Source organism: Semicossyphus pulcher, unplaced genomic scaffold, assembly GCF_022749685.1.
Source record: "Semicossyphus pulcher isolate SPU_LCO1_2020_fin unplaced genomic scaffold, fSemPul1.0.p SCAF_17, whole genome shotgun sequence".
NCBI classification, from domain to species: Eukaryota; Metazoa; Chordata; class Actinopteri; order Labriformes; family Labridae; genus Semicossyphus; species Semicossyphus pulcher.
In genome coordinates, this window is record NW_027211681.1 from 2472413 (window position 1) to 2611453 (window position 139041).

Consider the following 139041-nt stretch of genomic DNA (forward strand, 5'->3'; position numbering starts at 1 on the left):
TTTCTTTTCTTCTTGTCTCTAGGAGCTATCACTCGCTGAGAGGCTGAGACCAAGATCCAAATCACCAAATGTTACATTCACAATTAAGACTGAAGGAGATAAGAAAGATGAGAGCAAGATAAAGGAAAACAGTCCTCTACAGCTGCTCAAACAACAAAGTGAATCTTTGTTTAACTCCAAAAATAAGAAAGCAGAGGCTGAAGTCGAGGTGTTCACCTCCACGTCTCTCGTCAACCTGGTGAAAATCATGCACTCCTACTGTCTGAAGCTGCATGTGGAGGAGAAGGGGGATAGACTGAGGAGGGATCACACATTATTCTCTCAGGAGGAGGTGTGGAAGTACGAGAGGCCCTCTGAAGAGAGTGATGAAGAGATAAATGTTGTGTCTGATGACGAGGTCACTGTGAAGGAGACAAAGGGGAGAGAAGAGGGAGATGAAGGTAAACTCTTGAAGAGTGTGTTATTGAGTGGAAACTCATCCAAAGCTCCACCATCCAGAGAGAAGAAGAGGGTGAGCTTCGGCCCCGTTCAAGTGGCTTCATTTGATGAATTTGAGGGAAAGGGATTGAATGAGAAAAATCTAACGAGTGAAATAGTATCAAAAGCTCTTGAAAATCCAGCTGACTCAGCACTTGAACCTCAAACACCGGCCTCAGATGTGAAGAGTAACAAGTCTGCAGTTCCTCCTCCTGAAGGTGAGACAAAGGCCAAATCACTCAGCCTCCAACAGTACAGGCAACTGCGCCAGAAGAGACAGCCCCTGGTGGAGAAACCAGGGAACTACACCACCATGTGGCCCTCTGTTCCTGAGCCCCCCAAAGAGCTGGCCACCATCCTCTGTTTACAGGGACACAGTCAAAGCAGCTGTGGACCACAGGCAGCACAGCATTACCCTGATGGTCATAGAAGTGGTGCTGATCCTGTTTACAAAACCCATCGTACCTCTGCTCCACCCCGGCCTCACCCCTCAGAGAGCAAACCATCCACTCATCTACGCCGCAGTGGACTGAAGCGGCCAAGGACCGAACCTAAACTCATCTCACCTGGTTGTTCCCTGGCAGGTGTCTCAGCTAAAACAACTGTTCTTACGCCAGAAAGCAAAAGTCCAGTAAAGAAACCCACACCACCCAGTATCGATCCCCCAAATCCTGTCCTCCTCCCCCTGCCAGTCAGTCAAACAACATCACTATCCACTGACCACTCCTCTTCAGAGTCTAACGCAGTGCTCCTCACCAGAGATTCCACTCCTTGCAACACCAAGCACTTTCAAGAAATCCAAAATGACTTCTCAGGTACATCACTTCAACAACTACCCTCCTCCTCAGAGCCAAAGCCTAAAGTATTGTTACCAAACACAGAAAATAAAAACAACCATGTTAACATAGCTTCAGATTTGTCCTCTATACCTCCAGCCATGTGTCCAAACACAACACAAATTAAATCTTCAGAGGACAACAAACCACAGCCTCAAACATGCATGGAACCAAAGACTCCTCTGACACCAAATCCGCCGCTGGCTCCCGGAGAAGCTCCCGCACCAGTGAAGGAGACAACAGCAGAGGCTCTCACCAGTGAATCTCCCCCCCAGGACCCACGGACTCCCCTTCAGTTTGGCTGTGTTGTGCAGAGTGTCACAGCTGACTCAGGTAAACTGTTGAGCTTTTAAATTGGCCACCATGAAGGCACTACATTTCTTGAATTGGTATATTGAGGGATGATGCTAATAATAAGGTGCAACTGAGGCATTAAAAGCATCTTCCAAAGTCAAATAGTTTTATGTTTTTATTTCTTCCTTTCAGGGATTGAAGCGGCCGATGTGACCAGCCTGCTGGAGCAGTTTGAGGAGACACAAGGTGAGTGATCAGATTAATCTTAACTTTATTCTTGGATGCTAATTTCTGCTCTTGTTTAACCTCATTTGACTCTTCTTCCATCAGCAAAAGAGGAGAGAGTGGAGCCCAAACCTGTTAGTGCTACCTCACCTTTAAACCTACAGCCTCCACTGACGCCCCCTGTGAAAACACTAGAACCACCCAGGACTCAAACAACCCTCAGGAAGCTACAGCATCTTCTGACATCAGAGCCTGTGCAGGTCCCAGAGCCCCTCGGCACTGAAATCATCCTCAGCACTCAAAATCTGCCAGCAAGACGCAAAAATCATCCATCCAAGTCCATTCAGATAATTGACCCCCGTCCTCTGCCGTCCAAGAAGACACACACCATTATCCCAGAGTTCCCTGCTGCTCACATACTCTCATCCATATCCTCTGATCACGATTACTGCAGGCCTGTAGACCATTCACTTTTAAGTTCTCAGCGTAGCAGACCCTCTAAACTCAAGGATGATGAATCGCAGGTGACCACACATGACTCAAATCCCGCAGCTGAATGCAAAAAACAGACCCACACTGGTGAAGTTGCCTCCACTGTCAGGGATGTCAAAAACTCTGTTAAGTCTGTGATGCAGCATCCCTCCGAGGAACCCAGGACCAGATCGGAGAGAAACCCGTCTGCGCATGAAGCTCTGTTGCTCTCAGACAGATCTGCAACAGAGAAGGACTGTGTTTGTGCAGCTGAAGACACGACACCCCCGTGCACCCTCCCTACACCTCCACCCAGCCCTCCTGTCAGAGGGAGGGAGAGGAGGAGGTATCAGAGAAGATCACCTTGTTCTAACTCCAGCTCCAGCTCCTGTTCCTCCTCATCGTCGTCCTCCTCCAGCTCTGCGTCTCCCTCTCCAAAAAGACAAAAGTAATCACCTTCTGATGTCCCTTGTCAGTATTATCTTAATTGTACGTCATTCCTAATCCCACATTTTTGTCTCGCAGGCGCCGTCACAAGCGTTCAGAGAGCAGCTCCTGTTCTTCATCCTGCTCTCGCTCCATATCCCGCTCTCCACCCCGGCGCCGCAGGTGGTCTCACTCTAGATCGAGATGCAGCCGGTCCAGATCCAGATCTTGGTCCCAGTCGAGATCCCCATCCAGATCCAGATCACCATCACCACAGTTTTGCCATAGGAAGTGGAGAGATGTATACAGGTCAGTTAATGTTTTCCATGTAGACGTTTGATAATGGGAATATAAAATGTAGATGTTTCTTACATGGTAATTTCCACATCCTTTCTGCCATCACAGAGAGAGAGAGAGTAATCTGAGTCTGTATTTCTTTCATCCCATCTCTTCCTCCCGACAGCAGCAGAGAGTCCAGGCGGCTCAGGAGAGAGCAGGAGATCAGGATTCAGAAACTGAGAGCCATTGTGAGTACAAGAGTACTGATACATCAGCTCATGTGTTGTGATGTGTTTCCAGCAAAGTAATGGGCGCCGAGTAATTATAAACATCCTGTTATGCAGGACGAACGCAGGGTGGTGTACGTCGGCCGCATCTGCAGGTCTATGACACACGATGAACTGAGGGAGCGCTTCTCTCAGTTTGGAGAGGTAGAATGTGTGTCGCTTCACTTTAGAGAAAGAGGGTAAGTATGCACAATTAAGAGTTTTTTTTAATTTAACATTGTTTATTACATTTATCAGCATTAAAACCCTGCACTTCTTGTCCCCTTAGTGATCACTACGGCTTTGTCACATTCTACAACATGGACGATGCTTTTGCAGCCATTGACAATGGCGGGAAACTGCGGAGGCCTGATGAGCTGCCGTTTGACATCTGCTTTGGTGGAAGAAGACAGTTCTGTAGTTCAGACTACGCTGACCTGGGTGAGACTCATCCCTATTGAGAAGGAAACATTTTGCCTTGTCCAAGTTTAACTGTTGACAGTTTTTTTTCTCTCAGAAAACCCTGTCAAAGCACCATCACTCACTTTGCAAACTGCACCATAGAAACCATCATATGTTAGTCCAGGTAGAATAGGAAGTAACTGATTCAGTCAAAAGCAAATTCGCCAAATTCAGACCAAATTTTAAACAAATGAATGCAATAATGCAAATTGATGCTCCTTTTTATCCTACATTGTTCAGCATTAGGTGGTGAGGTCACCAAGATAATACAGTTAATAATTTGAAGTCTCCGGTCAGCTGTCAGCAAACCTTTACAAATAAAGACCTTTTTTTTTTAAAATACATTTTCCTGTTTTTGTTTCTGCTTTTAGAATTGCCAGCTCCCAGTTTTAATTTAAAACACGCCTAAAGATCAGCAAGTCGTTGAGTCGTTGTTTCTTGTAAACGCCACTTACTTCTGATGATGATAGTTAATGCAAAGTGATAGTTTAAAAACAGCCTCTTTCTCTTTAGTCGACATTGTAAGCTTGTGTGGAACATTGAACGTTAAGTGAGCATGTGTCCTTCTCTTCCTCAGACGCAAACAGAGACGCAGAGACGTCTCCTGCCAAGAGCAGGTTTGAGGACCTCGACTTTGATTCTCTGCTGAAACAGGCCCAGAGAGGACAGAAGAGGTAGCAGAGCTGTGTGGAAGGAAAACAACACCAGTGTTGATGTGGCAGAGATGGAATTTACTTCTTTTTTTCTTGAACCTCAGAGCCTCATGCTCGCACTTAGGTAGCAAACCTTTGTATTTGAAGAGTTTTTGCATGTTTGCATGCAGTTTCTAACATGTACAGTTTATATGCACCAATATGTAGCACTGTTAAATTGTTAACATTTATTAGTGGGACCCACTAAAGATTTTCTTTGCATTCCATAACACTGATAAGGTTTTATATCTTTGTTTATAAAAACAATAAAAGCTCTTTATTGTGTTTCCTGCCTAGTTAAGTGTCGGTGCTTTATTAGATCAATAACAACCATGCCAGTGAGGCAGCATGTACAGTACAATACACTTTTAAGGTTCCTGTGGTTTTGCTGATGTAGAATATCGCAAGATTGAGCCAGTTAGTTCTGTCATAAACATTTAAAACTTGTAAACTGTTTCTCTTCATGTACAGCTCAGTCTTTTAGCCTGTTGTTATCTGCTGTCTTTACAGGTGTGTCTCAAAAAATTTGAATATCGTGGAAAAGTTAATTAATTTCAGTAATTCAATTAAAAAAGTAAAACTCATTTATTACATAGATTCATTACACATAAAGTGAAATATGTCAAGCCTTTATTTCTTTTAATATTGCTTATTATGGCTTAGAGCTTATGAAAACCCAAAATTCAGTGTCTGAGAAAATTAGAATATCATGAAGAAGTTCAATATTGTAGACTCACCGTGTCACACTCTAATCAGCTACTTAACTCAAAACACCTGTAAAGGTTTCCTGAGCCTTTAAAAACTCTCTCAGCCTGGTTCAGTAGGCTACACAATCATGGGGAAGACTGCTGACTTGACAGTTGTCCAGAAGACAGTCATTGACACCCTCCACAAGAGGGTAACGAGGGTAAGCCACAAAAGGTCACTGCGAAAGAAGCTGGCTGTTCACAGAGTGCTGTATCCAAGCATATTCATAGAAAGGTAAGTGGAATGAAAAAGTGTGGTAGGAAAAGGTGCACAAGCAACAGGGATGACCGCAGCCTTGAGAGGCTCAAGCAAAGCAGATCCAAGAATGTGGGGGAGCTTCACAAGGAGTGGACTGAGGCTGGAGTCAGTGCATCAAGAGCCACCACACACAGATGTATCCAGGACATGGCCTACAACCGTCGCATTCCTCGTGTCAAGCCACTCCTGAACCAGAGACAACGTCAGAAGCGTCTTACCTGGGCTCAGTAGAAAAAGAACTGGATTGTTGCTCAGTGGTCCAAAGTCGTCTTTTCAGATGAAAGTAAGTTTTGCATTTCATTTGGAAATCAAGGTCCCAGAGTCTGGAGGAAGAGTGGAGAGGCACAGAATCCAAGTTGCTTGAAGTCCAGTGTGAAGTTTCCACAGTCAGTGATTTGGGGAGCCATGTCATCTGCCGGTGTTGGTCCACTGTGTTTTATCAAGACCACAGTCAATGCAGCCGTCTACCAGGAAATTTTAGAGCACTTCATGCTTCCTTCTGCTGACAAGCTTTATGGAGATGTTGATTTCATTTTCCAGCAGGACTTGGCTCCTGCCCACACTGCCAAAAGTACCAGTACCTGGTTTAGTGACCATGGTATTACTGTGCTTGATTGGCCAGCAAACTCCCCTGACCTGAACCCCATAGAGAATCTATGAGGTATTGTCAAGAGGGAGATGAAAGTCACCAGACCCAACGATGTAGACAAGCTGAAGGCCGCTATTAAAGCAACCTGGGCTTCCATAACACCTCAGCAGTGCCACAGACTGATCGCCTCCATGCCACACCGTATTGATGCATTAATTCATGTAAAAGGAGCCCTGACCAAGTATTGAGTTCATACATGAACATACATACAGGCCGACATTTCTGTATTAAAAATCCTTTTTTTAATTGGTCTTATGTAATATTCTAATTTTCTGAGATACTGAATTTTGGGTTTTCATTAGCTCTAAGCCTTAATCATCAATATTTTAAAGAAATAAAGGCTTGAAATATTTCACTTCGTGTGTAATTAATCTTTATAATATATGAGTTTCACATTTTGAATTGAATTACTGAAATGAATTAACTTTTCCACAATATTCCAATTTTTTTAGATGCACCTGTATATTGTCGCAGATCTCCAATGAAGTCAGTAGTTTCATTAATGCTCTCAGCCTGAAGACAGCTGATCAAATATCAGTGACCTAAAATTTAAAGTCGTCATATCCACCATCATAATGTTTCTGCCTTAGACAACTTTGTTTGCAGGCAATTCCCTGTTCCTTCAATAGACCTCTCACATAACAAACATAATGGATTGTCAAACACAGGGGTAACTAATGACATACATTATAACTGTACTCAGGCCTGATTAGTTGCCAATTCAACTTAACTGTGTTTGAGTTGCTCTCACTTCAGTAACTGCCCAAATTGCTGGTAAATATTAGCCACACACACTCCCTAATAATGTGAACAAAGGAACAATTCTCAAAAAACACGAGGACATGACTCATTCAGATGGAAACTGCAAAAAGAGGAACTGTTTATAAGTCCGCCCTCATTGGTCAGATAAGAAAATAGATTATTTAGTAGCTGGTTAAATGACCAATGAGTTTGGTCAGTCATATCTAGTGGTCAAAAAACACTCAGCTATATTCATTGCAGAGCAATGTTGCAATGTAACTGAGTTCATTTACACATGTACCATTAATATGTAGATGTACTCTTCAGAGGGAATTATTGTACTTTTCACTGCACTACATTTGTCTGACATCAAAGGTTAATAGTAACTTTTTACATTTGGATCAATACATACAAACAAAGAGCTCATAAAATATGATATTTATAAATGATTGTAACAAAAAGTATACAAATACGGCTTAAATGATTATTAGCATAAACAATACAATTGGCAGAATATAACTACACAAATGCAACAATTTTCTGCTTTTTCTTTTGATTATCATGATTTAGTTGGGATATTTTAGAGATTTGGACTGTTGTTTGATGCACTATAAAGGTGTCACTCTGATTTCTAGGCTATTGTGATGAAACACAATTTTCAGGACATTTAAAAACTAAAGATAAATTAGGAAAGTAATCACCACGTTAATCCATAACCAAAATAGTAATTGGTTATAGTTCTATATATAATAGTTAAAAATAAGCTTGAGTTGAACCAATTACAACATAAAAATCTAGTTTTCACATTAATGCATGTGTAATAAGCATCTAATGATATAATATATAATAGTAAAGCAGTCACATGGGGCATTTCTCTGCATTGAATACGTTAAATTGCAATTCTTTTATTAAAATGTCCCGATTATAGTTACATTTTAGTATTTTTAGATAAGTAAATGATATGAATACTTCCTCACCACTACGTCAGAGAAATGAATTATGAATGTGTTTCTGTCCCTTTAAGACTCGGGGATACTGGCACTTTAAGAGACGGGGACACTGGCCCTTTAAGACGTACAGCCGGTAGTCAGACGCATTCTGACAGCATGCGTCTAAATCTGAGGTAAACTCCTGTCATCACAAAATAAGAGCAGCGTCACTTATTCTCTTTGAGTATTTACAACTTTCGACTTTTGACCATGTTAGCATCATGTTACGCAATGCTCGAAACAAAGAGGTCTGCGCAGGCGTGAGAGAAGGGTGTAATAAAGTCTTATAGGCTGGCTTCAGAGCTATGACTGACATTATCGCCGTGTCAGTGCTAGAGCTTATGTCCGAGTATTAGAGCACTATAAACAAAGAGTTAGATAGACAAAACAACTTGCTACTACTGTACTGCTACTATACAAGACACCATGTCGACACCAGGGAGTGCCAACAAGAGAGAGCCGAGGCGGTTCATCAGCGGAGTGGTGGAAGGTGAGCAGACTGGTACCAGCGGCCGAAACTGAGCCATCAGAGCCCAATTGTTAAGAGAACACACCTTCAATCAGGATTTAAACATCCACATTTTAATCCAACAGAATGCTTTCTGTGGAAATCCAGTTAGGACAATCACTCATGTATTGATCACTTCTGGTAAAGTAACTTCATCTGGTGCATTTCCTGACCTTTGCTTGATGTAGGTTTTTATGGGCGGCCGTGGACTATGGAGCAAAGAACAGAGCTGTTTAAAAGGTATGTCTGTGGCCTCTAAGGAAACTTACTGCTCCCACTATGCATTGGTGCACGGATAACAACACATAACAAACAATTTTAAGCTAAGATTCATTCATTTGTTATATTTCGTGGTGTCAAATGTCTCCTATCGCCTTGTTCCTTTTTCCCCACTGTCAGGACAGATTAAAAAATTTAAGTGATCTATGGTATTCACAACAATTTTTCATTGTATAACAACTGACATAAAAATTGATGTGGTTGTTCATTGCTGGTGTGTTACAGAGAAGAGAAGTGGGGTTTGAACACATACCTGTACGCCCCCAAGGATGACTACAAACACAGGATGTACTGGAGGGATCTGTATTCACCTGAGGAGGCAGGTGTGTCTTTGCACATCCGAGGATGATCTGAAAACACCCATCAAACAAACATGCACATGACTGTCAAACAGCTTCTTGGCAGGATCATGAACCTCTTTATTTGTACAGATATTTAAAAAAAAAAAAGGATAATCTTTCCATAATTGAAAACCTGCGTAGAGAGAGGCTGCTGTCTCAAAGTGAAACAGAACACCTAGAAGCACAAGGGATTTAGTTATTTTGAAACTTTAGCTACATTTCATTTTGTATCATAATTATCTTCTTGGAATCATTGTTGAATTGTTTAAAGCTTGGAACTCTGCTTTATTATTTGGGGGCTTCTTATGAATAATGTTACAAACTTAAGGGTAGTGATCCCATGTCTGTCATGACTCTGGCACTTGTAAAAATCATTGACTTTAAAGTGACTTTATAAACATCTATGTGGCTCATAAATACGTGGTGGTTGAGAGCTGTCCATAGGTTAGCATTGCTCATGCCTATCAGTCCAAACTGGGAACTTGTGCATGACTTCCTGTTGAATAACATTTTTGTAAAAGATTTCTCATCTCATATAGTGCCGGGCTATATATTTTGAGCCCAGTACTTGAAGTGCATCTGAATTTCGTTGTATATTCTGTACAATGACGATAAAGAGTGTTAACTTATCTTATCTCATATCTGCCCAGAACAACTCATCGCCCTGATATCAGCTGCTAAACAACACAACATCGACTTCGTCTATGCAATCTCTCCCGGCCTGGACGTTACCTTTTCTAACCCTAACGAGGTTGCCGCCCTAAAGAGGAAGCTGGATCAGGTAGGACTTTGATTGTAAATGTGAAGTGTGGAGCACGAGAGAGAATTTAATTGGGGGTGTCTGCAGCTTTATGGCTCTCTGGAAGAAGTGTTTTTATACACGGGAAGGAGGTCAAGAGGCAGATGATGACACTAGTACAGGTGATGGGTTTAATAACTGGTGAAATAACCAAATTGCGCATGAGATGGAAAACGACGTACTGGGCAAGTAGAGCTAACACCTGTTGTCCTGCTAACATTTTCAGGTTTACCTCTGTCCAAAGAGAAAATGTATGGAGTCAAATTAAACATCCCTCTCTCCCCTTTCTCTCTCCTCTTCAGGTGAAGGAGTTTGGCTGCAGCTCCTTCTCTTTGCTGTTCGATGACATCGAGAGAGAGATGTGTCCCGCTGATAAGGAGGCCTTCAGCTCATTCGCCCACGCTCAGGTGGCCATCACTAATACAGTGTACCAGCACCTGGGAGAACCTGAGACCTTCCTCTTCTGTCCTACAGGTCAGGCAGAAGGCTCACATAAAAGAGTGCTACTAAAAGAACAAGAATACTCCAGCTGTTTCTGTAAAATATCTTTTTTTGTCACTGTTTTCAGTCTGTAACACTTGTCCTGTCCTTGTACCTCCAGATTATTGTGCTGCTTTCTGCACTCCCACTGTGACCCAGTCCTCCTACCTGAACACTGTGGGTGAGGGGCTGCTGCCTGGGATCGACATACTGTGGACTGGTAAGGCTGCACTGAACCTGTGTTGATGTGTTTTAATTCTGAAATTGTCAATCATAGTTTTAAAACATATTTTTTTAAATCTTTGATTTGTGTTATTCAGGTCCCAAAGTGGTTTCCAACAAAATCTCTGTGGAGTCCATAGAAGAGGTGACCTCCGTCATGAGGAGGCCACCAGTCATCTGGGACAACATCCACGCAAACGACTACGACCCCCAAAGGATCCTCCTCGGACCCTTTAAGGTAACAAGACTGTGTTCTAATGATTTTAGATATATTTGCTCCTGTCCTGCACAGGATCTGCCCCTCGAAGATTCAACATTATCTGTTTTTATCAGGATCGTCCCAGTGAGCTGATTTCCAAACTGAGAGGAGTCCTCACCAACCCCAACTGTGAGTTCTACCCAAACTTTGTGGCCATCCACACCCTGGCTACATGGTGCAAAGCAACCGCTGAGGGAGGACAGAGGGATGTGGAAATGGGTAAGAAAATTACACAACCTCTTTTACTGCCTTTTTATTGCAATTGTTGGCTTTGGCACTCAAATTGTATTCTTCTTTTATACGACAGCATCTTGATTATGTGTAATGATTATTGGAAAGGAGCAGAGGTCTATCCTTCTCGCATGAAGCAAAGTATAAGCTTGGCTCTTTGATAGACAAAATGCACTTAAATGCATCAACAAAAGATGATTATTTTGCTGAAAAAGTAGCTCATGTATGTCACTTTTATGTTGAATGCAATATTGCAGCACAAGATAACATTTCTTTGGTTGCTTGTTTACATCCAAGTCACCCTGAAATATTTCAGACCTTTGGAAAAACTGAGATCTTGACTTTAAAATATAGTTTGTGACCTCCATTACCAGACGCTGAGGAGCAGGACCCATACTACAGCCCTCAGAAGGCCCTGACCCTGGCCCTCACCGACTGGCTGCAGGAGTTTCAGAGCACCGCCCAGCCTGGAGGTAGGGAGTGACAGAGCAGAGAGTTTAATGATATCAGAAGGCAGAGACAGGGTGGGTTATACATTAAGGAATCTTCGCCCTCTTCATCCCTGCAGGTCCTTGTCCTCCTGCAGCTCGTCTAAAGAAAGAGTCGTCGGATGAGGAGCCCATGCAGACAGACATGGGAGAAAGCTCCTATGTTCCTGGACCTGGTGACAACCCACTGTACACAGCAGAGCCGCTGACCCTGGAGGACCTGAGGCTGCTGTCAGACCTCTTCTACCTGCCGTACGAACACGGGCCCACAGCCAGGGCCATGCTGCAGGAGCTGGACTGGCTCAAGAACAACAGTGCTGCTGCTGCTGCAGAGACAGGCCAGGTAGAGTTGTTTTTCTCACTTTAAACTCAATAATGTTCTGTTCGTGTTACATTAAATAAAATAATACTCAAACTCGGCTGTGCAGACACAGGAGTGGTGCTCGAGAGCGCAGCAGTTTGATGACATGTGCGAGGCCGTGGTGCAGATGTTCAATCGTCTATCCAACGCCCCGAACCGCAGCATTCTGTACGACCTCTACAACTACATCTGTGACATCAAGAGCGGGGTCGGCCTGGCTCGGACCTACGTGAAAAGACTGGGTGAGAAAATCAGTCTACTAATGATCACACCACACAGGCTCACGTAAACAATACAGGACGCTGAGGAAAAGCTGCTGTAGTGCGTTAAAGGAGAAAAATGTTACATTTTGATGTTTGATACGATAAGTAATTTTGCCTCAATTTTAAAGAAGTGATTAAGACTCACATGGCGACACGCTGTTCTTTTTCCATGGGGAACAGCACGAAAGATCAAGTCATCCAAATTTGATCCAAGTGATGAAGAGTTATTGAAATGAAACTAATTACAACAAAGGTATACTTTGTATTTTTATAGATCAGTGTATGTGTTCCAAGCTCCACTAAGGTAGAAGGTAGAAGATTTTCACTGCAGATTCTCCAAAAATAAACTCAAAAAGCCACGAAAATAAGCAGCTAACCCTGCATTTGGATTAAGATGATGGATATGCTTACTAGCCTCATAGGAATATTCAGAGGTGACATAATCAACATCCATCCATCCATCCATCATCTATACCGCTTATCCTGCTCAGGTTTGCGGGGGGCTGGAGCATATCCCAGCTGTCATTGGGCAAGAGGCGGTGTACACTTGGACTGATCACCAGTCAATCACAGGGCTGACACAAAGAGACAACCTGTCACGCTAACAACTAAAGCCAATTTAGAGTCACCAATGAACCTAACAAGCATGTCTTTGGACTGTGGGAGGAAGCCGGAGTACCCGGAGGGAACCCAGGTGTGCACTGGAAGAACATGCAAACTCACACAGAAAGTCCCACTTCGAACTAGGTGCAACAGCGCTGACCACTGCACCACTGTGCAACCATGTGTCCATCTAACATAAGAGAATAATCATTTATGTGGATGTGCAGGATTATAAAGCATCTGTTGAATCTGAATGTAAATTGTCTTTAAACACATTTATGACAAATTGTAACCCTTAAAATGTAACCCTACTCAAGCTTCAAATGTAATGTGGTGTTTCCTTTCCACAGGAGGGCAAGGTCGGCCCTCTTTCAATGTCATGAACGACGATCCTGAACCCTGGGGCTTCAGAGGAGGCCTGTCCGGAGAGTTCCAGGTAACTTAAACCATAGAGAACAGAAAACTTAGAATTAAATGAATACATTATTTCCCCAATAGATCAAATTGAGTCTTCCACTTTTCCCAGTAAGTAAACAGTGATAAAGGTGTGATAAATAGGACAAGGCATATAGTAATTATTGTCTTTAAGTATGAATCAATAACTTATCTGTGTAGGTCAACATTATTTTGATTACTGTGCGCATTTGTACTTTCAGAGAATGCTGCCCTGCCACGGAAACAGAGACCTTTTCAAGCATCCCCCGATGACGGCAGTTTACTGCATACGGCCGTACTGCCCTGCAGACAAGGTAAGGCTGGCAGATCCTCAGACACTGTGAGAACAGTTATGTAAACATTCAGTTTTGGTGTTACACAGTGTTGTCTTCTGTTCTAGGTGGAGGTGCAGAGGATTTTCAGGGAGATGCAGAAGCAGCAGATGGCTCAGCCTCCACTGATCTGTGATGGGTAAGAGTTTAATTTCTCCCTGGAATATTTATGCTCTTGTATCTCAATCCTAATATGTCCCCTGTCCCTCTGCAGCCTGTCAGCAGGTGAGATCCCCCCGTCCCCTCAGTGTGCCCTGGTCCTAGAGGATGATATTGGGATGTGTGGTTATGCTCTGGCACTAACCGACGCCAAACCAGCCGCAGCCAAGATTCAGGTGATCAAATGTAATATGGAATCATTTTCCAGAATACAACATGGAGATAAAATCTAGTTTTACTATTATTGCTTTGTTGTTTCTCACACCTCCAGAGGGCTGTAAGTGGCTCAGTGTTTGAGGACTTCCCCTCTCTGATCACTATACAAGTGCTGGCCAGGGTCACTGATCCCTCTCCAGCCAGGCGTATGGTTGGTCAGCTGTTGTCGTCCATCAGGAGCAGCGGTAGGTGGAGAATGTGCACAATGCAATAGATAGTTTTTAGAACTTGGAACTGTCCTGCAAATATTCCACAGACTGAGGTATAACAGGATGCATTTTTCTCCACAAGGAGGCGCTGCTCAGTCATTTTCACAACAGTTCTACATTTGCTATTGGGGTCAAATTAATAGCAACATCCATTTATTCCTGTAGATGTTCTGAAGCAAGGGAATAAATAATCACTGCAAGTTAAATACTAGAGCTGGCTGAGAGATGAAGCTTCAATCTCTTATTATTTAATTTAAATCCAGGTAGAATTTTCCAAAGTAACTAGGCACTCATAACAGGGTGGTCTCTTAAATATTCAGTAGAGAATATTACAAATTTTATGAAACCTTCACAGTTTAAATAACAGTTAAAGTACAATTACTAACCAGGCATTATGAAAAACTGAAGTTATAGTTGTCATAACTAAAATACAGCTGTAGATCTGCAGGCAACACAGGTGCGCAATGACAACATTAGCTTTGTTTGCTTCTACGAGCTTTGCATTTAAAACATGTTTATAACAAAGCTTTCCCTTTTCCAGAACTTGTGAAAATAAAGATAAAATCTCAAACTTCATCCTTCTTTCCTTTTCTGTAACTTTTCAGGTTCCAGAGGGGCGTTCTGCGAGTTAAGACATAGCGATCGGAGGATGCTCCACTTTTACACCAAACTGGGTTCCTTCACACCCTTAAAGATGGCCGGTCTACCCCAAGACATCATCACCATGGGAACAGGCCTGTGAATAAGATCAATCAAGAAGACTTTCCTGAGGTTTGTTTTGAGATACTGATACTGTGGTACAGCTGTTAATATTCTTTAAAGCATGTCAGCCTGCAGTCCAACATGAGTTTTAATCAGTTAGTAATTTAGTCGCCATCACCATCAATGTCCTCTTTTATAACACTATTCAAGGAAATGATTAATGAAATGGGATGAATTGTAATGTTAAACTATTGATTTCATAGAGATGCAAATTCTAAAATGTTTATTTTCTTCATACATTTGTTAAACCAGCACAATAAAAGATGTGTTTAACACTCAGTTTCTGATTAGTTGTATAACACTGCACTGTGTTGTTGTGTTGACACAAAAACAAGACGTGACATAAAACATTCAAACAAGATGTTTTAATACTTGGTTTTCTGAGAGGATACAAAAGTAATATATGAACGGATAATCTTTAAATAAAATAGCTGGTGTTTCATCTGGTTCGAGAAACAAATGATCAGTTTATTAAATATGTGAGCGAATGTTTGAGTCGAAGCAGCTCAGAGAAACTCGTCACGTGAAATTCGTGGAGCAGAATTTCATATGCATGAAATGACTGGACTCAGTGTATTAATATAAATCTAATAACCGTTTGTCTAACCAGGTAAGGCAAAACACAAAGTTATGAATAGGTTTTTATAATTCAAGTAATTAAAGGACATTCATTTCTCTTTTTATGTGTTTGAACCTGTTTCACGATGTGCCCCTGAGTGTCTGACCCTGCAGAGTTTGACTGCAGGAGAGGAGATGCACAACACTCGAGGCCTGTACTACAAAGCAGGACTTGCCTTTAGCGAGGTAACTTCAGGTCTATCCTGAAGTGGGTTACACATCCTGTGTCTTTTAACCTGGATATGTGTTTAGAGAGGGGGGTATTATGCTGTTTCACATTATAACACATTTACAATGTAGGATGTCCATTCTAAATGTGGGTGAAGTTTCAAACTATAGGTAAAAGTATGTTGGAGTAATCCCCAGGCTCCTCAGCTCAGTCTGCAGGCTGCTTTGAATGCCAGGTTTCACACAGTTTTTTCTACATGCTGCACTATGTGACTTCACAAAGTGCAGCCTCAGCAGGCCAATCAAAAGAAAGTGGGCTTGTGGGGGCGGGGTTTCTTAAAGGGACAGAGCTCACTGAGTCGTTTCAGGCAGAGGCTGTATGAGGGCCTGCAAAGAGCACCAGTGTGAGAAAAATTAGTATTTTTAACTGTAAATTATGCTAAGCTACTCCACAGGTATCACAGTGAAATATGAAGCTTGAAATTAGCATAGTACCCCCCGTTTTACTTTCATATTTGTACATTATAGATGGCTCTAAGTTTGTAGAATATGCTGCTGTGCTGATAGAAGTCTTGTTAATGTTTGCGATTGGTCATATGCTGCTAACAGCATGAACACGCTCACTGAAACAGAGGTGTGTGACCGTTTAGCTTGATCTTTGTAAGTTAGTGATACCAGATAACCAAGATATCTTTGGTAAGTTGAACTAACTTTGTAGTTCAGGCCTGGGTGTCTGTTAGGCTGACGGATACTAATTTCTAAGGTTTTTTTTACCCAGATTCCTCTAGAACATCAGTAGTGTCTAAACAAACAGTTATGTTTAGATAAAAGTAACAATCTGCCAGTGTTTATATGAAGTAGTGAAGAAACGTATTGGTTGTTGACTGGTGTGTGTAGCTAGTAACAGATCAGCTCCTCAAACCAGTGACACAAACTGGTCAATATATTGTTATTTGGTGGTGTTGTGGCACTCTCCTCCCCTGCTACCTTCTCTCCCTCATCTTTATTATCACACTAAATAATTATGAAATATATACCTTTGGGTCACTGATATTATTGCACAGTAGATCTGCGAGGGGAATGTAATATTTAGTGTTTAGCATGTTTTTCCACGTTCTTGTCAAATAAACTCCAGCCCCTCATACTTCACATCTCCTATCTTCGTCTCAGGCATCAGCACCCGACCGTCTAGCGTAAAAGCAATGATGTAGGTGGCGATTCTTCCCGCATCCTCCTCGGATTTCAGGGCGACAATGATCTGATCGTCCGTGTCTGGAACAAATTTGAAGGAGGAGAAGCCGCGGGTTGGGTTGAGCGGCCCGACGTGCCGCACTGTGATGTAGCTGAAGTCCGCGGGGCAGGACAGGAGGAGGTTTGTGGCACGCCGCTCGTCTGCCGTCTCTTCGTAGTGCTCGTGACTGGCACGGCGAGGGAGGAAGAACCAGCGCTGGAGACGTTCGCTCCATGCTGCTGATTCGTGGATAAGGTAGCCTGGAGAATTATAGAAGAAAGAGGTTATTCAATAGATAGGAGGGTAAGGAAATATTGACGGTATGTAAATAGGATGCAAAATAGACATTTATTCCACTTTTCAAAAGGCTCTTTTTTCCCTGCTTTTACAATTAGTTTCTCACTAAAATCCCATTTTGTCCCGTTGGTATTTATTGTTTATTTGATTATTTTCTTCTTAAAAAGATGCTAGAAGAACATCGATCGGAGATAAAGTACAGTTGCAATGTAACAACTTCCTATGAAACAGATTTTTTTTTTATTGTGCCATAAGGACGTTAAAGAAGAAACCAGATTAATGAGGTCAGAACCTGGGGGTTGGATCCCTGTCGCGCTCCGCAGGGCGTCGTAGTGTGGTACCCAGTTCTCATGCTCCACATCACCATGGTAGCCAACAACCTTCACCCACTCTGGGTGGTTGTTGATGACTTCTCCAGAGGTTGTCGTCCACTCCTTCCCCAGACCGCCGACAAACAGGTGCTCATCCTTCACTGCCAGCCACTCTGCCTTGAATCCTTCACATGGAAACAGGCTAGATATGAGAAAATGACCTACATGCCTCCCAAAGTTATGGAGACACAAATGCAACCAGTTGTTTTCTACTGATGTTCAACATACATTGACAGAAAACAAGAGAGGATATTCTGGCAGCCTATGAAGTACATACTTTGCCAGTTAAATACTCCTCACAGTACGTTTAAGTAGTTTGGATAGAGGTTAGACTGACCTTTGGAGACGGAGCCGTCCCCGTCAGGTAATATAACCCAGGGGACGGCCTGGTTGCCTTCGATCCTGTACACCACACCTGTACGGTCATCCACACTGTACAGGTGACCATTAAACGCCACCAGCTCGGACAGCTCCATACCTGCAGTCAAATATTGAGGCAGTCGACATGCTGTTTGAGAACACATACACAGAGGATATATGCAAAAAAAATACATATCAGTGTGTGTCTACCTCGTCCTTTCTCGGCCAGATGACTCTCCAGAGTGACCGTCTCAGCATCCCAGTGCACCTCCAGTGTGTCTGCGCTGTCTGAAACAGTCAGGTATCCTCTTTTCATGTAGCTGATCCACGTCTGATCCTTTGAACTCCGCGACGCTGTGTCCAGGTCAGCGATCACAGCAATACGGTAGCGGATGCCATGACTAGTCTTCTGTGGCGGACTTAATGGGTACGTGTCATTGTAAGGCATTTCCCTTTTCTTGTGGCGGGAGAAGCTTCGAGCAGTTTGTCTATTAGAGTCCCTGAAGGGGTCATCCTCACCTTCTTGATGAATCTGCAAACTGGGAGCCCTGTTGCGGTAGTATCCTCTGGTAGGAGTGTCTCTGTCCCCTACGGTCCTGTGCAGGTACAGCATGAGCACTAAAGCCAGCAGGGTCGCCACAGTGATCGCCCGCCATTTAGGGTGGAAACGCGAGTCTGAGGAGGTGGCTTGTGTCATGGACGCCAAGGCCAGGGGGAGGCCTCGGACGGCAACACCGAAGGAGGTCATGGAATTATCGTCGTCATTTTCGATCTCAGGCTTGGACTGGGGGTGATGACCACTATAGCCTGGGATTGAGCACAGAGAGGCACATTAGCAAAGAGCCATATGGAGGACGTGGTATAATAGAATAATACAAAGTTTATTGCATTCATTCACTATTTGTAAACGCTTTGTAGTGTTAGTTTAATCCAAAAATAATGATACAATTTAAAAAAACTAACAAAAAAAAACAAACATAGAAAACAATAGCTGGGGAGGATGAAAGAATGAACATGGGGGAGGAGAACAACATGTGGGGAAAAAAAGGCTCTTGTTCCCATTGTTCTTTGTTCACAACACTGCTTTGTTGTGCTGTTCAGACAGAACCTCTAATGTGCATACTGAGTATGTAGCTGGCCCGTCCTGCTTCCTCTGGACAGTACGGCTTTAAAATTAACCGTGCTCTGTGCTTATGTTAATGTCAAATTACTGGATCTCAGAGGATTACCTGCTCCAACGAGGGGAACTCTGCTCCTCCTCTGTGGAGTCAGTGAAATGCTTAGACCTCATCGGGTAGTGTGAAAAAGCTTTAAAGTTTAAACCATGACGTTTTCTTTTGGTTCCTGAAAGAAATATCTCCACCAAGGCGGATATGATTTTGGGTGTTTGTCAGCATAATTATAAAAAAATGGCTGGCCACCTCTTCATGAAAATTTATGGAAGGATGTAACACAAGCCAAGGAAGAAGCCATTACATTTTGAAGAGGATGTGAACAGGCAAATTTGGAAAGGATCTGGATCCAACACAAGCTACAAAATTCTGTGTTGCAGTTGTTTTAACAAGCTGCCACTAGCATAGTGTTATTTCAGTCTGAATATTTGATATTTGTACATGATAATAGTGTTATTTGCTTTTCATAAATGTATGTTAAGTATATGAAGAATTTCCAGTTTAGAAGTGCATAATAAATGCACAGAAAAAAAGATGACACTTCATCTAGGCATGAGCATATTTTGACAGAATTCTTAGATAATGGTTGTATTTGCAGATTTGCAAATCATTCGAGACTCCATTATTGGTCCTGCTTGAAGTCTTCTCCCTCTGAGTGCCCTTATAGATTGGAAATAATGTGCATTATGAACATGTCATCTATTCCTTTAGTTCTGCTGAGTATTAGTATGAGTGTGGCACCCCCATTGCTGATGTAGTCTTTGTAGTTTAACACCTTTGATACCACCAAACAACCAAATCTAAAACCCTTACACGGTTATAATGAGCCGTTGATTACTTTAATTTGAGTTAAAACAGGCTCTTCAGTCATTTTAAGTTCCTCAAACAGGTGTGAGGCTGGTGTACCAACTGACATCTGGCATGCTGTAATGCGAGAGGGGTGCTTGTTTTGTGAGAACAAGACTGCCAAGGCGACCTTCAACCTCTCTTGTTGAAAGCAACCAAAAAGTATAGTTAATAAGCTTCACCTCAGTCATTGGTTGGCATCCTGAACCCACCTTCACTGAGTCATGTATTGTATTGTAATACTTGGTTAGTATTATCACTTCAATCCTTTTAGTAGTAGTAAAACAATTGCACTTTACTTTTATGTGCAGTACTAGCATCCTTTATTGTTGCAATTTAGAAAGGAAAGGAAAGCACTTTTGTTAGCAATCACAAATTATTGCAGTTATTTTGCAATGCATGATTATAGCACTGCATTACACGAAGTTGGCACAATAACAAAAGGAGTCTGAAAATAAATGGGACTGTGAATAACACATTTACAGTAGAGCTGAAGCTTTTTCTAGGTGGGACTATAGTAGCAACACACTTGTGTAATTAAACTAATAAATCATCATCATTTAGAAAGCCAAAATAGATGTCATAACAGCATCAACAAGATGTTTGTCTCAGCTTCAGAGCAATAACAGCCTTAATGACTATGTTCTCAGAGATATTGGTGTAAACACAAACCAGTGAGGAGAAATCCTCGCCAAGGAGCCATTACTGAAGTGCACGACATAATCTTAAATCTCTCCTCCTCTTCAGCTGCTTTCTAAAAAAGTTCACACTCCTCAACTAACATGCTCATTAACACAGACGCATTAAGTTAGCAAACTCTTGGCCAACAAATAATGCCCTTATTGTCACCATTGAACACACAGCCTGCCTGTATGGAGAATTCAATTATTCACCCTTCCTTCGCCTCTTCTCCTCTGAACACTGTGTTACCATCATGTTGATCTCCCTTGCACGCATTCCACAATAAACTCCATGTCCCTTCAGCCCTCAGTCCCACATGAATAACTGATCCCTGTCTCAGCAACTCTCGTTCTTTTCTCCTCTTTACACTGTCTCAAGTTGCTAATCCTACTTCTAGAGAAAGGAAAGAAGGCCAGGCTTCATTAAATAGTAGAAACATGTGATAATCAGGAAAAACAGGTTGGGCATGCAAATCTCACCTGAGAAGGTACAGCATGTCCTACATTTAATGTAAGGAAGATGAAGAAAGAATAAGGGCCAGTCAATAATTACTGGTTAGTTCTGGTGAGCGCTTTGAATCCCAAACAAAGAGTTTTAATAGCAGAGTTTCCAGTTTCAATGAGGGCCTAAGTGTTTTTAAGTGCAGTTGGATGTTAAGACAGTATATAAGCCTACATCATCCCCTGGAGCGCTTTAATATTTAAGACCCCATTAAGTTTCATCCTCACAGTGTCATTTTAGGTCACAATATGGGCAGTACCAGCTTCCAGATGTGTGTGTGTGTGTGTGTGTGTGTGTGTGTGTTTCTGTTTAAAGGCTTGCTGTTTGTCTATGGTCTGTTCTGGGTTTCCTCTTAACCCAAGCACTACCTCTAAATGGACAAACAGAAATATAATTATTTGTTATTTGTATTTCAAACATTTTAGGTTTTCACCTGAATAAATGTGAAATTATTCTTCTAATATTTAATATAAAAAATAATTAATTTTACTTTGACCCAAGGTAAACAATGCTAGGAGTTGAGAGGTTGATGTTGGTCTATATAATTGCTTTTTTCCTTTCTCTTATTTTGTCTTTACTGGACAGCTCTGACTAAGATTTCTCAGGGTCTTTTATTTCGTAAAATGTCTAAGACGAAGTACAGCCATAGTGTAAATGCGTAGTCTGTTGGTTTAGTTATAACTTTTAGTCCCACAAAAACAGGTAGTTAGGTAGTGACTTCTGTTAAGATTGACAAATAACGTTAAAATCGCTCAAAGGCCCTTTTATTACTATCTCCTGAACTGAAAACACGCTGTAGCAATGTATTCTTTTAGGGCACGGTTAGATGCCAACTGGAGAAATTCCCTGCCTGTGTTAACAGGGAGCCACGAAGGCATCAACGGACATGAGTCAGTAAAGCACCGTCACACCGGTAAACTTTGACCAGCTGGCACAAAAGTGAACAAGATGTTACACCTCTGAACTTCGACATCTTTTAACCACAGGATAGTTGAGGAGAAAAACGTCGACCTAATCTCGAGTTGTAAATGGGCTCAATGCTTGTTTTTACAAAAAAATGGCATCACGCCGGTTACATTTAAACATGTTACCCATGACGCTAACGAAGCTAATGTTAGCTTCTAGCGCTTGCTACCGTTAACCTTTGCCAGGCTAACGTTTGGTAAACCAACAAGCTTAGTCTCTTGACGCTGATCCGAGTTAACAGGTTATCTGGCTGTCAAGTCGTCACATTGGAAACCTTAGGGCTTACCGGGTGCAGAGTGTCCTCAAGTCCGCTCGGTTGGCCATGTTTGCTGGACTGTATGCTTAACGTTAGCGGTTGAGAGGCGATTAGCTCCTCCTGCCTGGAGACTCATTGAACTGAACAGAGACCGTAAACGTTTCGCTTCTCACACTGTCGGTCATAAACAATGACTGTATATATATCTTTTTATACAGTCTATAGTCATAAACATAACTCAGTTATCCAGATTGTGTCAAAACGGTGTAAAACTTTATTAACCCCTACATCTACTCTTTTACTTAATGTCTATCTAATGTAAGGGCACAAAATTAGAGCAATAACTTTTTTTTTAATTGACAGAAAACGAGCTTTGGCCATGGCCGGATTAAGCCTTTGGAGGGCCGTGGATTGTGTATGTGGCCCCCCTATTTGTCATCCATATTTGAATTTATTTACTATATTTCATGTAATTCAGGTGGATTAAATAGTAGAAACACAAACTCCCGTAATACAACAACACTCATAACTACAGCCTCCAAAATAACCATTAAACTTTATCAACACATTTCTTCCTACTAAAACTGAAAATCATAACTTTGATGTAGGATTAAATTGAGTGCCTTTTTGAATGCATGTAGGCATAGGCGGATTACTGCATGGGCAAAGTGGGCACATGCCCAAGGCCCTGAGCCAATGCAGGGCCCTTGGCCTTACGAATTAATATTTTTTTTATGTGTAAAGTATTTTTGTTTTGTAAATAAATGTTATTTTGACAATGTTGTTTGAATACAATTTTTTGAATTGTTTTTTTTTTATTAGTGATTAAATTTCACAAATGTAATGACGTAGGTTGTGAGGTACATTTACTTTCTATTCCGCAGACATAATAATAATTTGAAAATAGAGAAACGTATGCTCTGCAGGTCTGCAAAACTACATGAAAAAAAGATACACTAAAGATGCGGCTTTGAACAAAGGACAAAGATGACACAGAGCCGCCTGAACATGCTGTCACTCATGGCCATTGAATTTGAACTCATATGGCAGTTGGAGTTCGAAGACTTAACTAAGAAGAATCGAAGAAGGCCAGAAGACAGCTGGTTTAAGTAAGATATTTTTTAATTTCACTCCTGAGATGTGTACAGTAATGCTCGGTATAAGCATTTCTTAATTTTTTTTGCAATGTTTTATTAAGGGAGGTGTCTGACTGTAGGAGTGATTGCAGCACGAGTGTACTTGGCTCATTTGCTTTTGTATAGGGCCCGGGGCGAGTTTGTGCCCAGGGCCCATGGGCCACTAAGCTAGGTGTGGAACAGAATACATCGGTAACACAAAGTCTCATCTAGACACAAAAATACGTTTAAAAAAAAAAAAAAACGGTCAACAAACACATTTTCAAATATAAATATTTATTGTGATGATTCTCATTATCTACCGATTTATAGCAGACATTGTGTAAACATGAATGTAAGCAATTATTAAAGATGCTAGAATGAAGGCAGTCAGTAACAATGTGCATCAGCTAAATGAAGTCCCATTTGATCATTAAAAATGTGCGTGTTTGAATATCAGTACTCTGCTACTGTATTAGAATTAAATAAAAAGTGCAAATATATAGTTTTCATTGTCAACATTTATCAAGTGTGGACAGCACGTTAAAATTCCCTGGGTGCGATATTTTAATTGTGGAGATTACAATTAAAAGCTACATTCACTTTATATGTTACACCAGTAACACTGACTTGAGCTGCTATGTTTTTCCTACTTGTGGACTTAAAAATGTGGTGCAGATTGTCACAGGAAAAAAACCCACACAAAATAAACAGAGCCACCCTTACACTAAACACTGGAAATATGCCAAAACAAACCATCAACTCTGAAACCCTTAGTATGACTGTGGCACAGTATTTCCTGACGATAACATGCACTATGGCTGTTTTAAACAATCAGTTTTTACTGAATATGATCAGCTTAACCTGTTGTATAGTTGTAACAATCACCATCCAGTGACTCAGTTTTAGGCACACAATATTTTCATAAAATGACACTGTGGTCGGAACATACGAAGCTTTTCTAAGACATTTTTTACAGTAATATCTACAGTGAACACAACTAATGAAGCACCAAACTAGATGGTCAAAACAATCCATGACACGTTCATTTTAATTGATCAATCTGGACAGAAATAGTATATTTACCATTGTTCAAACCTCAAATTCTGCATATTTTATCAGTATCAGTGCACGATGACTCTGTTCAGAGGTGTTAGTTGATACAGAGGTATGTTGATATCAATTGATGGATCGAGGACCGCCACCTCAGCTCTTCCCCATCATCTTCAAGAGAAGCTACAGAGGAGGGAATGAATGAAACACCACTGGTTTAACAGAAGTTTAACATTAACATTGGATATTAATATTGTAAAGCTAATTGGTCAGGAAAAGGGGAAAAAAAGATGACATTCCAGATAATAGCAACAACATTAATCATGACCTTTTGTTGTGTTTTGTTGGCATGTACCTTAGTTAGATGATACTCTCCATCTACCAGCTGCTCAATGATACTGAAGTGGTCCGTGTTCGCTACGTCCTCCATGGTCACGTTAAGTCCTGATGCCTCCACAGTCTGTAAAGCCAGAACAAAGAGGTAATGATATAGTACATATTCAAATGCATTTAAAAAATGATCCTAATGAAAAAGGATTACAAATCATACGAACACTAAACTTAAATTGTAAGTTTTAAGTCAGTTTGATCAGTGAACATCAAACTGATGTTTTAACCAACAAACAAGAAGCTACAGCAGGATCATGCTGGAAAGTTACTGACAAAAAAATGTCTTGGATTATTTTTTCAATCAAAAATTGATTAAAAACTTCAACTGAAGGTTAAAGATTTGTTGGTTGTCTGCTTTAGATTGCGCTAAATATAATATCATTGTTTTTTTTCCACAAAACAAGTGATATTAAGACATCACCATGGACTGAAAGAACTTGTGACTGATATCTTGCACCATTTGTTGACATTTTATAAACCAATCTATTAATAAAAATTACTTTTTGACAAAAAAAAGTAACAGGAATGGGCCAGCAAAGACAGGGAAGAAATAACTGTTTACAAGTAATCTACACAGGTTATGAGGAGTGCTCATGTGTAATGAAAAAAGTGTTCATGCTCTGTCAGCAGCACTCACTTTAAAATATTCTTCGGACTGTTTGCGAAACTCCGGCGAGTCGTTCTGGGCGACGGCCACAATGATGTGGCAGCCGGAGGATGAGAGTTTGAGCTGAGGGACCAACTTGCTGGGGCTGTTCCTCACCGCCACCTCCCTGCCAACAGGGGACAGACAGAGGAGTCAAATAGTGACTGGCACCACAGACAAGCAGAGAACAATTATACACACACAAAATGAGCATTATATGCAGTTTCCTATCCACTAAAACAATTACAACACACTCACACACAATGCTAACTTAAGAACATTCAACATCACAGTTATTCACATGCACAAACATTAAAATGGATTTCTGCAGCGTTTCTCAACATTAACAAAATATATTTATCAATTAAGATTTTCTATCAAAACATCAGGTAACTCCGGCCGCAAAGCTGAGAAAAGTCTGGATTACTGTGACTAATCAGGTTAAGGAAGGAAATGTAATAATCCATTAAAGGGATAGTTTGGTTTGTTTGAAACACTTCACATCATGAAGGAAAACAATGTCCTCTGGGCCCCACCGTGAGTGGCACTTTGTCGTTTCCCTAATATTGTATTTTCTTTAGTTTGTTGTCTCTTCTACAAACCGCTGACACAAACTGCTGATCTGACACAGTACGCTGCAGGCGTAGTAACACGAATGTGTTGCGGTCAACACAAAGTAGTGCCAAATAAAGAGGCTTTCTTACTGAAAAGTGAAAAGTGGTGAAATATTCAAATATCGGGTAAAATAGATACCACTATTGATTTTTAGGTGGGATGTCCTTATAAGTGGATAAATTACATGTGGAATTGACCCTATCTGAAGAGGCATATAGCCTAGCTTCCGTGCCAGCATTCACTGTATGCAGTACACTTACTATTGATAAGTATCCCATACGACCCCACTTCAAACAAACCGAACTATCCCTTTAACATGTTGTGAAGATCTGATTTCAATAAAGCCATGTTTATCTGACCAGTAATCAGATTATACCCCTACCTATTCAAGAGTATTCCCAAAAAATGTCACTCCTTTCACATTGTACACGTATTTATATTCTTTGTCAAATCCTGGTACATTACCCACCAGGCAAAGAGCTGCTATACCCTCAAGATGATGTGATGAGCCTGTAGTTTTTAGCCCCAGCAGACGGTGAAACAAAATCACTTGAGGAAATTTAACAGATTTCACAGAGCTCCTCATGGAGCCACTAAGAGCGTTGTACTAAGACCTCTAAACAAGTTTGTGTAGACTGTCAGAAAAAAGCACTTCATTGTTGAGATATAAGTTGTATCCTAATGTCCATATTGTCTAGTCTGTGTTTCCTGCTCTCTTGTGTACTTTTTGTTGAGTTTAATAGGGATGAGGATTACAAGTTTAAGATGCATTTGGAGAGGACCCCATGTAACTTATAAGGGACCCCTACCACATCTGTGCTTCATGGATATAAGTGAAGTCGGTATTTTACCTGAATGTACTGACCCTCAGATATGACGTCATATCTTGCTTAACATTTGGCCTCTAACCTGACTATTAATTGTTAACCATATTGTTTCTTTTGCCTCCACAAAGGGCTTTAATAACACCACCATGATTTTCAACAGGAGAGAACAATGCAAAAAAAATAGGCTTACAAACATAAGGGCCTGTGTCCACTTTTTGCATTGGCAGCGACTATTTTATACACAAAACTAATGCACTTCAGTGGTTTCAGCACTGAGCGTCCTCTGCATCAGCTGTTTCTTGTCGCTGTGCTTACAGCGCTCTCAGTTGAAAATACTTTTGGAACAACGTCCGGCTCGTCAATGTCAATGCTCCCTCACCGACCAATCAAAATCAAGAAAAGGCAACTTTGTCAACAACGGCAGAGGAGAGGCGGCTTGTTTCGTTTCTTCGAGGGTATAGTTTATGTGTAGAGCTGCTGCTAAGGCCAGGACACGATTCCTTTCCATCATTTTTATGTTTTCATTGGAAAAATTTTCCAAATATTAAGCATACAGAGCGAGATTTAAAACAGACTTAACGATCACTACCGAGGGAAGCGGAAGTGCCGCCAGACAACTTTCGTCACCTTTAATACATCGTAATGAACTTACTCTGTCATCTTCAAAGGCTCGTTGACGTAGGTGGACAGGATGGGCAGGAGGTCATATATGCCACTGACAAGGAAAGCACCTTGAAGATAAAAAGAGAAACGATTAAAAGACAAACCTGTCAGATAAGCAGCATTTGTCTCAACCTTGTATTCCTGAGCAACTTTTCTACTTCTTTAATCTACTATTTGTAAGACATACTGAAGTCAATTATATCACTTAGTCCAAACCTTACCTTTAATCTGAGGAGTGATGCTGTACTGGGACCAGTCGGTGGAGAGGACCATGGCAGCCAGGTGAGCACCCGCAGAGTGACCGCACAGGTACAGACCACTGTGAAGGTGAAAAGGGTCAATTTAAACTTACATTTTAATGTAGTGAATTAACTTTAAGCACATTGATGATGTGTCAGAAAACAAGCGTGGGTACCTGATGTGAGAATACTGTTGAACAACAGACACAACACTCCTTCGCACCTGAGAAACCATGAGGTCCATGTTACCTGAAAAAGCGGGGAAATGGACACAGGAAGAGATCCTCCAAGTTAATTTTCATGAAACATTTTCTCTTTCCAAAAGAAATGAAACACGTTGTCATAAATTCAAAGACCCTACCTTTGGGGGCGATGTCATAGCCGACTGCAACCACCACTACACCTTTATCAACAAGTGGAACAGCCATGAATCCAGACTCCTCCTTGCTGTTTAAGCAGAAAGCATCAAAATAAAACCACTTAACAAGACATAAATCTGCATGTTAACGAGAAGAGAGGGTAACCATGTACCTGAGAAACTGCCAGTAGCCTCCATGTATGTAGATAACAAGGGGGACATCTAAAAAAAGAGAGGGAATAAGAGCTGTTAGTCCTTATGTCTTTATCTGTAATTCTGTATGTTTGATTAATAGGGTGAGGTTTGGGTGTCATGGCAGTCACAAGTCTGTACCCAGAGAGTTGGTACTTGGTATGTAGACATCCAGTTTTTCTCCATCTCCCTCTCCATACGGCACGTTGAGCAAAGTTTGAGCCAGTCCACGGGCTCGCTCCGTACCTGGACAAACACAAGAGGTTGACGTGGGACAAAATTGTGGATACCAGGTATAACCAATGTGATGATGTATACAGTGAGACAGTCTAAGTTTGACCTAGCCTTACTGTTTACAGCTAGCCCTTGTACTACTTCTGGGAGAAATAGAAGTCTTTGTGAGAAATATGTTTTTAGCATGAACAGGGCAAAGTTTAATAAACTAAGTAATTTCTATTCAGTTATTTCATTCATACACAGTTTCTCATGGTGCCCCATAAAAGCCCTTGGGTATTAGGCCCTGATCATGAACACTAGGCCCCCTGTTAAAGTCCTGCTTGGGACATTTGTTGCATGTCATTCCCGATCCTTTTCCCCCCTCACTTCTTGTTATCTCCCTGCTGTCGGCTCTATTATAAAGAGATCAAATGAGAGGGAGGGGCAACATATTTTAGGGACCCCCATTTCTAATTCCCCTGACACAGTATGCTCACGAAAATTAAATATATGGCTATATTAGTTTTGTGAGGAATATTTACAGGAGACAGGGCATATATTTTGTAAAATATAATGTCCCCACAAAGATTAGGGAATTAGAAGGATCTTCACAATACAACACCAAGAGCTGTTACCAATACATGACTTGTATAGCCTTCAACTCAGATAATTATTCCGTTTCAAACAGTGCCAAATATAAGAGTAACATACGGTTTGTCTGTCAATATATGACATACAAATGCTGTGACCTGCTATGTCTCGAGCTACAAATCATCACATGGAAGCATACTTTTACGGGGATACAACATTTGGCAGTACACCTGTGTTCGGCCTGCCTATTCGTCTCAGCCGGATTTCTGTGTATTGTTGCGTATTAGCATGTAGCTTCAAAACTTCAAAGAGACCGACCTTCCTTTACAGCCTTCACGTGAGCCTTGATCACGTCGTCCGCCGACATCCTGTGCGACCACCGGCTAGGGGAATACTGCAGCTCGAGCTCCTGTCACACGGGGAGAGCACGGACAGCCATGAAAACCCCAACACCACACCAACACCACCATGAGCCGCTGGGAATCAGTCTTAACCCGGTAAACAGCGCCCTCCCCTGCTATTATTAGACCTCTGCTTAGGAGAGGGAGCCACGTCGTTTATTTGAAGTTAAAATAGGAACAATGAAAGATTTTTTTATGTAAAACGGATATAAGCTCACAGTTGGAGGTATTAGCAAAACATATATAAACATATATATATATATATACATATACATATATACTTATATATATATATATACATATATAAAATACGTTTAATTTTGTTATTCAAAATATTGTGTTATACCAAACAATAACATAATGCTAAAACAGAGAAAAAAGTAAAACACTTACATCTTTCTTCATTTCAGTCCACTTCCACATTTTCACTCTTGAAGCGATTTAACTCTCAGACAGATAAAACCGAGCTACATGTGTGCAGCAGTGCTCCTGCAGGACTGAACTTTAGACTCATGACCTTAACCTACAATTACACAATTTCTAAGTAAACTTATTCAAAAGCCCTTAACGTATTGTAAAGCCTTCCAGCAGGTGTCCAAGCAGGAAAACGAGTTTAGCTGGAACAGAAAGAAACCGCATCTCTCCGAAACGAACAGGTTGTTTCTGTGACTGACCAAACACGTGACCAATAAACACACAGGAAGCTACAGCTGCAGCTTTTTAATATACAACGACAGGCTTTGCACATACTGGTGCTCAAGGCTTTGACTATTTCCTGCATGGTGGTCAAACATGTAACTGCATAGTTTTATCCAAAGTTTAATCCAAAAGGCAACTGGGCTTGGTTGAAGTTTGATCTGTATGCAAATTTAAAGACTAATATTTACTGATATAATAAGACTTTTAGATGGGAACTGTAGTTTAATGGTGCTTATTCCAGAGTGATTTGCGTTTAATTTGATAATATTTAACATGCTACCCATCAGGACACAGTGAGCCTTTAAAACAAGATGGTTTATCATGTCACAGGTGAAAAAGCACAGGTGTAGTGATAAGTTTAATTATAGCTGAATTCCATTCAGCAGCTTTATTTTCGGGATCCTCATGTTGTTCCTGGTGGCTCACTGTCACACTGTCATGTCTTATTGGGACACCTGACAGAACAGAACAGAACCATCATGTTAACAATTTTGCTTTGCTATGAAGTGTCAAAATGCATGAGTGTAATATATTCATTTCTTTGTATATTGAACATATTTGAAAATATTTAATTTTGCACTTCTCAGCTCCTATGTGGCAAAAAAGGCACTGAAATGAAATTAGTTTGTCATCAAAAACACCCATAGAAACAAAGAAAATATGCATGTTGAGGTCTGTCTACAGCAGTTTTTTTTTTAACCTAGTATATCATTCCTCATTGTGCCCTTGCAGCCTTCTTGGCTGAGCTGCCAGCTAATGTCTTCTGAGAGGTCTTTCCTTCGAGCAATGTAGCTGATGTGAACCATCAGCCACATTTTTGTGTAGATATCAGCTGTTGATATTTGGTGTCTGTCACTATTATGCACTGGTGTCATCTCTGTAATGTAGTTGTCTCCAAATACTGTCCCATTGAACGAAAAATATTTTTTTCATGGAGAAACTGACTCTGTTATGTACTAGCAGACCATAAACTGGGACATTCTGGAAAGATTTGGATGACATAGAAATGAGCCGTCACCAATACATTATTTATAGAGCATGTCCTTTTCTACTGCTGTCTGAACAATTCCATACCTAATTCCATTGTTAATCTTTGCGTTTTTCCTAGCATATTGTCCAGAATTGCCTCAGTAAAAGGGGCATCCTTAGAATTTCACTTAGAGATGTGGACAGTTATAAAGAAAACATTAAATCTGAATATGTGATTTCAGTATTGTGCCATTCAGGTAGTCAGTTATAGATTTATATATCCCTGGCCCCTTTTCCTCATTTATTTGTATTTTATATTTTGCAATATTATAATGTAAAGTACTTTTTTTCTTGATACAAGTAACATCTTACCATACCATACTGTATTTCCTGTGCCAGCTCAGGATACATTTAATGTATTGTCTATAGGCCTACAAACCCGTTTTTATATATAAAAAATGTCTGTGTACACATTATAGCTATTCAACTTTGTCCAGCTTTGTTTTTCAAAACTAGGGGTCTCCAACCCTGCTCCTGGAGAGCTACCTTCCTGCATGTTTTAGGCTTCTCCGTACTCTAACACACCTGATTCGAATGTTTTGCTCATTATCAATCCCCTGAGACGCTTCAGTTGGTTGATAATGAGCAGATCATTCAAATCAGGTGTGTTAGAGTATGGAGAAACCTAAAACATGCGTCATACAGTACCATTTACTGTATGATTGGTGTACACATACTTCCCCCCACAAAGCTGACTCTCTTCGACTCTGATTGGTCAGCATTGGCGCCTGCGCTCTCCGCTGTCGCATCTGTTTTGGAAGCTGATAGGTTACAAGATTCACGTGACTGTATCCACTGGTGAGATTCGGATAAATAACCCGCCAGCGCGGCATATTCAACGTTTTTGTTGAGCAACTCTCCTTGTGGGAACAAATTAGTAATATATATATATATATACATTTTTTTTTTTTAAATTTAACTTTTTATCTTCGTCTTGTTGTCACGTATTAATATAAAATGGACTGTGTGGATTTTCCAAGAGTTCTTCCAAATTCACCGAGGAAAGCACGAGGACAGATTCAGGTTTGTATGTTATTGATTGAACGTTGACTCAATGTAATACTTACCTTTATGTCCGAAGCTTAATGTAACTTATGTACACAGGAAATAGTATATGCTAACGTAAGGTGTGTTTTTGAGAAAATGCTTAACGTTATGTTTAACTGTACCGACCTCCGCTGTTGTTCGCAGGTCATCTTTGGACCGATGTTTTCAGGCAAAAGGTGAGTTATTCACGCACAAACTTAAAAAAACGCAGCTCTCCTTGCATGTATAGTTATCTTGTGTAAGTAAATGCACACTGTTTCAGTAATGTAAAAAACATTGAGTTCATATTTCCGCCAAGATATGAACATCCCGCCAAATTCCTGCATTGATTACTGTCCCCAGATAGAATCTGTTCAGTTGAATCGTCCTTTGTTAAGAGTATGGTTACAACACAGTATCTATGTTAGACACCATTTTAGGACCACTTCATACTGATGTTGCACATTAAAAAAATAAAATAAAATAAAAAACATTGCATGGTATTCATTACTTCCTGTGTATGCTGTAGTAGCATACTGTCAGAGATACATGTAAGAAAGGCACTGTCATACTGAGAAAATACATTGTTTTAATGTACAGATGGGTTTGACTTATGCTAACTTCATTATTGTCGTTTACTTTGCAGCACTGAACTAATGCGAAGAGTGCGCCGTTTCCAGATAGCTCAGTACAATTGCTTGGTGATCAAATATGCAAAGGACACACGTTATTCTGATATAGGCATGGCCACACATGACAAGTAAGTCCTCCTGTTTTGATTTAGTTTTTATTACGCTTAAAGTTGCTCACACTTACAGAAATATTATTGGTTTGGGGTTGAATGAGGTCAATCAAACTTAAAATATAAGGGTCATGCAGCCTTCCTCATTTTTTAAGTTTTAATTTGTGTACAGCTACTTGTGCAGTTGTCCTGTAGTAACAAATGCAACATTAACTTGGTGGGCTGAATTTCTTGTTTGTACATACAGTATGTCTCTACAATAGTATGATCAAGATAACAGAAGGAGAAATATGAACCCAAGATGGATGCACTAAAAGGACACAAGCTATCTTTTGTCTTAAAAGAAAAATGCAACAATTAGTGATTACATCAGTTAATTTGAAATGGGGAGGCAGGAGGAAATACTGTATGCATTTTACAAACCTGGTACATGCTGTCTAAGCGGAAGATGACCTGTTGTGGTGGGACTCCAGGGAAAATATAGATTTTTCTGTGACTTTAGTTTGGTTGAAATACTTTTTTTTTTCTTCTGTCTGATCTTTTAGAAACACAATGGCAGCTGTGCCAGCCAATCATCTGGAGGATGTGCGGCCTCTGGCACTGAAAGCCTGTGTCATTGGAATTGATGAAGGACAGTTTGTAAGTATATACACTTTATACTCTCATTACTGTTCTTCTGATAGAGACCAAGTCGACAAATTCCTCACTAACTACTGTATATCTGTGCATCTCTTGTGTTATTGTAGTTTCCAGACACAGTGGAGTTTTGTGAGGAAATGGCCAATTTAGGAAAGACAGTCATTGTAGCTGCATTGGACGCAACCTTCCAGAGAAAGGTGAGCACCTGTGTGTGTCATTATGAGCTGTAAGTGTTTGTAAATATAACAATGACGTGCAGACAAACAGAGTGCATACTGCTGGTGAAGATAGAGCACCACTGTGCGTAGAGACAAAACATAATGTCTAAGACAAGAAACCCATTATGAAGGAAGGACTGAACAATCTGCATGAGCTGCACAATAACAGAGTTCACTGTTTATTATACCACACTATAACGTTCCTGTCTGTCCTTGTAATGTGATTTTACCTCCATCTAATTAGTGGAACTAACTGCATTTCTGCTGTCCTGTGCATTCTTGTAGCCATTTGGAAACATCCTGAACCTGGTTCCTCTGGCAGAGAGCGTAGTGAAGCTCCACGCCGTCTGTATGCAGTGTTATAAAGAAGCTGCCTACACTAAGAGGATAGGAGCAGAGAAGGAGGTGAGGGGTACTAATCAGAAAAGTCTATAAAAAGTAAACCATAAAGTGCTCCAACACACTTTTTTAAAGGAGGGTGGTGTGACCGGCTTGGTTACTGTTACATGTATTTCTTTCTCAAAGAATCCAAATGTGGTGAACATATTTACAATTTTTTTTTTCCCCAAGTAATTCTGTAGATTATGTAGGTATATTAAAACAGTCCCCCCCCTTTTTAAATCACATTTTATAACCTGTCAGCTGATCTTCTGTCCCACAGGTGGAGGTAATCGGTGGAGCTGACAAGTATCAGGCGGTGTGTAGAAAGTGTTACGGAGGTCTGATGGTGGACAAAGAGAACAGCGCTCCGATCAGGAAAGAAACTCCTCAACAAGTCATTGCAGGAAAACTTGTGGACTCTGGAATTCCCAGGAAGCTTTTCTCCAATCTTCACCTCTGAACATAAAAGTGACTGTTTACATTTTACAGTGTTTTTATTTGATTCATTGGAACATGCATATGAAAATGACCCTAATTAATAACTGTGATAGCTTTTACTACAATAACCATCAGCATTATCCTGTCAAATATGTATTTTTAAATTCTTTTTCATAAACACATTTCAATGTCTTCTTGTATTTATTATGAAAATTAATTGTGGCAGGGCAGGAGGGTATCAAGTTAAATTTGTTTAGCACTTTTAACATAAGATCTGATGTAGTTATTCATCCCAAGATTTTTTTTAGAGATGGTTGTGATATTCTGTCCTCACACCTAGAAAACTGACTGGGTGCATAAACTATGAGATGTAATCCAATGCCCTCACATACTACAGGAGACAAAAATAACCTTCAAATCCTGGCAGGCACCAAAGATGTGCAGCGAGCTGGCAGGCTAGTATGGAAAAGTATATCCTCTACACTATATAGTCCCTGAAGTACATTGATGTAATAATAGCCTCAATACAACTGAACATCCAGTGAATTATTTTATTCTACAAAGTAAATTGCTGTTGTGCTTTTGACACCATGACATGAAATTATGACAAATGAAAGCAAAAGAGCACATGGCAACGACACAACTCAATGTTCAATCAAAGTACGAAAAAAACGGTGGAAATGATAGAAAAACAAATCAAAATGACCAAATCTGGTGTTTAGTTTTAAATATTTGTAGGTATCATACATGATTTTACACAAATCATTTGTTTTAAAGCTAAAACAAGGAGCGTGTTGAAATAAAAAATAATCTGATTAATTTTGCAAAAGTTTCAATGGGCTCCACTAAATACATTAAATCAACTTTACATATCAAATGATAGCCTTGTGTTACCAAAACAATGCTATAAGGGGATGTAGTGAGTTTTAAGGCATCGTACATTTGAGAGATCATAAATGTTCACTGAAGAGCAAATTTAACTGATTTTCCAGAAAATGAAAATAATCTTTTGCATAAATACCTCAGGCGCAGCAGCGAGGGCAGCTGTGATACACAGCTGTTTAACCTAAATATAAGTTCAGTATTTCATCATGGCGCACTTTTACTCACTTTGCTTCCCCAAAAAGCCCTCTAAAGTATAATTTCCCTCCACAAACAAATCTACAACAGTGGTTTTAATTTAAAAATAGGCTTCAGTAAGTTCTGCATGCTTTTTTTCTTCCCAAAGGCCAAACATAATCAAACTGTCTCCACCAATGTGATACCAGAATAGCATCATATTAATAAATACAACACAATCAGCGTCAGCCTTTCACTCACAGATCTAAATTCAGCTTACACCCCCATCAATTACTACAACAGCCAGGGCCAAAAGATGGCTGAGGTGTAAAACTGACAAACGTGTTACTGTCAGGACAGGAAGTCTTTCTAAGCACGGATGTTTGATTCTCACAATTGCAGGCCAAGGTGTTAATCTGTCATCTGTTAAAACAAACACTGCAGCTGCCTTCAGCAGCTTAGATTACTTAGCCTGTAAATACAAGATAAACATCAGTGTTCACAAAACTAAATGTCACCCAGGCCTAGCAGGAAATGTGAGGCTGCTCCGTTGCAGAGGGAGCAGTGCTGCTGGCAGTTAATAAGTTACTCTATGAGGTCATGCTCGCTGGATAAACCTGTTCAATGGGTGCAGATTATCTACAAGCTCCCCTCCCCTCACTATCTGCATGTTAGCTACAGGTTTGAAGGGCAATGCTGACTGAATTAACACCTCTGCTGATTGGTACATTTAACCATTTTCTATCAACAATAACAGTGTGTCAGAGATAAAGAAATGGAGGGCGGTACATTTAGAATTGAGTGGTATTTAAAAAGCTAGTTGCTATGGCGATCAGCAGGAGTCCTGTAGCTTTAGCACAAAGATAGCAAAACTTAATTACATTTTCTCTACAGGGCCCACTTTTTACAAAAAACATTATTCACACAGAACATTTGGCTTCATAGTGGTCTTTTCCCACTGTATGCTGAATCCTACACTGTCTACAGGTCCTCAAACTAAATGCACTGGAGGGGAAGAATCCACCAAACTGAATAGGAAAAGAAAATCAGGCACATACAACCATCAGAATGGCAGCTTTGCATAGTGAAATCTATGTACAAATGCACATGCTCAGAGAGGAACACGTGAAGCGTTGGCTTCTTCCACTCTGATTGGAGGTTCACAGGTATTCTCCATAACCTCACATAATGTGACCTTTGAACTCCTGAGTACATTCCAACTATTTCCCCCCTTCAGGATAAGCACATTTGAGGTAAAAGTTGCACCTTTGCACAAAGGTCTAAAGTCAGATTACTCAGTCATCAGTGCTAATCTCAGCAGTCGGCCTGATGTCTTAAGGTGTGAGCACAGACCCTTAAACAAGTATGTCCCTCATTGCTGACTTGCAGGTGCACTGCTCAGGTTCTCTTGGTTTGATTTACCACCCTTTGAAAGGGTGGTAAATCAAATGTAAAACCACATCAATATGATATGAATGTGCTTCTGTGCAGTGCAGCTACAATCAGTCTTCCAACAGATGACCTGGAATACCACCTCGTCAGTTTGACCTCCCTTCGTCTCAGTAGTTTGGCGGCTGGTAGCCGATGTCTCCCTGCGGCTGGGGCTGTGCGCTGAAAGGAGGCTGCGGGTGCATGTCGGGCACACTGCCGGGATAGGCTGTGTAGGTGGTGGGGGTATAGGTGGTTGGGTTGTAAGAGGTGGGAGCATAGGTAGGAGGGTAGGGGGTGTGGAGATCTGGTGGCGGCTCTGTGTAGGTCGGGATGGTGACTTCATTAACACCTCGGCGGAAACGACCCAGGGCAAAGTAGGTCAGGATTCCCTGCAAAGCGGAAAAACATTTATAATACAGCCGAGGAAGCTGGTTTCTCTTCATATAAGTGTAAAACAAACTTTAAACACAGCTTGGCATTTAGTCTGTCAGTGCATTACTTTAATGTATTGCTACTTTTGTTTGGTGATGCTGTTAAATGCTTAGTCTTCTGAGTGGTGCATTCAAGTGATGGCAGTAAGCTCCAACAGATGACCAACTAAAGAACATTCAATAAGCAAATGTGTGGTGTATGAAGAGTCATGGTTTCTAGAATAAAAGGTTTGATGTTTAGCAACTACCTCTGAACTTTAAAATATCAAAGGTTCCCACCAGACTTTGTGCTTTTGTCTTATAGTAAATACTTCGCAGTAATCAGTGATGTAAGTATCTTGATCAAGTACTAGTCTCTAACAAGTTTCTGTATAATTGTGGTACAAACAGAAGCCAGGGGGTGCTTCATAAGACTAAGTTTAGTTTACTTTAGTTTATTAGTGTATTTGACAGGGGCTGTGCACAACACAACTGTTGGGCCAGATTTAGCTGTACAGCTAATTTACATCGGTGGAGCCTGGGCAAATGGACACCGTGGGAAGTCTGCTTACTAGCTTTTTTGCCGAGAGTTAGATGAGAAGATTGATACCACTCTCAGGCCTCTCTGATAAATATGAAGTGAAAGCTTGCAGCCAGTTAGCTTAGCATAGAAATTGGACGCAAAGGGAAACACCTACCCTAGCTCGGTACATGGCAATAAAAAAACCTGCTAACGAGAACCTCTAAAGCTGACTTATTTACATGTTACATTCACATGTTTGTTCAACAGTAAAAAGATAAAGGTGTAGAAACAACAAGTTATGGAGTAGAGGAAATCATTGCGCCAGGACAGGAACATACGGCTCCATACAGTCTTTATGTAAAGCTAATTTAATCGTCTCCCTGTTGTAGATTCATTTTTAACAGACACACAAAAGTCAGTCTGACTTTTGGAAGAATGAGAATAAGCATGATTACAAATCAAAGATATACTGATGCTTTAATATAGTTATGCTTTTGTCAATAGGAGGACCTATGATATTCTTCAGAAATAAAGTACGGTCCCTTAACTGCATAGAGCAAAAGCTTCAATAATCAGTCATCTGTAATGTATATCTGCCCTCTTTTTTTTTAAAACAAGATCACACTGGTAAATAAACATGCCTAACTTTTAGCTGGTAGTAAGAAAACAAGAGAACAGTAGTCCTGCTCACCCAAGTGGCGATAGAGAAAAAGGAGAAGGCAATAGTAGCACGTGCCGCATCCATTGGGATGGCTCTGTTTTCGTGGGTTTGACCCCACTGACTGGCCAACAGGCAGAAACACACAAACCACAGGAAGGTCCACGCCCCTGGAAAACATACAGAGACACAGATGCACAAACATACGTGCTGATATAAAGGGGTGTTTTTACTGCATGAAAAGTTATCAAAAGTGCTCAGCTGACATAAAAAATGAATTCCTGTGAAAAATATACAAAAGGACAAAAACAATGTCTTTACAATAAAAACAGGCTGAGGCCTGTTGCCGTCTGCTCAAATGACCACAAGCTGTTTTTCAATCTACTTCTTTGTTTCCTTGAAGAATGGCTGCCTGTGAACTGTCACATACAGCTGATGAATGTTTAATTTCACCTAAATCTGTTACAACTACTCCCCTCCTCCACTGTGCTGCTCATTCATCAATAGTGAATAATACATGTTGAGTTATGTCAGGAAAACAGGTTGGGGATTGTCCCACATTATGACAGTACTCTTTGGCTTTGTGCATGACGCATTCATATTCAAATGAGGAAACTGAAAGGCTGAGAGGGAGCGATAAAGACGTAGACAAAATATTGTTGTGGTAAAAATCATAAAAACATCACTGCTCTAGTGCCATCATGCTACTGCTAAACTATAGAAAAAAATTTAGATTAAAGTTAGAATCTCAAAGTTTTGAGTTTTATCCTCTTTGGCGGCACCTATGGGGATAAACAGTAATTGAGGGAGCACACTTCCCAGATATTCAGACAGTGTCGCATGTGTGACGTCCATGGTTGGCTCCATTTGTTACAGTTGTAACTCTTGATTTTCCTCGCTCACGGACGCTTACCTTTTTAGACTGTTTGCCTTCATCTGAGCGTCGAATTTGTTTCTTTTTCTTTGGATTTTCACTTATTTTGAAGTTGTATCTGTAGTCATCGATCGATATATAATCGATATAAAAGTTAATCTGATTTTTAACATTTTGGGAGAAGTGTTTGGTCCATGTATGACCTATCTGCCATGTATTCCAAGTATTATAGGTTCCTCTGTTCATTTATATACTGAACAAAAATATAAACGCACTTTTGTTTTTGCTCCTATTTTTCATGAGCTGAAGTCAAAGATCTAAGACTTTTCTATGTACACAAAAGGCCTGTTTCTCTCAAATATTGTTCACAAGTTCACAAAATCCATCCACCTCACAGGTGTGGCATATCAAGATGCTGATTAGACAGCATTTTTATTGTACAGGTGTGCTGGCCACAATAAAAGGCCACTCTTTAGAGTGTGCAGTTTTATCACTCAGTGGTCAAATGTGGGGAGTTCCGAGACACAAGACACAAGCGTGACAGAGGGATTGTTAGTGGAGCCGCAGATGGATTATTCTGGATAATGCATAAAGTGACAGATAGAAACTGTGTTGAGTGACAAATGTCAAAAACAACTGTGACATCCAGTATGTTTTTGGGGGCTATTTGGTCATTTTTTTGCATAAATCTACTGGAAATACTGTTTGGTTGCAGTACTCCACAATTCCTGGAAGCTGAAAACATCCCAGTTCTTGCATGGCCATACAACAGCATGTTCCAGTTCCTGCCAATATCCAGCAACTTCGCAGCCATTGAAGAGGAGTGGACCAACATTCCACAGGCCACAATCAACAACCTGATCAACTCTATGCGAAGGAGATGTGTTGCACTGACTGAGGCAAATGGTGGTCACACCAGATACTGATGGGTATTCTGACCCCCCCGGACCCCCCCAATACAGTAAAACTGCACATTTTAGAGTGGCCTTTTATTGTGGCCAGCCTAAGGCACACCTGTGCAGTAATTATGCTGTCTAATCAGCATCTTGATATGCCACACCTGTGAGGTGGATGGATCATCTCGGCAAGGGAGAAGTGCTCACTAACACAGATTTAGACACATTTGTGAATAATATTTGAGAGAAATAGGCCTTTTGTGTACATAGAAAAAGTCTTAGATCTTTGAGTTCAGCTCATGAAAAAGGGGAGCAAAAACAAAAGTGCTGCGTTTATATTTTTGTTCAGTGTACATGTATAAAAGGTGTGTGTCGCGGGCCATAAGTTTACCCTCCACAAATCTGCGAAGTGCTATCATTCAAATGTATTGATTACTAATTTAACTTTCAAGGCCACTTAAAGCAGCATTAACATATTTTGGCCACTCGTTTATGTTATGTCAACACAAGATATGACATCTTAATTTGGTTAACATGTTAGCAAAGTGTTGTTTATGTTAACATAAGGTGCAGAGCAACATTAGCATTATTTTTGGAGTAAGGTGTGTCCACCTGACACATGTAAGTCAAACATCTACTCTCTTATAGCTCTGTTTTTTGTCGCTACCAACTACTACAGCTGCAACCTGGCTCATCAACTGCAAAATGTTTTGCTATGTTGACCAGCTAACCACTAACTGGGTCTGTCGAGTAGTGTAAAGGCTGCCTGCTGCAGCTAGAAAGAAAAGGAAAGTGACAGTGAACCAAATCAGTAAAGTTGACTATAAGCCAAGTATAAGGACTGCAAGGCAAAACAATAAGCAAACAAAAAATCCCTCGACAGAGCTGAGAGCAATTTCAGTTTCAGGCTAAAATTCTTAGAGCTTTCAATTTTGCGCAACACCTGTCATACAACAAAAAGTCATTCAAACCATTCTAACAATAATAAATACTGGTTACTGGTGCAGCTTTAAAGTTTTTACAAAACTAAAATTCACTTAAAGCTCCAGCTCACCTGAGAATCCCAGGTCTGCCATGACAGCGTACTTCCTCTCCTGTGCGTTGCTCATGTAAGGGACGTAAACATCCAGCACCAGGAAAGCCACACATGCCAGGAAGGCAATCACCCCGATGCCAACCGCATAATGACAAGCCGAGTCATTCTGGTTAAAGATGCACTTTGGCTCAGGGCTGCTGGAAGTGTTGATGTATCCCTCTGTTGCGATGCAGGCAAACACCACTAAGGCAAATATCTAAAGTGAAGCAGAGGAGAGAGGAAGAAGACGGCCTTCAATGATTTGTAGAAACACAAGGAGAAAGTGTGGAACATGCTGCTGGCTTTTCAAGTTTACACATTAACATTGCATACTTCACATTAGTGCCACACATTATCAGAAGCAAGGCTACTTTACTTAACTGGTTTCCTGCTTTTGGTTTCCATTTAGATTGAAATATACTAACAGAGAATTTAAAATAAAAATGCAACTTTTATCATTGATTAAAGATGCGGGAGTCTTTTACTTTTTGTCTGCTTCTGCAGTCACAAAATCAATTACTACAAGAAGAAAATAAACATCTGCTTTTTGCTTTATAGAGCTCACTGTTAAGCAGCCAACTTTTAAAACTGCGAGTTTCTTGAACACAGCCCAAGTTTCAAAACAGTTCCCCTTTCGAAATGCCAAACCATAAAATTAGCCAATATCTTTACAGCAAGTGTGTGTCTATTGTGAGCACCAATTATGGAGCAGAATACAAAATGAATCCTACTAAAATTATGTGACATTACATTTAAAGAAAGGCTCAGAACTCTGCATCAATTTCCACTGGTAATTATTGCATAAAAGATGGTGACCTCATCATAAACAAACTCTTTTCTTATTGCTGACTCTCGTGATCCCTCGCAGCTCTTGTGCTGGCCGTCATGTGTTTACAAATTGAAGACACTAAATGCTGCCTGCTCCCTCTGACCGTCCCGTGCTCTGCTGCTGTCTGCTCTGGTTACCCACCTAACCATGTGACCTACTTCTGAGTGCAGCTGCCTGCCATGTGACTCCAGAGATGCCACCAACTCACTGACAACTCTCATAATGAGATCTGGGAGGAGGATAGAGAGCGACTGTTCAACCGGTGGGAAGGAGGATGAGGTGAGGGGGCAGAGTCAGAAACTGGCCACAGTCCTGCTGATGCGATGAGACAAAAAGTACCGAAAAGTAGCAGGAGAGTGAGATATTAGGGAAGTGTGGGGAGTTCCGAGACACAAGACACAAGCGTGACAGAGGGATTGTTAGTGGAGTTGCAGATGGATTATTCTGGATAATGCATAAAGTGACAGATAGAAACTGTGTTGAGTGACAAATGTCAAAAACAACTGTGACATCCAGTATGTTTTTGGGGGCTATTTGGTCATTTTTTTGCATAAATCTACTGGAAATACTGTTTTGTTGCAGTACTCCGACCGTACAGGGAGGTCACTAAAGGATATGAACTGGTTTTCTCAAATCATGCATCATCAAGTGATGTGATGCAACACTTTAAATGAGCGAGACACATTTTACACAGCATTGTCCTTGTTCCAGGAGAAGGTGTGGTGCATTGTGGGACATGTAGGCAGGAGTTACAGGGAAAGCAATCCTTTCTTGGGCCATAGGTGCTGGTTCGGAGAAAGATCATCAGAGATACATGTTGATCCAACCAGCATGAATATGAGATGCATTGGGCACAGCTCTGTGTGTGTGTGTGTGTGTGTGTGTGTGTGTGTTTGAGATGGAGATTAGAGGCACACATTCACCAGGAATAAAAGCGAGGGTCCACGGGGGGGCAGAGGTATCGCCTTACCTGCCCATCAGCCACTGTTTACCAGTGACACACACACACGCACATAATCCCCCTCTCTTTCTCACACACACACAGACACACAAACACACACACACACACAAACAGTTTCCTAAACACATGCACATAAACACTCAGCAGTTGAGTCAACCAAGGGCACATTCTGTCCTCTTCTACCACACTGCAACACTATCCAGGTGTTTTCCAATTGCCTACACTCACCCTGCATGTACATGAGCTGGAGGCCTAACATATAGTTTTCACTACATCAACCATATTCTGGGTACTCCGGGGAACCCAGAATTATTCATGTGCAATAAAATCACTTTCAAATTAGGATACAAATCCTATGATGATTGAGGAAACAGTCAGCAAAACCAGTCTGGTAAGATTCATGTTGGACTCCAAATAAGTGTCGAAACCGATAAAACTAAATTAAAATTTGCCTAGCAACATATGACAGGCAGCATTAACACCTTCTCAGAACTTTCCCTGGTTCATGAATCCCCCTCTTTAAGCAAATTCCCTTCATCTATATAACCTGTTAATGATATGAACTATTCAGATTATTTCATTGATCCATTTTACTATATTGCAAAGAGGGTGTTTGTTATTTAATTTATATCTAGAAGTTACATTAATACTATTCTTTTATTTAATTGATCTCTGGTAAGTATAGCTCTAATGTTACACATTACACCTTAAGATGGCCAGACATACATCCTATATTTAGTTCAAGTGAACGTCTGTTCACAGTGATAGTTTTCTGTCTTTGTCCTCTGACAGCAGCAGTGTTGACCTGTGCTGTCGCCGAGCTGCTGTCACACACCAGCTGCGTGCAACATGACGCTCCGCAGAGACGCTGCTACAGTAGCCTCTTGTTCTCCACAGCACATGTAAAATATAACATGTAGCCGATCCACGGAGGGGGTTTAAGGGCACGAGGCCAGGCGCACCTGCTCCCGAACCACGCTGGATATTACTTCTGCCTCTTTTGAACCTTTGAACAGTTTGTGAAACATAGCTTCTACCTCTATACTTTCTCTACTTACCCAGCTCAGGAACCGCACGATAGTTTGCGGTTGTCGGACAAACTTGTTGACGTCGAAGCCTCCTCCCGCGAGCGAAGCTCCGTACGCAGTAGCACCGCCCGTCTCCTCCATATCTCCCCCGTTTAGCTGAACCTCTGGAGCGCTCCGTATGGTTTTAGCAGACTTGAGTGAAAGAACAGCCTCCCTGCTCAGTTTTACTAAACTTGAAACTACTTCTAACCTCTGTCGTGTTGCTTCACTTGACGAAGAAGACGAAAGACACCCAGAGGAGCTGCGCAGGCGGCTGCGCGTCAGAGGGGCGGAGCTGGCCGGTGAGCAGCCAAGCAGGATGATCATGTGTGACTGTTATCGTGGTTTTAACACCACTTACATTTAAGAGATAAATAAAATGAGTATTCATGATGAAAATACGTGGCAGCACAGGGTATCATGAGATGTTTATTTAACCACAACAGCCTTTAAATAAAGAAAACACTTTGACCCCTCAGTGCTCCTCCACTGCTTCATCCTCCAACGTCTTCTTTTTTCTCCCAATCTGGGGCCATTCATCGACAGAGGCTTCAGATGCCTGGCGAGATAAACAATAAAGGAGAGGGTAATTTTAAAGAATAGTTTTGCAATCCACCAATGACTAGACTGTAAACGTGGACCTAAAGCAAAACTACAATAGGGAGAAGTCTGGTTTGAACAGCTGAATCCATGAAGAAAACAGCAGCTCAAACTACTTTGTAAAATACTGAGCAAAATTACAATGTATATGTGATAACATACCCAAAATGATGTAATACAAGCATGCTGGTTGAGATAATAGCTAAATTACCAACTTCACAAACCAAAATAATAAATTACGTCTCTATTCATGTGAAACTGTGAGTCTGTGCAACTAAGAATGTATTTGAACTACCAGTAAGCTGCTCCAAAATGTAGTCAAACTAATAGTTTAATCACATGTTGTTCAAACACTGGAGAGCATAAAGGGGGATGAGTGAAGAAGTTTGACAACCTGCTTGTTTGCAGTCGACTGATGTGTTGATTGATTTGTTTGCTCTCACCTGATCAAATTCTCCTCCTCTTGCCGTGTTCACCACATCAGCATCGTCATCATACTGTGACACATCCTGTAAGGAGAGACACTCTATGAGCTCTGTGTCACAGTTAAAATAATAATGCAGCTACACTGCTCATGTGAAAATTAACGAATAGTGGATATACAGGGAAATTAACTGACCAGCTCGCCCTCATATGCAGCGATCACTCTTTGCATCTCCAAGCTCAACCTGAGAGGAGCAATCAGTTGTCATATACACAGTTATCTTCAGGCAGGCGTAGTTTGCTAAAAGTGCAGTACAGTCCCATATAAAAAGGTATACAAGCCTAATTAGCTACCAACTAGCTACTAAGGACACCAAGGTCATTGTGTTGAGTCTTGTTATATTGACCTTTCAACAACCTGGGCAGGAGTGTACAGGCTACAATTACACACCAATTATTATGATACATTTTGGAAGACTGCATCCAAAATTGTGTATATTTTTGACATCAAAATGTGATTTTTGAGAACCACAAATTAGCATATACAAACATACATACATACATAAATAAATTTAAAACAAAATGGAACATTTAAATGAACGCTCCCCTTTCACTCCCATATTTACAGTCAATCTGTCTAGCTGTATAATAAAGGGAAAATGCCATCAAGGCATTTTTTGGCGCAATAGATAAACTAGGCTTTAGCAGTGTATAAAGTGACAGTGTAGCATGTCAGTGTTTTGGATCTTGGCATTATTCCCTTCCTTCCTTTTAATTGCAAAAGGTGGTTTAGCTTTCAACATGTTATTCTTTTGCAATAAGAAATAAAAAATGCTGACTTAGTATCAAGTATCACAGTGTTCTTCACAAGAGGAAGTAACAGCTTCATTGGAAACGGGTCATCATTTTTGATGACCAAGTGTCAGAATTAAACAGAGAAATAACTCACAGAGACTTCTCTCCATACTGCCTTCGCCCTGAAAGAAAGGTAGAAACATTTGTTTCACAGTGGCACGTTGAAGGCAGACATATAAGTTAAAAACAGGAACAGATGGAAACTCACTGAACACCACTCCAGCCCAACAACAAACAGAGACCAGGAGAACCAGGAACGTGAAACACCCAAAGATGACCACCACCACCAAGACGGGGAGACGATTCACCACTGGCGGAAGATGAAGAAAAGATTAGACCAGTTATCACCTTTGTCACTTGATCCTTAATGGATCAACTGTACCTTCTTTATCCAGGTACTTCCTCTTGCTGCTTATGGTGGTGCTGCTGTCAAAGCTGTCGGACACTTCACAGTGGTATGTCCCAGCGCTGCTCCTCCCCACAGACAGCAGGACAATGGACTGTTCCGGAGGCTGGTGCTGCACATAATAGAAGCTCCCGCTGTCATTCAGAAGAGTTTTGTTAAGGAACCATTGGTACCGTGGATGAGTTCCCCTCGCTGCCTTGCAATAGAGCCTCAGGCCGATCACAGCATAGTTTTCTCCAGTGTCAGAGTCATAATGCAACACCACAGGCCCACCGACCGGCACTGTTGGATTCAAAATTGACATCATGGATATTAAAAAAAAGTAATGTGTATTGCATTGTTATGTCTGAAGGTTTAAACAATGCACGCACCAACTTCTAGGGGAATCCATTCACTGTATACAACCTGGTCTCCGTTGTTTGCCTGGCACTGAAGCATTCCCAAGTGCCCCAGGACCAGCGGAACCCTGAATGTGGCATTTCTGGCGTCAACTGTCGTATTTGCAACCAATTCTGTCCTATTGTAAAGTGAAAAGGTGACAGGCGGCATCCCTTTTATTGACCGACAGGTGAACACAGCAAAATAGTAGTGGGAATCCTCCTTTAACACACTGAAGGAGATGTCAGGATTTGACACCACATCTGAGGATGAAGGAGAAAGTTATTTTGTTTAAAGAAAGCAGTCATATAAAATGTGTGCCTATATGTCACAGTGGATGACTACTAACCTTTGACTGTGATTACAACTTCAGAGCTGTTGGATCTGAAGACTTGGGTGTTGTTAAAGGTGTTGGTGGCAACACACCTGTATGAGCCGCTGTCTGCAGCAGTAGTTCTAAGGGTGACACAGATAATCATTTCAGTTACCTCTACCTATTTGTCGTTGGTGTCATATTTAGGAGGTGTATTTACTGCAGGTACTTTTCTCTTTTGTTACAGCAAAAGTGAGCAGATTCTTTATACAAACATCAGGTTTACAATATTTTCTGTTTTACATACTTAACACCATATTTTTTTTTAAAAACTGTCCTTTCTGATGTTTTTGTCTATGGATTACTCAAATGAGGGCTGTAGCACTGCGGCCTCACCGCTAGAAGGTTCTTGGTTCGAATCCCAGTTTGGATGTAGGGGGCCTTTCTATGTGGAGTTTGCATGTTCTCCCCATGCATGCCTGGGTTCACTGGGGGTACTCTGGCTTCCTCCCACAGTCCAAAGACATGCTTGTCATGCTAAGCATGCTAATCACCACTTATGCAGCTTTCACATAATATTATTAACATGTGTTTACGAGTAGCTAATGGCTAATTCGAATCCCGGTTCGGATGTAGTTTCAGTTTCTACCCAGGCATGCGTCTGTTTGTTCTGGGTACTCCAGCTTCCTCCCACAGTCCAAAGACATGCTTGTTAGGTTGATTTGTGTAATTTAGAGGTGGTTACAGCACCCAGGGCCAGCGCTGCCCAGAGCTCTTCAGAATCCTCTGGAAGATGCTATGAGTGATTTGGCAAAGGGGAATGATAGCAGAACAGTAGAGGCACGAGGAGGAACTCTGGATTCCCAAGGGAGAGAACTCAACCAAGCTGGAGCAGTTCTGATCCATCTCACTTCTCGGTGTGGAGGGGAAAATCTTCAGTCTCCTATCCTGGAGTCCCAGGGTACCTAGACCAGTGGTAAGCTGATCAGGGAGGCACCCAAAGGGAAGGGAGACCTAGTTGTACTTTGGCTCGACCTCGCCAATGCATATGGCTCAATACCCCACAGGCTGCTTGAGACCAGCCTGGACAGGCACCATGTACCCAGCAAGATCATCGTCCTGAACTACTATGTGAACTTCAGGCTTAGAGTCACTTCTAGGAGCTCAACATCTGACTGGCACCGGCTAGAAAAAGGATCATAACTGGGTGTACTATCTCAGTTATTCCCTTGCCCTTGCCATGAACATGGTGGTAATAGCAGCTAAGACTGACTGCAGAGGCCCGCCATCCCATCAGGGCCTTCATGTATGACCTGACTGTCACCACTGCATCACTCCCTGGTGGCATGATGATTCTCCAGGGCCTGGAAAAGCTCATATCCTGGGCAAAAATTTGTTTCAAACCAACCAAATCCAGGTCCATAGTGTTGAAGAGGGGAAAGATGGTGGACAAGTTTTGCTTCTTTGTGGATGGTGATGCAATACCATCTATCACTGAGAAACCAGTCACAAGCCTAGGCAAGATCATTGACTGTAGTCTCAGGGATGAAGCCTCAGTTCGAGAAATCATCAAGAAGCTCGAAACTTGGCTCTCCACAGTAGACAAGTCTGGCTTACCTGGCAGGCTTAAGGCTTTGATATACCAACATGGCATTTAACCGTGTCCTCTTGCCTCTGCTGGTCTACGAGGTGACCATGTCAACAGTGGAGAGCCTTGAGAGGTAGATCAGTGGTTACCTCCGCAGGTGGCTGGGCCTGCAACACAGTCTAAGCCGCGCAGCAACTGCACGGTGGGAGCAACAAACTCTAGCTTCCCATCAGCAGCCTTGACGAGGAGTTCAGAGTTCCATGCACAAAAGAGGCATTGCTCTATGAGGACTCTGTGGATCTACAGAAGAGGTTAGCACTTGGGCTAACCATGCCCCCACAGAGTTCAGTAAGCTAATTTGACACATTGGCCAAACGTGGTTATTACAACTTTGGGCCTGTCCTCCACTCTGGCCCGAGAAAACTTTCCTAATCTTCTTACAAAATTAAAGACATGTCTGACAGAACATTACCCAGTTCCAAAAATTAAAAAGCATTAACAGCTAATCCATAGTTTTGCACCGACCTGTTGATCAAGAGCTGGTTATCTGTAGCTCTGTGATGAGGAGACTGAGAGACAGGCTGTCCATTTAGCAGCCAAGTGTAAGAGACGTGATTTCCTGCAGTGAGCTTACATTGTAGCTCCAGTGTCCTTCCCTCAAAGAACTCCACTGGACCTGAAGTGACGACCAACTGTGCACCTTTCACTGGCTCTACAGGACAGACACAGACTGAGATCCTGGCCTTATACAAAAAAACATTTCTTTTAATTGTTGGTAAAAAAGCACCTGGTTTCAAAACCAGGCAGATGAATTTGCTCCTTTTTTTTATGGTATGGTATCAAATTCCTTTGTCCTTGGCGACTCTAGCTAACTAATGTTTGCCTGCTGTTATTAATATTGTGAGCATGTTAGTATTGTAACGTTACAGGGTAGCTAGATGGAGGGAGGAAGAACGACAGCTAACCCAAGGTTGAGGTGTCCCCAGAAAGAAACAACAAACAGGTTGGCTAACTGCTTTTCTCACTTAGCTCTCGCTCGCTCAACATGCGTCTTCTCTTGTCCAGAATGCAAAACTCCTGCTTAAAATAAACTTTATAACTATAACTGCATCTTCCCACCCCAGGAACTATTTCTCAGCCAATACCCAGAGGGCACAATAAACAACTGCAAAACAACAGCAAACATAAAAAGGAACTTAAACAAAGCCTTACAGTATCAATGACTGTGTGGTTAGTATCTCTTTTTAGCATGTAGCTAATGGCACCACTTTATCCCAGTTTAGCCTCACACAGCTGTTAGCATAGCTGTAAGATTAGAGGCACATGGTAACATTGTTTTTATTTCAGTTGCAGCCAAACTTTGCAAAACATAATTTTGTTGTCCAAAAAATATGAATATCTTTATTTTAAGTGAACAAAATTAAAATGTGGAACAACAAAGCCATGTAGCCTACATATGACATCCAAAAAATCCCCGGAGACTCACCAATGACCTTCAGGTGGTGTGTGTTGCTGACCGTGGGCCCTATCTTAGAGTTGTTCTGGGCCTTGGCCACACACTCCAGGTTTCCCTCGTGGTTAACTTTGATGATCATGGGGAAGGTTGCAACCTCCCCTGCCAGGGAGGTGTACTCACTCAGGAGATTGTCATGGTTATCCTCTCTAGAAAAGGTTAAAATAAGATGGATTTTTAAGGTATATATTTATTACTTTTACATTTTCATGCAATAGTTGGATGTAATGTGAACAAATCCTCACTTGTATAGCTGCAGCAGGATGGATTCATTTTTGGGGTAGGTCAGAAGTTTACAGTTAAACTCTACAACCCTTTTCACCAGAGCCTCTGAAGGGCCAAACAATTGTGGCTGCCCGAGATGTGACTGATCTGTCAAAAACAAAGAATTAAATAAAACAAATTTATTTTAATAATAATTACTATTTGGTCAATTGACAATACACACATTTACAAACACAACAACTGACTTACTGCTCTCCTGGCTGCAGTGGCACAACCCTGTGGAGAGGGAAAAATAATTCAAATCGTGAAATACTAATGCTAGTTACTGTGGTGCAGTTTGTGTTGGTTATCTTACCCAGTATGAGCACAAAAACAGAAGCAAACATTATCAAGGAAAAAGTGTTAGTCCTTATACAGATGTACTCCAGTATGATTACTCTATGTTGTGCAGTGCAGGAGGTTTGACAGTTTAGAAATGAGGAATTGAAGCACAGTTGTATATACGAATGCGCACACTTAGAAACATGTGCAAGTAGCTGATAGTGTAACAGTTCACCTCCCTGCCATATCTTCCCTCTCTTGGACATCACAAGATGTATTCGTTTACTCAGTGGTCTCATGTTATATGGATATAAAACATCATAAGAGGGACACATTTTGAAGAAAACTAAAGATGTAGAAGTAATGAAGCATTTTTTTCTTTTAAATGGTTTATTTATTGGTTTGGTTTATTTGCAAAAAAAAACATGATTGTACATTTTGGCAAAAATTTGGTCAATTGACAATACACACATTTACAAACACAACAACTGACTTACTGCTCTCCTGGCTGCAGTGGCACAACCCTGTGGAGAGGGAAAAATAATTCAAATCGTGAAATACTAATGCTAGTTACTGTGGTGCAGTTTGTGTTGGTTATCTTACCCAGTATGAGCACAAAAACAGAAGCAAACATTATCAAGGAAAAAGTGTTAGTCCTTATACAGATGTACTCCAGTATGATTACTCTATGTTGTGCAGTGCAGGAGGTTTGACAGTTTAGAAATGAGGAATTGAAGCACAGTTGTAAATACGAATGCGCACACTTAGAAACATGTGCAAGTAGCTGATAGTGTAACAGTTCACCTCCCTGCCATATCTTCCCTCTCTTGGACATCACAAGATGTATTTGTTTACTCAGTGGTCTCATGTTATATGGATATAAAACATCATAAGAGGGACACATTTTGAAGAAAACTAAAGATGTAGAAGTAATGAAGCATTTTTTTTCTTTTAAATGGTTTATTTATTGGTTTGGTTTATTTGCAAAAAAACATGATTGTACATTTTGGCAAAAATATGTTGAATGTTCTACCGGTTTCTTATAAGCAACATGGCAACTTGAAAGTCACGACATAAATAGCTGCAGATTTAAAATTTGTTTTGCCATAAGAGGGGATAAATCTAACTGAAGGAGTTCAGGTTGGTCCTGGGTCACACTGTGATCTCTGTGGCCTAAAACAGAAGAGAAAGAGAAAGAGAGAACAGTCATGATGACTTCAGACAGTATTAAAAACAAAACGATCACTTAATTATAGCATGCTGAGATGGTCAAAAAGTACAATTTAAAAAATCCCTTTTTGGCAATTTTTAAAGACCTTGTGTCATCTTTTAAAGATAATAGGGTCTTAAGGGATAATAGGTAAATAATATTGCAGGTGTCCTAAATGAACTGTGTCGTTTGGAATTGTTATAAAAAATATATCCAAAATTATGTTTAATACATTATGAAATGTATGCTTGCTTGTAAGTAAATGTTTTATGGAGTGCTGCATGTTTTGCGGGCCTGTATACCTGATTGTGAACATCACCGTCAGTAGAGGAAATATCAGCCTGTCTATGTCCAGACTGGCTGGTGGGTGCAGACAGTGTAAGTGCGTCAGAACTGAGCAGGAAGACACAAACACTGTTGAGCAGGTAGACTGAAGTTATAGAAAAACAATTCTGAGGTCCATAGAGTTGAAACTTACTTTGATGTAGAGATATGGGTACGGGCTGTAAAAGAAACGCAGAGATGTTAACAGTCAATTTAAATGTCAATCTAGTTAATTCATTTCTTCCTCACATACATGGACACACACCTTGCTCCTGGTCAAAGATCTTGTAAATAAAGCCAGCACCAACAATCAACATCAGAAGAACAAAGCTGCAGAACATGATGGTGATGACCTCCATGGTTCTCATGTGAACCTCTGTGAAAATAAGAGACAGTGATGATTTTCACACTGTGGGCAGCATATGAACCATTTAGATATGCAGTATGTGCTTATAACTTGGTGGTGTTTAGTGGAAGAGGGTTAGAGTTAAGGATTTTGTCTGATCAAGAGTAAAATGTGATGTGATAAAGATCAAGAGAGGGAACATTTCTGAAAAGTAATACAGTATGTTAAATATTTAGATGATTCTGCTTTAAAAAGGAGTCTGCAAAAGGAATAGTGAAACTTTTTTGTTAAATTCGCACGTTTGTTTTTTTTCACCAAGAGCTACACAAGCTAAAAGGAACCATAGCTAAATAGGTAGCTGCATGAAGCAGCATACAGTTAGCTTAGCAAAAAGATTGGAAACAAAGGGAAACAACAAGCCTGGCTCTGTCCAAAGACAACAAACTGAGTGTGTGACCATTTCTTGACAAGGAATGACAGCTTCCTAGAGTCTTCATTGGCTGCAACCCTCGCAGTGAATGTAGCAATAGCTGTGTCTCAATTCAGAGGCTGCATCCTTCGAAGGACGCAGCCTCTTAATTGGGACACAGCTATAGGTTAATCTTTGCACAGTACTTTTTCTGTTTTATTTTGAAGGTGATTACCAGCACCTGTGCTCGTTACACACCTGACCCTGATTATGTCGTTAGTCACCTGGCTCATGTCATTCTTTGTTTTCCCTCCTTATTTGCTAGATTGTTTTTGTTAATCCCATTGGTGCATCACTTTCCAGCTTCTTCATAGTATTGTATTACACGGTTTTTGACTCCTTGTTTCTGGATTTGGATTTTTGACTTTTCCAGCATTGGATTTGTGCATCTGAGTTCAACATTTGTCAGGTTCCATTACAGTGAAAACCAAAGCCAGCACAACACTCAACCTGGCCAAGCCACAGACAGGCCGTAATATACTGTAAAAAAGCTAGTTTTTACTTTTTTGTGTGTGTGGCAAACAAATGTGACACACATGTTATAAAGACTTGGGAGGTGCTGGTAGCTAGATTTTGTTACCTTTAGACAGAACCAGGCTAGCTGTTTCCAGTCTTTCTGCTAAGCTAAGCTAACTGGCTACGGACAGTAGCTTATAATTCTCTGTAAAAGGATGACTTACTTATATTCCACACCTAGTCTTAAACTTTTCACCTGTGACTTGCACCACTACAGCTGCACTCTCCACCCAGGGCCCAGAGTCATCGTAGCTGTCCCTGGCCCTGCAACGATAATACCCAGACTCCTCTGGGCCAAGTTTGGCCAGCACAAGGGTTCGACTATTGCCAGCTAGGGCATATTGAGACAGGATGGGTTTAATGTGAGAGCCCTCATGTGTCTCAGAGGGAATGATGACCTCGTTAAAGAGCCAGGAGATGTGAGGGAAAGTTCCTCTGCTGACCTCACAGGTCAGAGTGGCGGCGGCCAGCTGTGAGTCGGCCCTGTAGAGATATTCAACCTCTACTCTCACGTCACCTCCCACTGGGACTAGACGGGAAGAGAGGAAGATTAGTAAAAGGTAGAGCTAAAGGAAGGCAGTCAAAAAAAGACATATTTCCTTCTTGTATCTGTGTATCTCATACCCACTTCCAGAGTCACAGGCTCACTCAGCAACTCCTGCACCTCAGTTTTTACCCGACATCGAGCCACGCCCATGTCCAGCCCTGGTACAATGGTGACGGGAAACCAGGCGGTGAGGGATTCAGATGCTGTGACTGATCCCTCGTCCCTGTCATCTACTGAAAGAGAGAAGTTGACCGGAGTAGTCCCTCTTGTTGACCAGCAGGTGACATTTGCGCAGTAACTGTCTCTGTCTTTGAAGATGGAGAAAGAGATCCAAGGTTTTGAGACGTAGACTGGTGGAAGGATGAAGACAAGGGCGCGTCAGGAGTGATTCAGTACATATCAGTCAACAGTGAAACAAATCCAACCAACAGTTTAGCACTTTAATCAGGAAACAAGTATGTTGACAATAGTTGTGTGCTCCTGTCTGGCACTTTATTTCTTCTAAGACAACTCTTAATGCTACGGCCTACAATGCTTCGAACTTTGCATCAACAGTTTGGGGAAGGTCATTTCCTGTTTCAATGTGACAACAAAGGCTCAAGAGACTATAAACCCATTCATTTATAAATGTTTCATGCTTAGCTACCGAAGCCCTTAGTGGACATGCATCCATACATTATATCTACTTAATTATCACATTATCATGAGATAACGACGCGGCACCATAACGTCAGATAATCATTACTTGTATCCCCAGAGATGTAAAAGCACAAAACAAACATAGAAACAGGCTTAACTTACCTCATCAGTGTGGGGGATGGCAGCATGGCATGTCGTGGTCTGTAATGTTTTCTAGATCGGCGGAAAATGATCCCGTTATCATGAGAAAACGAGCTTTGTTATCTCGAGATAATGGGCCAAATTAATCCATTATAATGGGAAAACCAGCTTGTTGTCCCGAGATAATGAGAAAAATAAGCAGAGATCTCGAGAAAACGAGAAGTAAGTCCTTAGCACGGGAAAACAGAGTAAATGAAATGTATGGATGCATGTCCACTAAGGGCTTCCATACTTAGCATAAATTCGAGGGAAATAAGAATATGACACAATTTAATGTAGAGGTGAAAATGATGACAATATGTTAAAGAAAAAGACTATTTACTTTTAAATCTCACAGAACAGTTACACTGTTTTTTTACTTTTGTAATATTTATAACTTTAAGAGTTTAATTGTTGAGATTCACATTAAAACCCAGCGAAGTTAAGGGTGCTTTTTGCCGTCTCACTTGTGCTAACACGCTCACAATGACACTGCTAACATGCTAATGTTTAGCAGGTACAACCCATGTTAGTTCATATTGTTGGCATGCTAATATTTGGTAGCTAGCACCTAACAAGGAGTACAGCTGAGGCTATGGGAATGTCATTTATTTTCATCTAGCTAGTCATTAGGAATTAGCCCTGGTACTACTAGTATTTTGCACATTTGGAAGTCCAATGAGTAGTTGTTAAGACAATACATTGAAAACCAAAAACGCAACCACAAACTTATTAGGGGTCGTCCTCTGGTGCTTAAGATGTTTGTACCAAATTTAATTCCACTTCTTACAAAAACAGCTGAAATATTTAATCCTGTAAAAAAGTAGTGAAACAACCAGCCTTGCTATCACTGTTAGCATGGTTAACTCCACTACATTGGGTTTTATTTTCTTTAGACACATACCTTTGACTGTCACCTGGACCTCTGAACTGCCGGAATACCTCCTGATGTCATGCACTTGGGACCATGCCATGCATGAGTAGTTCCCAGCATGCTCTGGTGTCACGTTCTCCATCACTAGCTGGTTCCCGGTGAGGTGTAGAAGGGGAGAGCTTGATGATGTTAACTCCTTCCTGTTGAAGAACCAGGTGTAGGACAGGTGGGAGCCTTTGGTGACATTGCAGCTCAGAACGACGCGTGACCCTTCGTATGCGACGGCGGGGGAGGGTTCAGAAACGACTTTGGTGTTTGATGCTGGCGCTAGAAGTGAGGGAATGATTGATGGAGGGAAAGGAGAGAAGGGGTCAAGTTAGGGAAGGATTTTTAAACTTTAAAGCTCTAACAAGGTGAATGCTTTTGTCTGTGTATTTTTACTCACTGACTACACTCAGCTGGATGCTGTTGCTGACGCCCGTGCTTCCTCCTGCTGTTGCCCTACAGTGATATGACCCCTCTGATGCAGCAGTGACCTTCAGGAAAAAGGGTGCTGGTTGGTCGTCTTGATCATCAGTGCTTGTTGCGATCAGGACACCTCCATCCCTAATCAGCTCATAGGTGACTGGAGGAGAGGAGTCAGGTGCTAAACAGCGGAAGGTCACCCTGGAGCTGAGGTAGGCCAAGTCTGGACCAGTCAGTGCTGGATGAAGAGAGGCCGATCCAACTGGAGACAAACACAAGACTTTGGGTGGAGGAATTTACCCCATAAAAAAGCCCCAAATATATTTATTTCAGATCAAAGATTAACAAGCTCCTGAAGCATTTGTGATCTAGAGAAGACAGACAAAACACCCATATCTAAAGCACCACTTAAAGACACTTACTTATCTTGTCAAACAAACTTGCCAGAGCTGAGGGGAAAAAACAGAAAAGCATTCTAGTAAGAATATGTAAATGAATAATTGATGGCATATTTAGACTAACATTCAACAAACTCACCCAAAATCGGCAACAAATTAAGAATGTGTAGATTCTTCATAACAGTGCTGTACGTTTATCTTTGACATGGTTTCTCTAGCTCGCTTCAGAGTGCCTCGTTGCGTGCATGTGTGGATTTAGCGTACACGTAAAGGCTATGGGTGTCAACATGTGTTGCAACTAGATAACATATTAGGCTGCGTGTTTTGGTTTTATTCTAACAGTCCATGCGACGTTGAACACAAATAAAGCTTCAAAAAGATGTACAAACCACAAAAGTTTAATAGGCAGGACATTTGAAAAAACATAAAATCCTAGAAACAATGACCAATGTTGTATGTATAAACTATACAAAATACATAATGTATACATAAATACATTTAATAAGAGAAAGTAAAAGCTTCAAACACTGGCTACAAATTGAGCCTAACAAATTCAAGAAGTGACAAGAAAGCATCATTTGAAGGTTAAATTAAGAGCTTAAGAAAAAAGGCCACAACTGCATTTATATTCTTTATACATCATGTAACTAAAGTCAGAGTTCAACAACTCTTTTACGTTTTTCATCCAGGCACCTGCAGGCCTTCACCCAGCCGTGGTTGGTCAAAACAGCCTCTATATTTTCAACAGGAGGTCAATGAATGGAGAGGCCGCACAGCTTGGGGACTTATATCCCTTCGTAGGAGTCGAGGGGGGTGGGAGGAGGGTCCTCTTGGATTGCAGCAGAGCGTACTCTGTGGTTGATTCTCTTACTTCTGAGCAGCGTGGCGTGCTGCTTCACCAGGAAACGCTTATCTGAGCTGTTCTGTGAGGACAACACAAACACATTTACATTTACACACAGCCTGCACACAGATACACGAGAGCATAACACACTAACGGTAACAGACCCCATTAATAAATCAATGTGGGGTATTTCTTTATCGTTGTTTGAAGACATTTGACTTACCATAACCAGCATTTCCTTCAGCCTCTCGATGGCCTTCTGATTGGCTCGACTCCGTGACACATATGAGGTGAAGATTATACTGAGGAAGAGAAGGTGATTCATGTCACATTTAAAACCAGAAGATCAGATGGAAGTACTGCCTGTGTATTTGGAAAATAAGTTGTTCAAACTGTCTAAAAGTAAATCATACCAAGTGGAAAACCCATCACATTGAATCATCAGAGAAAATGATTCTACATTCGATGACACTTACATCTCTGCGAGTATGAGCGGCAGGGCAAAGGCCTCTGTGGACAGGTAGCGGAGGGTGGACTGTGCCAGTCTGGGCAGGCTGCCCACACACACTCCTGTCACATTAAACACAGTTTCTCCATTTCCAAACGGACCACAGGACGACCTGGAGGAAACGGGAAGGACACAGGAGATATAAAGAGGACAGAAAAGTAAAATACAGATGTGATTTTTTCTTCTGGTACTAATAGGGTAAATACATTTTTAGTTTTAATTAAACAAAAAGAAATAAGGACATACATGTGCATTGGAAACTAACACTGTTACATGTGGGTGGTAAGATTCTGCGAGGGAGTACAACATTACAGTAAAATGCAGTTAAATTCGTACATATTCATGTCCGATGTAACATTTTGAGGGTACAGGTTGAGGCCCAGTGTGACCGCAGCCATGAGGAGACCGAGCAGCAACATGAAGTGGAATAAAACCGAAGAGCTGGAGGCCCGAAACATCCTCTGCTCCGCCACACAGCACCGCAGGACTGTGAACTGTAGACAGTGTGAGAGAGAGGAAGAGAGAGAGAGAGACATCAACACGATGGAAAATATTCAAATACAGTTGTGATCACTTGCTTCCCCATCTGTCACCACAAAACCATAGACGGCACCAAAGAGACAGACAAATATAGAACCAATGAAAACTCTACAACGATGCATTTTAACTGTGACATGGATATGTTAATTCATTTCTAGATTGTGACAGATATATCAGCATAGATCACTTGAATTAAATTAATTTTGACATTTTGCTAAACTTACTAAATCGCTTTCTTGCTCAGAGTTGGATTAGAAGATTGATACCACTCTCAAATCTGTAGGTTTAACATGAAGCTTGAGCGCAGAAACTGTTAGCTTAGCATAAAGACTGTAAACATTGGAGAAACGACCTGCGAGAAACGAGCACCTCTGTAACTTGTCTTTCATTCGACAAAAAACAAACTAAAACTAAAGTTTAAAAACCACACATAGCATTTAAAGACTTTCATTTGTGCACATATTGAACAAACACGCGATATGGTTACCCTGGGACGGAGCCAGGCTAAGCTATGCTAACAGCTGGCTGTAGCTTCATATGTACACATACACACACACGAGACACAGACTGGTACCAATCATCTATTCTAACTTCTGGCAAAAGAGAAAATAAGGATATTTCCTTAGCTAAATTGTCATCATTTTACTAAAAAAATGAATGAACATCCGGCTGAATGTCAACACTGGGTTTATTTATCTCTGTGTCATTTATTGTAGCCCTTACTGTTATGTATTTCAGCTTTTGGAATGACCATAATCTAAATATTGTTGTTTGGTGCTTCAGTATTACTTATTTAAAGATCTGAATGTTTCAGATTGGTTTTGCTTTATTTATTAAAGTAGTATTTCCAAAGTAGTTATAGTTTCCCATTTTAGCTCACTGTTCTCTGACATTTTGTTGCATCCATGCCAATACAGAATGTTTCACTGGATTAAAGAGAGTTAGTTGAAGAGCGTGTGTGTCAGGGCAACCTTTTGGATGTACAAAGTGGCCATCAGAGTGACAGTTCCTATCACAGGCAGCAGAGGGCAGTAAAAGACTCCCACCCAGAACACCGTCTGAATGTACACCAGATCCAACACGTTGAAAGGGATCAGGAAGCGTTGTTTCCCCATCAACCGGGCCAGCAGGGATGAGGGGAAATTCTCGTGCACCAGCCTGTCAGACAGAGGAAATCATGAGTCTTGAACAGAAAAGAAACTGAGCTTCAACTTTCCCCTAAATTAGCAAAAGTGTTCTGAAGTCTGCTCCAGAAAGACATCAAACACATTGATTTCCATTCAAACCCACATTGTGACTAAAAAAGAAAGAGACTGTTGATCTCAGACAAACCTACTTCCTGGGGTAGTTCAAGAGGAAGGCATTGCAGAAAGTGGCGAGGAAGTTGAAGATACACAGCTTGTACATCTCTCTCCCAAACCTGTTGGGCCTGCACTGAAAAAGATTCTGTGAAGAAGCACAAAGAGAGGGTTCATAAAACACCTGTAAACATTTACACCACAAATTAGTTCTCAGTGTCTGAATCCAAGACAGATCATATCACTCAGGCTGGACCTTGAAACACGAATCTAACTCTCAACTCACATTCTGAGGTTCTTTCGTGGTGAAGAGGAAGAATAAGTAGATCCCCAGGGAGGCCAGCTTCAGGAAGATGCTCCTGAAGACAAGACAGAGTGAATCCGTGCAGCTGTGTGCGCGTGTGTGTGTATTTACAACAGGTTTTTCTGTGTTTTGCACCATACCTCAGTAGCGTGGCATTGACCTGCGTGGTGAACGAGTAGTCTTCAAAAGAGGAGATCTTGCGGAACATGTGAGGGAGGATCAGGTTCACGAAGGTGATGCTGATGGGAGGAAGGTACTGGAGGGGCAGACTGACCAGCCAGTGGTGCTCGCTCTAAGAAGCGCAGTTAGATGTGAAAATATAATTACCCAATCAAGGACTCGTGCAAAAAAAGCACGTTTGGCAGCGGAGTCTTACCTCTGTCTGTGATGCTATCGTGGCATAGTAGATGAGGTAGAAGGCTCCGCCCAGCAGACACAGAACGATCAGGTTGAGGACGACCCTGAGGAGGTAGAGACGCACCGTCTGTCCCAGTGTCCTCTGCTTCTCTCGCATCGAGAAACTCTGCTCATCCAGCAACAGCTGAGAAAAACACAGGAAAACCTTCTAACCATGACCATCTTCACATCACTGTTTTACTGAAAACATCAAGTCTGCAGTACACATACATGTAAAGAAGAATCCTGCAGTAGATCCATATTATACTGTAGATATTATACCTACTTTTTATTTGGTTAAAACATTAAACTAAATAGTAGTCGGACATTTCTTTTTACAGGGAGTAATGTGCATTGATGTTTTGCTTTTGCAATCTGTTGCAAGCAATCAGGGGCATGTCAGGAAATCTGATTGGCCCTCCAGGTGCCGTCCCTAATCCTAAACTATGATTGGCTATGTGCCTGGTCAGAGGCGGGATTTATGTTCAAACCAAGTTTTTGGGCTGTGTTGCAACAGGCTGCGAGTAGCTTTGTGACAGTTCTAGCAATTTTTTTTTTTTGGTAATTTAAACTGTGACTTTTGGAATGGCATCTTCTTTTTGAAAGAAACATATTTAACCAATCTGTTATGTCATTAAAAAAAGGGTATATAGCCCCTATTAGACTGCCAGTTCAAGGCGGGGTTATTACACCTCTGTTACATTTCGTCTCCTTTGTAAAACGCATGGTGGGGCGAGGTCGTTCTGCCTCTGAGTCGGCATTGGAGGTTGTATTAGAGGCGTGAGAGAGGCGAAACGGCGTCAGAAACAGCCGTGAGTGTGTATGCAAAGCACGCACAGTTTGTTTACACATTGCGCACATTTTGCTCCCACAACACCAGAACACTGTAAAAACACCCACTAGGGTGACTTTACGCTGGTTTTGCTTGGTCCAATGGAACATGGAAAAGGCTGCATGACGACAGAGCTTCATTACAGCACTGTGGTGGAATTGCAATGTAAAAAGGGCTTATGATTAGTGGAGACAGAAATGGTAAATAAATGTTATTCAGACGTATGTGAGTCGGCACAAGTCCTTCATGCCACCCCTGCAGAAGTCAGGGCCCCGGTTGGGCCCCCCAGTCAAAAAGGTCTGGACCAGCCCCTGCAAGCAATGTCCCCCCTTTGTGCAAACATTTGTTTTGAAAGCAGGGTGTTAAAATAATTTGCTCAACCATCCAGTGTCTGGCAGATATGTTTCATTATATAACAAAGAGACCTGCTCTTGTTGGAAAGTGTTCTATTATGTTTGACACTTTCTAAATAAAAATCAGTTGATTGTTTATTAGCTGTTATTTATAGTAATAACCAGAAACAACTGCTTCCTGTGACTAAAACTGTAGAGCTGCAAATCTGTTAAATGTAACTTTCCAGGTTTTTTCCTGGTAAAAGATGAAAAATTGAAAAGGTGAGAGAAAAACAAAACTAATGCAGATGAAAACTAATGTTTCTATATACTGTGTGACAGGAATCATGGTAAATTGGAAGAGTGTTTTTATGTTTGCAGGTACGATGTGTGCCTCTATTCACCTTGAGATCGTTTCTGATGAAGCTGCGTTTGTGCCTAGCAGCAGCAGGGTCCTGGATGGTGAAGTCCCAACCACAGAAGATCTTGTAGCTCACGTTGGTGCTGTAACGCTTCCCCAGCATCCAGGTGTGCTTGTAGCCGACGATGGTTCTATCAGAGGAGTTGCCAGATAAATACAGACGCTTTCTTTTAGATGCCTTTTAAAGCTCTTTGGTCTGTTGTAGATATATCCTAACTGACCTGCGGACCACCATGATGACACTGAAGAAGAGGATGGTGAGGATTCCAGCGAAGTACAGCAGAGGTGTATTCAGACACAGTAAATTCAGGGAGCCGCGAGTATAGAAACCAAAGAAGACCGGAGAACGATCCACATAGCCCTAAAGAAAAGGAGAAGAGAAGTCAGATAACATAAAACACACGTTGAGAACATACACACAACTACACAAACCATTACCGATCCCAGGATGAAATCCAGAACGGAGTCATTGCCTTTAAACATCAGAGGTTCTGTAAGATCACAGAGGACAAGAGCACAGAGATTTTACAGGAGTCAACACTGGATTAAATGACAATAATCTGTCATTAAAACTGACTCACCACTGTTGTTGCTCCTGCCGTAAAACGCTGTAGGCCCCAGAATGAAGCCCAAGATCAGAGCGCAGTGAAGAAGGTTCAAGTAAATGAGATATCTGAGGAAAACAAAGTAAGCCTTCACGCCGACTCCAAACCTGCCTGGAACACAGCAGTGACGGTTAGGACTTAAACAACATAAAAATATACCAGAAATAAACCTACAAAGAAAACATGTCCTTTTTATGTACTTTGAGACTTTTTTCCTTACCTTCAATGGCGTGGAGAGTGTGCTGCCATGGCAACAAGGCTGATAGAGCTCCTCCCATCTGTGCCCAAACCCTCTTCCTGTTGATGCTCTGGCTCCGCCTCCACGACTCCCAGAAACCAATGTTGCTGATTTGCATTTTCCTCCTGTCCCTGATCAGACGATACATGGTGTTATTTCATAAATTATGTCATAGTGATGTCATCAGGGAATGCTTAGAATACAGGCTGCAACGACTTAAACAAATAACAAATATTCAAATGAAATAAACTTCGACTGTGCAGCAGAAGATTTCTGTGCCTTGTTTTGTGTGTGAAAAACGTAACGTAGCACTGGGTCAATCAACTTAAAAATAATTGAAATTCATATCAAACTATACGATTGTGCATGGACCTTTCCCACTGGAAAGTCAAAGTAAGATGCAGAAAAGAAGAAGCAGATGTGAGAAGTGTGTATTTTGCTCTCCCACCTGGCATCTCTCTTCCCCTGAACACACATGACCAGGTTCCTGAGCGGCTGTGTAGATGTCTTGTCTCTGGGTCCTCTGGACAGCTGGCCATGGCTGATCCTCTCCCCCGGCTCGGGGCCACCCTGGTAGGCCTGCTCGGGCCGGAGGGCCTGGACGCTGGGCAGCTGATCAAATATCTCAGTCTGATAGTACTCACAAGAGTCAGACGACAGGGTGGAGTGGGTGCTCTCCTCTGTGGGGAGAGAGACAGACATGTGGTTTCACAGACAGGAAACATGTATGTTCCGTACAGTGCATGTTTACATAGAGGTGTTTTGTCCATGAAATGTCAGAGAAAGGTTGAAAAGGTCAAAGGTCACATATTCAAGTGTCTTGTTTTGAAGATATAGTTAGTTAGTGACATTTCTGTTAAAAAACAACTGATAATCATTTGACTACCAAAATAGTTGGCAATTAATTTTCTGCTGATTGAATTGCTGATGAATTTACTAATCTCCTTTTTTTCAACTTGCAATAAACTGCCAAAGCACAGTATATGTTACGTACTGTAGGTGTAGGACGTAGAGCATAATCCAAGACAATTTCACACATATTATAAGTACAGACAGTGTTGAACAAGCAGAATGTTGTTTCTTTCATAAAGATTCAAATAGATGGCAAATGCACAGCCCATATTGGTATAATATTCAGTTACCTGACAGGAGTCTCATGAAGCTGACAGGGTTTTGCTCCTCCATTTTGTCAGCCTGCACTTCCTCTTTAATAAAAAATCTTTAAACAACAATCTCCTCGCTTCAAGTCAACAAACATTTCCACCAAAGCTGCAACCTTAACCTCGAAAAAAAGTTACTTCCGCAATCTCCATTGAAATACCCTGCTCTGCTTCGCACCTAACATTAAGGCGTTAACTGAAGAGAAGACCCCTGAGCGACTGATCTGGAGTCTGTGTTGTTCCTCGGGTCCTGTTGGACTATGGCTCGCTTTCTGGCAGGTGGAACAGATGTAAAATCTGTCCACACATTGAGTGACTGCGAGTGTAGCTGAATTTGACAGCTCTCAGGAAGTCACATGACAGGATGCAGAAACAGGCATAGCATTAGTGGCTGAAAATATCACTTAAAATTTTCAACGAAACAAGAACACATACACTCTGTAGTTAAACTCTACATCTCTGCTGATGATAGAGACACAAACAATGTGTGTTTTAGAGATACAACAGTTTTATTTGATGCAATGGTTTATACTGAAATCTGATTTTTTTATGTCTATTTTTATGTGAAAACCACTAAAGAAAAATTGATAATAAAAAGTTGTTTTTAAGTTAAACTTTCAAATGTAATATTGGATATAATTTGCCCCCATATTCAAGTGTTAGTTTGAGGTGTGTGAAGCTGTGTCATAGCCAAAAGTCTATTTTTCCTTAAGTCAAAGAATCAGATAACTGCCTTTAAATTATCATGAGCTTAACAACACTTTAAGTAGACTAGATGTGATCTACACTGGGCAGTTTCATCATTTGGAAACTGACATTTAAATCTAATGTGCGAGGTGAAGCAGAAAAGCCTTTTCCGCCCACTTGCTTCACCACAAAGACATTTGAGACTTCCACTTAGCCCCACTTACAAAGAAACATGAACATGGGCATCATTTCCTACGTGCTAGTTTGACATGCTTCGTTTCAACAGACATTCATGCATACATGTCATTTAAATGGCTACACAAACACACCTGAATGTGTTATTTGGAAAACAGGGACACTGTTAAAAAATCACTTATTTATCCCCACTTGCTCTATAGTTGCTGACTTCGGATGAGCTGTGGTGGAAAATTACCTGTATCTTTTTTTCACTACAGTAAATGTATAAGTAAAACTCCTGCATTTAACATTTCATGTAAGTACACGTACAGAAATATTAAGGAGTAGGCAACTAAAAGTATCAAAAGCAAACATAATGCATAAGATTGAACCCTGCAAATGTTATATTTTATAAGCATTATAATCACCATTGTGTACTAATACACAAGATAATGTCAAAATGTTGTCTGTGAAAAAGTAAAATGTACATACACACAATAACAGGCTAGCCAATGAACTTAGTTATGGCCTTTTATTTGACAATTTAAAAAAAATAATTTGTAATAGGAGGTCGGCCATCAAATACAACCACACTTTAGCTATTCAGTGGTTTTAGAGATAGTCTGGGTGTGACCAGGTAAGGACAGGTGAGTCAAGAGGAAGTGACTTTGTAGTCAAGTTATACTTTTGTTGTCATAGGTGGTACTGTTTACCCTTTTAGGCTTCATCTGTCTTCATCAGATGTGTTAGGTAACGTCTTCTACTCTGCTCTCTAGTGTAGTCATACAATTAGTAGGTCGTGTAACTATTTATATGTCAATAACTCTGACTGCTAATTGCCTCGATAGGATAAATTTAGACTTTAGACTTCTTTTGAGTATGATTTCATTGTTTCAGTGGACAAACACCGGTAGTAGGATTTCAAATGATGAATACGACTGAACCAAGAGAGTCAGCTTTACGGGGGTCATGTTTACGTTATCTGGTTATCAGTAGAGGGTCATGGCGCTGAATAGGTTTTATTTTTAGGTGTATTTGGAAGTAAGATAAGGTTTTAAACAACGAGTGTGGATTTCTTATGTGACTGAAGGTTATACTGTTTCGTGTTTAAAAACTGGGATTCCTACATCCCTCCGAGAAAATGGTTTGTCCTGTGCTGCCTTGTTGCGCGTGCAGTGAAGACTGTTTTGACTGACACTTAAGCGAACAGACTAAACTGACTGGTTTGTCAAGTTTCTGTACGGGTAAGTCGGCTTTTTGCTACTCTTTGTCCAACTTTTTGGATATTTCAGGCTCATTTAGCTTCTTCTCGATTTGTAAAGCCGCACAATTGTCACCTCGAAAGTAGCTTACAACAAAGACCGCTTACTGAAAATCACTGACAGGTTGACAGGCTCGCAGTAGTCCTCACCAACTCACTCACTCAACAGATGACTTGAGTGATTTTAATGAATAACTTCAAGACTTTGCTCTGTTTCGCTCTGACATGTGAGCCTTTTGGAGCAATTACACATTCACAATCTCGGGTGAATGAGCTATTGTCCTCTTCTTGTGGAAACTGTCGAGTAATCTTTTTCTTGTGCTTTTTTATAAGTCAGAAACTCATCAGAATGGACATGGAAATGTGGACAGAGAGATAGATATTTATATATTATAAGCACAGGGCTTCCCAATTTCTGTCACGTAGCCAACACTGAACCTATAATTTTGTGCCTTTTTTCTGAATGAAGGCGGAGAGGTATGCAGTATTGTGAGCCTCAGAGTGCAGTGTTATTGTCTATGTGCATGCATGCCTGACGGTGTTAGAGCCAGCAGAGTCTGTGAATTGAATCACATTTTCTCTTTTGTTCGCCTTCATCTCCCCTGTTAGTAGCCTGTTACTGTTCCCTGCCTGCTCTGCTGGTCCTTTGTCTTGCTTCTTTTTGCACTGACACCCAGTATTGCATGTTGGCTCCTTTAATCCTCTTCATTTGGTCCCTGAAACCCCCCTTTTCCTGGGACTAACTTTGATGCCTGACTCATTACATGAGGGATTTGAATCTCTGCTGCTATGTTTACTGCAGCTTTGAGCCTCTCTGCTCCCTCTGTTGGTTTTTCTCGGCACTCTGGGAACTGATTGTCCTGCAGTTGTTGGAAACTGTCAGAGTAGACATTCATTTACACCCCTCCCTTCCCTTTACCCCTATGGTCTCACCCTCATATCTGCTGATAACTTCTCTCTGTTTTCAGTTTTGTCCCTTGTTCATTTATGTGATGTTAGCCAGTGTTTATTTTTGGACAGAGATGCATTCTTTGTTTCCAGATCGCTCTTCTGGTCTTGCAACTTTTCGTCCCTGTTTGTTTCATACTGCTTATTTCCTTTTTTAAAGCAACTTTGTTCTCGAATGAACTTGTTACCCAACATAAACCCACATTTAACAAATCTGTTCTCTGCTATCCCAGCATATTTTATTTTTCAGCGCTTAGCTCCACTCTGACCCCCTGTCAGGCCGTGTTGAGTGTTCATCCCACCCCCACGATATCCTGTTCCAGCTGTACAGTCTCAAAGGACTGCTTAAATAGTAGTTATCACATATACACACATTAAAAATTAAAACAAAGAGTCTATTAACACACAATGTTTGAGAATGACCGGCCATTTCAGCACTGCATGAATCCATTGTTTGTTGACGTGTCCTGCAATGTGAAGCAATGAGAAACTGACTCACACAAACAGAGATCAGCTGAATCACATCTGTGAATTGGACCTTTAAGGAAAATGTAACTTGATCTTGGAAACCTCAGGTAATGAGAAAAATCTGTTTGGGAGGGACAAGAAACAGCAGATGTGAGCCGTAGATTGCAGCAACAGGGCCTGGAAAGAATTGGCTCAAAAGGGGGATTTAGGTTGATTGTGGTAGAGGGACATTTTTGAACCGTTCAGTCATTTAGTCGGTGTGATGGCTGACAGTCAGAGCTGCACCCTGCTACATGCATGCAGCTGAGATAAAATTCTCCAGAGAGCAGGACCAGAAAGACCTCCAGCATTAGCAAAAGTCATTAATGTACCCACATTTCTCACACAATCTTATGCATTCACATGTATTTACACAGAACACATTGCACAGATTACACTCAGACTATTATCTGTGACGTTGTCAATGCTTTATCTAAAGATCTTTGCAGTGTGCGAGAGTGCACCCTGTATGTAAGTGTTATAGGAGCCAGTTACTGGAAACTACCCTTCCTAGCTTGCTGCTTGTTTGACAATAGTTCTGTTGAGGAGGCATTGAGTAAGGGGACTTACCCAGGATGACAAAGTCCTGAACGTCGCTCATGTGCAGTTTAAGTTGCTTGTTAAATGTTGAGCATATTGTTTATCTTAATGAATGGATGTCTGTGGGGTAGATTAGCAGGTTAATGCAAAGGAAGTGCTCCTACATTAAACAGTAAGGAGTATTTCACCCTCAGATGTTTCACAACTCTCAAGGGGCACATTGTTACTCTTTGGAGCTGGATGGACATAAACAGGATGTGGATCTGACATTTTTTTATGTGACCTAAGCTAGTCCTACAGTGACTTTCATTGATACCTAAATTAAAAATGTTGTGTTGTTTAGCGGATATACAAGTTTGGGGAGAAATTTAAGGGTGTTTTTCCTGCATTGAGGCAAAAGGTTTGTGTTTTGAAAGCTATAACATTTATAATAAGAGCCCATGTTTTACATTTTTATGATCATTTATCCACAATTTCTTTGTATTTTTATATGAAAAAAACAGTGAGTTGGACAAATGTAATTCATGATAATAAATCTATAATTCAAAGCACAAAAGCGCACATTGAGTTGATGCGGTCAGCCACATACTAGGTTTAGACCTAGACTTGTTGAAGTTGTATCTGTACGCTGAGGAGTCAGAGATGCTCATAGAAAAGCATGATGGTTAAAGGGATGGTGATCTGGGAAGATTTGCCATGGGAAAAAAAAAAGCGATTTAACTAGGCAAATGGATAAGAGCCTTCCATTGGATAATTACTGCAGTGATCAATATGTTTCAGCTGGCAGTGAATAGCTTCTCATTTCTTAAACAACCATGTCAGAAGACATATCCTGTGGTCGTGCAAAAGATGTTACTCTGTTTCAGAAGGGTCAAATGATTGGCCTGCATCAAGCAAAGAAAACAACTACGGAGATGCTGAAATGACTAAAATCGGGTTAAGAACTGTCCAGCAGATTATTAAAAGAAAGTGGTTGGAAAAAAATCTTGAATGATCGTGATTGGAGATCACTTAAACCTTTGGTGAAATAAAATGGTAAAAAATCAACAGTAGAGCTCACGGATATGTTTAATAGTGAAAGTAAGAGCATTTCCACACACACAGTGCGAAGTGAACTGAAGTGACTGGGACTAAACAGCTGTGTAGCCTTAGCATAAAGTTTGGACTCTGAAGCAATGGAAAAGGTCATGTGGTCTGATGAGTCCAGATTTACCCTTTTGCAGAGTGACGGGCGCATCAGGGTAAGAAAAGAGGCGGATGAAGTGACGCACCCATCATGCCTAGTGCCTGCCGTACAAGCCTGTGGGGGCAGTGTCATCGACCTTTCCTTTGTTTGTTCAGCCATAAAAGATTACTGTTTACTTGCAACACTTGCAGAGACCGGAAACGCTGCCGCTTAGCTCCGCCTACCCTCTCTGGCAGACCAACCACTGCTGGCTGATGGAAAACGCATCACTAACTGGGTGCCGCTTGTGATTTTTTTTTTTGTTGCCACAGACACCCAGTCAATAATAATACGATATACTGCAAATGCAAAGGCTTTCATCAGTGGGCCATAGGCTCAGTCACCTCATTCCTCAATAGATAGACTTAAAAGACATTTATTTACATGAACATCTTCAAGATTATTGTTTTCAAGATGAATGTTTTTTGGCAAATCCAGTGACTTACCTGGAAAATACCTTTTTATTTTGCCACATCAAAAATAAAAACCTATTTCAGATCACCACATTCCTGTCTGTATATATATATATAATTTAAATACAGAGTCCTGCTCATTGATATGCATCATTACCCTTAATGGCCTTAATAACCCTGAGATATTAAAGATGACTGATGTTTGAGAAAATTGTGGCCTCAAGGTGCATTTCGTAATCCATCCATGTCATGTCTTACCTTTATCCTCTGTGAGGCATGGAGGTAAATTTTGAGATCTGTTGGATTTTTTATGACCAACTAGGACGTCCAAAGAGCGATTGTAAAGCCACATTTATAGACGTGGAGTGTGTTTTATTTCTCCACAGGCAGCTTTATCAAAGTATGCTTGGATAGTTCATGTAAAGACATTTTGTAGTCACTAATGAAAATCTGGAGTCAATTTCCTAAAATCCAAAACACTCCACTAATGTTCTGTTTTATGAAGTCTGTGGATTTCCGTGACTCTGTATCTTTGATGAAACTTTATTAGCATGTGTTGCACATAAATGAGAACAGATTGTTGGACTGAAGCAAAGGCCTTTAAAATACAAGCAAACACAAACAGGAACCAGCATGCTTCCTCCAAACCTCCCGTATGACACACTGACGGTGCACGTTGCTCACAATGCATCATTCTGTCTAGCAGCATGAATATTCATCTCACTGGTGACTGTGTGACATCTGACTCTGACCACAGTCTTTATCACAAGCAGGGCAACAATGGAGCTCGCATGAGTCGGGACAAAATGACGTAACCGCTCAGATTCAGAGTGACTGTCAGGTCAAACTGAGCGGAGAGGGCGTGAATGTTGGCAGCATGCAAAAAGAGGATGCAGAAAATTTTATGCAAGTCATTATTTCATTGGCCATAAGGTTACGGTTTACATTTGAACCGCATAGTCAGTTTACATGCATATACAGTGCTTGTGGTTTGTTTCCTCATTCTGCAGTTACAAATGTGCGCAGGACAAGCAGCAACACGACAGCAGCGTTCAAATTCCAAGAGAGCATTTTTTTCACCTCACCTCTTAACTCCTTCACTTCCCTCGGCCCCGCCTCACCCTCCTATTCCCCTCCTCTCTCCGCAGGTAGACTCATAAACACCATGGTGGAAGTGGAGTGCAGGTCTGAGCTGGTGAGGGTGTGATCCCTCTGCGACTGAGACAGACGGCCGGACAGAGCGAGGCGGTCGGAACGGGACAAGGAAGAATGGCTCGAAATGTTAACTTTGACCTGGAGTACCCTCTCATGGAAGCTGGACTGGAGTAAGTGTTGTTGTCAGTCTCTTCATGTGTCTCCTGTTTTTTCTCAGTTTTTCTGTCTGGTTTGATGCTTCAAACTTTCAGTCTACATATTGCTACTCAACATGAAGGCCATGAGTTTGGGAGGGGACGAAGGAACTGAGATGAAGGGATTAAGTGAGCTCTTTGATGTCTTATTGAGCAATGAACGGGAATGCAGATAATAATGCAATAATAATAATAATGTGTCCCACAGCCTTTTCTATGTCTGTGTGTGTGTTTGCATACAGTCTGTCTCTGTGGGTGTCAGTGTTTCCATCTGAAAACAGTGCAGGCCAGGCTTCTGTTGTTCCCTCTTCTCGTGTTATCTGTATAAAGACAAAGGGAACTTTTGTTTTTCTTGTTCTCAGAAAAAAACTGTGAGTTCGGTTGTCTATCTAGACAGCACAGTCAGAGGGTCACACACTTCTGCTTTACCGTCTGATTTTATGAAATATATTCATGAAAGATATTCATCGTGCTTCACTTATATAAATGTACAACAGAGACTGATAAAAATAATGAAGCCTGAAGTACTTTTGTACTTCTAAGAAATGAAAGTAAGAATTCGTACAGCTTTAAATTGTGCTTTTATATATTTTTTTATTTGCCCCTTTTATGTGACGCGCTCATAGAAACCCTGGTCATGATTAAGTGAAGCTTCTTTATTGTACATAAATTCTGTATTTATGTCGGATGTAGAATCAAATGTGAATGAATTAAAAGGATTGGTAAACCCAGATGTTGAGGAAATGTAAATATTCACTGCTCTTTCTAATTAATTTGGCCAGCTCACTTAGTCTATAAAAGTAAACTGAAAGCGAAGGTGGCCAGATCACATCGTTTAACATGGATTCCTTGCTTGTGGGCATTTATTTCCTTAGCAGTCAATGGCTTTCTGCTTCACTGACGTGCAGCAGTGGGAAAAAAATAGACAGCATGAGCAGCAGAAAATTACCTGCGTACTACTTTTGGAAACGAAACTTACACATCCGACTTCCTGTCGCCAAACGCACAACCTCATGCCATTTTAAGAAAATTAAAAATTAAAAATTAAAAAATTAAATATCAATATTTGGCACCAGAGATACGATAATTGTATCACACCAGTCAGGATGACAATATATTGTGATATCAATATTTTATTATAGTCGCATGAAAATGGACCTGAAACCAGTTCTTCTTTGCTGCTCTAAAATAGTCATCAAGCCATTTATTAAGTGGCTAATAAATTATGGTATCAGATCGGTGCATTGATTGGCGTGCTCATGTCTACCCTGTACAGCATTTTTTAATAATAGAAGGGGTTTTGCAACAACTCTTCTAACCGGTTTTTCTTACCTTGTTTCATCCCTTCTTTGCGTTTGTATCACTACTAATGTCCACTTGTCACTCTTTTAGGAGTCCAGTAGATGAGGAAGGTGTCCATGACTCGTTCAGTCAGCTGATAGCAGAGCAGAGTCAGAATGGAGGGCTGTCAGACGCCTACGAGCTGCAGCGGCTACAAAGAGAGCTGGACGAGGAGGGTCGAGGTATCCTGTGTTTTAAGCATATAGATGCCTGATGTTAGCCAGATGAGGCCTGAACATCTATAATAGCCACTTTATGTAAACATTACTGTATATTTACATCATGATATACAAATAGATATCTCAGATTTTGTTCAGGTAATATTACTATATGTGTGTCAATTTCTGCTTTTAAAAGTTAAACTTTTTATACTGTTAACTCTTTGGTGAGCAAAATGGACAGTTAATTTATCTGCTTTCTTTTGTGTCACCATGTGAGATTACCAACTGTTAAAAAACAGATTTTAGGGTGAGAAATTTTTTTTTTTGTCTTTTGAGGAATATCAATATTATCGTGTGTTTTTTCTGTTTTAAATTCACAGACGATGTAGCTTACCTGTCGAGCCCCGGACAGGAGTTTAGGGGTAGGATTTGGGGGCGAAGGGACGTGGAGTGGGAGGATGATGAAAGACAGGTAGACCCACTCATAGGTGAACGATGGTCCTCGGCCACCTTGAAGGTCCTGTCCTCCATGCCCAGTCGCACCATTGGTGAGTCCTGCAGAAGGCCAGTAAAGATGCCAGCAAAATACATGTAGACAGCTAATTGTAGCATGGGTTAGTAAAGTGTAGCCTGCTGCAGCCTGCCCTGTCAGGGGTTTTTAAACACTGGACGGTAGCATCAGTGACACAGACTAACTTTAAAGGCTGCAGCATGGCTGAGCTGTAAGACTGAACAGTTGGTATTGTACATTTTAACAAAATCACAACCTCCTCTAAGGGTTTCAGAAATCTTTTACCACCCCTGGTTTGTTTAAAGCCTCGCAAAACAAGGGGAACTCTCTACTGTATGTGCCTTGTTTAGTTGCTCTTTCTGATTGTATTACACCTAACCAACAAAGTAACACTCTGTGTTAGCATGGCTTGGTTCAGGGCTGCAGGTGTTGACCTGCAGTCAGTATAGAAGATATAAACAGACTGTTACAGTTGAGCAGTGGTTTCAGAAGGAAGTAGTTTGTTTATCATCTTTCTGTCAGCGTCTGTGGCAGGTCAGGTGCTTCAGCTTGTTGATGCTGATTGTCTTAGCTTTGCCACATGATATCTCTACTTGTTTAGCTTTCAACATAGGAAGCATAAGTGAGAGATGACTGTTTATCTGTCAGCACTTCCTTTCTGCAAACAGACACATAAAGTCGTTTAAATTGACATGCTCTGCTCCTTTGAAAAACCAGTTCTGCTGTTTTAACTTCCGGCTTTTCTACACTGTTGTGCATCTTGATTCTTTCATGGTGCAGCAGATTAAAATAAACGTGTGACTCTAATAAATTGGGAGCATGAAAGATTGTCTGTTCAGCCCTGTTATTGACTAGCGATCAGTCCAGGTGTAACCCCGCCTCTCGCCCAATGACAGCTGGGATAGGCTCCAGCCCCCCTGCGACCCTGAACAGGATAAGCGGTATAGATAATGGATGGATGACAAATCTTAAAGTTTTTGTTTTGGGTGCCATGAAGTTGGAGAATTTTAAAGGCAATTTGATGCAATAAATGTTGCTCCTCTTCCTCTCGTCAGGCCGCAGCAGAGGAGCCATCATCTCTCAGTACTATAACAGGACCATGCAGCTCCGCAGACGCAGGCAGAGCAGACCCTCCATCCGAGACTTCTCCCGCTCTGCCAGACCGAGCATACGAGGCTACGGCATGGAGGCAGACAGCACGGACGCCGACAATGCAGAGGGTGAGGATTATGACGTGCACTCAGAAGTCACTAGAATGAAAAGTCGTCTGTGTTTGATAAGTTTATAATGTAAACGCTGCTGCTCCTGTGTGTGTTCCAGTGAGTAAAAGGGAACGTCTGGTGAACAACCTGCAGAACCTGTCAGTGAGCGACAGAGTGAGGATGCTCAGAGCAATGCCCCTCAGTGTGGCTGAGAAGGGGGAACTCAGGTGGGTGTTTTCACTGATCTCATTGGTCCTGTTGGGATCAGTCGTGTTTGTATGCATCAGTCTGAATGTCTCTCTCTGTCACCAGGAGGCGAGCATTACAAAAGGAGAAACGCACCCTTTCTGGCAGCAAGATCCCCTGTTGCAGTCGACTTAAATATTACATCATCATTGTGAGTCACTTACAGCATGTCAGCATGTCTTTACTTTTTTTCCCACAAGAAGACACATAGTCCTTTGCCTTCACTGTAGATAATGAACTAGTTTGTATTTGTATCAGTCAGATAGACATGCAGTCTCACCACAAGCTGTTCTGGGGTGTTTTGGATTGCATCATATGATCTTCATTAGCAGGTGGACTTTGTCTTGTTGTCCTTGAATAATAGAGGTTATAATGTCTGTTTTCTGAGCACTTAAACGACTTGTTGTCCATGTTGGTTTAATGTAATGTACAGGCTTTTTTCTAAGCTGTCATAGAGGTGCTCATTCAGCGATATTACAGCGTCAAGGTCATAATTGGTGGTGGGGCTGCACTGAGCTGCATTATATTCAGAGGTGTTTCTAATACTCTGGCCCCATCATGTATATAAATAGAGAGGACAAAAAATTAAAGACACATCTCAATATAATTTAGTTCAGTACAACACCACCTTTAACTACGGCCTCAGTCATAAACCGAATTGAATTTACACACTTCCAACTCTCAACAAAACAAAAGTAACAAAAACTAAACTACACTAAACGTGTATATGCTCAAAACGATATGAAAATGTCTATTGTATGTTTTTTTCTATATTTATATCTCTCTCTATATATATATGTGTCTCTATCGTGATGTCGCAAAACCAGCGGCTGAACTGCTTTACAGCAATTTTTACATCATTTTGCCAATGCTTGATGTTCTAATGTTCTAATCCTTCACGTGGGAGTGAATCTGAAACGAACCATAGAGGGAGGCGCTGTTTATTTACATAGAGAGGGCGGACACACAATGTGCCGAAAAGGACTCAGGCTCAGCCCAAGCAAAAACGGAAACTCAATACTCTTATTTGTCAAGTATCAAATTCACACAGGATTATCCAAAAATAGGCTTTAACATGTGGTTATTTCATATAGACTAATTTTTAGTTAAATTACCAGAAAACATGATATATCGTGTTATACAGTATATCATTATCGAGATATGAAAAAATCCTATATCACCCAGCCCTACCTGGAAATCACTGCAACTCATGAGAATAATGATGTAAAACTGACTCAGGTAAACTGAAGAGAGGGAGCTATTAGTCAGTATTATTGTCAGTGCTTACTCACTAGCAATGAAGCAAATCATATGTAACTCAAGTGCAGAGAAGTTTAGGTGTAACATTGCTCCAAAGATGCTTATCTGATAGTGACTGTAGTTGTTTGAGTCATTTGTGAGAGTTTCAGTTTGTGTTCCCAGTCTTACATTAAGTAATCAACTCATTTGTCTCAACAAAATGATCTCATGATTGTTTCCGTCAGTGAAGACAAGCAAATGATTATGAAATCTCTCTAATGTTAAATCGGGCAGAGAAACACACGCACACAGACAAAAAGGGAACAAGTTCTTGTCTGAGGCTGTCACTGGGTGTCAGTGGGTGCTTCCTGTAGGTGTTGTTATTGTGTCATCGCACTGTTGCTTAAGCGTTTACTGCTCTGAGAGTGTGACTCATAGATCTCAGACTCACAAAGCTAAACACGTGTGTACACTGCTACTAGAGTTGTAACTCTTAAGTTTCTGTGTAGCTGCTTGATGATGATAATATACTGTATAATGCAGTATAAAACAAGTGATTGTTGTTTTTTTAGATCACAGTGATTTACTCCTTGTTCTTTCACACGTTCTCCTCCCAGGCTGTGAGACAGAGTTGGTACAGCTGGCTGTCCTTCCTGCACTCCCTCCAGCTGTGGCAAGTCGCACTAAAGAGAGTGAGCGGGCGTTTCGGCTCCGGAGTCCTCTCGTACTTCCTGTTCCTCAAGACCCTACTCTCCTTCAACTTCTTCCTGTTCCTGGTGACGGGTGCCTTCCTGGTGCTGCCTCAGGCGGTGCACCCTCCAGATCTGTCTGGGGGGGGACGCTCCTTCTATGGACTGGAGCTCCTCACTGGAGGGGTAAGCTGTGTGTGCCATCGCAACATCTCTCAAACACTGTGAGGCCTCAGTTTTCAGAAAACTGTCACCACATCCTGGATCTGAGTTCGGAGATTTTTGTCCTGTATGATGAGTTTCCAACAACAAAGCCATCTTTTAACAGATTGATTATGTTTTAGCTTCACTGGGCAGAATGTTTTATACATGAATGTTGAATGAATTTTATGAAGAAGTAGAGTTTCTGAGTGACGCGTAAATACAATCCCAGTTTAGTAAATTATGATCCAATATGTAACTTGGACTTAGAAGCTTGCACTGTCCGCACACTGAAACTTGTGTGCACACTTTTAAACTTACTTTTAAAGCTGGAAATATGTGGATTATTACAGAAGACCAAGTCCAAAATCATGTTAGAATATTCTCTTAGTGGTTTTTGACCAAACCAAATAGAATAAACTTATTATAAACAAATAATCGTCCCTCTCTTTCTCCTTTTGCCTCAGGGCTATTTCTCAGACTCAGTGATGTACTACGGCTACTACTGTAACTACATACTGCGTAGGAGCTGCAGTGATAATGTGGGAGTGTCTAATGATACCAGACTGGACTGTGAGTCGAGGCAGCACTCTTATAACATGCCGCTGGCGTACTTCTTCACCATAGGAGTGACTTTCTTCATCAAATGTATCATCCTCGTGTACAGGTACAGACTGTCTTCTACTAAAAGTAGATAAAAATGCACAATTACACACAAACTGTACCAACACAATGTAATGCAATAACATCTGATGCAGCTTGTTTATGAACAATTTCCTCACAGCATGTCAAAGTCTTTCGGTCAGAGCTTCCGAATCGACAAATCTCACAGTATCCTGGCCATGAAGGTCCTCTGCTCCTGGGACTTTAATGTCATTAAGAAAACCTCAGTGAAACTCATGTCTGAGAACATCTGCACCCAGCTCAAGGTACATGCAAACACACCACACATACATTTGAATTCATAAAAACATCCTCCCTCTTTTTCCCTCCCTTCCTGTCACATGATGGGCAGAGAGGAATGTGGCGATCTGATACACTCACTTCCCTTCACGTTATTCCTCCTTTCTCACCCTTCCAATCATCTCCTCCTCTCCCTCCGCCTCTTTCAGGAGCTGCTAGCGGAGGTGAATCATAAGCATGTCAGGAACACTGCGGGTCAGAAGCTGTGGAGACTGACGGTTCATAGCCTGGCGTGGGCTATCTGTATAGCAAGCACCATTTCCTGTGTGCTTGCAATCTACTACTTCTCTGATCACATGCATCAGGTAAGAAAAGAGGGGGGTTTAGGGTCCATACATTAAATATGGATCTACATTCTTATTAGTCGATACTAGTGGATTTCAGGGAGAATTTATTGTCCTTGTTTTTATTGCCATTTAAAAAAGCGATATGACCCTGATGGCCACCGTACTTTCTTTTAGATTGTGGTTTGAGCAACTGAATAATGCTTCTGTACATATATCAAACTGCTAATCTGCTGCTTGGTTGCTTTATAAAAGACAGCAGCAAGACACTTTTTTTCACAGCAGTGCTTCTTGTTTAAAATAAGCTGTATAAGTAATTTTCTGAAGATGACAGGACAACCAGAGAAAGAAAGACCTCTTCATCTTGTTGTGATTGAGTTTTCTCCAACTCACCTGTCTTTTTCTCTCGCTTTCTCCCCAACAGAACCTCAGAGAAAGTTCTCTTCGTACCATAAAGGACCCCTTGGTAAACGAGGCCAGCCTCTTGGCTCTCCCAGTCGTCGTGTCCCTCATCAACCTGCTGCTGCCTGGCGTGTTCAACCTCGCAGCCTGGATGGAGGACTATGAGTCTCCTACTGTACGCACATATGTGGCCATCGGCAGGTACGAGTACACAGGTGTCAGAGTTTAAGAGAACGCAAAATTGTTTTTTTTCTGCCTAAAATGTCCGTCTTCATTTCTAGAAACTTGATGTTGAAAGTGTGCGTGCTAGGAGTCCTGTGCTACCACTGGCTGGGTCGGGTGGCTGCTGATCCTGAAAGCATAGGACTGAAGGTAACAAAGGATGAGACATGGTTTTCTATTACATAGCACACAGCCTTGAATATAGAAAATCTTGATTATTTGAGTTTAGTTGCTCAGTTTGGTGTTTGTTAAAAGTCTGGCTCTGAACTCTGAACTGATGTCTGCAGTGCTGGGAGAGTTTTGTTGGCCAGGAGCTTTATCGATTCCTGCTTATGGACTTCATCTTCACTCTGCTGGACACCTTGTTTGGAGAGTTTCTCTGGAGGTAGGTCATTCATGGAAAAAAACCTCTGTTCAGTAAGGGCCATCACTTTAAAAATAGATAGAAAAAAGACAAAGTGTTTGTTTTTTGTTGCAAAGCTTCTTAAAAGTTTAAATATTGATTCTCATTTAAACTCAGCAGCCTATAAATACATAATTCTTCTTTTTCAGTTTTGTATTGATTCCTGTTTCCCCTCCTGTTGTCTTCAGGTTGTTCTCTGAGAAGGTGCTGAAGCGGAGGAGGAAACCCGTGTTTGATATCGCCAAAAATGTCCTTGACCTCATCTATGGACAGACGTTGGCCTGGTACAAACCTTACTGTTAAGATGAAAGAAAGTGATGTTATGTAAAGTCAAATAGTTTCTGAGTAAGACAATTAATTGTGTGTTTTCCAGGTTGGGCGTCCTCTTCATTCCTCTCCTGCCTGCGGTGCAGATTCTCAAACTCTTTCTGCTCTTCTACATTAAGAAGGTATTTCAATGGAAACATTTGAATTAGAAGGTTTGAGTTTAAAGGGATAATCTCGAAGTTCTCATTTAGTGGCACCATATGACGATAAACGATACATCCCAGATAACCAGGCAAATGCAAAGGCTTTCATCAGTGGGCCATAGGCTCAATCACCATTGTGTTACCTCATGCAGCAATAGATTTAACAGACATTTATTTACATGAAAATCTTCGAGATTATATCTTCAAATAGTTAAATTGTGACCTATCAAATAGTAGAAACACTAGTTTGATTTGTCTGATTTTTGTGTCTTGTTCTCAACATGCTGTCAATCCTGATGGAAGCTGTGACCTTTGACCCCAGCCTCCGTTTTTTCTCTCTACAGAGCAGCGTGATGATGAACTGTCAGGCTCCGAGGAGGCCTTACAGAGTCAGCCAGATGCACACGATCTTCATCACTCTCCTCTGCTTCCCCTCCTTCCTCGGTGCATCTGTTTGTGTCACATACACAATGTGGAGGTACACACACACACACACACACATTAAAAAAAAAATACCTTTTCTTATTTTGACCTAAGTTTTGTGTTGTTTTACCACTAAGTTTTGTGTTAGCTCATATTTACTAATTATATAAACAGTTTTTGCTTTTGCTTCAATACACAAGAAAGACCATCTTTGTGAGAAAATGATGAGGATGAGACAGAGTCGGTTATTTCCCGTATTTGGACTCTTCACCACTTAACTCAGAAGAAAGATGTTTATGCTATTAATATCTGAATTTAATACACTTTGAGCTTAGATCAGGGGTTAACTGTCTATGTCTGAGCTGTTATTTTATTCGACCTGCCAACAATTTAACCAGTTTCTCTCCCCGTGTGACTTTGTTCTGCAAACAGTTTAACACATACACTCAAAACTTCCGTCTTCTCTCCTCAGTATCAAGCCCTCCTCCTCCTGTGGTCCGTTCAGAGGGCTCAACACAATGTTTCAGGCCGGGAAGCACTGGGTGGAAGAACTGGAAAAAGATAATCCCAACCTGTCCCTGCTGGCCAGAGCTCACTCCTACCTGGTGGAAAACCCTTTCTTCCTGTTTGTGGGGGCAGGCATCTTTCTGTGAGTACACACACACACTCACACATACATACATACACACACACACACACACACACACACCCAAGCACAGCTGGAACAGTTTGGTTCACTGATAAGACAGAACAGAAACTGTGCTGTGTTAGTCACAAGTCAAGTAGCAGCAAACTCTCATACTGTGTTATTATTGAGATCTGTGAAGTGCTGGTTGTTCTAGTCTGATGAACTCTGTGTTCTCTGCATCAGGATCATCATCTACTTCCACAGTCAGGTGGTGGACGGTCAGAGGAAGATCATCAACTTACTGCAGGAGCAGATAGAGAACGTAAGACATCACCTTCATATACACAGCTCTGTTTCTGAATCTGTTATTATGAAGATGTGTATGAAACAGGCTTTTTTCACATCTCTGCTCAGGAGGGGGAGGATAAGAAGTTTCTGATCACTCGCCTGCAGTCTATCCACGAGCAAAAGCGAACCCCTGCTCGAAGACTCACAAGTCAGGTCGGTCTTTTCTTCAGCTCTGGTGCTTTGAAGCAGCTATTTTTGTCTTGAGACTTAATAACTCTTTAGCCTCCTCTAACCTCCTGTGTTTGTTTTATTTCTCCTCCAGAACTCTAACTGTTGAGATCCCAGCCCCTCTGAACAGGGTGGTCTGGAGAAATCTCAAACCAGCGACGATATAACTGGAATAATAGCAGGGAAGGACATCTGTATATACTACCAAAATGACGTTTATGGATTTTTACAGATTTTAAAAATGTGCCTGGATTTTAAAAGCTGGAGCGTTTGTGGAGAGGAGGCACAAACAACATGGAAATATCATGTGAAACAAAGCTGCATGCCTCCTGCAGGATTTTTATGAATGAGAGGCCTGAACTCAAACTACAATTTAAAATGTTATAGAAAGGAAGACCTGACAAATCTGAGAGCTGATGTTTCCAGAGATTTCAGCCGTAGAAGCACTTTTCATATCAACTGTGAACATTTTTTCTTTTATATGCAGTGCAACAAATTTTTGTATTTTACAAATTTTTTTGTAATTTTTTTTTTTTGATAGTTTTATCAGGATGTTTGTAGTTAAACTTTGGATGTTGTGGGTGTGAGGATGATACTGTATGTTTTCTGAGTTCTTTCGGAGCTCTTTTAGGGTGATAGCGACCACTGTACTGTCATTTTATAAATAAATTATCTTTTATCATATCAGTGTGTTTTTCTATTTATAAGTGCTTATAGAAGGTGTGAGCACGACTACAGCACAATAAATATTTGTTATAATCTCAACAACCTGAAAAAAACAATATGACATCATTTGTACTAAAAGCATAGAGTTATTCTTTTTTTACAAACATGCAGAAAGTACACTCGGATGTTTAACCCTTGTGCCCTCGTCCCATACAGTAATGGCTGTGAGATTAAAAAATGTGGTTTTTAATGGAAGTCAATGAGGCATTTTTGGCCACATAGGTGTCCAGAGGGAGTATGTGACACTACATTAAAAATACTAATGCAATCAAATCAATTTTGTTGCTAATCTTTGAAATATCCAAGACTCTAATCACCACCAATGTCCCATCCCTCTACTATTTATTATATGGAAAATAATTAACTTTTAGTGTTTTTTTTGTATTAAATAATTAATAATTCAAATAATTAAACTGGAATTTAAAAGGTTAAAATCCTGAAAATAATTGAATGTTTGGTAGTTTTGAGCAGGTTTGAAGTTTAAGTGATTTATGAAAAAAGAGCAGAAATACATTTTGATGTATGATTTAATAGCAGTTTTTTTGCACATGTACATTTTTGCCACAAAGGTGTCCAGAGGGTGCAAAATGCATCACGAGAGTATAAAAGACATGTAAGAGTAAAAGACATTGGATTTCAAAAATGTAATTCATGCCAAAAGCTGTAACAGCCAAAATGATCACCAAATCAAAAACAAAAGTAGAGAAAAATGTACAAAAATGCCCGAGGAGGGCACAAAGGTTAAAGACACTGTACCTCTAGCTAACAGTATCTGATTATAAAACATGTAAAAGATATTTCAGTAGAAAAATAAATATGACAGCACTTTAAGTAGCCCAAGTTATAATCTTAATCTTTGTACCTTATTATTAGTAAATATTATCCTTTAAATTAATATTTTCCAAAATGAGAGAAAGCAGCATATTTGGTGGAGAGTAGAAACAGCAGCACCATCCATGTGATAGTCTGACAGAACAGAGCACCAAACGCCCACAGAACAAACCAGCGCTTCCCCATCAAAACCAGCTCATACTACAACCATGACAGTCTGAACTGCACCTAGCTGAACATATTTACTGTACATACAAACCCACCTTTCATTGTATTTGTGCACACCTCACAATAATAGCATATCTACTGCATATATCTGTCTATATTTAAATCCTGTATGTTGTGTTTAAGCAGCTCAAACGTTCTGGTTTGATTGTTTTTGTCCACAAAACTCTTCAGAAACTTTTTGTTTTTGAGTCGTTCTTTGTTGTTGATGGAAGATGACATCTGGAAGTATCGACAGTTTTCTCATCAGAGTTCTGTTTCATGTTCACGTGTGTCTTCCGTTTATGTTCAGCACCCTCTTCTCTCTGCAGAATGGCTCTCTGACACTAAAAAACAACTCAGCTCCCGTTATTGAGCATGCCCAGTAGCGTCCTGGGGTCCATCCCCTGCTGCTGGGCCATCTTCTGCACGTCGAAGCCCATATGCTTCAGGAACTGGATCACGCTCATCTCCTGTCCCGTCAGCTGGTCCCGGATCGTCGGGCAGGAGGGGTTACAGTGAGGCCAGGGGCAGCTGTCAATCAAATACAGAGGGCAGCCCCTCATGGGTGGGGTCTTCTGCTTTTGGTGTTGTTGGTTGCCGTGGCTGCCGTTGATGCGGTTGTTGACGTGAAGGCTGCGGTCCCAGCAGTGGAGGGCTCTGGGCAGGGAGGTGCCTTTCACCTGAATGTCCATCCAGGAGCTGCAGGGACAGACAGACACATGGACTTATTATTATTACAATGTCAAACGTACAACTTATATATTTGCTTACTCTCTCTGTCATATAATTACGGGCCATATTATCAGGACTAAACATTATCCAACAGCAATACTATGTTTTTATTAATACTTTTCTTATCAATAGGCAAATGATTTAAGGTGTTTTTTATTTATTGATAAGAAAATGATGAAGTTCAAGATGAACCTTTTTGGAGCAATACTATGTGTTTAGATTTAGCAATATGAAGCAATCTACCAGAATCTGTCCCTTTAACTTGTGTGTTGTTTTTAGAGATGGCCAGATTCTTTCTGAGGCTGATGCCAATATCAGAGTATCAAAAATATAAGAGGAACAGATTAAAGGACATTAAATCTTTACATTAACACATGCACCGTCCTTTAAACATGCTTTAAGGGGTTATTACGCACATATTTTTTAAGTGGGATTTCTAGTGCTCTCTAGTGGACAAACTGTGTAACAGCGACGCTGTGTTTAAATTATTTCTCCTCCATCAAAAACACAGAACTATATACAGTCTGATTAGCTAAAAATAATCTGCTCAAGTTGTATTAGACCATAATAGGCAATATTGCAAATGTATGACCAGCACAGGATGTTTTCATTAATTGGTTACAGTACCTTCACCCTTTTATACCGTCTTAACAATCATTTTTAATTAAGTGATAGAAAGTTTTATCTATATTTTCCATCTAAGGTATATAAACCTTTATGGTTTTTAAGCCTTAATTGTAATTATAATATATCCAGGTGCAGCTAGTTAATAGTAGTAGACTGTCTGATACGTGACAAGGATGTATACTCTCACCAAAATGTGTGGGGTAATACACCACAAGGCTGTTGTAAATTAGGTTTCATGAAATGTGTGGACATCGTTACGGAAATTGCACATCAAACAACAACAAAAATACCTACTGAAAGTTTTTGAATATTTTGTATGAATAGATGAAGATGTTAAATGTAAGATTAAACTGGAGATAATGTCTAAATGTGACACTGGTGTTTACAGTCATCTTACATGTTGAGTCAACTGTGTGTGAACAAGTGGTTGATGGAGACCCTAAAGATCAGAGGCTCTTGATTTAGGTTTACTTACGTTCTGGTGATGAGTTCATGTGAGAGACAGGCCGGGGCAAACAGGGCCCTGTCATTCAAAACACAGAATCAAGATCAGAATCAGTCTTTCTACTTTACAGTATCTAGTCTGTTTGTATTTGTGTGTGTGTTTGTTGGTCTTACGGCACGTCACGCAGCGTGCTCCTCAGCTCCTGCCCCAGGTTCTGTATGTACCTCCACTGGCCCTCGTGCACCGGCTGTCCGGTCAGGTGGACGTTGTCGACGGTCAGCTGAGCCTCATCAAACAGCCACTGCACCACGAACACCGGGCCTGACAGGAGAGACGGTGTACCTCAGGTCACACTACAAATAACACACTCCAGCCTCTTTCTTAAGAGTCTATGTCAACCGGATAGAGAAGCTTGGGATGTTTGTCACTCACTTTTTAATGTGGGGTAAACTTTGTATCCAAAGAAACACTTCCACTCCTCTCCCACATGAGCCTGCCTGCAGCTCTCTGGCACCAAACCGCCCCAGTACCTGCACAACAGCAACGCATCATGTTACAAAACCTGTGCTACATATCAATACATCTGTCTGTCATATCAATACATCAGCAGTCCTCCTGTCCTACCTGATGCCTCTCTTTATGGCCTCAGTAGGAGCACAGCTAATGGTGTCCAGACAGTCTGTGAACTTGTACTGTTTGTTGTCCAGGAACCATCCGGAGTCGGCCAGGCCCCGGACCTGCACCCCTCTGTGTCCCTGTGACTTCAGCTGCTCTGCAACCTGGTCCACGTTCAGCAAGACACCTGTACCGCCCGCACTGGTGACAGGAAGAGTGAGATCAGAGGGTGAACACACATACAGTAGACCACACACACACACACACACACACACACACACACACACACACACAGATAAACACTGCACTGACCTGCTTCCTGCCAGGAGGAGAACCTTTGCGTTGTCCAGACCTTTTGTCAGCAGCTCGTTGACCACCTCCTTAATGATCAGAGACCCCATGAACGCATAATCACCTGAGAGCCAAAATATGTTTATCTATTAACAAAGAGCCACATTTTAGAAAGGGTATATTCACAGACAACTACATATTTTCAAGTGTCTAAATCAATCACAAACACAATGAGGGATTTCATTAAGTCAGACAAGTTTGATGTTATGTAGGAAGTTCAATCATGTATAGCTGATTACAGAACCTCTTTATGTGTAACCTCTAATCTTCTCTTCCACTCCCTCCTCTCATCTCTAATGTCTACACGTCTACAGGCTCACAAACAGATGTGTTGTGTCTTACTTTGATCGGTCTTTGGTGTGGCTCCACTCCACACATCACTGGAGCAGTACGGGATGAACCTGCAGGAGGAGAGAAGAGAGAGAGAGAGAGAGAGAGAGAGAGAGAGAGAGAGAGAGAGAGAAACACAGACAGCTTAGAATCACATTTATAATAGGTAAGATACTTGTACATATAAAACCTGAGATGACTGTTTGATGGTAGACTTTACACAAAGGCAGAGAGCTGTTGTGGGATGTCAGTGAGTGAGTGTGTGTCTTTATTAAACTAACAATGACAAACAGCTGCTGGAACAGAACAGAAGCAGACTGTGTGTGATGAGAGGCACTGGTGCTCATGGCAACATGTATGAGAGGATGATTAATGTAGGACCATAACAGCAAAGATTGAAAAAGTACTTGTTTTGTCCTTCATGTAACTACTAATACTCGAATAAAAATTCAGATATACAGTATATTTTGGTGTTTTGCCTTTATTAGATAGGACAGCTGAAAAGAGACAGGAAATGCGGGGAGTAGAGAGATGCACCAAATAACCGGCAAACTGGGAGTCGAATCTGCAGTCAGTGCGTTAAGGACTGTAGCCTCTGTACATGGGACGCCTGCTCTACCAACTTAGCTAAACCAGCGCCCCAAGTTAAAGTAACAGCTGCATTCTTTAAGTAATAGTCACTTGCAGAGTGCTAAATTATTGAGGCAGAAACCTTTTTCCCAGCAGGAAGGCCATCACAGTCATGTGTGGACCCCTTTGCACAAACATACTGTCATTTTAAAAAGCGTTACTGCCTTAACTATAACGAGAAGGAGAGTCAGGAGTTCTTACACCATGTTGGCGTTCCACCAGTGCGGGTTTTCCTCCGGCTGAGGAGACATGATTCCTGTTCCTGTGAACAAATGAAAGTAAGATGTAACATCAGCTTCACTTTGTTGCTTGATTTGTGTTTAAGTCTCTTTTGAAGGAATTCATTAAAAGAACAGCAGACAAAAGTGTGAGCACAAAGGCCACCACTAGAGGGGACTGTGGGGTGCCATATCGGCGCACTACATTTGAACAAACTGTGATGTCAGTAAATGGAAGTAACTATTGGAATAGCCGACAGGGTGCAATAAAGGAGTTACATATTCCACTTTTAAAAATGATCCCAAAAAAAAAAAGTAAAAATGCTGCACAATGCATTTTGTCTTTGTATATTTGCTTTTGTATATGTCTATGTTACCTGCCCAGGTACTATGGATGTAAATTAGCATTCTTGCTAACTCCGGCATGTTTACATCTTGTACTTTTATACTGATGTTCATCAGCAAGCTCTGTCCCGATAAAATATACAAATAATAAAAAATAACTTTCCTAACAAACATCCTCATGGTGGAGTCAGAAAGCGTCAGTAAAAGTAGGAGAGGTATAAATCTTTCAGGCTACCTGCTAACGTGCCAAACCTTGATGTGCTGTATCACATTAAGGTGTATGTTTACAGCCTGTGTTTGTGTGTTTTCTCTGTGGTCAGTAAGTCATTAGCTTTCCCTGCTTTGGTTACCAATTACACATAGCCATTGAAGAGCTCTGTGGCTGCAGCACTGGCCACCAGAGTACAGTTTACATAGGGAGAGAAAGAGAGGGTGCTGGAGAGAGGGGTCATAAACAAACAAGGAGTTCCCTGACGGCTGCAGGAAAGAGCCAGAGAGTTTGACTTCTTAAGATTAATGCAAACTCAGCTAAAGAGGAAACATAAACAGGAATCTATGAATCTCATTCATTCAGGAGAAGTTTGTTTTTTCCTACTGAGGAAAGCAAAACTCTGCAGGGCGGTGCAGAGTCTTTGCAGCAGCAGCAGCACACACACTTTCCTGCATGTATATGTTCGTGCAAAGTGTGTACGATGAGCACAAGTGTGTGTGACACATTACCTGTTCTGGTTTGTGGCCACTTGGTGGAGCTCATCAGTCTCCTCATCGTCTCATACCTGCTGTCACAGGTCTGCCTGTTGAAGCAGTACCATCCACCTAAACAACACACACGCAGAGAGAGCTTGTTAACAGACAGAGCTGTGTTTTCGTGTTGTTTTGTGTCACCTTTCATCCACTTCATCCTCACCTTCTAGGAACAGCAGCCACCTCTTGCTGCCTTTAGACTCCTTGATGTAATACCTGCGTGAGAACACCAAAACAAATCAGTGTGAGTGTGTACTTCCTGCACTTACACACACATGCATTAGCTCCACCGTAGGGATGCTACCTTTGATCCTGACATGAAAGATTTGGCTCCGATCGCGCCGCTAAAAGTCTCTGCAGGAGTCTGTTTAGAGGCTTTTAGGCTCTAATATGTTCTTTTTAAAAACAGGAGAGAAGCTCATCAGGCTGTTGGCTGCACAAACACAGAGGCCTAACAGCATGGGTGGCATCTGGAATTTATTTTATACTACTGGTGAAGCAACCATCTTTGTAATAAAAGTTCATCTTACTTACAGTGTAATTAAAGCATACCGATAATATCTTGCTTTTCCAAATTGTATGGCATCTCGAAAATGATGAGTTTTAATGCAATGTGAGTCTGAGTGAACATGTCCCCAAAACCAGAAGTTAAAGTCTGTTATATTTACATTTAAAAATCCTGTTGTGATGCCTTGCCTCGCCTGTTAATGATCCAGGAGTGTGATGATTATTTGACCAATTTGGGCCCAACCAGTATAAAGGTAATGTGTAATGTTTATGTTTTCCTATATGCATCTACATAAAGACTTTATTAACAATACATATAATGCAGAAAACAATGCCTGTGCCATTTTAAAAAGTAAAAGTAACCCTCTGAAAGTACTTACTTTTATCAGTATTGAAGAGCCAATTTACTGGGCTTCTTATGAGAGCGTAGACTAGCACAACACGTGGAAGTATGTAAGCACCTCCTTCGGAATATAAAGCTGTTCATTAAATATAGTTGTGACAGCTAACAAATAATCATTCAGGCGTCAATCAGTCAAAGTTCTGTCGTGGACACCTGCTTGTGATTCTACAATGAGATAGTTTTGCCAGTCTGTGTGTTTAAATCTATAACTATGATTGATTTAGCCTAACTGTAAGTTGTCAGAGATATCTAATTATCCGCACATGACTCTGCGGTTCTACTTTAGAAATAAAAAAATAATTAATTTATAATTCTCTTCTATCGGACTAATAATCTCATCCCTGCGGATGAGAAGCATGCATGCTCCCCCTCTCTTTCCAGATTGTGCTCAGCGGCAGCGCGCGCTGCATCCCCTGTGATCTGCTGCTTTGATCCATTTTGGTCACATCCGGAGTGACACGGGACTGTAGGGCAAGGGAGCAAAACCACGAGAGGGACAAATTTGATGTTTGGTGACAGCTCAGCTAATCTTCTGCGCCTTCCCGGCTTTAACCCCAAATTCTTCACATGCAAAATGACGACAGGTCTCGTGAGGGACATGTTCAATTATTGACACACAAAGCAGTTCAGACCGCTTACTTACCCTGCTGGTGACCCGTCATTGCAGGTCACAGATGCATTCCTCAAAAAGTGCAACTTCATCTCTTGATCCAGTTTCTGCGCAGAGCACGGATACAGTGACTGCGCCAAGTTCTTTATCTGCACCATGAAGTTGTCCATGTTACCCTCCACTGCTGTAAAGTCTAACGGGAAGCTCTCTGCTCCCTCCACCCGCTCCCTGTACGCTGGAGCCGGCTGCTGCTGCACCCGCCGGGTTTGCGCCCGACCTCCGTGCGCTCTCTTCGCCTCCACCGGTGCGCTCATGTGGATGAAGAGCAGCATCAGGCAGGAGCGCACCGCGGACGGACCGGCCGAGCCTCTCACGCGGCTCTGCATGTCTGTAAGTTACAGAAAGTCGTCTCTAACGTTTGTGAGAGGGATTTGGATATAACTCAGCATGTCCTAACCTCGTTAGAGAAGATTAAAGTTCTTTGAAAGCGCGCGAGGACCTCTGGGAAGCTCGTGAAAGGTGTGCAGAATGAACGCAGGTAACGTTGCTCCATGGTACCTCAAGGGATGGGGGAGCTGTTCAAAAGTCACCTTAAGTGCACGTGCAGTTCCAACCTCATTTGAGTCCTAAATCGGGAGCGACCAGTAGAATCATCATTGCGCGTAAAAGTCCCTGGATTCAGTCCTTCAGCCAAGTCTCCTTCACGAGTGGTTGGCTCTTGGTTCAGTTCCTCATGAGCTGCGGACGAACTGGAATTTTATTTGAAGTCCCCCCCCCCCGGACCCCCTCCCCGCTCCATGCCCCGCGTGCCTCTCACTCCCGCGGGCCAATCGTTATTATCGTTGGTTGATGCTCCTCGTGGGGCGTCGGTCTCACACCAAGAGCGCGCGCATGCCTGGCACGCCCCTTCAGTCGGTTCCCCTCTTTGATGTTGTGTCATCGTATGGCGGCGCTGCCTTTGAAGTGTCTGTGATTGAATATGGTGTGCGAGGCTGCAGAGGGTCGCAGCATGCCGCCGGGTCCAACAGAAACAAGCTTGCTATGATACATACAAAGAGCTCAGAAAGAAAACTCGCAATCTCGATCTTACTTTATTTAAATAACTTTTACGAGATGAATATGTTTAGGAGGTTTATAGAAGAAATACGACCACTTTAAGGCGACGAGTCATGATTGTGGCATGTAGACACACATGCAGTAAACAGTTATACTTTTGACAAATAACCTCTTGAAACGATAGCCTATATGTAAAAAATGTTCTTTCACTTTTTGTACATTCTTTTTAATTCTTTCTGAATCTAATACTTCATGCAGTGATTCACGTTTTTGTAAAACTTTTAAAAATCATTATTTAAAGCCAGATTGATCATCTGTCTCAGGGTTTTACACACAGCAACATATGGCAATTGAATGTCTGTTTAATGTAAAACCCCAAATACTAACATAGCCATTTGTGGTTTTACATGAAAGGAAACCATGTGTTAAGGCGTGTATCTGTTTCCCATCAATTAATCATTGATTAAACTCTACTAGTGAAAATGTGTAAAATCCAACAGATTTCCAGCACAGATGCTTTTATGTGTTGCACTCTGTCCGGGCAGTTTTGAAGTTTCTGGCCCGCTGAGTGAGGAAGGAAACCGATTGTTTGTTTGTTTATTCAGACGGTGGCAATTTCCCCCCTGAACTGAGAACTGCATTCACCTCTCTCTCTCTCTCTCCCTCTCAGGTGGACTCTGACTCTAAAGGCTGCTGAAGTGGTCAGTCAGTCAGTCAGTTGTATGTCCTGTGAAGCTCAGGCCTCACACCTCTCCATCTGTTGGCAGCACGTGTCGTGTTGTGTTGTCTGTCCTGTCTGATTCAGCTTTGATCCAATTCTTTCAAAAAAAATAAAAATAAAAGAAGAAGAAAAAACCTCAGTTCTCTGTAAGTGTCTATGTGGGATCATCCTCATATGGTAAAGACATGAAGTTGTCCATATGGGGCACAGATTGGATGTGTTGTTGCCAGTTTATAGACAGGACCAATCGATGGTCACTGCTGTTAAAGTTGGAAGGCTTGTTTAGCCACATGGGCAATGTAGTCTAGACAGGAAATCTGAACATACTCTAGGTATTCTTATTATCACTTGATGTTCTCATGTAGTATTTAATCTTGTTTTTGTACCACCATCCCTTAGACCATGTCTCTCTTCTGTGTTTTACCTGGGAAAAAACAAGACAGTTTTCCCTCAGGGACAATACATTTGAAGGAGAAGTTGAAGGACAGCGTAGATGACTCATGAATTGTCAACATAAAAGGAGACACTACTTCCTTTCTACAAGTGCCTATTTCTCTTTCTCAATCCTGCCTGTATGTTTCATGTTTATATACATCCTCATACCATATTATCTCATCCTGCATACCATGTCACTTTACCCCATAACTGCCACTTTAACTTGTCACTTTATCTTGTCACTTACTCTTACTTGCATAACAGTTGTATATACCTCATATTTTATTTTTTATTTATTTTATCTATTCTTGTGTTTATACTGTATTTACTCTTTACTACTTGCTATTCTGTCTTTTTACTGTTGCAACTCCGAATTCCCCCCCTGGGGAACAATAAAGTCTTATCTTATCTCATCTTATGTAAACTGCAACCTTATACCAGGAAAGTACATGTTAAATGTGTCAAAAATGCATTGGTGTTCTAAAGATTTTTTCTACCAACAAGTTCAAAAATATCCCTTGCTCAAATGAGACCACATCTGTTAAGAGTGAAAGCCATGGCATATGATTTACTTCACTTCCATACTTTAATCACAGACATAACAGATATTTTGACTTGTTTTAAAGGAAAAACACATGTAAATTGATATCGAAAAATTCTGTTTATATTTACCAAAGTACCAAAGTGACTAAACCAGCATGCACACAAATGGAGTCCTGGAAGTATCAAACGTGCTTTTTTATTATTATTATTTTCAGCTTTATTCATAATGTTCAAAATAACAAACAATACAACAGTGAGACATATTATCTGTAAGAGAAATGTCTTCTTATATTTTGGGTGAGTTGGCCCTTTAAATCCTGCTTGTAAAGAGTCAATAAAGTTTATTCAAATAAACACCGCGACGTCACGGCACACAATGGCAGCCAGTGGCACAGCTGTAACGGTTCTCACTCCAAATGGGAGAAGACAAACAGTTAAAGTGTCCCCAAACACACCTTTATTACAGGTAACTTGTGGTTTAACAACATTTCATCTTTCTCAGGTGGACGGTTTGTTTTATTTTGTTCTTTTATTTGCAAACCGGAGCAAACTAGTTTCCTCTGAGCTAGCTTGTTTGGCTAACAGCAGTTAGCCAGTGACAGATCAGTTTCTGTAGTCGTGCGGATAAAATTAAATGATTTTACTATTAAGGTGGGAAAACTTCATCTGTGATATTCAGCGTATATTTCTCATCTTTAGGTGCTGGAGGATGTCTGCAAAAAGCATGGATTTAACCCTGACGACCACGGTTTGAAGTGAGTATCAGCTGGCTGCTGTAGCTGTCAAAGTGCTGACATGGAGCTAAATTAAAGTTAGCTTAATTCATGGCCTGTAACTTTTTAGATTGCAACTATTTGTTGCTCATGCCTAATAAATGCCGTCTGTGTGTACTTAATCAGCTTTAGTTGTGTGTGAGATGTTCAGTCTCATATGTAAACATTAGTGAACAATTGAATTGTCACAACTGCTGATAATTTTTTAGTAAAATAGTGTTTGTAGGCATGCAGGAGTCTGTGCCACTTCTGTAGGAGTCCTTTAACTGTGAATTTACCTGAAAGCACTGAATGTTACCTTTTTATAAGTAAATCCAATTCAATTCTGGTTCTCATCTCATCTATTTTGTTCCAGGTTTATTAATAGTTATAGAAAATGTCAGCAGCAATAGATGACAGATATATAGTCAAATTTGATTTGATGTGTTTTTTATTATTATATATGAAGGATTTGTTTGTCCCGTCATGCTCACCTGCCTCGTCTCTTTCATCAACTCTTGACAGGTTTCAGAGGACTACTGTTGACCTCACGCTGCCATGGAGGTTTGCCAACCTGCCCAACAACGCTAAACTGGAAATAGTGACGAGTACGAGGAAACAGGCTGCAGCTGAAAGCCAGGTCAGTTATACAAAATGCAGGTCTGTGTGTGTGAGTGTGTGTTAAAGAGAGAGAGAGTATTTGTTCTCTTTAACACATAATATATATCCATCTTCAAAGTTATCCCTGTATGTGTGAAGCACAATACGTAAGGATGTATGTGATGTATGTCTGCTAGTTCACTGGCAGCACTGTTGTACTTGCTGTTATACTCCGGTCTGATTAAAGGTCATTGTATAAATATAGTTAATAGTGTAATATTTCACAGGTTTTTATCCCAAACAAAATCTCTGACACTCTGAAAAAAAATGGAAGATAATCTGCACAACAGACACAATTAACAGTAAACTGTTTTGTATGTTTTTCATAGTCAAGAATATTAAATTGAGTGGCAGATAATTACTCGATTAATTTCCTGAATCCACAAAGATGCCAGTACTAGTTGTTTTATATTATTATATTGGATTCCACTGATGCACACTAACAAGAGCTATGGGATCTGCATTTATCTGCATAATCAAGTGTCACAACCTTTAAGACTCATAGGTCATATGTTGATGATTTCTGAGAAACCAGAAAGACATTTAGAGCTCGCAAAATTTTTGAACAAAAACTGTAGCCAACCGCTCATAACATTGAAACCTGCCCTGCCTCACATATGGTTCAGGATAAGTCTGTTAGCGAGTGTCGGGGAGCAGAGGGAAGCCCATCTTTGTCATCACAGAAAGTATTCAACTACCTTTCTCCTTGCATCATTATTTTGCAACTAGCTCCTTAGCTTTAGCTGTCAGTTTGCCCATAGGTGAAACAGTCAAATAAGTTTTAAATAAGTTGTTTTTGTTTACAAATTATTTGTCGTAATAAGACCAAGAGCCATGGAAAAGCATCAGAGTTCCATGTCATAGATTCTTCAGGTCTCTGAAGTTTACTGGAGGGTTAAAAAACATTCTTCCAAAATATCGTTACTCATTTGGTGCATTCATCATAGTGGCGTTGTTAGAGAGCGCTCTCTAACATGTCCGCCAAAATCTCTCGAAAGGTGTTCAATTGGGTTGAGAACTGTGAAGATAAGACAGTGACCACTTGTGCCCTTCATGGAAGTGTCTGTATTTATTTAATTTCTAGACTTATTTATTGAGGTTTTTCCTTTAAACTGTCGCATGTCCAAACATCACAGTAGGATTCCACTGGGTATCACCTATACAGGTGATGTGCTGGACTTTGAGAAATTCATCTAAGATATGCTTTCACTCCCATGCAGTTAAGTCAGGACAGGTGCAAGGAAACCCTGTCAAACAAAGTGCAGACAATCTGAGCCACAAAGATAAAAGTGCCAAGATCGCAGCGTCAGACAACCTTCAGTCGGCAAAAGGAAATATCTGCAGGAAACAGAGGAAATACCTCTGCTTTGGTAACACAACAAAAAGTATGGTGATACTTGTGCCAGACTGTCAGTATTTTATCACATAAAAAAAGAGATAAAATTCCCAGACTGTCGATATATAACCTTCTATTACGTTATTAGTATATGTGGGGTTTTTATTGTCGGGACCTGGAAATGAATAAATTCTCCGTCTGTGTTCCTGCGTTCACTCTGATCTGACCTGTGTCCAAAAAAACTCTTGGTTGCTAAGCTGGAGCTGAGCTGGAGTTTCCAATGACATCATGGCATCATAATCTAAGCAGTAAAGTCACGGCTGGGTTTCATCTGTTGTTCTTGTTCATTTGATGGATAGTTGACTGTTGATACCTCACAGACTTTATACACTCTCACACACAACTCTAGTACCACACACACGGGCACAGACACACTCGGGCTCTAACTCAGCCAAACTGTTGTGTGTGTGTTTTATGTTTAGATGTTGACAGCCAGGACTCTCTTTCATCTCTCCCGGTGTGCAGTCGTGCAGCGTGCTCTCAGTGCTGGACAACATGGTTGTCGAGTAAACATAAACAACTGGTAGAGTGAGTCAGACAGAGAAAGAACAACAGACACTTGTGCTGATGCCTGGTGTTACTCATTTCCAGACTGAGGTAGGCCCACATGTGCAGCTTAATCAAGTGGGATTATCAAAGAATTGTCTTCCTGCAATGAGCCGACGACGTACAAATGGCCACATCGAGAGTATTGGATAATTAGGGCGGTGAGTTTTACTCCTGCTGCTGTTCAGACATTCTTTCAACGTGACGAGTTTAAAGTTTTGCATCCACCTGTTTTAAAGTAATAATCTCAAAGATTTTCATGATTAATGTCTGTAAGTCACTGTCTATCGCAGAATGAGGTCACTACAGTGGTGATTAAGACAGTGGCCCACTGATGAAAGCCTTTGCATTTGCAGTATATAGTATTATTATAGACTGGGTGTCTGGTGCGACTTAGCAGAAAAAATCACACGCGGCGTCCAGTTAGTGACGTGTTTTCCATCACCCAGCAGTGGTTGGTCTGCCAGAGAGGGTAGGCGGAGCTAAGCAGCTGCTTTTCCGGTCTCTGCAAGTGTTGCGAGTAGTAAGCAGTAATCTGCTATGGCTGAACAAAGAAAGAAAAGATCGATGACTACAGATACAACTTCAAAAATAAGTAAAATCTAAAGGAAAAAGAAACAAATTTGACGCTCAGATGAAGCAAACAGTCTAAAAAGGAAAGTTTTGAAAAACAAACAGGTTTTTAAGACACATACCATAAAATGATGTGTCGGATGAAATATAATATTATGAGTATGACTTCTGGATCATGCATGATAGTTAAACTGTAAAGTGTGTTGCTGGTTTAAACTGCAGTTGTGTCTTACATTGGTTTTTATGTCCCTCAGGTGCGGATCGCCCTACAGATGGAGGACGGCTCTCGGCTTCAGGGCTCCTTCTCCTGTGGACAGACTCTGTGGGAACTGCTTGAACATTTTCCCCAGATCAGGTTGGTTTGTGTAGATACACATGTGCAGTGTGTGTGTGTGCGTGCGCGTGTGTGTGTGATCTACAACTGGAAAATTGAGAACCAATTTGGTGACATTTTTGGAAAATGAGGTTATTTTGTTTGGTTTGTTCCTTCTTCACACGGCTGTTCGAGGGTTGAGACTTGGTTTTAGGGTTTATATTAGATTGTAGACGGATTGCAAATTGAGTATAGAGTTACCCTATGAGAAGACTCTGAAGTGTTCCCCCTGTTCTGTATCTAATTACAAATGTGTCTTTAAACAATGTAATAAACACATAACTATATTGACCATTTGTTTTTGAGTATTTAAAGGTATAATCTCGAAGATTTTCAAGTAAATAAATGTCTTTTAAGTAATAATGATGATAATAATAATAATAATAACTTTATTTGTATAGCACCTTTCATGCAAAGATGCAACCCAAAGTGCTTAACAAAACAGGAAATCAGAATCACACATTTACAATTAAAAAAACAAAACAGCCAAATCACTACCTGTCGCCGAATGAGATAACACAATGGTGATTGAGCCTATGGCCCACTGATGTAAGCCTTTGCATTTGCAGTATATAGTAGAATAACGGACTGGGTGTCTGGTGCGACTATAGCGTAAAAAATCACAAGCGGTGCTCTATCAGGCAGCAGTAGTTGGTCTGCCAGAAAGGCGGAGCTAAGCGGACGCTTTTTCCTGTCTCTGCAAGTGTTCCAAAAAAATAAAAAAAATAAACAAATTCTTCGCTCAGATGAAGGCAAACAGTCTAAACAAGGAAAGCGACCATCAGCCAGGAAAATCAAGAGTTACAATCGGACCTAACCGTGGACGTCACACATGCGACACTGTCTGGATATCTGGGAAGTGTGCTCCCACTGTTACTCACCATAGGTGCTGCCAAAGAACGAAACTGAGATCTTTGGGATTTTAACTTTAAACTTTTCTGAGAAATGTGGGAAATGCAGACTTTACTAAATACTACAGTAACCATGAGCCTCAGTCACATTTGCTATAGAGATGAAGCCATCATGAATTAGAGGGGTAGTGAGTAATACTTTAGTACATGTCCTCCAGCTTTACAACACTTTACTCTCAGATGAATTCTATAGAAATGATAAAGTCATATGATTGTTCTAGGAACTCATTCACTAGATTTTTTTGTGTCTTATATTTCTTTAACAATATATTGATATCACAGCTTAAGTAAATCACCAGAGGTGGTCCTCACTTGTGCAGACATTTGTTTGCCTTTAGTTTCCATCAAGCCAGAAAGTGAAGTTGATCATTATGTCGGAATGAAAGCAGGCCTGCTGTGTTGAATAACAGAGATACCATTCTTGACACCCCTTTTCTCCTGCAGTTTAAGCTTTCCTACACATCACCTGCAGTCGTTCAAACACACACACACACACACACACACACACACACACACACACACACACAGACGCAGCTGTTACTCAGTAGTTCCAGCTGTGAGGTCCCAGGTGCTCGTGCATGCGTCTAGCCCTCCTCTCATCTCTAATAAATGACATCACTCTCTATATCCTCAACCTTTTTCCAGGAAAGTTACGCTTCCATGAAATGAATATGTTACCCCGTACTAGCGCAAATGCTCTGTTAACCTTGTGAAGCGAGGGAGCCGCTTTGATTTCAGAATTGAGGAGAACAACAGTAAAACATTAATGGTTCAATTAGTTTCTACACGGGATTGTGCACACATGGTTTACACATGCAGGCAGCATGTCATCATGGCATCAGATTTATTGTAAAATCACAGAGCTGATTTCCTTCAACAAGGAAAAGTCACTTCTGTATTTGTTTGTTTCTGTTAAAGCCAATAAAAATAATTTCCCTGTAATTTTAATCTCCGTGTTTTCTTATTGTTTCCACCTGTTTGCAGTGTGTCCGAGCTCTCTGAGGCAGGATCCACCCCCGTGTGTGTTTACATGAGAGACGAGGTATGCAGGGTTCCTTTAACTCTCCCTTTTTAGAGAGATGAAAGTGAGTTTTATGGTAACAAAGCTGTGCTTGTGTGTGTGTGTGTGTGTGTGTGTGTGTGTATGTTTGTGTGTAGGTGAGTGGGGAAGAAGCACTCAAGAAGGCCACTCTGAAGTCTCTGGGTCTTACAGGAGGAAGTGCCATCGTCAGGTAGGCTCAAGATCACATGAATAAAAACATCATGTTGTGCATAGATTAAACTACTATTAATTAAAAACTTTTAACCTTTGTTTTCACATTTTTTTAAGGTTTTTAATCAAAAAGAACAAACTACAGGAAGATGATGATGACCCTGATGCCACTCAAACAACTGCTAAGCCAACCACACTTGTTGCCAGGGAAACCACACCTAGCCCGTCATCTCAACCTGATGCTGCTCCGTCACATCCAGAGACGCCGACTACAGAGGTGCCAATTAAAAATTCAGTCCCCGATAGGCCAATGGAAATCCAACCTGTGCCAACTCCCGCCCCTGCCCCAAGCACACTTCCTGTTCAACAGGAAGGGGTTCAGAACTCCCAGAATGCAGTTCGGCCAAAGTTTCCTCCTGCGGAGAGAGGGGTGCCAGAGGAGGACGGCGAGAAAGCAGGGCCATCAGGACTGAACTCTCACGCATCTTCTTCCTCCTCCTCCTCCTCCTCTTCCTCCTCCTTTGTCGCTCCCTCTGCTCCTTTCATTCCCTTCTCTGGAGGCGGTCAGCGTCTCGGGGGTCCCGGGGGAGTTGTAGGGGGACTCTTAGTCTCTTCATCCTCATCATCCTCATCTCTGTCAGCTCTGACAGCCGCAGTAGAGTCACCAAAAGCAAAGAAAGCCAAATCCAGCCACAGCTCCAGTACCAAGGTGAGCCAAAACCCATACAGGAAGTACACAAAATGAAGAAGCGCAGTCGTCCTATTTTGGGATCTTAAAACCGTTTCAGTTAAGACAGACAACCTGCCAACAATAATATGCACATTGTAATGTTGTTAGAAATGTGGTTTAAGATGTGGTCATCTTTATGTGATATGACTGAAATCTGCTGAACAGAAATTTTACTTACGTTCGGGTTGTTTTTTTAAATTTTGGTTCTAAAGTCGAGAATTTTCATCCACAGACTTCTTATCCTGTTTTGACGTAAAACTAGTTTTCTTTTCTTATTCAAAAAATGAGGCACAGCTCACACAATCCTCATTTTATTATTATTATATTTGTTACACTCGGTAGGAACGGGTTGAACCCAAAAGCGGACACAAGGCTGGGGTCGGATGAGCAAGGTATTTATTTAAACACCACTGGATACAAGCTACTGTAAATTGATGCTTGAAGCTGCTGAGGAGCTGCGAGGTGTGTTGCCGCTCGGGGAAGCGCAGGGCAGGTTGCGTGCTGCAGAGGTGCTGAGGGCTCGAGGCACGGAAGCGGAGTCGCACGTTGGTCGGTGCTCAGGAGGACACTGCAGACAGAGCAGGACGAAGTTAGTTGTAGCACAGGGGAAAAAACACAGGAGCACTATAGAAGGTCTAAACACTACGAAAGACTGAGCCATATACCGCGTGTGGTTCACGAAATCATCTGGCAGCAGACAGCGTGAGGAACAGGGCTTTTAACCAGGCGCTGATTATCAACCTGCTGCAGATGCGTGTGGGTGTGATCACTCCCGAGACCGCAACTCCGCCCAGCCCTCCGGTGCACCTCTGAAAGTAGACAATCACAAGCACAAACACACAACACCGACACTGCAGCCACAGATCGTGACAATATTATTATTATTATTATTTGTATTATTATTTTGAGTGCGTTCAGTCTTCCAGAAAGATCACAGAAAGTTGTTCTTTTTAACTCCAAAATTGAGTTAACTTGTTGCACTTTCTGTTCTTTCACAGCGTGCAGTCTCTGCCAACCAGCCAGGCGAGGACATGGAACAGGGGGAGCACTTCTTAGAGGTAAACCTGTTTGTATCCAGTTAAAAGTCTACGATCTTTAAAGTTTTAATATAATAATAATAATAATAATAATAGTAATAATAATAATACATTTTAATACATTTTATTTGATGGCGCCTTTCAAGTCACCCAAGGTCACCTTACAGAGAATAAAAGCATAAAATAAAACATCAAACATTATTAAAACCAGACATCAACCTAAAACAAGTGTAGTGCACAGTGTCAGAGTGAATATGCCAGTTTGAACAGTTGGGTTTTGAGTTTGGATTTGAATGTTGTGATGGAGTCTGACTGTCTTATGTGTGGGGGGGGAGAGTTCCATAGTCTGGGTGCCGAGCAGCTGAAGGCTCGGGCACCCATGGTGCTGAGGCGTGATGTGGGGATGGTTAATAGTCCAGCAGAGGCTGAGCGGAGGGTGCGGGAGGGGCTGTAATCTTGGAGGAGGTCGCAGAGGTAAGAAGGGGCTAGATGGTGGAGAGCTTTGTATGTGAGGAGGAGGTATCAAAGATTTTCACTTAAAGTTAAGTCACTATCTTTGGCCAAATGAGTTTTCCCTTTCTAAACCACAAGCTACGTTCATAACTCAGCAGTGGTTGGTTCTGTCGCAAGTTAACGATTACTGTTGCTGAACAGTTTGTTGTATGTGTGGACCTCAGTTAGTGTAAGGTCCAAAAACAAACCTTTAAGGTCTCTGTCCACTAACAGCGTTTTTTGTGTTGGCATCGCCTATTTTCTATACAAAACCAATGTAGTTCAGCGTCCTCAGCGCAGAAACGCCCTCGACGTCAGCTGTTTTTTGTCGCTGTGCTTACAGTCAACTTTTTTAACACCGCAAAGCTCGTCAATGTCACTTTACCCTCACCAACCAATCAAAATCAAGAAGGATTCAGATATCAAATGTGTCAGCAACAATGGCAGAGGAGAAGCATATGGTTTAGTTTTTTCGAGGGTACAATTTCCAGGTGTAGAGCTTCTGCTAATGCCAGGACATGATTCCTTTCCATCGTTGTTATGTTTTCTCTGTAAAATTTGATTGAATTAAAGCAAATATAAAGCATACAGAGAGATTTAAAACAGACTTAACGATCTCTACCAAGGGAAGCAGAAGTGCCGCCAGACAACTTTTTTGACCTAGCAACTGTAAGCGCTGGCACGAAGCACCCTGAGATTGAGGTTATGGGTGCTGCCAGCGCAAAAAGTGGTGTTAGTGGTGCTATCAGAGAGAATGACGGGGATCTCCGAGAATGCTTCTTTAATTTGTTACCAAAGTTTATTTCACTTTACCAATTCCTCAGACACAATATGATCCTGAAAATTATGACCTAAGGGTTCATTTGATCTCAGACCCGTCGTTCTCAGTTTCATCATGATGTTTCAGGCTTCTTTAGGACGGGTTTTTAAATCTGACAGTGACCCCACCACCTCCCATCCCCGCTCTCTCAGACAATTGGAAACAATTGCGGCTTTTGGGAGATGTAAACAGGTTTGGTTTCTGTGGGCTCCAACTTTTTTGGCCTGTTTTGTTTTGATTTGGCAGCATTAAAAGTATGCAGATTAAGCTATTAGCAATGCCTGTTTACAATATAGCCACAGCTCTTCCACTCTGAAGTATTTTCATACCGAAGAAAAAATTCTCATCATCAAAATGGGCTATAAGGAGCGTCTTTTTTTCTATGATACTATAATACATGACTGACCCTTATTTTTTCTCCCTTTCACCTCATACATTATCCTGAAATCTTGCCCCTAGAAGAGATGTGCCTCACAATTTTCATCCCCTAATTCAGTGTGGCGCTTTTCATTTCTCCATCCTCTCTCTCACTCACTTCTCTCTCTGCAGCCAGTGGAGCGAGACCCTCTCATCTACCACCTGGACTCCATGTCCCGTTATTCGGAGGACCACCGGGATCTGCCCGACGAGTTCTTTGAGGTGACGGTGGATGATGTGCGCAAGCGCTTCGCCCAGCTGAAGAGCGAGAGGTGGGTGAAGGAAGTGAATGGTTTTGGTTAGGTGACTCTGGGTCAGAACGCTGTGTGTGATATTTAGCCCAAACACCTCGTTGCTGCAGAAACACGTCTGGATCAGATGTGGTCCTGCTCTGTTTGTAACAGATCATTAGTCAGTTAGGCATTTGGTCCTGCGGTGTTTTGTCCATGCATAACCTTTAATTGCAGAATACCAAAGCAATGATGAGAGGCCAGAGGCAGGGAGAGCGTCGGGCATCAATGCGTGCGTTTTGAAGCTTTTTTATTTATCATGAGTTTTGAAGTTTTTATTTATTTATGAGCGCTTCTTCGAAACAGATGCGGACGAATTTACTCGGCGCTCTCTGGATGGGGCCGCAGCAGACCACAGCTGCTGAGACACTATGTGTGTTTGTAAACACGTTCTCATTTAAAAGACACCAGCACTCTACAAAAGCTTCTAAATACGGCACACAGGGAGCAATTAGTGAGCCTAGTTTGTGTCGCCGATTATCTTCCAGCCGTCGAGCGAACGCCGTCAGGTTCAGGCCTTACCGCGCTCGTCCTTTGATCTACAGCGACTGAGCCGGCTGCCTCGTGGCTACGCTACTACCGTGTCAATGACTGCAATTACCAAGGGGAGAATTAAGACGACCACAGCAATTCGGCTCGTGCCTCTGACACGCACACACACGCACACATACACCGCCACACAGGAGAGGCAGCATGGAGCAGCGGAGGATGAAACATTGTATTCGTTTTTCATGTCTCTTTCTCCCTCGTTCCTCCAGGAAGCTGCTGGAGGAGGCTCCGCTGATGACTAAATCTCTGAGAGAAACACAGATGAAGGAGAAGATAGAAAGATATCCCAAAGTGAGCAAAAATGACCTCTTTTTAAATGTCTACGTGTCTATGAAATACACAGACTCTGAATAATCCACTGCATCCATGTGTCTCCAGGTGGTCCTGAGGGTCCAGTTTCCAGACAGACATGTTCTACAAGGCTTCTTCAGGCCTCTAGAGACAGGTGTGTGTGTGTGTGTGTGTGTGTTTGCATGTGTATGTGTGCAGAGGAGAGTGTTCATTTCAGCTAGCTAGCCACAGGTATGGCTGCAATGTAAAAGCTACTTGCGGCTCCCTCACCACATTTATGAGTGCAGCCGCAGCAGAGTGACAGAGAGACAGAAAGAATGAGACAGGTCTGTAATTCCAGGGATTTAATCCACCTCAGACCCAGCAGCAACACGACAACCAGTAAAACAACACATCTGAGGGGAATTCCATCTGAAATAAATGAATGATACTGCTCACAGTGACGCTGTAGGTGCACATTGTTCATCTGATGTTGCTGTTCTGTGTTTGTTTCGTGCAGTCGGAACTGTGAGGCATTTTGTGAGGAGTCACCTGGAGGATCCTCAGCTCAGTTTCTACCTGTGTAAGTGTCCTTTAATTCCCCCCCCTAATTCACCTCTGAGGCTCCTTTGATATCATTATGAAACCATATTTGAAAAAATGGGACGATCTTAGTTTATTAGCATGTTATGTGTAACCTTTTGTAGTTTTGGTGATAATTTCTATACATTATGATTAAAACTGAGGCTGTCAGAGTGAAGAAATTCCCCTTCAGTCATATACAGCTACAGCCCAGCACGCTGTATATGCTCCTCAGTTTAAATCTTTTTGGCTTATTACGTATCCTATATTTAGTTCTCTATAAAAAGCCACATGGAAACATCATGACAGCCACATAACAGTGGCTGTTAGTGTATTTTTGCCCTTGACTTTCACTGCTGTATTTTGCAGCTCTCTCATGCAAAGGCTTCAACCACTCAGCTGGTGTGGGGGCTGCAGTTGTGCTCCCACAGCTGGATGATGGGTAGGCAGATGAGCTTTCCCTGTTAGACAGTGACCTTTCTGGCAAAGGTTTTGCATATTACTCCGGCTTTCTCTTTTCATTCCCTTGAGAGCTGATATGTTCCCAAACTGGTGGAGTTGCATCTGGTTTGGCGACCATTGTTTTGACCATTGCCATTGTTTCCTTGAAAAAGCAAAGTCTGAAACCATAAGCATAAGAGAACAAACAGGAGGAAGGGGAATACACTGTTAGCTCTTGTGTTCATTTTGAATATATTTAACATTCAATACACACATTGGAGTCCAAAATAAGAAGGCCATAGCCTCATGAATATTGTGGCTTCGGCTTGCCATCCCCTGCACGTGGCATGTTTATAGAGCAGTATTGCAATATTACGGTTATCACAACAGATCTAATGATGACCTAACCAGTGCTGAAGTTTTTAAGCTGATAATATGCACATACATAACATAAACAAAACATCTCTAACAAGGACCCCTTAGTGTTTATGTGGATAAATAAAGATTATTCTAAAATACACAGTGAACAGGAGGTTTTACGGTAGAAAATAAATTATGCCGCTGCCTCAAATTTAGTTTGGCACTTCTGTGCTGACATTTCTGTTAACTCATCCATAACATTTTTGCTGACAACAATATATCTGTGATGTGTTAATATTAGTCGATATATACCAATTTAGCTAAAGCTCTTTGTGCAAAACTAACTGAGATGATCTGGGAACTTAGTAAAACAGCTGTGTTCAATCAATCATACAGGTTATAAATAAGTTAACACTTTATTATCTGAACAACTTTGTTTTTAATGATTTAATCTCAAAGTTCTCCGTTTCGTTCTATGTGGAAAAGGCAGAAGCGGACGTTTACGTCCCAGATAACCAGACGTCCACGTTTGGCTCCCTTTGTCACGGTCATAACTCTTTATTTACCTTGCTTGCGTTCATCTGAGCGTCGAATTAGTTTCTTTTCAATCACCACTGTTACCTCATTTGGCGATAGATAGTGACTTAACAGACATTTATTTACATGAAAATCTTTGAGATTATATATAACCTGGAGGTTTCTTGAATGCCTTACCTACACTGGATGACCACCAAATCTTATCATTGAACACACAGTCATCATATTGATAGACATGAAAACTACAAGAATAACAAGTTTTTATTTATAGGACTTAAAATACATTTTTCTTAAATGTTTATTGTCAAATCTTTGGCTTTATTTTTCTGCCAGTGCCTTGTGTAATAGAGCGGTTAGATGACAAATTGAACAAGTAAACAGCTGCCCAATTTTTTCACATTTACTTTGTTCAGTTTAACTTTGCAGTGTCAATAAGGACTGCTGGAAAGATTGTAGCCAGGCTTACATGCCCTTTCAAATTTTAACTTTGTCTTCTTTCTTTCAGTCATCACCCCCCCAAAAACCATCCTGGACGACCCGTCAGCTACACTGTTTCAGGTAAGATCCTTCACACTGCCATTAAGGAAACAGTTATAACACAATAATAAACAGAATGATTGGACTCAAAATAACCACACCGCTGTCAAACTCCAGAAAACAACATCAAAACTCTGACTACTAAACTGTTTCAACACACACACACACACACACACACACACACACACACAGACTGTAAAATTTATCGGCTGGTCCCTCTCTCCTCTTCAAAGCCCCTCCACATTCCCATTCTCCCCCTCGCTCCTCTCCGCTCCTACACTCTCTCACACTTGTTCCCCCTCTCCACTGTCCTTGACCCCAGCTGGGCTTGATTTTTCCCAGACTGGCACATGGGGTTAATACAGGCCTCGCTTTGATCTCCATACACACGCACACACACACACACACGCACTCAGAGCACTGGGCAGCCTTGATGCTTTGTTGCCTTCGGAGTTCAGGCCTATTCGAATAACAAAACAGTTACAAGTGAAGTGATGAAGATTGAATAATAAATAGCTATCTTCTGGTGCTTTTAATCGGCCTGTGACGCCCACATGAACTCTCTGTTCTTTTATTTGTAGATTCATCATTTCAGAATAAAAACATTTCATGGCCATCTTTGTTTCTCTTTGGACACTTTGACTTCAGTTGGTTAACGAGGTGGAGGAAGAGGTTTGAAGTTATATCTAGTTGTGATGATGAACAAGACTCAGAGGGTACAACTGCTACTGAAGATAAAATACTCAAAAGCACACTTGAAATGTGTGTGCGTGTGTGTGCCCGTGTGTTGGTGTGTGCCTTTTAACTGCCACAATCTCTGATGCAAGTCGCCCGTCCCTTTGTTTTTCATCTTTTTGTCCCGCCCTGAACTCTTCCTCCCTGTTCATTAATACACATCTACTGCACCACAACTCCAGCTTTATACTCTCTCTCTGCTCTCTATGTCCCATCGCTTCTACTGCCTCTCTCTCTCTCTCTCTCTCTCTCTCTCTCTCTCTCTCTCTATCTCTCTCACTCTCTCTCTCGCTCTCTCTCTCTCTCCGAACCCTCTCTTGTGCCTCACCCCACCCTCCCCTCAGCCATCCTCTCTCCCCCATGTCTCTGTCCATTAGGGACTTAAAAGCATTAAAGTGCACAAAAACAAAATCCTGAATCCCCTTGGTGTCATGTCTCTCTCTCTCACACACACACACACACACACACACACACACACACACACACACACACACACACACACACACACACACAAACACAAACACACTGTCTGGCTCTGTTTCCCTGTCTATACATTGATCTTTTGCACGCACACACACACACACACACACACACACACACACACACACACACACACACACACGCACACACACACGCACACACGCACACACACACACACACACACACACACACACACACACACACAGACACAGACAAGAATCTTTCATCTTTTTTTCTCACGTTACATAGACATGAGTGCACTTGCACATGTACTCTCTCTCTTTCACACACACACGCACACACACAGACGTACAGTTTAATCACTTTGTGTCATGTCAGGAAAGGAATGTTTCCCAACCCAGAAAGCCCTTTGATACCCGGCGTCCCCTCCCTCACCCGTCTCTCCCTCTGTCTTCCATCAGGATCTCTTCTGCCTCTCTCTCTCCCTCTCTCCATTCCTCTCTGCAACATGTTTTTGTACATTGAGTCTCTCTCTCACACACACACACACACACACACACACACACACACACACACACACACACACACGCACATGCAGACACGCACACTCACAGGTCTTGTCCCGTTGTCCCGTCTCATCCCGAGTGGACATCCCGGTGCCACAGGGAGCGGGATAGCAGGAATGCCGTTGTTTCACTGTAACACATTGTTTCCTGCTCACAGAGCTGCGATAACAGCAATTAGGCCAGAGTGTCCCAATTTAGCAAACAGCTAGTGAGAGGACAGGGTGTGTACGACGCGTCGTACTAGAGGCGAAGTTCACCTAATGAATCTCTTATTTGACTGTTTGCTAAGCCACGCCCCCTGTGCTACTGTTGCTTTACCTGTCAACACTTCATGCGTGGCAAATTTCTGCTTTACAGAGTTAAAAGTGGCAAGTATGGCACCAGTTTAGTTCAGTCAGTAGAGCCCATTTGCAGAGGCTGTTCACAAGCAGCAGCCCCGAGTTCAACTCCGACCCTTGGCCCTTTGCTTCACGTCATCCCCAATTTCCCCATCCAGTACTTCCTGTCTCTCTTCAGCTGTCCTATCATAATGAAGGCACAATGGCAAAAAAAATCCTAACAAAGCAGATTTATTAATTTATTTAATGTTTATTTGTATGAAGCAAGTAAACCGATGCGACACACTACAGCGTTTATAGCCTTGGCTAATTTGCAATGCCCGCCCCTAGATGGGCCTTAAAATACACAAAATCAACAATTAATACACAAGAGGCAGTACAAAACAGACTCAACAGCAATACAACAGATACAACAATACAGGATACAACATATCCTACAATAAAACCAACTGTAAAACGGGAAGCGCAAACTCAAACATTTGATTAATTTGAATTGATTAATATAAATTAAACCAGCTGAAATGACAAAAGATGATGGCAGACTTTTATAACATGTGGCTCCCTTGTGTTAGCTTATGAAGCTAAACTTAGCTTGCTATGCTTGTTGGAAACTGAGCTTCGGGTGGAGCTCTGGATCAGTCAATTTTTTTTCAAATAGCGCCTAATAAAAACAAAAGTGACCTCACAACACTGGTTCTCAACTGGTGGGTCGGGAACCAAAAGTGGGTCGCGGAGCTGTTTTCAGTGGGTCGTGCATGTGTGGGTGGGAAAGAAAGAAGTTGTGGAAAAAAGTCAATGCTGCGCTTTTATTTTGAAGGACATAGGTTTCCTTTGACGTGCGTGCAGTAGTAGTGTAGTTCAGTTACACTCCATTTATCCACTGATTAATCCCAGCTACAGTTACATTCTTGAAACTTGATGAGCCCTACAGTAGTTGCCTTTATGTTGCAGTTTTTAACATATTTCTGTAGATGGAATATTTTCTTCTTATGCACCGCCAACATTTTGTTTGACTATATCCTGTTGTGTTTTGTGATGTTGACATACTGTGATGTTTTGTCTCAGGTCCAAATGGCACCATTTTTCATTGAATCAACTGTTGAAAAAATCTGAAATTTGGGTCTCGATTTGTCATTCAGGATGCGGTGTTTGGTCCTGAGGCGAGACCAGTTGAGAAACACTGCTTTAGACAATATAATAATATATATTTTAACAGATGTACAAGAAAGCACAATTAAGGCTTAATCAAATGAATCATCTCTGTGACAAGATGCTGTAACTGTAACTGTGACATGAAAAGATCAAAATGTAGATTCATTTAATGTTCTAAGAATAAAGAGAACGATGATGATGAAAAATCAGGGCATCTTAAACGTGACACACATTTTAACCATATGTTTAGCTGTTAACATTTGCTATTGTAGGATGAAGTTGTCAATTAAACATGAACAAATTCTCAGTGTAGCATTAATAACTGAGATTTAGGCACGGGCTCCTCAGTATTGAAACAAAAAGGAAACATGAGGAATGGTATAAATTATTAGTGTCTGATACGTGAAAGTATCAGGAGTGTTTCTCTGAAGAAAGCATTTAGTGATAAAGATAATAACCTTTTTATTTAATGTTGTTTCTGTCATAACATAGGTCCTCTTTTGATAAATATTGTTAAAGAAATCCTTTCAACTATGTCTAGCCTTAGCATTAGTTAAATTAGTAAGCAAAATGGTTCACATATATTTAGTATGTAATGTATAGAATGCATTATAAGGCATATTCATCTCAGGGTAGTTTTTCATTTGGGGATACATTAACTGGAACAAGCAGGGTAAAAGCAGAAGTGACTCATGGTGTTTGTCTAAAGTTGAGGTTTGTCTCTGTTGGAGGTTTTTGGCCACATGTTGACCGCCGGCTGAAAGTGATTTAACCACTACATCATTAAATTAGACTCTACTTTGTACTTCTGCTGAAATGCTCCCCTGTGTTGCTCATGTGTTTGTGTTAATGTGCACACAAGCAGAAGATTGTGTTTTTCCTTAAACTCGCTCTGTTTGTCGACTTTGTATCACAGTCAGATATTTATCCCGCTCGCTCCCCTGTCTGTCTGTCTGTCTGTCTGTCTGTACCTCATAATTGTACGGTTGATGATATGTGCCTGCCACTGGTCCATTATAACCATTAAGCAGTTCACCGTAGAGGAGTGTTGTGCTTGAGGGGTGAAAGTGTTTTCACTAACCATTTGATTGGAGCTCATTTTGTGGTCTGCTTCAAAGAGCCTCAGTTACTGGTTCAGATCCCCAAGCAATGAATCATCTTTAAAGAGCAACTCTACTCTGGCTTGATGTGGTGGCAGAACTTGGTTTGCGTGTAGCAGGAGGCAGATTAGTTTAGATTTTCCATTTTCTGCAAAAGTTGACTTGAGTGCCAACATTTTTGATGGTTTCTGACTTCTCTCTCGTTCCCTCCGTCTGCAGGCCGACCTGTTTCCTGGAGCTCTGGTGTACTTCGGTTCAGACGTGAAGACAGGTTTGTGTCTCTACGGTTCTTCTCTTTGATATGCTGATTTTGAATAAGATACTTGGTCTATTACTGAGGAATGTAATATTACAAAACAATAGTTTACATTGTTTGACTGTGTGTGTGTGTGTGTGTGTGTGTGTGTGTGTGTTTCCTCTGCAGATTTTTACATCAAGAGGGAACTGCAGAAATCGTCTGTCTCAGCCTTGCAAGCAAACGAGTCCATCGCGAGGTATGTGTACACACGTGTGTCTATTTAAAAGTGTGCCTGGTCGTGCGTGCATTTGGGTGTGTACATGCACTTATATCCCGCGGCAACCAGCCTATTTTCCTGTCACAAAGCCGTCATCATTGGAATCCCTTTGAGGTTGTGCCTAAACAGCAGGTGCCCCCACGCACCCTCATTTCCTCCAAACACACACACACACATTTTCCACTCCTTCTAAAGATAGAGCTTGTTTCCCAACTGTGACCCCCACCTGTCATCCTTCTGCCTCATTAACAGGGTCAGCTCCTCCTCTGTTAAACATCTCATTCAGTTTGTTAACTTCTGCTCCTCATGCAAGACAATGCTGCTTTAAACAGATGCAGGAAAAAACAAAGTTTTCTTCAAAGCATCTTCGCTTGTGCCACGTTAACATTTCAGTCTTTGTGTCTTATCCTACCTCCACCTCCTCAGCTGCATGCTGCGGTCCCCATCACCCCTCACCAGCTCTGCGGGTCCCGAGGAGCCGCTGCCTCCTCCAGAGGAGAAGGCTGACACCAGTGTGTCCACACAGAATGAGCCAGACCCATCTGCACACACGCAGGCTGCAAAACCCACCAGATCTGACCCGGGCAAGGTGCCAAAGTGGCTCAAGCTTCCAGGTGAGGATGGGATGTGATAGAGAGAGAATTAGTTGGGACTGCAACTGAAAGCCCTGAAGTAGAATTTTTCACAATTTTATAAAGAACTAACGATAAAAGTATTATTATCATCATCAGCAACAACAAGCCCTAAATGATGAGCCGGTTTGGGGTCAGGAGGTCGAGCGGCCGGTCCACTGATGACAGGGTCTGCTGTTCAATTCTGTCCACATGTTTAAGTGTCTTCGGGGAAACAGGCTGAAACTAACATGTCTCTGTGCCATGGGGGCGTGAGTTCATTTTTACATTTATTGTTGGGGTCAGGTAGAAACCCTGCACTGCTGAGGGTGATTTTTATGTACAAGTGCTATTACATCCTTGCATCCTGGCATACTACCTCAGTAAGTGCATCCTGATGTACTCAAAGTAACCGGGTGCTGTTGTGTCTTAAAGCACTTTGAAGACATCCAGAGGGAAGCAGTGACTCCCCTGAAGTCTTTTTATAGCTTGTTGGATTTCATATCCTTTCAAATCTGTTTTATCTGACAGGGAGCGCAGATACACCTCTGACAAAAAAAGCATTGCAAGGTTAGACCTGGTTAGAGGTAGACCCTTCTGTTTGTTCCAATGTTCTACAAGTTCCTTTTTCATGAAATGACAGGATTTCATGGTGGTGCAGATGGTATTAAGTCTCCCTGTGGTTTGTTTCTGCAGTAAAAACAGGAGCTGTTTTTTCTTGTCACATATTGATTTTCTCCATGGAGGCCAAACAGACCACAAGCCACCAGAAACACCTCAAAGTCAGGCTGAGCTTTATAAACATATAGGAGACAGATTCCCTCTAACAGATGCACTATAAACAGACTTTAGGAATTTGCTTACCCAGCAACAATTTAGGCGACAAACAACCCATAATGCAACACTCTCTACAGAAGCCTTTTTCACTAGATCTCTCTACAATTCAAAATGTTTGTCTCATATTACAGCCAATACACTAGATGATAGATCCTTAACAGTTCGCTGAGGTAACTGAAGCACATATTTGTCACATATAAATCTTGTAGTTGGTCTGCCTTGCTTCACGCCACACACCAACCACACCAGAGGCCAGTTGAAAAGCCCTCCTTTTAAGCTTTCACATCAGCCCAAACACACCGACCCAAACAGGAAAACACGTCAGTGTGAACCACGACTAACACATCAGTTGTGGAGCAACAACACAAAAAAACTAGTGTTTGTGCGCTCCAGCCCTCCTCCTCAGAGATCACTTCCTTTTTCTTGTAGTGAAAGATCAAAAGGTTTGAGCCACATGATTCTTGTTGGACTTTACACACATGCACGCAAACCCCCAAACCACTGTCAATAGGAAATGGCCTTTTAAAGCATATTCTCTCATGACTCAGAAGATAAGGATGCATGTAAGGATGAACTGATTAGTTCTGGATGGTCACCCCCTCCGGAGGAGACCACTTCAGAGACACTCGGGGCCCAGGGAGAGAGCCTGCTGCTGGGCCACATCACACAGAGGAGCCCCTGTGGTCCCTCCAGGCTTGTTGTTCTATTGTGGTGTTTCTGTTGGTCACTATGTTGATGTTTTTGTTTAGAATAATGCTCCTTTTTCTCTCTCCGTGTTTTATTTCTGGCGGATCTCTGTGTGTGTCCATGTGTGTCTTTTTAAGAAGCTTGTGGCTGCTTTCTCTTTCATGAGGAAACTTAAAAGGACAGAGTGAGGGGAGGGGGCTGAATTCAGAGTTATAGACCACATGTGTGCAACCCTACAACATACACGACACTTTAATAAAAGCTTTTTTCTCCTTCCTGCAGTATAGTTGTTTTCACAATTTGTCAGATTGAACACTGATGCTAAAAAAGTGTATTTGTTCTGTTTCTTGACTTCTGTCTCCTGTCTCCTGCACAGGTAAGAAGTAATGCTGCTGCTGCTGTATTGAAGTGAGGACTTACCATGACAGACGTCTGACAAGCTGCTTGCAGACTGAGTGAAGCACTTAAACCTTTGCTGCGCTTTGATGAGCGTTAACTTTATACCACAGCGGACTTAATTCATTGTGGAAGAAGCCCTGCACATCAGTAGGTTTTAAAACAGTCAAATTAATGAGATAAATGAGTGAGTGAGTAGTGAATATTTCATTGCAAAGAAGATTGTGGTTTCATTCCGGTTGGAGGAGAGAGTGCTGAAGAGGCTGTTTTTATTCAGCAGCTGGAACTGTAGTGCAAAGTGAATAAAGAAATTGAAGAATTGATGTACTAACGTGTCATATTTTTCCTTGTGTTGAAACAGGAGTTTGCCCAGTTGTTATTGAATTTTAATGTTCACGTGTACTTTTTTCGGGGCACCATGAGGACTTTTCTTCCCTCTGTCAAGTTTGTTCAAAAGCCAATAACTGACTTTTAATGTTTAATTTGTTCGGGCATTTAATTCATCCTTTGATTTGTAGCATTTTTCTTTTACATCTCTAACTAAATGAGATTCTATAAATGAGTTTTACAATGCTCTTATTATTGTGAGTCAATAAGGTCTTCTTTTGGTCTCCTTTAAAATATTAATAATATAATAATAATAGAAATAATATGGAAATGTTCTTTCACATCAGTAAATACAATATACAGTACTAAAGCTAACAAACAACTGCAGTTACAACAGTAACCTTTGGGCCCTAAGTCATCACTAACTCACTATGTAATGCAGCTGAGAAAAAAGCTACATCAAGTGAGCTAGCTAGTTAGATAGCCACACTAGCATTAGCATGGACTGTATATTAAACCTTTTTAGGGGGTTTTAAAAACTAAAACATAATTATCATGATAATTTCACATCTTATCATCTGAGACAGTTTGCTGTTAAACATAACTTTATAGGTGAGTGGCTAACCTAAATCCAGTCATGATGGACAGAACTAAAGTCCTGCTAAAGCTAACAAGCCTAGCATACAAACAGTAATGCAGTTCTGACCAATGGTCTGTGGTTGTGACCTTCTCAGCTTTTGACTCTAATGAAACATTTTTGGCCATGTTTACAGTAAACTTTATATGATAACGCTTAAAATGTACACTTACCTTTAATGGTAGCAGATAAACAGTAAGCATAAATACATGGATTTAATTCTCATGACAAAAAGTTAAAGATTTTAGATCACTCATTCCCCTTGCAGAAGCTGCATTTCTTTAGAAGCCTTTGACTCTTACATGACCCGACTTATCTGACGTCCACAGGTAAAAGTGAACAAGCAGCATGCGGCTATATTTTCGCCTGTTGGCACCCTCACACACACTTGAGAGTATTCTTCAGCCTTTCCCCTCATTCACTCGTTTAGCTGCACAAACTTCAGAAAGAGGCCGAACACAGAGGGGAGCAGGACTGTTTGTGTGAGTGTGTAACAAATCGTGTGTAGTGGGAGTATGAGGGAGGAGTGCATTCCATCCACTTGTTACACACACACACACACACACACACACACACACACACACACACACACTCGCTCTCTGTCTCCCTCTTGCAAATTAATTACTTCCAACTGCCCCGGGAGTCTTTGATGACAAATATAGCGACAGCACTCACAGCAAAGTCCGTTTATGGATTTTGTGCTGGTTGTTTGTCAGCGAGGGAAGCTTAAACTTTATCCTGAAAGCCTCTCATCACAGTTCTACTTAGAAACTACTTTGAAATTAAAATATCAGGATTATCTGCTTGCTCATCACAAGTTGCTTACTTGCGTGCGATGCAGACAAAGTTGGACATTCAGATGCTCCAATGAAGAGCTGTGGTGCCAGCATGTGGGACCCCAGGGTCCTTGTAGCTGCAGCACTGCTGCTTTGTTTCATTAGCACCCCCATGTGGCAGCTACAGTAATGACAAGTTGTTCTTCAAGCTCTAAGACGAATGATTTCATAAATGATATCGGTTTGTAGAGTCATAAATAAGCTAGAATTGAAAAACAAAATGACAGATGCTCATTTTGTGCAAACATCACAACAAATGAGCACTTTTTTGAGAGATTAGATGATTTTTAGTTTATATGAAGAAATGTGTTGGATTACAGGAGTATTGCGTTATTATCCGACAGCAGGTGTATTTCTGTTGTGTTACAGCCACTTAACATTACACTGGCTTTGTTAGTAGGAGGACATGCTGGATTGTATGAGTAATATGTCTCTTTGTGGTTCTCATATAAAGTTAAAAGGAGGATTTATGGATAAATTGTCATTCTTTTTCTGTCCGAGGTTTATGAGGTCAAATATTATTGGAAGCTTATCAGCCGAGGAGTCCGGCCACTTTACTTCATTGTCAGTTTTCTATATTTAAGTAAGTTTTTTAATGTTATTGACAAATGAAAAGTGAGCAGCTGAAGACAGTTTGCTTTGTAGACGTTTGTACTCATCTTGTTTTGTGGCTTCACTGCTAGCCTTTCAGGAGGCCTGTTGTCTTATGTAGCAACATCGTCGTCAGGTCAGAGGACAGTCAAATACCAGCCTGACGTCAGACTCGTTGGATTTTGATCAGCCAGTGAGGATGAAACTGACATATTATAAAACATTTTTTAAAGACTAGTTCAAGAGTGATCATTGCTCTGGTGTCTGATAAAGGTTTATGATACTTCAGTGAAACAAAATCATGGCTGATAAGTAATACTACAACAAATCTTGCATTGGCAGTTACTTATGAATGGAGTTTTATCGTTGTATAAACACTGCATTCATGTAATGTGAGTATTTACACTCTTATATCCAGAATAATGATTATTGGATAAGTCTGTGCCTCTGATGTAAAATCATTTAATGTCAGTCTCAAAGCTAAGCTAAATGATCTGAAGCTATCTGGGAGATCAGTGATTAGACAAAAAAAGAAGGTAATCATGATTACATATGAATACATATTTTCCAAAACAAGAATAAGTAAATTAAAAGAATTAAATCATATTAATCTGTTTACATTTATTTCATGTCACCGCTTTGAAGTCACTGATGGTGAACATTTTTCGATCAATAAGTGTAAAACGTTGGGGGAGCAGAGAGACACACAGGCTGTCTCACACCTGCAGGTGGAGACAGAGACCTTAGGACAGACGTAATAAAACCAGCATGCAGAGGATCGACTGAGGCTGCTGGTGATTGTGAGATTTGGAGAATAGTTGCGTACATAGGCTCAGAAACAAGAGCACTCATGTCTGTGAAACATCACAACAAGAGCGGTGAATGAGTTACAACAGAGGTCAGGATTTAGGCCATTTAAGCGTCTACAGGGTTAGTATGGGCCTCCATTATAAAGGTGATATCAGTTATATGAAATAAACAGAGAGACAGACATCATGTTCAATATGTTTTCCTGTGTCCCGTAGCGTAGGTCTTCACAGAGGATTCACAGCAGAGACATGAAGATGACAAATGTAGTGCAGACTTGTCTGATTTGCTGTACTTAGTACATTATGATAATAGGAAAATAATGTCACTTTGACGGCAACAAAAGAGGAAATGATGCTCAGTTTTGCTAATTCAATCTTTACATTGAACTGATGTAAACTATAAACAGACATGAACTTGAAGGATGGAAGAAGATGCTCAGCAACATTAGAAAATAACTATATGTTTGGAAAATGGGGAATTTAAAGTGAACTGAGTATTACTGAGCCTTCACCCCTACCTGCTGTGGGATTTAGTTTTTTCTCTGTTTCATACTCTGTCTTATTAAAGCTGCAGTAGTCCATATTTTTAATATTAACAATTGATCAAGTGACTGTGTGATGTGATGTGAAAGGTGTCAGTTGTTGTATCATTAAACTCTGCTGTCACCTCCTTGTCAGGAAGATTGGACTTACTTTCAGCTAAAACATCACAGTTGTGTTTACAGTTTGCTATGCTGCCCCCCTGTGGACAAAAAAGGATTAACTCAAAATCGATGTAAAAAGTCTGCGTGCACTGAGGTGTGGGCGATCGTTGCTGTTCACAGAGTCCAAAGTTTTCAGTATTACATAAATAAATAAGATGATGTAAAAATAATAATAAAAAATCACATCACAATAAAAGGATATTTTAATTATTTTCAAAATACCCATTTTAATAATTAGTTTTAACTTCATGAGGACATTATGTCCTACTTTGATTTCATGTCATATTCTCATAACAAAAGTAGTTTAGGTTAGCTTTCTCATGATTTAGAAAAATACTTTCACAATTATTGGCTTTATTTTCATGGTTTACACTTAGTATTCACATTTTTAAACAAAAATATAAAGTATAGTTTTTTAATTATGTATATATTGTGGGCTATGGGTCTCCACTGATGAGAGGCCTGGTTGTGCCTGAATGAAAACTCTTGTTTCGGTGAATCGTCTGAAAGGTGTCCTGTCCCTTTAATACGTCATCGTTATAGAATTGATGCCCACACAGCAACATACTGACGAACCTAAAGAGCCTGACAAAGCAGTGATAAGAAGAGGAATGAGTGCGGTATGACAAGGATCACATTCACACACCTAACAGCCTTTACATACTAACTCCTCTCTGCTCGTGTCTCTTCTTCACTCCGCTCCATCATTTAATAAGTATATAAATATTGGACCTTAACTCAGGTTTTAAAATCATAGGGGTCAGTTATTTCACCTCATTCCTCAGGGTCTATAATGTGTCTGCACGCCCCGACTCCACGCCCAACCACATGTACCCTCATGTGGTGACGGCCCAACCCTAAATAACTGACCGGCAGCCCCCTTCTCACAGCACAGAGGGGAAAGTGTGACAGGAAGAGTGTGTGACAGAGGGGACCTGGGAAGATGACAGTCGACATTTGATGAGAGCTAACGGTGACTTTCACTCATGTGGACGCATGGACTCACACCACGACTGCGTACAGATACAGACCAAACATATCTGGAGGAGAGATCCGAGGAATCTGGACCATTTCTGTTGAAGGACCGTTAGGACCGTTCCTGGTTCTTCATTGACGCTATTTCCTGTAACTGAAGTCAACTTCTGGATAAACATCCCTGACTTACAGGTTCGACAAGTTCTCCTGATAGAGACAATAACTTAATCAACTTATCACTGCAGTCAACAAATCCTTTCTGCTTTGTTACTGAGTCTTGGTATTTGTAGTTTGTGAGTCAGTGTCATCTCTCAAATAGATCATCAGAAAGTCCCCTCCAAGACTGTACACATAGCAGAAAGAGGGGAGGATGACTCTGCAGGTGGTAAAAGAATAATGCACCCAAAACCCTGAGCCCACCCAACCCAGCCAAGGTAGAAATAACACCTGGAAACACCTGAGAGTTCTGACTTCCTGCCTCGAGTTCCTGAAGGACGCTGGAAGTTTCATCATGGTTTGAGCCATTCATCATTAAGGGATCTCTGACTTTGGAGGCAGCAGTGCTTTCCAGAAACATATTAGTGTTGTGACTTCATCTGAGGGGGTCAAAAGTGGAAGTGAAAGACGAGTGCACAGACGGAGAGATAAGTGAGAGAAGAGAGGTGGCAGCACGCAGGGATCTCTTAAATGGAGGTTTTCTTTGATAGACGTCGTCAGGACTGGAATGACAAAGAGCACACTCTGGACTTGATCTCTGGATCTTTAGCACCAAGACGCTCCTCACTTCTTGTTTCTCTGTGAGCTTAAACTTAAAACTTACCTCAACGACGTCCTCTGTTGTTCAACTGCTGAACATCCCAAATCTTCTTCAACACTCTCCCAATGATGGATTCTCAGGGTGGTCCATACCTCAACAAGAGGGCCCTCTGCTCACCTCTGGGTGCTGCCCGCCTCTGCCAGTTAGCTATGGGCTGTGCTGTGATTGCCATGATTACCCACAGTGCAGGCTACAGTGGCTCACAGGGCGTGTTCTGTATGGCGGCGTGGTGCTTCTGCTTCGCCATGTCGGTTGTGGTGTTTTTCCTGGACGCTACCCGTCTCTACAGCTGCCTGCCCGTGTCCTGGGACAACCTGACGGTCACAGGTGCCGCATTCGCCACGCTCATGTAAGTCACATGATCAGGTATAACTCTGAGTCCCAAAATGTCTCTTGGCTTTGCTTCCATGTCTTTGGTTTTCATCATGTGAAGAAAAGAGAAAACAAGTGTACTGCCAGGATCATCAGGAGAGTGATGGGTTCTATTTCACAGAGGGTCACACTTTCACTTTAACCTTGTCTCTCAAAAGCTTCATTATGCCAGAAATATCTGATTCCACTAATCAACAATTACAAACATTTCCAAATATCTTTCAAGCATTACCGTTGCAAAATTTAAGAGTTGCAATTACCATGATTTCATTGGTTGTCCAAAAGGAGAATTTGACAATACTCCTCCCAGAACATGCAAAAACCTGCTATGAAATTATGATTATGAAAAAATGATTGTGTGAAAGGTAAAAGGAGTCAAATCACCTGACTCCTTTCAGCCCTTATTTTTAGTGTGTATTAAGCTCCCTTAACACCACCTGCCCAGCAGCAAATAGCTAACAGACAACGTTAGCAGCTAGCTTGTGAAAGCAGCCAAACATTTAGCAGCTTAAAAGCCTCATCTTGGTGGAAAATTAAACAATAAATATTAGAGGCACAAAAGTCAGATGGCCACAAACAAATACCTCAATTATTGCTAAGGTTTTCCAATGTCTGCTGTATGTGTAAATAAATCAGTTAGCTATCAACATTTAAGCTAATAGTACTTCAGTGTGCTGCTTTTAGCTTGTTGGGCTGCTCCTAAATGGCCAACAAATCCGTGCGTGTTTGTACAAAGGTACACTTAATTTAAAGTGTACTGACTAACTTTGGAACTGGAACTATCTATAGAGAAGAGGTCTTAGTCATGGTTTAACCAAGAAGTGCTTACAACTTCCCTCTGTCATCCACGAACAAAAGGTTAAAAGCTCTGACAAAGCTAGTAAGTGGACCTCGAGTTGAGATTATTTTGTTAAACATAAAAGCTCTATAAGACTGTGTAATAGTCACTGTTGACCCACAATGACAATTTCCCTGGTTCGATGACGTCACATTTACATTCATGTTCTGTCTTCTCCCGCAGGTATGTGACAGCTTCTGTGGTCTACCCGCTCTTCTTTGTCCAATCTGAGTGCCCGTATGCTGGGTGTGACGTCCGAAACTTCCGCATCGCTGTGAGCGTCTGCTCCATCCTGGGGACTCTGGCCTATGGAGCGGAGGTCGCCTTATGCCGAGCCAGGCCGGGCCAGGCTGTGGTGGGCTACATGGCCACCGCCTCTGGCCTCCTCAAAGTGGTTCAGGGCTTTGTGGCCTGCATCATCTTTGGAGCTCTGGCCAATGGGAGCGAGTATTCCCGCTATGCCGCCACGATCTACTGCGTGGTCGTCTATGTGTTCTGCTTTGCTCTGACGGCTCTGGTGGTCATCATGACAGTGTGTGGGCGGACCAAGGCCGTGCGCTGCATGTCCTTTGATCGCTTCGTGGTGGTGTGCACCCTGCTCGAGGTTCTGCTCTACCTGAGTGCATCAGTGGTGTGGCCGGTGTTCTGCTTTGACACCAAATACGGCTCTCCATGGAGGCCGTCGTCATGTCCTCGGGGGAGATGTCCGTGGGACAGTAAGGTTGTGGTGGCTGTCTTCTCCTTCGTCAACTTTGGACTGTATGTGGTGGACCTGGTCTACTCCCAGAGGACACGATTCGTCACCTCTCATATTCCAACGATCTCACGAGCGTAGCACCATGTGGGAGCGTATTTTCCTACACTGTTTTTACAGGTTTAAGTCGCCTCGTTTTGTTGTTTGTGCATTTATATGATATTTAATGACAGATAATATTAAGGGGGTAGATGGATATGAGTCACAGACTCCAGGCCTGGGACATTCCTGGTGCTGCACATGGTCTTCTGCCGAGGCAAGCAGACATCCCAAATCCATTTTGGAATGTGAACAAGGAATTTCGCTACTGCGTCCCCTCTGCCACACCCCACTGAGGTGACACCCCATCTCTTTAGCTCACCCCTCTGCCCTCTGAGATAATTTGGTAGAACAGCCAGTCTCACCTAAGCAGCCAGGGCCTGCTGGTATATCCTGCCAAATTCTCATAAACTGAGACGATACTGCTATTCTAGACACACACATATACACACAAACTTGCTGCCAGTGTGTGTGCTCAAGTTACACATGAAATTCTTGAATATAAATAGTAAACTTGGCGATGGCATCTGTGGCATCTCAGTCATCTGCAGACCCGACAGCAGGGATCGACGGGCATCACCCAGACTGCCAAAAATAAACAGGAACTGTCTGCACTCATATGGAAGCTGTGAGACAGCATTTATAGGAGGCTGCTGTCTTTAAAACCTCTCTATGAAATGCTTCCCTCAGTCCGTGATAGAAAAAGTAGAGCCCAATTCTGCCAACGCAGCTGCTGAGATGACCTGCAGTTTGAGTTTGAAAACACACAAAGTGATTGAGGTCAGTGTGACCGAGGAGTGTTTGCACATTCACACTGGAGATGAAACATGTGACTTGATATGTCCTTAAACAACAGGTCAAACGTAAAAACACACTCATTTTCTATTTGCTACATTTACATTGGAAGTTACAACTGCTAGGTGAGATAGATTTATCGATATTGAGACACTATGTGATTTTAAATTCAAGCAGAGATTCAGGTACATAGCTGGGCACTTGCTTAAAGCTATAAAATGTTAATAAATATGTTTATATTCACAACAGATCAAATGACTGTGTGAAAGGTTTCATAGACATCCCCACAGAGAATAACTTTTGCAGTACCTCTTAGCTCATCAGAGGGTTTTAGCATGTGAGCATTTAGCATTCTACTAGGTCTTTTTTTTAAATCAGGATACGCTCTCACTGCTTTCATAGCAAGGTTTTTGGCTACACTATGTAAAGCTGTTTTTTAGGGAATAAGCTTTTGACACCTACTACATGTAGGAGATGGAGGAGACCAAAAACAGAGCTAAAAGAGAGGGAATGTTGGACATTCATCAGGTTTCCAAAGACAGGACACCAGATGAATGCTAACATTGCTTCATGTCTGCTGGATATTTAAAGTAATAATCTGGAAAATTTTTGTCTGTTCAGTCACTATCTATCGCTGAATGAGGTAACACAATGGTGATTGAGCCTGTGGCCCGCTGAGGAAAGCCTTTGCATTTGCAGTATTACAGACTGGGTGTCTGGTGTTACTTAAGTGGAAAAAATCACAAGCAGCGCCCAGTTAGTGACGCGTTTTCCACCAGCCAGCAGTGGTTGGTCTGCCAGAGAGGGTAGGCGGAGCGTTGCGAGTCAGTAATCGACTATGGCTGAACAAAGAAAGAAAAGATCGAACATAAAGAAGAAAAAGAAACAAACTCGACGCTCAGATGAAGGCAAAGTCTAAAAAGGAAAGTGACCGTCATTGAGGAAAATCAAGAGTTACAACCGTTATAAAGCGTGCCAGCTGTGGACGTCACACATGCAACACTGTCTGGATATCTGGGAAGTGTGCTTCCGCAATTACTGTTTATCGCCATAGGTGCCGCCAAAGAGAACGAAACTGAAAACTTTGAGATTACAACTTTAAATAATAAATAATGATTTGCCATGTCACCTTTATACAGTGGTAATATATTATGTTGTCTTTACAGCTTACATTGCTGCCCCCAAGTGGCCAAATACATTGATGCAGATTTAAATACAGTATGACAAAGCAACATCTTTCATCATTTTACAGAATAAGATCAAAACAACTGTTTGTTTGTCTTTGAATCAGCACGTTTTTTTTTCTACCTCCACTGATTTAAACTACTGAATAATATGGCGACAGTCCTTCATATTCAGGCCACAACTGATACTTCCTTATCTGGACTGTGCCTTTAAATAATGAACTTTTTTTATTTGAGTTATTGTCAAATGTCAGATCCTGAGAATGTCTGAGTACATGAGCCAACATAAATTCATAATACACGATCATTTGTTAGACAGTGTGATTTATATCACCCTGCACACTATGGAGGTGAAGGAGGAGAGACAGGAGGCCTCTCTGTGGCTGCCTTCCTCTCTGTCAGCACTTTTATCTTCTTGTTCCTCAGGAATAAAACAGAAGGAGACATCTGGTGCCACATCCCGGCCTTACTTTCTCCTTGTCCTTCTCCTTTTCTCTTGATTAAGATTCCTCTCTCTCCTAACTCTGTCTGTCAGCCCCCTCCTCCTGCTCCTCCTTCATCTTCTCTGCTTTGGTCACCTCTGTGAATCTCATCTCTCTAATCCAGGATCAATGTATTCCCCTGTCACATCTGCGAGTGCTGTGGATGTATTATATTAAGTCCTCGGGAAGCAACTGTGCCACGGCATACGTAAAGAGAGACTGTCTCTGTGCTCAGCAGCAAATCCAGCGACAGTTGGCTGCTCTCGGATCCAAATCTGTGTAAGACCACAGGAAAGGCTACAGTTCCTCTCAGAGATTTACTGTTTTACACTGTGAGCCAATGTTTGTTAATTATTTAATACAAGTAAATAAGGTGTGCACACAGAAAGAGCTGATGAAACAGGGATTTTAGGTGGATTTATGTGAACCAGTGATGATTGTTGTGGCAATAAATAACTTTGTGTTGTTGAACCAACAGTTTTATGCTGATTTTGTGTGTTCAGCTTGAGAAATCCTGCATAATTATTACTGTCAGGGCCTCTGGAAGCCACATTTCCTCCACTTTCACTCCTATTATGATTAATATTTCTAAAGTAGGATATAATATCATTGAAATATGTCCGATTCCACAGAGATCCACCACTGAGAGCGACAGACAGCGTTACCACAGAGCGATCTGTAGCTCCATTACAGCCTGTGTCTCCTGCTCCTCTCAGAGCCCCATTTAGCAGCTGTTCCATGTTTGGCATTCATTTTACTCCTCGCTCTCTGCGGACCTCTGTCTTAAACATATCTGCCTTTACACACACACACACACACACACACACAGCCTACAGTGTATGAGCCCTCCTGACAGAGATAAGCTTCGACAGGTGTCCATCATAACATCACTTCCTGATTCTCCGGCCGGGGGGACATGAGGGGGGACGTGGAGGGACAGGGGACGGCTGGCTGGCTGTCGTGACTAATCTCTGATGGCGTATGTTGCTGATGTCAGCTCCCCCCCTGTAGCTCCTGGCTCTTGTTTTGCCAAATGTTGTGTGGAACATTGTCGAAGGCTAAATCTTTGGTCCCAGTGGAGTTGTATCTGTGCCAGCTCCTCTCGCTTGAGCGTCCTGTAGGAAGGGACTGAAAACAGAAGAGAACAGACATCATTGCGGAGGCACTCACAGTAATCACAATAGCATCAGATTAACTAAGGTTTCACGTCTGACGATTTCAAGGGTGGACAAAATAGAACAAACATTTAGCCATGTCATACATATTTGATCCAGTCTCAAAGTGAAACATTATTTTAGGGCTGTTATTGGATTACATCACAAAATGTTCCTGTTATTCAGTCCAGCTCACCTGGAAGTACACTGTGAATTCTGCATTGCTATAAACAACTCTGGGAAAAAATAAGAGACCTCGCCAAAGTTTTCTTAAATCAGCATCTCTCTCTTCATGTCTTGCCAATCCAGATCTGACCCACACTGAAAACCTCCTGAATGTGATCAAGAGGAAGGTGGATGGTCACATCGAACAAAGAGTGGCCTAACGTCACCCAACAGCACTGTGACAGACAGCTGGAGAGCATGCCGAGATGCATGACAGCTGTCATTAAAAACCAGGTTATTCCACCAAATATTGATCTCTGAACTCTTCCTGAGTTAAAACAGGAGTATTCTGTTGTTTAAAAATGAACATGAACTTGTTTTCTTTGCTTTATTCCAGGTCTGAAACAACATCTTCTTTTTTGTTAGTATAACCAGTTTCTGCAAATAAAAGACCAAAATGAGAAACTTAGTTTCGTTAATAGAAAATAGTGAGAAATGTTGTACACAATAGAAGAAAAGTTCATCATACACGAACCTATGAATATTATTTATATGTTTACAGTTGTCTCTATTTCTGGAGCTGTATATGTAATGTTTATTTGTATAGGGACAAGTATGAAGCATGTAAACCAAGAGGCCTTAAGATAAATAAAATCAATGACAAATGCACAAGAGACAGTACAAAACAGGCTCAGCCATACAACAGAACAATACAAGATACAAAATACCCTACAATAAAACTTCATGTAAAACAGGGAGCACAAAATCAAGATATACACTGAGCCCTCTTCAAAAACTGTTTCATTTTGAGTTTAAGCTGCTCCAGTTTGAGCTCTGCAGGCGAGGCCTTCCACATATTGATCCCCTGAACAGAAAAGGCGCTTTGTCCAAGTGATAATTTATGATTTATGTTTGTAGTCCTGTTTATAATGTGTATGTGTGTATTTTACATTCATTAATTTACATGGTGACAGCAGATACACTAACCAAGTTTTATGCATTAATCCGTGTTTCCACATTTATTGATAATTTTCTGCCTTCAGAGGTCATATTTGCAGTTTCCAAAGAATGTGGGTCTAAAAAAATGTCTATATAATCCAATTATTTTTGTTCCCTCAGAGTCACAGTTAATGGCTGAGAGAGTTGGTGAAACATCATAAGCTAGTAGTTGAACTTTGTGGCTCCTTAAACAAGGACATATTTTATAAAATATACAAGAAAATAAAATAAATATTCTCTGAAATATGCTCAGCTTTCAACCATTTTGTCTTATAATATAGTACATTGATCTTTGTGGTATCTTTTGGCATTTTACACTTGTTAAAGTGTAATTTCTCTCTGTCTCTCTCACACACACACACACACACACACACACACACACACACACACACACACAGGGCCCCTTACCCACATTCATTTCCACTGGAAGGTCAAAGTACAGAGACGACCAGCATGGCAACGTTCAAGTGCTCCGTCACCATGTTGGTGTTTACTCCAGTGACCTTCTGCTCACCTCCACACCTTTGTCAAGTAAAAAACCTGATCCAGTGAGCTCGTTTCATTCTCTCTCTACAGTTTGCTAAATACCTGCTGAGCGGCAGATGGAAACACAGAGTCTGTATGACACATTCATTACACAGCTTCCACTTGTTCTTTTGGGGGTTTGATCCTGATTTGTCGGTGAGATTTGGTGACGTGCTCTGGGAAATCTTTTATTAGTTTTGGGTTTAACATAAAATTGAAAGCTGGCATCACACTGGATGCCTTAACTTTCTCTGCTGTCATTTCCTTGTGTTCATTTGTATTCCTTCTTATCTCTGACTCATTCGTGTCACTCATTCTGTCTCAGTCTGCAGGAGGGAGACGACTGCACGCTCGGGAAAGATTTTCTGTCTGTCTGTGATATTAAATATGCACATCTCTCACTCAACAAAGCTGCTTCTCGCTCTCTGTTGCATTTTCTCAATCCTCCACTCTCACACAGCGACACGCGTACACACACACACCTCTGGGCCCTAATCACGACAAGCAGCAAATTGTTGTGAAGCTTCACCTCGATCCGCTTGTTGCTGCGCGTCGAAAAGAAAATAAAGAAACAGATTTGTGCTCTGTGGTGTTTTTAATAAATCTCTCGGGGTTTTGTCAAAAAAAGAAAGAGCAAATGAGTGCTGTCACGCCTCAGCACGCTTGCAGAGTCTGAGTGATAGATAGTACAGAGGCAGGCACTGGTAAATTAACTGTGTGTGTGTGTGTGTGTGACCGAGAGACAGCATTGCAGGGATACATCACTGTAAATTTCAGCTTGTTTGACATGAGGCTCAGAGAACAGTTTTGTGGGTGAGTATTGCAACAAGAGGAAGGGGACACAGTGTCGTACCCCCTCACATACACACGACTTCATCTTTTGTTATGCACTCTGTAAACATCAGAGCAGAATGAATCATCACATTACTCCTGATTTCCTTAAAAGTTCTGATTTATTCTGAGAGAGAAAAACACACAAACTGTGCGAGACAGTCTGACGTCCTTCCTCTGATGGTACCTGACAGAAAACACAGATGAAATCAGGGTCAGAGCTGCTGCAGAGGACGCTGATGTTTAGGGCACTTTGAGAGGCTTTACTGATGGGGGAAAGAGATTTTACATTTTGCATATTCTGATAATTTAGACCTGATTGATTTTTAATCATTTGATCAAATATCATTATTCATCCATCCATCATCTGTACCGCTTATCCTGTTCAGGGTCACGGGGTGGCTGGAGCCTATCCCAGGTGTCATTGGGTGAGAAGCAGGTTACACCCTGGACTGATCGCCAGCCAATCACAGGGCTGACACACAGAGACAGACCTTTCACGCTCACACCTACACCTACGGGCAATTTAGAGTCACCAATGAACGTGATGAGCATGTCTTTGAGAGGAAGGGAGGAAACAGGAGCACCCGGAGGAGGAAAACCACTTCGTCGGAACCGGTGTTCAGCAAGGAACCTTCTAGCTGTGATGCGACAGCTCTAAGCACTGCACCGCAGCCCCAGATATTGTTATTCAAATTCAAAAATATTCATTTAAAGAGGACGCATTCCCATAATGTAGAAGTTTACTTTGAAAGAGTATGGGAGCTCACAAGCGACATATTCATCTGAAACAAAAGCATGAAGCCAAGATATCCTGACACTTGAAGTATGGTTCAAGCTCCAAAAATGATGGATCCTACTTTTCCCATAATGCAACTGCATGGTGTCTTTTATCAGACCCCTTTTCTCCTTAATGCCCTAAATGCTCTTTCAGACCTAACCTCTCCAGCTTGGATCGCAGACTTTCTGTCATGCAGACTCTGTAAAAAATAAGATTCCCAGAGTCTGGTTCGTTTGATTAGTGTGAACACTGTGTTCCGTACCATTTGTTGATCCATGCCCGGGTCCACTTGAGTACGATTCATAACAACGCTACATTACGGGGATACAGACTGCAACAACTGATATCACACTGGTAAGTACAGAGAACAACTGCTAAAGCCTGTTTTCTTCCTTTAACTCGAATGGTGTTTTTCTATGATGCAGGCTCAGCAAAAAGTTTAAATCAGGCTTTGATACTATACTTATTGTGGCAAGTAAACTGAACTCAATAAGTAACATAGGTGCAGTGCCTCTTTAATCACAACTGAAACAATCGAGTTCATATTTATGTCTCTAAATGATATCCTGTTAGTGTGCAGAGGGCTTTGAAATGAAGTTTACATCATAAATGGGCATTCCATGTCATTTAATAGCGGAATAAAATAAAAACAAAAGCCCTGGGCATAATAATTGACTCTTTGAAGGTGTTGGGTGTACACCTGTAGAGAATAAACTGGTGAACTGATCTTTCTGCACCCGGCTGACTGAAGAAGAAGAGTCTCCTAACAGCTGCTCATGCTTTCTGCTTTATATATAGACAGGAGCATACACCATCCCTCAGTCTGCATTCCTGTCCAGCAGCTCTGTGAGCAAATAAATGGAATGAGGCCCCTCAAAGAAGACATGCAGGACCTCTTGTGAAGGATAAATTTAGTCTGGCATGGTATGGCATGGTTTGGTATGGCATGAGAAACACAGGGAGGAAGAGCCAGGCACAGACAGGAGGGTCAGTCCTATTAAAATGTGCACAGGGAGATTTTAGCATCAAACTGACAGTTACAGGCCAAGTTCATGTCTAATTTTAAGAATCTGCATCGGTGAAGCACCAGGGGACAGAGAGCCAGACTGCATCCGAATGCCCAGGCTCATTAGAGCACACGACGCCCCATTCGGCTTTATTTCAGATTCTGTCAAATCTGAGGGGAGAGGAAGAAGACTGGCCTGCAGTCTGTTAGAATAATAAAGCTTCATTCAAATTCAGCTCCCTCAAAAATCACAAGCCACCTCTGGTCCCCTCGAGTGCTTCAGTGAGTCATCGTCAAATCTCAGAGCATCTCCATTCAAAATAATGAACCCTGAACATGCACCCACATCACTCAGGTGGAGGAATTCATGTTGGCATGTGAGAAGTGACATGTTGTCTCAAGGGGGACATCTCAAGAAATAGAGTAAATTATTTCAGAATCTGCACTTTATTCCAGCTCAAGTTTTTACAATATTTTACATAAAACAAGTAATTAAAACCAATTTTACAATGTGTTCAGAAGGTATGTTTCGATTAATAGAGCTGAAATTATTCATTGGTTAATTGAAAGATCAAATTAAATTAGTCAAAATTAATGACAAATTCTTTTGAAAAGCAATTCATTGTTCGACCAAATTTTAAGCAAAAGTTCAAAACATTTTCTGGTTCCTACATCTAAAATATGACGATTTGCTGCTTTTTTCTGTCATATATGATAGTCTTTGATTTTTGAAGTGTTGCAATGCAATTTAAGTAACTAAAGTCACTTTTGATTGTCATTTTTTTTATTCTTTACTGACATTTTAACTATTATTCAATCACAGTAATCATCTGTATACATACATACATACATACATACATACATACATACATATATATAAACATATATATATATACACTGTATATATAATCAATCAATGTCAATCAAAACATCAGAACTTCACCTGTCCCAGATCCTGTGTGTAATCGTTCACCACTATAATATAATCCAAATATCTAGAGTAAGTGATTATATCACTATGTTAACTAGGAAAAATGTAGACATTATTTTGATTGAATCTTATTAATAGATATGTGATTGAAAACTTTGTTTTGGGGTGTTGATGTAGCTCTTATGTTTTCAAAATGTGTCTCACACCGTCATGAGTTGACCTATAGGCTATATTTAACATTCTGAGTGTTCCTTTAAATGCTGGTATGTATTGATAAATAGTGAAATAATTAACATATAATGTACAGAGGTACCGTAGTAACTGAAATTTGTAAGTGGCTTTCATATACGATTTAAGACGCTTTAAGACATTTTTACAATCCAAGTACGGTTTGTTCTGATTTGATGATGGCTATCATTAGCACTCTCTTCTCCACCCTTAACTAGGTCCAGCCTTATCTGTGTTTAAACAGTCATACATGTTCTGAATAGAAACAGGTCAGTGCTGGCTTTGGCAAATATAAACATAACCTACTTCTCTTCTCACAGTTCATATATTTGACCTACTTTTTCCCTGGCAGCATCACCGCGCTAACCCAGGGGATTGATGCAACTGGGCGTGGAGGACGGGGACTACACGCCCAAAAGCAGTGATCTAGTTTCTTATTGGTTAGAAACTCAGAGTGTCTCTGTCGTGATTGGCTAACGGCACTGTCCGTAACAGTCGTGGAGCACATTGTGGTTTAGTGAAGAGGAAGCCACGTTTACACAAAAAGTGGTGATTTCTGTTTTTTTTCTGACGCCGGGAAATAACGGTCACGTCGTCAACTAACATCTTCTAACCCAGGAGCCTCAGCTGGAACATTCAGACAGGTAGATACCTCTGTGTTATGTGTATTTGTCATTTATTTCTGAATGTGAGAGCTAGCTAAAAGAGCTATTAGCCGAGGACAGGATGTCACCAGCTAGCTAAGAAATGCTATCATCTTCCATCAGCATCAACTGGAGCGCGACTGTTAGCACTGGGAAAATAAACGGCTTGTTTGACCACATTAGACAGTGTTTAAAGCGGAACTTAACATTGAAAATGAGTTACATTGGAATAAATAAATACAATAAAATAAATGCATGAGACATGTAGATGTCATAAGATGACATTTGATGGTCCATTTATCCTGAACCAGACACTTAATCTGTTGGCTCTGAAAGTTTCTTTTTTTATTCAAATGAACTTGGTTTGAATGTGAAGCTCGCAGCTGTAAATCAGTAAATCTGCCCATATCCTAGTAAATTCACCCATGGGTGCTGCCAAAATGTCAGAGGAGTTGTTTCATCATCATTCACTGTCTGTTGGCCTGATCCATGATTTTTCTCCAGATTACATCATCTCAAAAACCTGTTGTGTTTTTTGCTTTAAGGATAGACTTGTTTCTCAGAAGAATGACTGTGTATTGGGTTGTTTAGGGGTGTTTTGGTGTTTCAAAATATGACACATTAAATCAGCTGTCTGACTGGTTTTACAGGTCAGAGAAGCCACATCATCAAACAGGATGAGTGTTGGATTCATTGGAGCGGGCCAGCTGGCTCACGCCCTGGTGAAGGGCTTCACGGCTGCTGGTGAGGACACTTTCTTTACCGTGTAATCTTTGCCTTGAACTTGAACTGAATCTAAATTCACTGATGTCGAACCATATCAGCAGATTTTTGGTTGGAGAAGAATTACAATGCAGTCACAGCTACTCAAACAGCATTCATACAAATATTTATACTAACTTTTATTCTCTTACTATTATTGTTGTTATTTTTTTATTTTTTTTTTTTAATTTACTTTAGATTTGTCTTCTCCTGCCTCTTTAGACTTTGGACAGGCAAAAGTTTCCTCTGGGGATTACTAAGGCTTTATGTTATTGTTGTCACGTCACATCTCATTCTAAATCCTCATGCCTCACTCTCCAATTCCTCCTGTTCTCACAACAGGTGTGATTGCCACACACAGGATTACAGCCAGCTCCCCAGATACAGACCTGCCCACTGTGTCAGGGCTGAGGGTGAGAAGAAAAGTTGTTTGTCTAGTGTGTGCATATGTGCATGCGTGTGTGGTGTCTGGGAATTGAAACGGAAACATTGGTGGCGTGAGGATGCATGTGTACGAGTGCGGGCTTGTCCACGAGGTTATAATGTGTACGTGTTGTTTTTATAACACCTGCTTGCCTCCTTTTCCATCCAGTCTTTAATTCCCTTTTTCTTCTTCTCCTGCAGAAAATGGGGGTGAACCTGACAACTAGCAACAAAGAGGCGGTGAATAAGAGTGATGTGCTCTTCCTAGCTGTGAAACCTCATATCATCCCCTTCGTTCTGGATGAGATCGGGCCAGACATCGAGGACCGTCATCTCATTGTCTCCTGTGCGGCAGGCGTCACCATCAACTCCATAGAGAAGGTGGACCTCTTCCTCCTTAATACAAAGTCATGGATATGCCGACGTCTGCTCTGAAGACTCTCAAAGAATATTTTGCCCTTTTGTGAACATGTCAAACAAAATACATCCTGCCTCCTGACACAGCTATTCTGTGTTGTTGTTGTAATTTAACAGAAGCTGCTTCAGTACCGTCCGTCTCCTAAAGTCATGAGGTGTATGACGAATACTCCAGTGGTGGTGAGAGAGGGAGCGACTGTGTACGCCACCGGGACACATGCAGAGGTACAGCTGAGAGATTATAGATTCAAGAGTGAAACATTTTATGAATGAGTTAATTGAGTATTTGATTTAAGAAGTCTGTTTTTATTGATTCTCCCATATCATAACCAAAATGTTCTTCCAGGTGGAGGATGGCAAGTTACTGGAGCAGCTGATGGCCAGTGTGGGTTACTGCACTGAGGTAGAGGAGGACCTTATTGATGCCGTCACCGGGCTGAGTGGCAGTGGACCTGCCTATGTGAGTAACTCCAGGGCTGTGTATCTGTCTTAAAGGGGTGTATGTTAGTGGGGATCCTAAAATAGAGCATGTGAATCAAACTTTCTGTTAACCACCCACTTTGCAGCCTCTGTATCAGCAAAGCTACCAACCCCGTTTTCTGCTCCGAACTCTTCATTTTGCCTCCTGCAGGCTACAGACACTTCTTTGTATTAATGAAGGAGTGATCTGATGTGCACTTATCTATATCTGCAGCTGTCGTGCTTCACAGCAGGCACCCAAACTAACAATTATTTACTTTTATTATGCATCGCTTGTGTTTTGATGAGCTATTTTGCATCAGAGAGATGTGGCTATTCAAGTCAAAACTATGTATTAAAATGGCAATCTCAAACTTTTTTATTCAAATAAATGTCTGTTAAGTCAATATCTATCACCAAGGTAACACAATGGTGATTGGCCCACTGATGAAAGCCTTTGCACTTGCAGTATATAGAATTTTTACAGACTGGGTGTCCGTGGCGACATTTGCGGAAAGAATCACAAGCGGTGCCCAGTTAGTGACACGTTTCCATCACCCAGCAGTGGTTGGTCTGCCAGAGAGGGTAGGCGGAGCTAAGCGGCTGCTTTTCTGGTTTCTGTAAGCATTGCGAGTAAACGGTAATCTACTATGTCTGAACAATCAAGGAAGGGATCGATGACGACAGAGACAACTTCAAAAATAAGTGAAAATCCAAAGAAAAAGAAACAAATTCGATGCTCAGATGAAGCAAACAGACTTAAAAGGAAAGTGAAGAAAATCAGGAGTTACAACCGTTACAAAGGGAGCCAGCCGTAGACGTCTGGTTAAATCGGGACATGTGCTCCTGAAATGACTGATTATCGCCAGGGGGTGGCGCTCAAGAGCACCAATCTGAAATGTTCGAGATTGTGTCATTAAATTAATAAGATAAGAAAACTCAGTAAGTCTTCACAACTGTAATCAGCAAATATTTCTTATCTTTACTTGACGAGTTACTCAGAGCAATCAAAACCATTCTGTCGTTTAAAAGTCTCTCACTGTCGCCCAGCAGCTGGTGTTATTTTGTATGTTTTCTTAGGTCTACACAATGGATTAGCAGTGGCAGGAAAAAGAAGTCAAGTGTTGTAGTGTTTTTTTGCATCAGGATATGATTTCCTCTTGCTAACTTCTTAAGAGACACATAAAACCATGCTGTGCTAATGGCCTGTATTGTTACTCAAGTACCGGTATATCTATATATCATTCCTGCTTTAGAAAACGTTCACGTCAGCTGTACTATGAAGCAAACAGAGGTGTTTGCTGGCTGAGGAAATGACGAATAATTGTGTTAGAGGGTTTTATCTGCAGTTTGCATAGTGCTTGAGCTTTGAACAGGTGTTTTTGAATAAGGATTCAAAGTGTCTGAGTTCATTTTTGCTCCTCCTTACTGTGAGGAGGCCATGAGGTAACTTCTAATAAAGTGGATGTCGGCAACAAGCAAAGAAAGTCGAGCGAGCTACCCACTAATCTGTAATCTTTACATCTGTGAAAGATGTGTTGGTGCTGCTGCCTAAAGGAAAAAGCTTTAAACTCTGTGTGTGTTCAAACAGGCGTTCACAGCGCTGGATGCTCTCGCCGATGGAGGAGTGAAGATGGGTCTGCCCAGGAGACTTGCCGTCAGACTCGGAGCTCAGGCCCTACTGGTCAGTTGTGTTTGTGTGCCTGTGTTGTGGTATTTTTGTCTCTTTGCCTGTGCCTCTTTTCAAATTTAAGTCATCTTGATCCACTGGACGTCTACGATTTTGGAGGCATGAAATACATGAGAATTTAGTTCTTGCGTTCAGTGCTTCCAATATTTCTCCTGTCTTATACTGCTGACTGAAACACACTAAAAATGATGAAACTTGGGAGAAATAAAAGCCTGTTGGGAATTCTGACTCGCTGAAAAAATATTTAAAAAAGGATACATTTCCGCTTGTAGTTGTTTTCTGCAGGTCTAAGCTGGTGATTAAAATTTAAATAGGTGAAAGTAGAAACTTCCAAATGTTGCTGTTTTCAACTTTGTATGAAAAATGTTTATGTTTTTTCGTGCTCTCACTGTTTTGATCACAATTAGTCTAAACAGATGATTGGAAATGATTCACTTCAAACTGTTTTGTAGTCGCAGCGGCTGCTTCAGGCTCTTTCTTCTGCTCCGTGTGATCGGCTCTGCTCTGCATTTTTATGAGCAATCTTCTGCAGGAGTCTTTTCAGATGTTGTTATTTGGTGTAGACAAAAAATCCTCTTTGTTTGAGTGTCTCCTCTTGTTTGCACAATTGTCTGCAGGAAACACTCACCAAAGACACCATAGTTTCACAGTCATGTCCGCCTGTTGAAAGCCAACGAGACAACTGGAAAATCTTTGGGAGATTAGAGGAACTTGATCATTATTTATGATTTATTCTATATTATAATCATGTGCACTAATCACATTATAAAGATGACGGAAGCATTTCTGCTGCTGCAGCAGGACGCTGCGTCAGCACTCTATGAATATGTAGGAGTAAACAGTGGATTATGCTTTGTTTAAATCCCTTATCTCCTTGCATAACTTCTTCCTCATGTGTCTGTTCCTCTTCAGGGAGCAGCTAAGATGCTGCTGGACTCCGAGCAGCATCCCGGACAGCTGAAGGACAACGTGTGCTCACCAGGGGGCGCCACCATCCACGCCCTGCACGTAATGGAGAGTGGCGGCTTCCGCAGCCTCCTGATCAATGCAGTGGAGGCTTCATGCATCCGGACACGGTGAGACAGACACACAGACAAATCTGGAAATGTAGTGTTCTACTTTCAAGCTGCTACAAGAGGAGAACAGATAACTGTTCTATATTGCATGTAGTCTTGACCCTGATAGTATGTAAAGTCTGACCACTTCCTGAATCCAACTTTGAGCTCCCCTGATCTCAAAGCATACAGCTAAAAAGTCTGCTCCTGTATGAAACACACACACACACACACACACACACCTCTGTACTGTAAATCTAACACTGGGCTGTCCCCGTCCCTCTCACAGTGAGCTGCAGTACCTGGCCGACCAGGAGCGAATCTCTCCAGCAGCCATTAAGAAAACCACGCTGGACAAAGTGCTCCAGCAGCCCGGAGTTGCAGTTAGCGGAGTCGCTAACGGGAACGGCAGATCAGGGCTCAGCCTGTTCAACACTCGCGGCCCTGGGATGAAGAAAAACTGAGTCCACAGAGGCAGGCTTACACACCAACACATTACGAGCTGTCCCAACATGTACACACATGGACAAACCTGCATCTTATACAGCTGTTCAGCCAAACAATGTAAAAAGAACGGACTCAGGACTGGACTGAAATCACATCCAAATTGGCAATGCAGCCAAATATCTTTGACTCGTATATACGGACAGTGGACCTGGTGTGTTCTGGGAGCATTGCTCACAGTTATAGCCTTATAATTACTGTCTGCACACACACACACACTAAAGAGCAGAAGTGCATTTACAATCTGTTGTCTGTGTTCGGGCGGTTAAACGGTAATGACCCAGTGGGCCATCATGGAGCCTGGTACACACCAGGCAGCAGATGGCTGCTGGGATACCATGGAGCTCTTAATGTACGTCTTAAATGTCTTTAGAAAGAATGAAGCTACAACGTAAATCATCATGTGCACTTCTTCTGTTTGTGCTGATCATTATTTTTGTTTGACAGACAGTGCTATGCTGTTAACAAAGACTGAATATGATGGAACAAAAATGTAATAACTTTATTTTTGGTCATTTTGATATGTGAACACTACGGTCTTCACGTCGTCTCTGCAGCATTACATTTTGGGTTTTGTACCACATTAGGGACATTTGCCTTTTGGGCCCATAAATATTTCTTGCATATACAGGTCATTCTAAGCTTTAAAACACCTGATTCTCCTCAGATCCATCTGTTACCTTACTGTTAGTTAGTTTTTGTTGTGCTGAAGGTCATTGTGGGTCATAAACCCCAAAATATTGAACTGCCGTCTTGAACCTCCTGATGTTTTGTTTACCACAAAACCATTTTTTACACTTCCTCTCATGAGGGAGTGTGATGTTACCTGGAAGTGCTACAAGAAACACATCAAAACAAAGAATATGTAGAATATGATGTAAAATACATCAGCCTTTAATCCGTCCTAATTTTGTATTGTTGGATATATTTTTATCTCAATAATGTTACATGTTATGTATTGTTTTATTCTGCTTATCAACCGCTGAGTCGAATTGTCATAAAGTCATTAAAGAAGCAGAATCAAACACTTTTACTCCCAAGTGAGTTTGTTTTTCAGGCTCTGTGCAGCATGTTTGTTGAAGAGTCCGATGTTTCCCTGAGACAGGCCGACCAGACAATCAGTGAGTATGAAAGAAGCACCCTGACCTGCAGATGGCGCCCTGTGATTGAATGACTCATTTGCACGTCTCATAAGATCTGATTACCTGCTTGAAATAGCTGCCTGTTGAGAGTGACTTTAAATTGACCCTGGACTAACATTAGGTATAACTACACCACTTCACTTACTGGTAAATGGCATCAACTGAAGTGCTACAGTTGCATTTTCTCCTGCTCATCCAAGACCTTCCCTGTTCCTTCATTTGTCTCCTCTTCTTAATTGCTTTCTCCTGAAATTTGTATATATAGTCCCTGAATAATAAAAGGTAAATATTTTTCCTCACAGGCCAGGGGTACATGTGAATGACGGACATATGACCAGTGAGTAGGATCATAGATTTCACTGCAGATTCAGCCCTGCAGCGTTCACATAATTAATACTTTAAAAGTGAACAAACACAGGACTATCAGGGGCGGAGGAAGAACCTCCACTTAATGAAAGTACTCATACAAGAGAAAAAAATATTATCAGCGAAATGCATCTAAAGGATCAATATGTTTCATGTGACTGATATATACATGGCATTATTGGATTTTTAAAACTGATCCATTAGTGTGGCAGAGAATGTTTTACTGTTGCAGTAGGTGTAGCTGGAATTGTAACCAATTTATGTACATTTTGGTCGTCAATTTGTTGTCAAACTAGGGGTTGTGCCCCTCTGAAGGGTCACAAGATAAATCTGAGGGATCGGAATAATGGAAGAATCAATAAGGAAATAAATAAAAGTTATTTCAAGTCTTTTTTTTCTGCCTCAAACGGTTGAAGAAATGAAACCCTTCAGAGGGGATATGTCACTTTGTTGGAAGAGCTAGCAACTTCGTCTGATCAGAAATGAGATCTGAAACCAGAAAGATCTTTTTTTAAAAAGCTTGTTTTTTTTTCTTATTCTGAAAATATGAACTGATAGTAACAGCTGCCAGCTAAATGTAAACATAGTAGATCGATAAAGTAGCATGAAAGAAACACTGAAATATACCACAATATATACAGTACCTCGTCGTCATACTAAAGCACAGTGCCTGAGTAAATGTTGTTTCCCCCACTTCAATAATAAATGAGATAATTAGGGGCAGAAGTACAGTTACATTTGGGCATACTGTGAGATTTCAGTAGCTCCAGCAGACTTAAACTCTGTGATGTACTTTTTAAATATTTGGACCCGTTCTTTCGCCTCAGGCTGCTACATTTGGGATTAACAGATGCCTCTCTGCGTTGGAATGAGATTGCCCTGTGGGTCTATTCAGGCAACACACAGGTGCATAATGGCAAAGTAAAAGTGATGGGAGAAAAGTGATGGTTTGTGAAGAGCCATGTCTTCATTATAATTGAGCAATTTGTAGCTGTTGTAGGATTATTTTATTTTTTCTTAAACGAATACACACACCAGTGTCCCTTGATTAAATTGCGCTCGGCGTGCTCTTAGTGCACTCGGGCTGTTTATTTGTGCGTGCAATGGTTTTTCCTCCGCCGCTGAAGTGTCTTGGTAATCCCTCTTTTATTCCGAGAGGTTATTCTCCGCTTGCTCCTGCCTCTGTCCGTTAAGATTAGCCGTTCCTGTAGAGACTTCCATTTGCCTCTCATTATTAGACTTGTGTTACCTTTCTGTGCTCGGGCAGCTTTGAGCGCCACTCCTCCACCTCAGGTG

At 41.4% G+C, this 139041-nt stretch overlaps 14 protein-coding genes across 19 annotated transcripts in view; 7 read left to right on the forward strand and 7 right to left on the reverse strand.

The window, feature by feature from the left end:
- Positions 1 to 4667, forward strand: part of LOC138594834 (peroxisome proliferator-activated receptor gamma coactivator-related protein 1-like) — a 6691-nt gene extending 2024 nt beyond the window's left edge. The window contains exons 4-11 of the mRNA XM_069666077.1: positions 23 to 1646; positions 1800 to 1853; positions 1938 to 2751; positions 2829 to 3038; positions 3193 to 3256; positions 3353 to 3474; positions 3564 to 3715; positions 4314 to 4667. Of these exons, the coding sequence (XP_069522178.1) occupies positions 23 to 1646; positions 1800 to 1853; positions 1938 to 2751; positions 2829 to 3038; positions 3193 to 3256; positions 3353 to 3474; positions 3564 to 3715; positions 4314 to 4414 (3141 nt within the window). The 3' untranslated portion in view covers positions 4415 to 4667. The remainder of the gene's footprint in view (positions 1 to 22; positions 1647 to 1799; positions 1854 to 1937; positions 2752 to 2828; positions 3039 to 3192; positions 3257 to 3352; positions 3475 to 3563; positions 3716 to 4313) is intronic.
- Positions 4668 to 7969: 3302 nt separating this feature from the next.
- On the forward strand, positions 7970 to 15187 carry ogal (O-GlcNAcase like). The gene is made up of 17 exons (XM_069666001.1): positions 7970 to 8302; positions 8509 to 8560; positions 8825 to 8922; positions 9591 to 9721; positions 10042 to 10213; positions 10341 to 10439; positions 10540 to 10679; positions 10775 to 10919; positions 11306 to 11404; positions 11500 to 11762; positions 11848 to 12022; positions 12997 to 13082; positions 13303 to 13395; positions 13482 to 13552; positions 13628 to 13748; positions 13844 to 13973; positions 14603 to 15187. The coding sequence occupies exons 1-17, from the start codon at positions 8239 to 8241 to the stop codon at positions 14737 to 14739; spliced, it is 2076 nt and encodes a 691-aa protein (XP_069522102.1). The 5' UTR covers positions 7970 to 8238; the 3' UTR covers positions 14740 to 15187.
- cant1b (calcium activated nucleotidase 1b) lies at positions 14968 to 22355 on the reverse strand. Of its 3 annotated transcripts, XM_069666002.1 has the most exons (6): positions 22257 to 22355; positions 20983 to 21002; positions 18015 to 18611; positions 17782 to 17922; positions 17366 to 17569; positions 14968 to 17036 (listed from the first exon to the last, which is right to left on the reverse strand). In XM_069666002.1, exons 1-6 carry the CDS (start codon positions 22292 to 22294, stop codon positions 16666 to 16668), a joined length of 1371 nt encoding a protein of 456 aa, XP_069522103.1. In that variant the 5' UTR covers positions 22295 to 22355; the 3' UTR covers positions 14968 to 16665. The 3 variants fall into 3 exon arrangements, with proteins under 3 accessions (XP_069522103.1, XP_069522104.1, XP_069522105.1); XM_069666003.1 differs by lacking the exon at positions 20983 to 21002 and having other exon boundaries at positions 22257 to 22346; XM_069666004.1 differs by lacking the exons at positions 20983 to 21002; positions 22257 to 22355 and adding an exon at positions 20716 to 20779.
- A 1018-nt stretch (positions 22356 to 23373) lies between these two features.
- afmid (arylformamidase) lies at positions 23374 to 30034 on the reverse strand. The gene is made up of 11 exons (XM_069666148.1): positions 29926 to 30034; positions 29450 to 29540; positions 28466 to 28570; positions 28306 to 28354; positions 28136 to 28221; positions 27951 to 28023; positions 27757 to 27854; positions 27525 to 27603; positions 25422 to 25557; positions 24750 to 24854; positions 23374 to 24577 (listed from the first exon to the last, which is right to left on the reverse strand). The coding sequence occupies exons 1-11, from the start codon at positions 29953 to 29955 to the stop codon at positions 24548 to 24550; spliced, it is 882 nt and encodes a 293-aa protein (XP_069522249.1). The 5' UTR covers positions 29956 to 30034; the 3' UTR covers positions 23374 to 24547.
- A 2154-nt stretch (positions 30035 to 32188) lies between these two features.
- Positions 32189 to 34879, forward strand: tk1 (thymidine kinase 1, soluble). The gene is made up of 7 exons (XM_069666121.1): positions 32189 to 32283; positions 32452 to 32483; positions 32933 to 33046; positions 33574 to 33667; positions 33775 to 33864; positions 34171 to 34290; positions 34547 to 34879. The coding sequence occupies exons 1-7, from the start codon at positions 32218 to 32220 to the stop codon at positions 34724 to 34726; spliced, it is 696 nt and encodes a 231-aa protein (XP_069522222.1). The 5' UTR covers positions 32189 to 32217; the 3' UTR covers positions 34727 to 34879.
- A 362-nt stretch (positions 34880 to 35241) lies between these two features.
- On the reverse strand, positions 35242 to 44711 carry syngr2b (synaptogyrin 2b). The gene is made up of 4 exons (XM_069666119.1): positions 44479 to 44711; positions 41610 to 41847; positions 38819 to 38955; positions 35242 to 37583 (listed from the first exon to the last, which is right to left on the reverse strand). The coding sequence occupies exons 1-4, from the start codon at positions 44587 to 44589 to the stop codon at positions 37323 to 37325; spliced, it is 747 nt and encodes a 248-aa protein (XP_069522220.1). The 5' UTR covers positions 44590 to 44711; the 3' UTR covers positions 35242 to 37322.
- A 209-nt stretch (positions 44712 to 44920) lies between these two features.
- Positions 44921 to 51878, reverse strand: LOC138595382 (platelet endothelial cell adhesion molecule). Of its 2 annotated transcripts, XM_069666769.1 has the most exons (14): positions 51713 to 51878; positions 51607 to 51633; positions 51038 to 51064; positions 50809 to 50935; positions 50537 to 50712; positions 49576 to 49762; positions 47499 to 47605; positions 47143 to 47412; positions 46748 to 47053; positions 46574 to 46675; positions 46460 to 46487; positions 45707 to 45755; positions 45531 to 45596; positions 44921 to 45046 (listed from the first exon to the last, which is right to left on the reverse strand). In XM_069666769.1, exons 1-14 carry the CDS (start codon positions 51741 to 51743, stop codon positions 44963 to 44965), a joined length of 1587 nt encoding a protein of 528 aa, XP_069522870.1. In that variant the 5' UTR covers positions 51744 to 51878; the 3' UTR covers positions 44921 to 44962. The 2 variants fall into 2 exon arrangements, with proteins under 2 accessions (XP_069522870.1, XP_069522871.1); XM_069666770.1 differs by lacking the exons at positions 51607 to 51633; positions 51713 to 51878 and adding an exon at positions 51144 to 51246.
- Positions 51879 to 52081: 203 nt separating this feature from the next.
- Positions 52082 to 57302, reverse strand: LOC138595383 (Fc receptor-like protein 5). Of its 2 annotated transcripts, XM_069666773.1 has the most exons (10): positions 57217 to 57302; positions 57102 to 57128; positions 56660 to 56941; positions 56245 to 56541; positions 54599 to 54871; positions 54171 to 54503; positions 52909 to 53019; positions 52798 to 52822; positions 52622 to 52712; positions 52082 to 52282 (listed from the first exon to the last, which is right to left on the reverse strand). In XM_069666773.1, exons 1-10 carry the CDS (start codon positions 57254 to 57256, stop codon positions 52262 to 52264), a joined length of 1500 nt encoding a protein of 499 aa, XP_069522874.1. In that variant the 5' UTR covers positions 57257 to 57302; the 3' UTR covers positions 52082 to 52261. The 2 variants fall into 2 exon arrangements, with proteins under 2 accessions (XP_069522874.1, XP_069522873.1); XM_069666772.1 differs by lacking the exon at positions 52082 to 52282 and having other exon boundaries at positions 52336 to 52712.
- Positions 57303 to 57459: 157 nt separating this feature from the next.
- tmc8 (transmembrane channel-like 8) lies at positions 57460 to 64862 on the reverse strand. 2 transcript variants are annotated; one of them, XM_069665900.1, is made up of 16 exons: positions 64538 to 64862; positions 63844 to 64075; positions 63378 to 63526; positions 63134 to 63268; positions 62991 to 63043; positions 62774 to 62913; positions 62536 to 62683; positions 60948 to 61112; positions 60712 to 60863; positions 60554 to 60626; positions 60306 to 60415; positions 59941 to 60127; positions 58766 to 58923; positions 58398 to 58541; positions 58145 to 58223; positions 57460 to 58000 (listed from the first exon to the last, which is right to left on the reverse strand). In XM_069665900.1, the coding sequence occupies exons 1-16, from the start codon at positions 64578 to 64580 to the stop codon at positions 57863 to 57865; spliced, it is 2106 nt and encodes a 701-aa protein (XP_069522001.1). In that variant the 5' UTR covers positions 64581 to 64862; the 3' UTR covers positions 57460 to 57862. The 2 variants fall into 2 exon arrangements, with proteins under 2 accessions (XP_069522001.1, XP_069522000.1); XM_069665899.1 differs by having other exon boundaries at positions 60948 to 61133.
- Positions 64863 to 66623: 1761 nt separating this feature from the next.
- Positions 66624 to 82247, forward strand: tmc6b (transmembrane channel-like 6b). Its single transcript, XM_069665663.1, has 21 exons — positions 66624 to 66663; positions 71462 to 71638; positions 73055 to 73185; positions 73545 to 73712; positions 74731 to 74895; positions 74996 to 75104; positions 75190 to 75274; positions 76980 to 77237; positions 77720 to 77919; positions 78037 to 78181; positions 78365 to 78520; positions 78924 to 79102; positions 79183 to 79273; positions 79411 to 79508; positions 79715 to 79810; positions 79900 to 79975; positions 80341 to 80474; positions 80892 to 81068; positions 81291 to 81369; positions 81462 to 81548; positions 81658 to 82247. The coding sequence occupies exons 2-21, from the start codon at positions 71583 to 71585 to the stop codon at positions 81670 to 81672; spliced, it is 2505 nt and encodes an 834-aa protein (XP_069521764.1). The 5' UTR covers positions 66624 to 66663; positions 71462 to 71582; the 3' UTR covers positions 81673 to 82247.
- A 1436-nt stretch (positions 82248 to 83683) lies between these two features.
- On the reverse strand, positions 83684 to 90270 carry notum1b (notum, palmitoleoyl-protein carboxylesterase b). Its single transcript, XM_069666407.1, has 11 exons — positions 89918 to 90270; positions 88528 to 88580; positions 88341 to 88436; positions 87259 to 87319; positions 86440 to 86498; positions 86059 to 86161; positions 85756 to 85947; positions 85564 to 85661; positions 85305 to 85452; positions 85162 to 85209; positions 83684 to 84026 (listed from the first exon to the last, which is right to left on the reverse strand). The coding sequence occupies exons 1-11, from the start codon at positions 90268 to 90270 to the stop codon at positions 83684 to 83686; spliced, it is 1554 nt and encodes a 517-aa protein (XP_069522508.1).
- Positions 90271 to 93007: 2737 nt separating this feature from the next.
- aspscr1 (ASPSCR1 tether for SLC2A4, UBX domain containing) lies at positions 93008 to 113819 on the forward strand. The gene is made up of 17 exons (XM_069666805.1): positions 93008 to 93105; positions 93339 to 93394; positions 93917 to 94031; positions 96821 to 96921; positions 98835 to 98892; positions 99009 to 99082; positions 99181 to 99772; positions 100792 to 100851; positions 102692 to 102831; positions 103608 to 103689; positions 103777 to 103843; positions 104189 to 104251; positions 106094 to 106146; positions 110677 to 110728; positions 110882 to 110951; positions 111399 to 111586; positions 113484 to 113819. The coding sequence occupies exons 1-17, from the start codon at positions 93016 to 93018 to the stop codon at positions 113492 to 113494; spliced, it is 1872 nt and encodes a 623-aa protein (XP_069522906.1). The 5' UTR covers positions 93008 to 93015; the 3' UTR covers positions 113495 to 113819.
- Positions 113820 to 119267: 5448 nt separating this feature from the next.
- On the forward strand, positions 119268 to 121244 carry LOC138595303 (myeloid-associated differentiation marker-like protein 2). The gene is made up of 2 exons (XM_069666672.1): positions 119268 to 119548; positions 120593 to 121244. Exons 1-2 carry the CDS (start codon positions 119268 to 119270, stop codon positions 121242 to 121244), a joined length of 933 nt encoding a protein of 310 aa, XP_069522773.1.
- Positions 121245 to 130783: 9539 nt separating this feature from the next.
- On the forward strand, positions 130784 to 137241 carry pycr1b (pyrroline-5-carboxylate reductase 1b). The gene is made up of 9 exons (XM_069665863.1): positions 130784 to 130927; positions 131578 to 131671; positions 132032 to 132102; positions 132314 to 132493; positions 132647 to 132754; positions 132876 to 132989; positions 134580 to 134672; positions 135591 to 135754; positions 136023 to 137241. The coding sequence occupies exons 2-9, from the start codon at positions 131605 to 131607 to the stop codon at positions 136195 to 136197; spliced, it is 972 nt and encodes a 323-aa protein (XP_069521964.1). The 5' UTR covers positions 130784 to 130927; positions 131578 to 131604; the 3' UTR covers positions 136198 to 137241.
- The last annotated feature ends 1800 nt before the right edge of the window (positions 137242 to 139041 follow it).

Excerpts from the sequence above, each read along its gene's own strand:
- ogal (XM_069666001.1), top strand. The coding sequence starts at position 8,239 with ATGTCGACACCAGGGAGTGCCAACAAGAGAGAGCCGAGGCGGTTCATC. Across the intron at positions 10,680-10,774 it reads TCCTCCTCGGACCCTTTAAG|GATCGTCCCAGTGAGCTGAT; the intron begins GTAACAAGACTG and ends TGTTTTTATCAG. Across the intron at positions 11,763-11,847 it reads CTGCTGCAGAGACAGGCCAG|ACACAGGAGTGGTGCTCGAG; the intron begins GTAGAGTTGTTT and ends TCGGCTGTGCAG.
- cant1b (XM_069666004.1), bottom strand. The coding sequence starts at position 20,779 with ATGCGTGCAAGGGAGATCAACATGATGGTAACACAGTGTTCAGAGGAG. Across the intron at positions 18,612-20,715 it reads GGAGAAGAGGCGAAGGAAGG|GCTATAGTGGTCATCACCCC; the intron begins GTGAATAATTGA and ends GCTCAATCCCAG. Across the intron at positions 17,570-17,781 it reads GGACGGCTCCGTCTCCAAAG|GATTCAAGGCAGAGTGGCTG; the intron begins GTCAGTCTAACC and ends TTCCATGTGAAG.
- afmid (XM_069666148.1), bottom strand. The coding sequence starts at position 29,955 with ATGTGGAAGTGGACTGAAATGAAGAAAGAT. Across the intron at positions 28,024-28,135 it reads CTATGACATCGCCCCCAAAG|GTAACATGGACCTCATGGTT; the intron begins GTAGGGTCTTTG and ends CCGCTTTTTCAG. Across the intron at positions 27,604-27,756 it reads CATCACTCCTCAGATTAAAG|GTGCTTTCCTTGTCAGTGGC; the intron begins GTAAGGTTTGGA and ends TTTATCTTCAAG.
- tk1 (XM_069666121.1), top strand. The coding sequence starts at position 32,218 with ATGGACTGTGTGGATTTTCCAAGAGTTCTTCCAAATTCACCGAGGAAA. Across the intron at positions 33,047-33,573 it reads GGCATGGCCACACATGACAA|AAACACAATGGCAGCTGTGC; the intron begins GTAAGTCCTCCT and ends CTGATCTTTTAG. Across the intron at positions 34,291-34,546 it reads GGATAGGAGCAGAGAAGGAG|GTGGAGGTAATCGGTGGAGC; the intron begins GTGAGGGGTACT and ends TCTGTCCCACAG.
- syngr2b (XM_069666119.1), bottom strand. The coding sequence starts at position 44,589 with ATGGAGGAGACGGGCGGTGCTACTGCGTACGGAGCTTCGCTCGCGGGA. Across the intron at positions 38,956-41,609 it reads GGCAGACCTGGGATTCTCAG|GGGCGTGGACCTTCCTGTGG; the intron begins GTGAGCTGGAGC and ends TATGTTTTCCAG. Across the intron at positions 37,584-38,818 it reads TTTTCTCTATCGCCACTTGG|GGAATCCTGACCTACTTTGC; the intron begins GTGAGCAGGACT and ends TCCGCTTTGCAG.
- LOC138595382 (XM_069666769.1), bottom strand. The coding sequence starts at position 51,743 with ATGTTTGCTTCTGTTTTTGTGCTCATACTGG. Across the intron at positions 51,634-51,712 it reads TGTTTTTGTGCTCATACTGG|GGTTGTGCCACTGCAGCCAG; the intron begins GTAAGATAACCA and ends CCCTCTCCACAG. Across the intron at positions 47,054-47,142 it reads ATGGATTCCCCTAGAAGTTG|TGCCGGTCGGTGGGCCTGTG; the intron begins GTGCGTGCATTG and ends TGAATCCAACAG.
- LOC138595383 (XM_069666772.1), bottom strand. The coding sequence starts at position 57,256 with ATGAAGAATCTACACATTCTTAATTTGTTGCCGATTTTGG. Across the intron at positions 54,872-56,244 it reads GGTCCAGGTGACAGTCAAAG|TCTACGTCTCAAAACCTTGG; the intron begins GTATGTGTCTAA and ends TCCTTCCACCAG. Across the intron at positions 54,504-54,598 it reads GCCTGTGACTCTGGAAGTGG|TCCCAGTGGGAGGTGACGTG; the intron begins GTATGAGATACA and ends CTTCCCGTCTAG.
- tmc8 (XM_069665899.1), bottom strand. The coding sequence starts at position 64,580 with ATGGAGGAGCAAAACCCTGTCAGCTTCATGAGACTCCTGTCAG. Across the intron at positions 64,076-64,537 it reads CTTCATGAGACTCCTGTCAG|AGGAGAGCACCCACTCCACC; the intron begins GTAACTGAATAT and ends CTCTCCCCACAG. Across the intron at positions 60,128-60,305 it reads CTCTTGAACTACCCCAGGAA|GCTGGTGCACGAGAATTTCC; the intron begins GTAGGTTTGTCT and ends TCTGTCTGACAG.
- tmc6b (XM_069665663.1), top strand. The coding sequence starts at position 71,583 with ATGGCTCGAAATGTTAACTTTGACCTGGAGTACCCTCTCATGGAAGCT. Across the intron at positions 73,186-73,544 it reads GCTGGACGAGGAGGGTCGAG|ACGATGTAGCTTACCTGTCG; the intron begins GTATCCTGTGTT and ends TTAAATTCACAG. Across the intron at positions 79,811-79,899 it reads TATGGACAGACGTTGGCCTG|GTTGGGCGTCCTCTTCATTC; the intron begins GTACAAACCTTA and ends TGTGTTTTCCAG.
- notum1b (XM_069666407.1), bottom strand. The coding sequence starts at position 90,270 with ATGCAGAGCCGCGTGAGAGGCTCGGCCGGTCCGTCCGCGGTGCGCTCC. Across the intron at positions 88,581-89,917 it reads AATGACGGGTCACCAGCAGG|GTATTACATCAAGGAGTCTA; the intron begins GTAAGTAAGCGG and ends GTTCTCACGCAG. Across the intron at positions 88,437-88,527 it reads GTGGCTGCTGTTCCTAGAAG|GTGGATGGTACTGCTTCAAC; the intron begins GTGAGGATGAAG and ends TGTGTTGTTTAG.
- aspscr1 (XM_069666805.1), top strand. The coding sequence starts at position 93,016 with ATGGCAGCCAGTGGCACAGCTGTAACGGTTCTCACTCCAAATGGGAGA. Across the intron at positions 96,922-98,834 it reads GAACATTTTCCCCAGATCAG|TGTGTCCGAGCTCTCTGAGG; the intron begins GTTGGTTTGTGT and ends ACCTGTTTGCAG. Across the intron at positions 106,147-110,676 it reads CGTCAGCTACACTGTTTCAG|GCCGACCTGTTTCCTGGAGC; the intron begins GTAAGATCCTTC and ends CTCCGTCTGCAG.
- LOC138595303 (XM_069666672.1), top strand. The coding sequence starts at position 119,268 with ATGGATTCTCAGGGTGGTCCATACCTCAACAAGAGGGCCCTCTGCTCA. Across the intron at positions 119,549-120,592 it reads GCCGCATTCGCCACGCTCAT|GTATGTGACAGCTTCTGTGG; the intron begins GTAAGTCACATG and ends CTTCTCCCGCAG.
- pycr1b (XM_069665863.1), top strand. The coding sequence starts at position 131,605 with ATGAGTGTTGGATTCATTGGAGCGGGCCAGCTGGCTCACGCCCTGGTG. Across the intron at positions 132,103-132,313 it reads CCACTGTGTCAGGGCTGAGG|AAAATGGGGGTGAACCTGAC; the intron begins GTGAGAAGAAAA and ends CTTCTCCTGCAG. Across the intron at positions 134,673-135,590 it reads TCGGAGCTCAGGCCCTACTG|GGAGCAGCTAAGATGCTGCT; the intron begins GTCAGTTGTGTT and ends GTTCCTCTTCAG.